The 120,729-nt window shown below is 46.9% G+C and overlaps 6 protein-coding genes across 7 annotated transcripts in view; 1 reads left to right on the top strand and 5 right to left on the bottom strand.

The window, feature by feature from the left end:
- Positions 1-9,442: 9,442 nt before the first annotated feature.
- Positions 9,443-19,760, top strand: si:dkey-283b15.2 (neuronal pentraxin-2). Its single transcript, XM_056287050.1, has 5 exons — positions 9,443-10,150; positions 11,873-12,341; positions 12,457-12,710; positions 18,248-18,427; positions 19,551-19,760. Exons 1-5 carry the CDS (start codon positions 9,443-9,445, stop codon positions 19,758-19,760), a joined length of 1,821 nt encoding a protein of 606 aa, XP_056143025.1.
- A 3,039-nt stretch (positions 19,761-22,799) lies between these two features.
- cyth2 (cytohesin 2) lies at positions 22,800-36,856 on the bottom strand. Its single transcript, XM_056286846.1, has 12 exons — positions 36,699-36,856; positions 34,283-34,433; positions 33,670-33,736; positions 33,453-33,571; positions 33,241-33,321; positions 30,475-30,587; positions 30,228-30,376; positions 28,929-29,040; positions 28,007-28,083; positions 27,442-27,513; positions 25,785-25,939; positions 22,800-25,285 (listed from the first exon to the last, which is right to left on the bottom strand). The coding sequence occupies exons 1-12, from the start codon at positions 36,763-36,765 to the stop codon at positions 25,198-25,200; spliced, it is 1,251 nt and encodes a 416-aa protein (XP_056142821.1). The 5' UTR covers positions 36,766-36,856; the 3' UTR covers positions 22,800-25,197.
- Positions 36,857-41,353: 4,497 nt separating this feature from the next.
- sphk2 (sphingosine kinase 2) lies at positions 41,354-58,463 on the bottom strand. 2 transcript variants are annotated; one of them, XM_056286843.1, is made up of 8 exons: positions 58,415-58,463; positions 53,964-55,573; positions 47,214-47,363; positions 47,000-47,094; positions 46,713-46,828; positions 45,338-45,541; positions 43,086-44,685; positions 41,354-42,397 (listed from the first exon to the last, which is right to left on the bottom strand). In XM_056286843.1, exons 2-8 carry the CDS (start codon positions 54,418-54,420, stop codon positions 42,335-42,337), a joined length of 2,685 nt encoding a protein of 894 aa, XP_056142818.1. In that variant the 5' UTR covers positions 54,421-55,573; positions 58,415-58,463; the 3' UTR covers positions 41,354-42,334. The 2 variants fall into 2 exon arrangements, with proteins under 2 accessions (XP_056142818.1, XP_056142819.1); XM_056286844.1 differs by lacking the exon at positions 58,415-58,463 and adding an exon at positions 58,246-58,330.
- A 510-nt stretch (positions 58,464-58,973) lies between these two features.
- Positions 58,974-67,091, bottom strand: rpl18 (ribosomal protein L18). The gene is made up of 7 exons (XM_056285815.1): positions 67,033-67,091; positions 66,352-66,438; positions 66,066-66,173; positions 64,579-64,677; positions 64,285-64,408; positions 60,920-60,989; positions 58,974-59,109 (listed from the first exon to the last, which is right to left on the bottom strand). Exons 1-7 carry the CDS (start codon positions 67,033-67,035, stop codon positions 59,034-59,036), a joined length of 567 nt encoding a protein of 188 aa, XP_056141790.1. The 5' UTR covers positions 67,036-67,091; the 3' UTR covers positions 58,974-59,033.
- A 231-nt stretch (positions 67,092-67,322) lies between these two features.
- On the bottom strand, positions 67,323-69,166 carry si:ch211-120k19.1 (uncharacterized protein LOC563199 homolog). The gene is made up of 5 exons (XM_056287098.1): positions 69,156-69,166; positions 68,515-68,871; positions 68,294-68,364; positions 67,605-67,634; positions 67,323-67,468 (listed from the first exon to the last, which is right to left on the bottom strand). Exons 2-5 carry the CDS (start codon positions 68,861-68,863, stop codon positions 67,334-67,336), a joined length of 585 nt encoding a protein of 194 aa, XP_056143073.1. The 5' UTR covers positions 68,864-68,871; positions 69,156-69,166; the 3' UTR covers positions 67,323-67,333.
- An 11,777-nt stretch (positions 69,167-80,943) lies between these two features.
- Positions 80,944-120,729, bottom strand: part of myh14 (myosin, heavy chain 14, non-muscle) — a 46,826-nt gene continuing 7,040 nt past the window's right edge. The window contains exons 3-43 of the mRNA XM_056286001.1: positions 120,095-120,301; positions 116,314-116,470; positions 113,169-113,196; positions 111,419-111,548; positions 106,970-107,062; positions 106,763-106,826; positions 106,549-106,647; positions 106,287-106,430; positions 105,891-106,105; positions 104,759-104,911; positions 104,179-104,352; positions 102,733-102,906; positions 102,509-102,623; positions 101,011-101,216; positions 100,630-100,751; positions 100,280-100,349; positions 99,490-99,650; positions 99,205-99,313; positions 98,475-98,606; positions 96,701-96,907; positions 95,438-95,575; positions 95,211-95,334; positions 94,530-94,701; positions 93,580-93,792; positions 92,350-92,494; positions 91,317-91,523; positions 90,903-91,007; positions 90,642-90,794; positions 90,031-90,279; positions 88,484-88,597; positions 88,194-88,292; positions 87,858-88,070; positions 86,028-86,189; positions 85,745-85,873; positions 85,472-85,560; positions 85,231-85,354; positions 84,837-85,045; positions 84,235-84,343; positions 82,198-82,370; positions 81,924-81,947; positions 80,944-81,276 (exon numbers count right to left, since the gene is read on the bottom strand). Coding sequence (XP_056141976.1) covers positions 81,087-81,276; positions 81,924-81,947; positions 82,198-82,370; positions 84,235-84,343; positions 84,837-85,045; positions 85,231-85,354; positions 85,472-85,560; positions 85,745-85,873; positions 86,028-86,189; positions 87,858-88,070; positions 88,194-88,292; positions 88,484-88,597; positions 90,031-90,279; positions 90,642-90,794; positions 90,903-91,007; positions 91,317-91,523; positions 92,350-92,494; positions 93,580-93,792; positions 94,530-94,701; positions 95,211-95,334; positions 95,438-95,575; positions 96,701-96,907; positions 98,475-98,606; positions 99,205-99,313; positions 99,490-99,650; positions 100,280-100,349; positions 100,630-100,751; positions 101,011-101,216; positions 102,509-102,623; positions 102,733-102,906; positions 104,179-104,352; positions 104,759-104,911; positions 105,891-106,105; positions 106,287-106,430; positions 106,549-106,647; positions 106,763-106,826; positions 106,970-107,062; positions 111,419-111,548; positions 113,169-113,196; positions 116,314-116,470; positions 120,095-120,301 — 5,901 coding nt within the window. The 3' untranslated portion in view covers positions 80,944-81,086. The remainder of the gene's footprint in view (positions 81,277-81,923; positions 81,948-82,197; positions 82,371-84,234; positions 84,344-84,836; positions 85,046-85,230; positions 85,355-85,471; positions 85,561-85,744; positions 85,874-86,027; positions 86,190-87,857; positions 88,071-88,193; positions 88,293-88,483; positions 88,598-90,030; positions 90,280-90,641; positions 90,795-90,902; positions 91,008-91,316; positions 91,524-92,349; positions 92,495-93,579; positions 93,793-94,529; positions 94,702-95,210; positions 95,335-95,437; positions 95,576-96,700; positions 96,908-98,474; positions 98,607-99,204; positions 99,314-99,489; positions 99,651-100,279; positions 100,350-100,629; positions 100,752-101,010; positions 101,217-102,508; positions 102,624-102,732; positions 102,907-104,178; positions 104,353-104,758; positions 104,912-105,890; positions 106,106-106,286; positions 106,431-106,548; positions 106,648-106,762; positions 106,827-106,969; positions 107,063-111,418; positions 111,549-113,168; positions 113,197-116,313; positions 116,471-120,094; positions 120,302-120,729) is intronic.

Raw genomic sequence — 120,729 nt, 5'->3', positions numbered from 1 at the left:
CTCTCCCACTCGGGCAGAATAACAATGAGCTGGCGGGACCCCTGTCTGAATAGCGGTGGTGGGGTGGGGTGGGGGGGGGGCAGAATAACGACCCGAACTTTTCTTTTTTTAATTTAAACACGGGGACGTCCGACCGCCTGCGCGCGTGTATGCGACTGCCCGCACGCACCGTTTCTCGCCGCTCGCGCAATCCGCGCTGCACAAACGGGGAGGCGACCACGTGATCTGCATGCGTCTTAAAAGTCCCGAGTTGTGCGTCCGGACGCGTGGGTAGGTGAGACGCCGTACATACAAAACAGACGCTCGGAAGTGGGACGCTTCACGTCCGATCACACGCACTCACGCACACGCCCCCCCTGCGTCCGCTAACCAACACAGTCGTCCTTGTGTGTCTGAAATGTCAATGTCACGTGTGTACTTTTTAATGTGGGATCTGCTGTGATGTGCCTCTGTTCGTCCATAGGCATTGCTGCGGTGCAGAGTGCTGCGTGGCTTACCGGGTCATTTGTAGTGTGCTGTTGTTTATACTGGGTTATTTTGGGGCAATAAAACTGTTATTCCATCATCCAAACCTATTATCCTGCTCTCAGGGTCGCGGAGATGCTGGAGCCTATCCCAGAAGTAATTGGGCGGCAGGCGGGGAGACACCCTGCACAGGCCGAGACACACGCACACACACGCACACACACGCACACACACACACACACACACACACACACACACACACACACACACACCACCTAGGGATAATTCAGCATGGCCGATTCACCTGACCTACATGACTTTGGACTGTAGGGGAGGGGGGCGGCCCACGCAGACGCGGGGAGAACTTGTAAACTCCACACAGAGGACGACCCGGGACGACCTCCAAGGTTAGACTACCCCGGGGCTCGAACCCAGGACCTAACCGCTGCGCCACCGTGCCGCCCTAAAACTGTTATTTACACTGTAAAATGTTGCGAATACCTGTTTTGTATCAGCTCTACTTGGCATGGTTAGGAGGGGTATAAATATGGCAGCCTTTTAGTCCCATGTCGTTACCTCTCGGACGGGCCCATCTAGCCACATGGCAACATGTGCTTTGTTATCCTGAGCCTGGTAGCGCTCACACCTGGCGCCCGGTCCACTGGCGTGAACCGCTCGTGTTGCAGATGCAAGATGTGTCCAGTAGATGGCGGTAATGTGACACAATACTCCAGCGCCGACAACGCTCCGAAACTTGCCCGCATGAGGCTGCATTGGCGGCGTCGCAGGACAAGTGGCCATCGTGAGTCTAGAGAGCATGTAGTGGAGCAGTACAAAACTCATCTGGCAATTTACACTCGCACGTTTACGCATGCGCACACAGACCTCTGCCAGCCAGTCTTCGTTTTGGACGAGGCCAGCAGGTGAAATATCTTGCAAAACTGAAATCTCATATATTTCCTCCTCATATTATCTTTTAGCTCCCTTATCAACGCAATACTGCCATGCACTGCCACAGCTAATGACAATTACTGCTCTGCACTGAAGATGTCCATGGTCAACTAAAGCACCTACTGAACCACCAAACATCTACCTGGACCATAGATCTCTGGCCCAAATGATCAAAGCCCCACAGTATGTACTACGACTTCATAAAACCTTTGCAAACCCATATTCAGTCCTGGGCTTAGGCAATTAACCTCACTCAGTTTCCTAACACAAGATATGTCGCTTCTGGGTGTCTTGGTTTGGTCCAATAGGAAATATTAGAAGGTCCAATAGGAAATATTATAAGGTATGAAGGTTATCCCGTCCTTGGACCTGAGCCGTAAAACGGTTTGACCGCTCATTTCCCAAGGGTCTCTCTGACGCAGACCACACAGGATCAGGGGATTAACAGACCCTAGAAATTCTCATCTCACTCCGTCTCACTTTGTCCCACTTGGTCTGTCTGTCTGTCTATCTATCTATCTGTCTGTCTGTCTGTCTGTCTATATAATATATATATATACATATCTATCTATCTACATAATTTATATAGATATACATATCTCTCTATGTCTATCTATCTATAGATATAGACAGATAGATAGATATACGTATGTATGTATGTATGTATGTATGTATGTATGTATGTATGTATGTATGTATGTATGTATGTATGTATGTATCTGTCTGTCTGTCTGTCTATCTAGCTATCTATCTATCTGTCTGTCTTTGGTTTCACACTCCTCACTTCATTGGACTCTCTAGAAAAGCAGATGTCTTTGTCAGAACAGGAAGAAGACTCAGATCTAAATATGGGTCAGTGGGTCAAGCCATCCTACGTCAAAGTCCGTCCAAGTGACTCCTTGGACGGTGTCCAGAGACGTCCTGGACAAACACACAGCGTCTCAGAAGAAGGTCCCGCCCAGGAAATGATGCCTCACGGCATTCTCTCGCACATTCATCCCTGCAACAACAAGCTGAGCTGTGCATGTTTAGTCATTATAGCATTATAAAGTCATGAATGAACAAGTACGGCATTGAGCTCACATCAGTTATCCTACAAACTGACTTACTGGTTTGATTTTCATCTTGACAACTGTTGAACTTGTATTTCAATTTAATCTTTAATTGAAATAAGAGCACGTGTTGTGCTGTAGGCAAACAAGAGTGTAGACGTTTATGTGTATGTGTGTATGCATATAGTACATATACAGACGGGTGACAAATGAAAGGAAAAATCTGAATGCTAGACCCGAACAGTGAGGGGGTCCGGGGTCTCTGTTATACTGTGGGGGACATTTTCCTGGCATGGTTCGGGTCCACTTGTCCCCTTAGAGGGAAAGGTCACTGCAGATCAATACAAAGTTATTCTGAGTGGCCACCTTTATCCTAGGATGAGACATCTCTATCCTGATGGGAAGGGGTCTCTTCCAGGATGACAATGCCCCCATCCACAGGGCACGAGGGGTCACTGAATGGTTTGATGAGGACGAAAATGAGGTGAATCACATGCTGCGGCCTTCACAGTCACCACATCTCAACCCAGTTGAACACCTATGGGAGATTTTGGACCGACGTGCTAGACAGGGCTCTCCACCTCCATCATCAAAACACCAAATGAGGGACTATCTTTTGGAAGAATGGTGCTCCACCGGCTGCTCATTTTCCCCTGCTTCAGGCACTGGGGCTGGACAGACACCGTGGACAAAGAGGTAAAACAACATAACAGGCAAGTGAGACAATTCTTTAGCTTTCAACATGCTGGCCTATGTAATGAGAAACATGAATATAGATTTAAACTAATGCACAGGACCTTACTTGTGGCAGACAATTTTCTCCCATTCACAAATGTGAAAAATCACTGCAAAATGAATAATAAGGGCTGTGTGTGGCGACGGTACAGCTCACTATCCTTCCCTTCGTAAAGGCTGGAATAGCAGTGCTCTATTTCTAGCTTGTTCTGCATATCTTATAACAAGAATAAAGTGGACTGTGCAGGTCTAGAAGTGCGTATTTAGAAGTCATATTTGTTGTTGTATGTGCATACGGGTGTAACACCGGTACGGCACTGCGGTGTGTGGCCGTCTGTACCGGGCGAGCAGAGTAGGCCATGCGTAGATAAGCTGACCAGGTTGTTTCCACTCTGCTAATCTGATGAGGTGTGATATGATTATAACCTGATACCGGCTGCGGTGGCATAGTTTGTGCACCGCTGAGCCTCAGCAAGAAGAACCGGAAACGGTCAAATGGTAAAACAGCAGCCGTCTGCCTCCACCTAGTACGGCACGACGTCCCGAGTTCCTCCGCTCAGCGGTACAGATTGGCTTTATATCAGCACAATGTCATCTGCATAGAAGTGAGTTTTGTGGTCAGAGGATTCACAGGCCGATATTCTATCAAATAAATAACAGGGGACCCCCCCCACACACACACACGGGGTGTGTTTTTTGGGGGACCCCCCCCCCCTTTTCTCCCCAATTGTACCCGGCCAATTACCCCACTCTGCCGAGCCGGCCCGGCCGCTGCTCCATCTCCTCTGCCGATCCGGGGAGGGCTGCAGACTACCACATGCCTCCTCCCATACATGTGGAGTCGCCAGCCGCTTCTTTTCACCGGACAGTGAGGAGTTTCACCAGGGGGCGTAGCGCGTGGGAAGATCACGCTATCCCCCCCTCCCCCTTTCCCCGAACAGAGGAGGCGCTAGTGCAGCGACCAGCGCTAGTGCAGGACACATACCCACATCCGAGGGACGTCCGACCAAGCCTAAAGACCGGGGTTGATTTCAGCCTGTACAGTAAAGTTCGTGCGGTCACGTTCACCGAGACGTCATCTCTCCAGATGTCGTTTCAAACCAAATGCTCAGTGTTTATAACAAGCACAACCCCGTGACAGTTGCCTCCTCTGATTCGGGTTGTAATTAAATGGATGGGGACAGATGGACCGCCAATCTCAGAGCCGTGGCCGCGACTTTGACCCCGGTTCCCAGCGGGGAGTTCACCTCTTTTAATCTGACCCAGAGGCGGCGGTGGTGAATAAAGACTTAAGTGGTACAAATGATGTCAACCAACAAGTCGTTTCCCATTACTCCTTTAAGCTATCATAACTTATTGTAATTACGTGTTTCTTACTGGCAAAAGTAGGTGACCCCCCCCCCCCACCCCCAACTGTGCCATATAAATGACCTGGCCTTGTTCGGAGGCCTGCTGTAAACACTTGACCAGAAATAGCAGACATGGAGCATATGCTAATGTGTCTGCAAGCCGGGACTATAGTTAACAGGCATTAGCGCCGGCGTCGGCCCCTGTGATCAACAGCCTGTCTGGGTCGGCTCCGCTGTTTGGGTGTAATTATGTGATATTTTTTTTCCCCCTTTGACCTCCAATGAGCAGCAATCTGCCACACACCGCCACCTCCCGTCTGCCTGGCTGACAGATTGGGAGAGACGTGAAATTAATCAGGCTAATTATACCCCCTCCGTTCTCTGCGGAGATGTAGGTGAGCCCAGGGCCGGTGTATGTCATGGGCAGAAACTGAAACTAGCACCAGATGCTGAATTTGATTTTCAGTAATATGAATTTGTAGATGCTGCACCTGAATGATTCATCCATCCATTATCCAAGCCGCTTATCCCAATCGGGGTCGTGGGATGCTGGAGCCAATCCCAGCAGTCACTGGGCGGCAGGCGGGGAGACACCCTGGACAGGCCGACAGGCCACCCCCCCCCACACACACACACACACACATTCACACCTAGGGACAACTTAGTATGGCTGATTCACCTGACCTACATGTCTTTGGACTGTGGGAGGAAACCGGAGCACCCGGAAGACCACCATGCCCCACATGAATGATTGTGTTCCAAAAGAAAAAAAAAGGCAAACCAGAACTGTAACTATGCAATATTTTACAATTTAAGATTGAATTTAATGGTTTTTAAACTGAATGCTATCCTCGTCAAATTCAAGTCAATTTTATTTGTATAGCCCGATATCACAAATGACAAATGTGCCTCAAGGGGCTTTTGCAGCAACACAACATCCTGTCCTTAGACCCTCGCATCAGGTAAGGAACAACGCCCTAAAAACCCTGTAACAGGGAGAATATATAGGAAGAGAAACCTCAATTCAATATCTGAATACAATAATTCAGTTTTGGCATCACAAGCTGAAAATGTTGGAAATTAAACTCCATCTCTGGTGCCTCCAAGTTTGCCCCGTGTGTGTGTGTGTGTGTGGGTGGCAGTGTATGTGTGTGTGTGTGTGGGGGGGGGGGCAATGTTTAGGAAGACAGGTGTGACATTATCAGCCACCAGACAACTTGGTAAACTGCCAAAAAAATAAGACCCCAGACACCCTGCCTGGAAAAGAGGAGCGGTCATCCAAGGGAAAAGGTGGAGGGAGGAGCAGCAAGGAGGAGAGGGGGGGAGGAGGAGGAGGAGGAGGGATGTATGGGGTTGAGCTAAATCACTCCCCTGCAGTAAATCACTCTCAAGCTGACCAGTGCTGAGGCGGGAGGACTCACCGCTGGTTCACAGTGCGGCTGTAGGAGCGTCACTCGGCGAGACATCCAGGTACGAATCCAAACCACTTTGTTATTTATGTTCAGTCAACTTCAGCAGCTAAAGAACAACGTAGACATATTCAAGACAGCAAATGCATATTTTAGCACACTGTTGTTCATACGTGGGTGATACTTGGCTGTAACGTACCCATGTTGTCCTGTGACAGCATGTACGGGTGGATGAGGCACATGTCTGAATTCACACGGTTATTATCAGATCTATGTCTACCTACAAGGCTCCATACGGGATGGGCTGAGGCCTGGGTTAACAACAGCCGCCGTTGGTGCTGTGCCCTCACAGGGTACTGATGAAAACTGTACAATCCGCTGTGGTGACCCCTGAAAAACAGGGAACGAGCTGAAAGAAGAAGATTATCAGATCTATGTTGTCCCAGTTGGAGTCTATAGTCGTCGTGCCATAGTGTCGCAGACCAGAGCCGCGCTTCTGGTTGACTTCTATGGTCGAGAGGTTTTTCTTCAACAACAAATTGAACTGTTCCTCTATGCGTCAGATGCAAAGAGCAACAGTCAAGAGAATTGCTGAGAATTCTTCATTACTTTGGCAGCACAAAGGTTTTAGTCACATGGCACTTCTGGTTAGAGGTTAGAAATCAGAAACATTTTCAAGATAAGTTGAGATGAGAGGCACTTACACTGAACCTGAGGTGAGAAGCACAGATGTGACAACAAAATGCTACTGCCTACAACTTACATGGATGAATTATACGCACTTATGCTCAACTGCCATCTCAAAACGTTCTGAAAACAACCATAATTTCCAGAGATTCTGATGTTACGTGACGTAGAAAGATTAATTTAATCATAATATAATGAGTATTTATAGATTTTGTTCATTTTTGTTTATAGTTGATACTTTATTTGGCTGGGGCCTGTAGTTTTGTTTTTTAATTAAATCTCGCAGCTAACTTGTGATCAGCTTTTAATTTGGGGTTAACTACACTTCTTTAACACCCCCACTTTGACCATATGGTGCTGTCAGAGCAGAAACCCAGTATTTCTAAACACGGACTCATGGATTACCCACAGACACACACACACACACATACACACACAAGGTTAAGGATGCCCCATAGCACCAACAAAGTTTGAGTGGCGAGTGTTTGCACTTAGGTTAATTGCATGAACTTTGCAGGATAATAGACTAAACAGAGGAGATTGGGTGTGACATAGTCCTGCGCTTCGGGCCATCTGTCTCTCCTTTAAGCCCCATGAATCACACAGCTCATTAGGGACCAGAAAGAATATAGGTGAGTGCAGGGCATTGACAGAAAATACGAGGTTTGCACAGATTCTGATGATCTGACGATAGGAAAACATTAAAGAGTGGGTGGGATGTCTCCAACATGCTTTTCATTTTGCAAAAATGAATTTAGGCAAAAAAAAAAACAACATTCTGCAAGTCAATAATGACTTTTGAAGTCTGATGACAAACTGGACACAGAATTCTACCTGACCGGGGCGTCACTGATCTGTTTCATGCCAGTTTTCCAAGAACTGACCAATCACGGTGAATCAAGTATGGAATTTAAGTGGTTCAAACCAGATCTGCTTGGGCAAAAAGGTCATCTAAGCACATGTAAACCAATAAGTACAAATACACACACGCACACACACACACACAAGCACCGCTGCAGAGGGTGGACAGTGGAAACGACAGGTGGTGACTGGGCTTCAGCTGTCGCATCACGTGCCCACCATTTTAAATCACCACTTCTAACCGTGGAATCAAACACTACCGTAGGTAGTCAGAGTGTGACATGACTACTTAGTATACGTTTTCAAACATGGCACCACCGAAGCGGAGCTGCCCCTATAACAGGGCAATTCCACTGCATTTTAACATTTCACGGATCCCTATATCAAACAATACGACAAACTAAGAGGAAATAAAAGTACTCTTAAGAGAATGACTACGTATCTGCAGGGTACGTTCCATCTACTGTGTGTGTGATGCAGATGCACGTTGTCATCATCCTCCGGTGCAATCCCCCACATTAATCCCAGAAGCCAATTAATGCATCGTCCATAGGAATGCAATACACTAGTGACTACACTCTAGTAGTTTACACAGCTCCATTACACTGCCGTTAAACAGGAAGTAGACTGGGGATCAACTGGCAGAAAATGGGTTGTGCAATATCGGTGTCGTCTTTGTGATTTTGACGGAAAGTAGCAATAAAATGGTGGCCCACATGTAACTTACAACAGGAGTTTTACGTCACACGTGTGACTGGTGCGTGGTCAGAGGAGTTCCTTGTGGCCTTATTGCACGCCTGCCAGGTAAGGTTAGTGGTCAGACAGCCAACTGGGGCGACAGACATCATGCCAAATTGGTGTTAATCCACTATCAGATCCTACTAAAGACTCTTACGTTTGTAACTGGAGTGTGTCGGTGTGTCGCTTCAGTGTCCTCTTTTTGTAAAGACAATGAAAATTGCGGTTTAAATAAAATGGCAGCAGAAAAGCGCATGCACACGCACACACATCTATATCTTGTATCTATCTATCTATTTATCTATCTATATATATATATATGTGTATAGATAGATAGATAGATAGATAGATAGATAGATAGATAGATAGATAGATAGATAGATAGATAGATAGATAGATCGATTGATAGATAGGGTGGCATGGTGGCGCAGTGGTTAGCACGGTCGCGTCACAGCAAGAAGGTCCTGGGTTTGAACCCCGTGGTAGTCCAACCTTGGGGGTCGTCCCGGGTCGTCCTCTGTGTGGAGTTTGCATGTTCTCCTCGTGTCTGCCTGGGTTTCCTCCGGGTGCTCCGGTTTCCTCCCACAGTCCAAACACATGTAGGTCAGGTGAATCAGCCGTACTAAATTGTCCCTAGGTGTGAATGTGTGTGTGTGTGTGTGTGTGAGTGTGTATGGGCCCTGTGATGGACTGGCGGCCTGTCCAGGGCGTCTCCCCACCTGCCGCCTAACGACTGCTGGGATGGGCTCCAGCATCCCCGCGACCCTGAGCAGGATAAGCGGTTCGGATAATGGCTGGATTCCTTTGATTCATGACCACCCTCTGAAAAGCAGCAGCCAAAACACCCTGATCTAACTAACATCTGTTTTATTTTGCAGGATTTTTCTGCTCTTCAACAGCACAATGGTGCTAGAACCAAGGAGACGTCATGGATAACTTCCGCAATTTCTATCTCAACGCATAGAGGCCTCACTGAGCCGACTGGAATCTCGTCCAAGACAACAGCATGTATAAAACCGGGGGAAATTTTACTTCAGAGTTGTCTTTGTGACCTCTCTCTTCGGTGCCACTGTAAAAAAAAAAGAAAAAAAGAAAACATAAAACCCAACGTGACCTTTACTTCCCCTTTGGCGCCACGCGTTTTGAAGTGAAGCCAGACTGCTCGCTGTTACAGGCTTATCTGAAGATAGGAGACATGAGGAACTGTCAGTCTCTCTACCTGCCCGCCTCCGTCATCCCTGTTGTTTTCTCCATCCTTCCTCTCCTCTTCTGCCCCACAGCTGCTTCTGCAGGGAATGACTATGACTGGGGAGCCCACCCGCGCTTTGTGTGCACCCCTATCCCTATGGATGCAGACCCCGCCTGCTTTCCTCCTGGAGGACCGGGCATGGGCACGTCAGGGCCCAGCGGACAGGGGCATCACAGTACCCCCGGGGGGCCTCCCACCGGCTGGTGGGGGATGACGGAAGAGGCCAAAGCCACTATCCTCCACCTTAGGGAGAGCCTTGTCCAGCAGAAGGAGACCATCTTAGACCAGAGGGAGACGATCAGGGAGCTGACCGCCAAGCTCACCCTGTGCGAGGGCTTCGGGCGGGGCATGACGGCACACGACAACGATGACCACCACGGCACCGCTTCACACCCCCATCACGGCGGGGTGGGCGGCCATCACACTTATGGAGACAACGGGCCCTATGGCAACCAGCAGGGTCACCACAGCAACGGCAACCTCATACCAGACTCACCGCACTACCCCTCCGTGGGGGGGCATCGATCGGACGGGCGGCTCGGCAACAACAAACACGGCAAGGATAAACATGCCCCGCTGGGGGAGGTGACGTCATCGCCGGAACAGATGGAGAGGATGCTGCATGCGCTAAAGGAGAGACTGGAGAACCTGCAGGTGAGCACGGAGAGCGGGGCAAACTTTTTAAAACGTTTAAGTCACAAAAAGAGTGTTTGTGAAGTAGTGAACAATGATAAGATACTCGGATAGCTGTAAACTGAGAAAACGACGGCGATAGAGCAAGGCCTGGGACCTCCGGCGTGTCCATGTAGGGGTTTCTTTGTTGCTGTGGCATGGTCAAAGGACTGTTTAATCAACCCCCATCCCGAATCAGTACGTACAGTGTGCACGAAAAGTCAAACGAACAGCCATCTACTTAACCGCATAAAGCTACTACGTTGGCAGGGGAGTCATTTGGGCTTGGTGCCCCCTCTGCTTCTGATTGGTTGATGGGATTAGTCAGCTGCAGGATCCTCAAAGGTGAACGTCACGATCTGACCTAGCTGGATTGAGTTCAGTTGGGGTAAATGGATTTGGCACAAATTTTGCTGTTTTGCTTGTGGGTCTAGCTCGCTTCCTGCTCATTTATTTGTCACCGCTGCCCAACAGTCCAACAGAGGGTCTAAGGACAGGGTGTTGTGTATGTCTGTCCGTTCGTCAGTTCCAACCATTTCTGGTCTCGTGCGGTGGGGGGGGGGGGCAGTACAGGTCTAAGATCAGCGTCAATTATCATGATCTTAATTGACAGGCTGGTAATCGGGGCACGCACTGGGACAAAGCCTGGATTACCTGGAGAGAGACAGGCAGACAGACAAAGGGAGATGCGGGATGACGTGCAAACTCAATGTGAGCGGAGCAGGCAAAATGGGACAGATGTCCGAGTCCCAAAGTGCGCTTAACTGCCCACAGCATTCAACAGCACAACAGTCTTAATTACAGCTTGTGGTAGGTGAGGCTGTCACGGGGATCTGATCTTAAACTGGTGCACACTTTAATTGCCCCCCTAAGACCTAAAAGGGACAAACCTGCACATGCTCACTCGATGCTCAGAGGGCTGCTAAGGTGTCCATGGGCCAAAGCTGCTCCGACACCAGACACAGACCGCATCCCCTGTAGAATCCAGACAGCAGAGATCAGGGGTCAGGAAATGGAAATATTTCAAAATGTTGTAAAATAGATCAAAAACATCAAGTTTTTATTGTCTGACAAGTAACTTTGTACCTACGAGAAATTTCACTTGGCCGGGGCATCCGGGTAGTGTAGCGGTCTACTCTGTTGCCTACCAACACGGGGATCGCCAGTTCGAATCCCTGTGTTACTTCCAGCCTGGTCGGGCGTCCCTACAGACACAATCGGCCGTGTCTGCGGGTGGGAAGCCGGATGTGGGTATGTGTCCAGGTCGCTGCACTAGCGCTTCTCTGGTCGGCCTGTTCGGGGGGGGGGGATAGCGTGATCCTCCTACGTGCTATGTCCCCCTGGCGAAACTCCTCAATGTCAGGTGAAAACAAGCGGCTGGTGACTCCACATGTATCGGAGGAGGCATGTGGTAGTCTACAGCCCTCCTCGGATTGGCAGAGGGAGTGGAGCAGCGACCGGGACGGCTCGGAAGAGTGGGGTAATTGGCCGGATAAAATTGGGGTGAAAAAAAGGGGGGGGGGGACAACTAATATTTGAGATGTGAGAGGATCTACATATCTTCAAGAGTAAGAGTAACAGGAAATAAGCGTTTTTGTGCAGAATGCAAAATTGAATAAAAGGATACAAAACAAGAAAAGACGCATTCTGCTTCTCCCTCCGATTAAGTATGGCCTTTCTCGCTTTGTTCCCCGCCTCCTTTAGCAGAAGAGGAACACGTCCACCACCTACTCCAGCTCTCTGAAGGAACTTCTGCAGAGGAAGATCAGCTCTCTGGAGCAGCAGCTGCAGCATCACACCGCTGCCCTCAGCAGCCCAGATCACCACGACGACGACGACAGCAGCCACCGGGACGACGGCGACCACGACCGCCACCACGACAGACACCCCAACGACCACGATGACCACCCCGTTGATGAGCATGACGACGCCAGCCACCACGATGACAGGAACCACGGCGACCATCATGACGACGGCCACGACGACAACGACCAGCCCCATGATGCAGATGGTGACCGTGACAACCACGACGACAGCCACCACGATGATGGCGATGACGACAGCAACGAAGCAGATGGTCACAGTCTCACTCCACGCACGGGATACCCGGGGCCCCGATCAGGGCTCCATTCCAGCAAACTGGAATCGATGCTGAGCCAGTTGCATCTCACAGGTACGCAGTCCACAGTGAACCCCTACAGTCATAGACACAGATGATGATGAACGATGATGAGCTATGTAAATGACCTCCTCAAAACAGGAATAACGGCACTTTCCCCATTCAACAGGCTCAAGCAGGAAGACATTCGAGAGCCCCGATGCCTTCCAGATTGGCTTCCCCATGAGAACCAACTACATGTACGGGCGGCTGAAGAGGACCCTGCATCACGAGATCTTCGCCCTGACCCTGTGTCTCCGGATCAAGGCAGGCGTGGGACCCGGCCTGGGGACGCCGTTCTCCTACTCTGTGCCTGGACAGGCCAATGAACTGGTGCTCATCGAATGGGGAAACAACCCCATGGAGCTCCTGGTAGATGACAAGGTGAGAGAGAAAATCTCAACCCACAGAGATGCCGAGACCCCGGCCCACGTCAACAACCCTGAAGGTTTACACGTAAAACAGAACGTCAATGTTAAGACCACCGCAAAAAAGACAAACGCACCAAGTTATTTGATGTTGTTTTGAGTCGCATAATGCTTCAAGACATTGCTGTTAAAATGTTCTTATTCCACTGGCATATATTTGTTTGACGTAAGTTTCATAACGGGCGGCACGGTGGCGCAGTGGTGAGCACGGTCGCCTCACAGCAAGAAGGTCCTGGGTTCAAACCACGGGGTTGTCCAAACTTAGGGGTCATCCCAGGTCGTCTTCTGTGCGGAGTTTGCATGTTCTCCCCGTTTTCTGCGTGGGCTTCCTCCGGGTGCTCCGGGTTCCTCCCACAGTCCAAAGACATGTAGGTCAGGTGACTCGGCCGTACTAAATTGTCCCTAGGTGGGAATGTGTGTCGGCCCTGTGATGGCCTGGCGGCCTGTCCAGGGTGTCTCCCCACCTGCTGCCCAATGACTGCCGGGATAGGCTCCAGCATCCTGCGACCCCAATTGGGACAAGCAGCTTGGATAATGGATGGATGGAAGTCTTGTAATCATGCACTTTCTTGAAATGAACAATATTATCTGCCAGTGTTAGATGTTGACAATGTTACAAGTGATATTTTGAAATAAGCATTATGAGACTTCAGACAAGTTAAAATACCTCCATAAGGTGGGTTTTTTTTTTTTGCAGCCCAAGATTATTCAAATAGCGAACACTTCTGAAGTTGCCCATTTTAATGGCTACTGTTGAATAGGACTTTTCAGGAAGTAAGGATATGGTGCATACTGCATCTTCAACATAGCGGCAAGGGGCGGCATGGCTCAGGAGGTAGAATGGGTCGTCTAGTAATCGGAAGGTCGCTAGTTCGATCCCTGTCGTCCTCTGTGTGGAGTTTGCATGTTCTCCCCGTGTCTACGTGGGTTTCCTCCGGGTGCTCCGGGTTCCTCCCACAGTCCAAAGACATGTAGGTCAGGTGAATCGGCCGTACTAAATTGTCCCTAGGTATAAATGTGTTTGTATGTCGGTCCTGTGTGATGGTCTGGCGGCCTGTCCAGGGTGTCTCCCCGCCTGTCGCCCAATGACTGCTAGGATAGGCTCCAGCATCCCCGCGACCCTGAGAGCAGGATAAGCAGTTCGGCTAACGGATGGATGGATGGAGATACTTTAGTGCGGTGTTTCCCAACCCAGTCCTCAAGGAACACCTATCCTGCAGATTTTCTTTGCAACCCTGAATAGGTACCTGTTTGTAGTTATTTAACCAATCAGCGATGAATTATGTCAGACGTTGCACACCTTGCATAATTAAGTGCTGTGAGAATATTGGTCGAGTAAGTACAAGCAGGGCTACCTATGCAGGGTTACCATGAAAATCTGCAGGATAGGGGGTCCTTGAGGACTGGGTTGGGAAACGCTGCTTTAGTGATCCCCGTGGGGAAACTCCTCTCTGTATTTAACCCATCCTAGCTGTGTAGCTAGGAGCAGTGGCCAGCCGCCGTGCAGCACCCGGGGACCAACTCCAGTTCTTTTTCCATTGCCTTGCTCAGGGGCACAGACAGGAGTATTAACCCTAACATGCATGTCTTTTTGATGGTGGGGGAAACCGGAGCACCCGGAGAAACCCACCGCAGACACGGGGAGAACATGCAAACGCCACACAGAAGGCGACCCGGGATGACCCCCAAGGTTGGACAACCCCGGGGTTTGAATCCAGGACCTTCTTACTGTTAGGCGACCATGCTAACCACTGGGCCACCGTGCCGCCAACAACAAGCAAATATGGCAAGCCAAGCCCGTACATGACCTTTTTCAGCACCAACAGCTAAAAGCTCGGTTCAACAGTTTCTGTTTTGTTTGATTTTTTTTATTTGCTGGTTGGGGAAGATGCTGACTGACAGAGCTGCATGTTGGGAAGATGCTGACTGACACAGCAGCATGTTGGGAAGAGGCTGACTGACACAGCAGCATGTTGGGAAGAGGCTAACTGACACAGCAGCATGTTGGGAAGAGGCTGACACAACAGCAGCATGTTGGGAAGAGGCTGACTGACAGAGCAGTATGTTGGGAAGAGGCTGACTGACAGAGCAGTATGTTGGGAAGAGGCTAACTGACACAGCAGCATGTTGGGAAGATGCTGACTGACACAGCAGCATGTTTGGAAGATGCTGACTGACACAGCAGCATGTTGGGAAGAGGCTGACTGACAGAGCAGTATGTTGGGAAGATGCTGACTGACACAACAGCATGTTGGGAAGATGCTGACTGACACAGCAGCATGTTGGGAAGATGCTGACTGACAGAGCAGCATGTTAGGAAGATGCTGACTGACACAGCAGCATGTTGGGAAGATGCTGACTGACAGAGCAGTATGTTGGGAAGAGGCTAACTGACACAGCTGCATGTTGGGAAGATGCTGACTGACACAGCAGCATGTTGGGAAGATGCTGACTGACACAGCTGCATGTTGGGAAGAGGCTAACTGACACAGCAGCATGTTGGGAAGATGCTGACTGACACAGCTGCATGCTGGGAAGAGGCTGACTGACACAACAGCATGTTGGGAAGAGGCTGACTGACACAGCAGCATGTTGGGAAGAGGCTGACACAACAGCAGCATGTTGGGAAGAGGCTGACTGACACAGCTGCATGCTGGGAAGATGCTGACACAACAGCAGCATGTTGGGAAGAGGCTGACACAACAGCAGCATGTTGGGAAGATGCTGACACAACAGCAGCATGTTGGGAAGATGCTGACACAACAGCAGCATGTTGGGAAGAGGCTGACTGACACAGCAGCATGTTGGGAAGAGGCTGACTGACACAGCTGCATGTTGGGAAGATGCTGACTGACAGAGCTGCATGTTGGGAAGATGCTGACTGACAGAGCTGCATGTTGGGAAGAGGCTGACTGACACAGCAGCATGGTCGGAAGATGCTGACTGACAGAGCTGCATGTTGGGAAGATGCTGACTGACAGAGCTGCATGTTGGGAAGAGGCTGACTGACACAGCAGCATGTTGGGAAGAGGCTGACTGACACCGCTGCATGTTGGGAAGATGCTGACACAACAGCAGCATGTTGGGAAGATGCTGACTGACACAGCTGCATGCTGGGAAGATGCTGACTGACACAGCTGCATGCTGGGAAGATGCTGACACAACAGCACTGGCGACTCCACTCGATTTCAAACGGATTTCCGGGATTCGGAGCAGTCAAACCCCAGAGATGGGCAAAGATACTTCATAATCTAACATGATGCAAAACACAAATACATCTTTGCTCAATTTACCAAAATAAACTAAAAAATACTGGTGTCACAACATGTATTTGATTAAAACACATGTATTTTGTATTTTACACACACAAAAAAAAAACCCAAAAACAAAGCACCACTTCTGCAGAGGAAGAGAACTTAAAATCAGTTTGTGTTGTGAACGAAGATGAAGATGATAACCGATTGTGTGAAAGGGTTTCCAAATAACGTAGGCCTACATTATGTAAGGGCTGTTATCTCCCGTTCGGTGGGCGTGGCAGGGTCTGACATGAGGCAGTAGATGACAGATTAAAACAGGATGAAGAACACATGTACACTGGGTTTTTCCAGTTAGTCCCTCAACATTATGCCCCCACCGCTGTAGGGAATGCACCGCAAATCAGCATCCACCTCACATCATCATGTGTGATTTGGCGGCTAACTACCTCTGTATCATCCTCATCATCACCGCCGTGACTTTGATGGATAGGCTATAGCTTGAAAAAAGATCGCCCCTCTTTGGTCTCGTGTCTGACCTCTGCTGAAAAGTATTTTCAAATACAAAATGCTGATCCCAGAAGTAACCTATTACGAATTACACCCCATTGTTTTCCAGACTGGTCGAATACGAGGGCGGCACGGCGGCGCAGTGGTTAGCACGGTTGCCTCACAGCAAGAAGGTCCTGGGTTCGAGCCCCGGGGTAGTCCAACCTTGGGGGTCGACCCGGGTCGTCCTCTGTGTGGAGTTTGCATGTTCTCCCCGTGTCTGTGTGGGTTTCCTCCGGGGGCTCCGGTTTCCTCCCACAGTCCAAAGACATGGAGGTCAGGTGACTCGGCCGTACTGAATTGTCCCTAGGTGTGAATGTGTGTCGGCCCTGTGATGGCCTGGCGGCCTGTCCAGGGTGTCTCCCCACCTGCTGCCCAATGACTGCTGGGATAGGCTCCAGCATCCCCGCGACCCTACTTAGGATAAGCAGCTTGGATAACGGATGAATGGATGGTCAAATACGAATTACAAAACACTCCAAATAATCAAAATACGAGTTTGAAATACTTTTTGATGAAAATACTGCCCATTTCTGTCAAACACCAATACAGTTACCACATATCACCATAGGCATTCAGCACGTTCAACAAGAAACGACAACCTTCAGCATCGTGGCTTTAAGTTGTGACTAACAGTATGCCGTGTGAGTGACGCCCCATCCCTCCACTGAGCTCTCTAATACCCTCCCTCCACCTGCTGCCTAAGCTGCTTCCACTCCTAAGGCACCACATCATTAAGCTGTTTGATAAGACAGGAGAGGGCGGAGGCACCGTAGGAACCTGCTGTCGGAGGGCCCCTGAGCCTCTTTGTATCCCGGTGCAAAGCCATCGCCCTGGCAAGGGAGCCACGACAGATCCCTGCCGAGGTGTCCTTGAGGAGGACACTGGGACTGAGGGTCCCGAGTAGGGCTGCAACCGACGACTATTTTCATTTTCATGATTGATTGATCTATCGTTTATCTTATTATCATCCAACAGACATCTAACAGACCCTTCACCCCCCCTTTTCTCCCCAATTGTACTCGGCCAATTACCCCACTCTTCCGAGCCACCCCGGTCGCTGCTGCACCCCCTCTGCCAATGCGGGGAGGGCTGCAGACTACCACATGCCTCCTCTGATACATGTGGAGTCACTAGCCGCTTCTTTTCACCTGACAGTGAGGAGTTTCACCAGTGGGATGCAGAGCATGGGAGGACCACGCTATTCCCCCCAGTTCCCCCGAACAGGCGCCCTGACCGACCACAGGAGGCGCTAGTGCAGCGACCAAGACACATAGTGACATCCAGCTTCCCACTCGCAGACACGGCCAATTGTGTCTGTAGGGACGCCCGACCAAGCCGGAGGCAACACGGGGATTCGAACCAGAGATCCCCGTGTTGGTAGGGGACGGAATAGACCACTACACTACCCGGATGCCCCTAACAGACCCATTATCAACGTTATTAGCTGCAAGCTGGAGGGTTGTGTGTGTGTAAATGGACTGCATTTATAAGCAGTATCCAAAGTGCTTAACAATTAATGCCTAACATTCACCCACATGTATGTATGTGTGTGTGTGTGTGTGGGGGGGGGGTACCGATGGCTAACAAATTGTATGCTAATGCGTGCCGCACTGATGAGATGTGATGCAGTCTCGCAGAACATGTGTACTGTAAAGTGCCTCATTCTCTCTGCCGTCTTCTTCCGCAGGCCGTGACACTGCCGCTGTCTCTGGGCGACGGGAAGTGGCACCACGTGTGCGTGACATGGTCGACGAGGGACGGCCAGTGGGAGGCCTTCCAAGACGGAGTGCACAGGGGATCAGGGGAGAACCTCTCGGCCTGGCACCCCATCAAACCTGGAGGGGTTTTCATCCTAGGACAGGAGCAGGTAAGAACAGACAGCGTGACTCACATAGTAACACACACACACACACACACACACACACACACACACACACACACACACACACACACACACACACAGAAATCTTTATGCTGCACGTTGAAAGTAAAAAAATGTGTTAAAGCTGCTCCGAGGAGTTAATTTTTTTTAACTTTTGTGCACACCTGTGGACAAAAGCTGCAGTGTTTCACCAGACGAACGTCTTCATGTCACATAAGCGTTGCCTCTTGTCACAAAGATCTACCTCCACCTTCTGGTAGCTGGTGCATTTGTTATGGAGAGCAGAGTGAGAGTGTTGTTTTGCAAAAACAGGTGTTAGTGAGGCGGCATGGTGGCGCAGGGGTTAGCGCGGTCACAGCGAGAAGGTCCTGGGTTCGAGCCCCGGTGTAGTCCAACCTTGGGGGTCGTCCCGGGTCGTCCTCTGTGTGGAGTTTGCATGTTCTCCCCATGTCTACGTGGGTTTCCTCCGGGTGCTCCGGTTTCCTCCCACAGTCCCAAGACATGTAGGTCAGGTGAATCGGCCATGCTAAATTGCCCCTAGGTATGAACTGTGTGTGTGTGTGTGTGTGTGTGTATCGGCCCTGTGTGATGGCCTGGCGGCCTGTTCAGGGTGTCTCCCGGCCGGCCGCCCAATGACTGCTGGGATAGGCTCCAGCATCCCTGTAACCCTGAGAGCAAGTGCTTCAGATAATGGATGGATGGATGGAGGTGTTGGTGAGATATACAGCAACGAGGTAACATCTCTAAATGTGGCTATGTGTCCCGTCTGTGTGCCATAAGTCCTTTCGTCAGATTTTGTAGGGGATCCAACACGGACACAAGATCGGCAATATCTAATTTAATCGCTGACGGTCTCATTTGCTTATGTCGGGTCATATAAAGGCATCAAAATGAAACCGAGGCTGAGCAATAAGTGGTGAAAACTCCTCTTAGCAGCTTTAAGTACTGTAACATCCTTGTGACCAAAACCACAGAGGTCAAACCTTGCTTCTTATCCCCCCCGCCCCTTGACCTCTAGCTTTTCTAATGCCTCCCCTTACAAGTTGCCAGTACATGAACAATGTAAAATGCGGACTCGTTTTGCTGATTTTACCCGTCTCTTGCACAGGACACCCTGGGTGGTCGCTTTGACGCCACTCAGTCTTTCGTCGGGGAGATCTCGGACCTTCAAATGTGGTCGCACGTCCTCGCCGCCAGCGACATCTACAGCCTGGCCTCCTGTGGCAGCCATCTTAGTGGCGATGTCGTCACCTGGTCTGAGACGGAAGTGGAGCTCCACGGCGGTGTCACAAAATACCCATTCGACCCTTGTCACTAAAAGACTGCCCCACACACGGACACCCACGTAGGAGCTTAGGAGACTTCCTGCAACAAACTGAGAAATGATTCAGCATCAGACAGCGGCTGAAGATCCTGAAGGGGATGCGAGGACAAAGCAAACGCCCCCCCTCAGGTGCCCTGACTTTGCACTGTTTCTGCCCTGCACCGGACGCAGCGCATGTAGCACCGCTCCGGGATGAAACTCAAGCCTTCCTCCTCACTCAACCTGACACTTTTCACTGAAGGAAAAAAGAAGAAGCGATTTTGTCATAACAGATATTGTGTATGTACTTAGTTTTCTTGGACCTTAGCTGTTGGCCAATTTCTGATATGAAGGTACCTTAGTCCTGGGTTGGAGCCCCGGGGTAGTCCAACCTTGGGGGTCGTCCTCTGTGTGGAGTTTGCATGTTCTCCCCGTGTCTGTGTGGGTTTCCTCCGGGTGCTCCGGTTTCCTCCTACAGTCCAAAGACATGTAGGTCAGGTGAATCGACAGTACTACATTGTCCCTAGGTACGAATGGGTGTGTGTGTGTGTGTGTGTGTGTGTGTGTGTGGGCCCTGTGTGATCGCCCGGCAGTCTGTCCAGGGTGTCTCCCCGCCTGCCGCCCAATGACTGCTGGGATAGGCTCCAGCATCCCCGCGACCCTGAGAGCAGGATAAGCGGTTCGGATAATGGATGGATGGATGGATGGATGGATGGATGGCGGTACCTTAGTGTCTTGGGGGAGCAGCTTTTTTTAGATGTGTGAATGATGTATGTGACATATTGTCATACTGTGAATAAGGCTACACTCTGTACCGTAGCGTCTGTCGTAATGAAGGTGGCAGGTTTCAAATGGGTGTCGTCAGCGTAGTGTAAAAACAAACGTCACTAGGTTTGAATGAGGACGGGTGCTGATAGGTGTGTGTTGGGAAACCAATTTGTGCTCTGGATTCTCTTTGAAAAGGGTTTCTGTGAAGATACAGCTAACTGACCAAAGAAACTAGCGGTTTTTTTTTTTTTTACATTTTTTTAATTGACCCGTGTATCGTAGATGGGTCATCGGGGTTTTGTTTCTACTTTTTAAGACTTGATGGTGATCCTGACTGTGGCGGTGGTCTACTGGCAGACATCGAGTTTAAACTGTTTTACAGACTGCTTTCCTCGTCGCCACACGGACTTCTGGCGGATGTTATATCCTCGCGTGGACTTCCGGCGGATGTTGTATCCTCGCGTTGACTTCCGGCGGATGTTGTATACTCAGTCCTTCTTGTCTGTGACATTGAAGGAAAACTCAGTAAACTAATGAGGAAAAAACAAATACACTTAACAGTTTACTCAAAATCAAGTTTACACATTTCACTGTCAATGTTTCACGGCGAGTCCTGTATCTTTTTTTTTCTAATTTTCACAACTGTTTTACATATTTGTAAATGTAGGAACAAATTTAGAGCACTTCTCTCCGTCGGTGCGTTAGTTGTGTATTCTAAATGTGGCACAATGTATTTATTGTGCATTTGACGCAACACGCCTTGACTGTATAATGACCATGCACAGGAAACTGCGGTCATTTCTCGAAGGTGTTCCCTGAAGCGCATGATGACATTTAATAAAGACGGCGTGTAACTTACAAACCATACCGCAGTTCCTCTTAAATAGGCTTCCAGAATATTCCACACACAGGTGACCGACACCATCGCTCTTATGATTAAAATGACCTTTGACAGCACAAACTGGTTCCACCGGCTTCATCTCTCCTTAAAAATGCATCTGAAGGGGGGTCCGGGTAGGGTAGCGTAGCGGTCTAGTCCCGCTGCCCATCAACACGGGGATCGCCGGTTCGAATCCCCGTGTTACCTCCGGCTATGGAGAGTGTACCACCGGCCGCTGGCGGGAACAGCCTGGTTTGGTTTCAGGCTTACGGTCGAAGCGCGCCCCTTTAAGCCCCTCATTAAGTTTCATCTGGTCGTAGTACGACCGCGACCAGCACGTGTTGTCCTCGAGCTCCGTGACATTTTATATGTAGTGTAAACTACTGATAAGACACGTTAGCCCCTAGCTAGGCTAACGGGTCTGACCCTTTAGCCGAGCGGTTAGCGATGTCGCCTTGTGGTGCAGTACACCCCGTATCGAATCCCGCATCGGGCAAGGAAATAACCGCTTACAGTAGGTTAGAAACTTATCGTCTTCTTTTTCAAACACGAACGGCAACAGCTAACGCTTCCTCAGCCGGTCTGGGATACTGCTTCCGCCGAACACCGGAAGTATTACCCATAATCGTTTCCCCAGTGACCCCCGGTCGCTGCACTACACTAGCGCGTCCTCCGGTTGATTGGGGCGCCTGTTCGGGGGGGGGGGGGGGGGGACTTGGTATAGCGTGATCTTCCCACCTGGTGAAACTCCTCACCGTCAAGTGAAAAGAAGCGGCTGGCGACTCCACATGTATCAGAGGAGGCATGCGGTAGTCTGCAGCCCTCCCCGGATTGGCAGAAGGGGTGGAGCAGTGGCCAGGGCGGCTCGGAAGAGAGAGGGGTGATTGGCCGGGGAGAGAAAAAAGAAGAAGGGGGGGGGTTAAAAAAAGAGCATATGAACCAAGAGATTTCTGCACTTTTCTCACCATTCTGAAAGTAGACAAAAAGTTTACCCAGTGAATAAATACACAAGCCGACCCATTCGTTGGACAAATAAAACTGCCACACACACACACACACACAACGATGGTTCATTTCAATCCATCTTTATTATTACACAGTAGTTTATTGGCACCAGCGTGCCGTGGTTTTTGTTTTGCTACATAAACAGATGTTCTATTCGTCTTCACCTTGCAGTAAATAAAAATAAATACAAAATAAACATTTTTTTTGGAAGAGTCGGTGGTGGGGTCGTGGGATCTGAAATTTAGGCCCAGCACCCCGTATGCCAGTACCAGACTTGTGTCAGATCATTTTATGTGGTCAGTGTTCGCTGATGGGAAGAAAAACAAAAACAAAAAAAAACTTGACATCCCAAAATGTTTTGGCAACTACGCACTTCAAGAATACCCAGAGGGTGTAGGCCCATGGAGTCCACGCTACTACAGCAAAATGTTACAGAAGGATCTAATCGCTTTAGTTTTTTTTTAGTCCAGTGGAAGAGTTAACTGGCAAAGCCTTCGTCTGACACGACGACCGACCATTTGCCACGTTGTAAAAACACACTTGTGTGACAGAGAAGCTTGCCTTTACAGTCTGAAAACACATCAGAGGAAAGACCCCGTTCACCTCATGCAAAACGATGCGGCTCAGAGATGCAACATGACGTCAACCAAATACAAAAAGTTGGGACAAATATCTCGCCACTGTCGGTACAGCCAGAAGTGACCCGGTGGCGGCGCTACATTTCCCTCGCGTTCATAGCGCACACTTCCGGGTGCAGTATCGTCACATCACCAAACAGAGGACGCTTAAGAGTTCATATTGTCAGTCAAAAGAACAGCATTGGAAAAGCCTCCAAAATGCTAATATTCATAAAGTGCAGTAGACAATTATCCTAGCGCTGCCATTTTTCCTAACTACATCTACAAATGTCAGTTCAGTGACAAACTAATGCAAATGATCGGTTAACTATCTATGGGTTAAGTCAGGCAAATGTACCATCAGACACATAGCTATTGTAACATTGTTTCATTACATTTGAATAACTTACCTATTACATCGTGACATTTTTTTTTAGTGTTCCTCGTTTTACCACTTTTTCAGTTTACATCACCGAGTGATTTGTCTGGCCTTTTAGTAGTACTGTTTTGACACCACGGCGCCAATTCACCCGTCGAGGGAACGAGCGCCGCATGCTAGCTACCTTAACAGACTGCAGAACACATCACCCCTTGTGCTCTCCTGCATTAGATTCACTCAAGACCCACTATAAACACCAGGGTAAAAAATAGACATCTGCTTCAACCGCTGACAAAATATCTCATTTACCAGATTAAAACTAAATTGAGCAGAATAAGATTTAAAGTTAAGAGTAATTTCAATCTTTGCTCGCAAATTCAGAGGAGTTAAGGAGACCGCCTTATATTATTGCATCAACAGGGAACACTAACAGTTCTCAAATCACCCAAAACCAGTACGATTCTGGTACCTACAAATGATGCCTCAACTGACCAACATGCAGTCCCACAGTAGCTTGTACAAAAACCCAAGTTGAGCAAAAAACAAAACAGAAAATAAATTAAATAATTTCTATGCGTATCGAAAACCAAATATGCTAACACCTATTTACAAACAAAGTATAAATTATAACAAGCTGCCATTATAACTTCTTTTTTTAGATCCACTATTGTGTAAAGACCTGGGATAAAGAGTGACATATCTGAAAAGATGAAGTTATTGTAAATATGATGAGAAAGATGTCAGTGTTCACATACTGGAGTAGTGTTCATCTTGAGCAAGAAGTAATTAATGCCATCTTATTTAGGCTGAGATGAGGGTAATTCATTGCTTAACAGTGTTAGAAAAGCATTAAACAAGCCATCAACATTGGTACCATGCTACGATACTTGATGACTATAGTCCTTATATGTTAAGAAAAATGTCAATAAGCCAGAACCAACTTGCTCCAAAGAAAGTCGCAAGTCTTTGTGTCAACCACATTCAAATGGCAGAAAAAAAAACTTGCCTTGCCATCAGCCAAAACGTAAAAATCAGGCCTAACTTGGCAATTCAATATGTTTGTAACAAAAACAAGAATGAACAGTGACATTTTCCTCACAGAACAATTATAGTATTTAAGTGTGACTATTATACATGCTAGTATAGACATACTGAGCTGTAGTTAAGCCATTAACAGTACAATAGAGAACAACGGGTACATCTCAATAGTCAAAAGTGAGTCCCTACTTGGTTTGCGTCCCTTACTTTAGCCAGCTCCGTAAGTCTTTCCGAACAACACAATCTCAAAAGTTTGTCAACTTGGAAGCATCTAAAGCCCTCAAGACAGCAAAGGGAAAATGTGACCTCTCTAGACTATTGAGCTTTCTATAAATGCAACAGAAGATTATTAACAGAGTACTGAAGCCACCTGCTACCCTGAATTAAGACAAATGTCACATTTCCTTTCGATGTCGAACAAGAGACGAATGCAGTGAGTAGAGGGACAAGACAGTGTGCTCTGGTTTTAGTGTGTCAAATTTGATATCCTAGCAGTAGTAGCACTACCAAGAAAGTAGAGGCAGCCACAGTGCATGAGTTCATTACTCTGAATGTGCCTTTCAAAAGTCTTATAAACAGGATAGCAAGGAGTCCTCACATCGGAGAGAGGATGGATTGGGAATATGGGGCAAAGTCGGGTATCAGTTGATGAATAGATATAACTGGACAGGACTAGAGAGATAAAAAAAAACCCATGTGCCCAATGTTGGAATGAGAGTTGGGAAGGAAAAAAAGGGAAAGGGCAGGACAAATGGAGAGAATTCTCTAGGGTTGTTCCTCCTTCTTCTTCAGGGATATACGTTTCTTCCTGGCGGCAAGCATTTCATAGAAAGGATCCACACTGACAGCAGAGCTAGAGGGATGGATAGAGGAAGAAACAGGGGCAGAAGAGAAGCAAAAAAGAAAGAAGAAAAGTTCAAGTGAACCAATCGAAAAAAAAATGAAAATCTGTTCAAATGACATTAAAGAACATGGTGCATTACCCTAAAATTATGAGTTTTCTGCCCACAGCCCACAAAGACACTCATCTTGCAAATGTATCAACAAAAACAAAACAGGCATCATGCATACCTGGTGCATACTGCTTGTAAAGGCAATTCATAAATACTTGATAAATTAGGAAAACCCATAATCAGATGAAACTATCTTCATGAGGGGCACTTAAATGATATAACGGTATTAAAACACTGCTTTGGTGACAATACAGGCTGGCTAGACAGTAGCCAAACCAAAAGTGGACAGTAGAAATTTAGTAAAGTACAAAGTTTCCCTCTGACATAAAATGTGCATTTAACTCCCCCTTCTACCCCTTTACACAACCCTCCCTCATCCCCCCTCGGTCTACCACATACTTAATGCTGTGGATCCACTCATCCTTCTCCTCGGGGGTTGGGGCAGAGATACGGTACACCATGTGGTTTCCTTCTACCACTCTGCCGTCCGCCTCCGTCTTGCATGCCTTAATGAGCTGACCACGGTTATTGGGGATGTACAACTCAAAGCAGTTCTATGGAAAGAAAGGCAAGGAACCCCCATAGAAGGATCATGACACAGGGTGTGTTCAGGTTTTCTACCATTACTACTTCTGGCTGCTACCGTTAGGGGGTCGCCACAGATCATCCGTTTCCACCTCTTCCTGTCTGCATCTTCCTCTGTCATGCCAGCCACCTGCATGTCCTCCTTCACCACATTCATAAACCTCCTCTTTGACCTTCCTCTCCTCCTCTTCCCTGGCAGCTCCATATTCAGCATCCTTCTCCCAATATACCCAGCATCTCTCCTCCACACATGTCCAAACCATCTCAATCTTGACTCTCTTGCTTTGTCTCCAAACCGCCCAACCTGAGCTGTCCCTCTAATATACTCGTTCCGAATCCTGTCCTTCTTCATCGCTCCCAACAAAAAACTCTGCCACCTCCAGCTCCACCTAGTCTTTTCGTCAATGCCACCATCTCCAAACCATACAACATAGCTGGTCTCACTACCATCTTGTAAACCTTCCCTTTGATGATTGCTGGTACCCTTCTGTCAGAAATCACTCCTGACATTCTTCTCCACCCACTCCACCCTGCCTGCACTCTCTTCTTCATCTCTCTTACACACTCCCCGTTACTTCGAACAGTTGATCTCAAGTATTTAAACTCATCCACCTTCGCCACCTCTACTCCTCACATCCTCACCACTCTGCTGTTCTGCCTCTCATTAATGCCTAAGTATCCCTTCTTGCTCCTACTGACTTTTATTCCTTTTCTCTACGGTGCATACCTCCACCTCTTCAGGCTCTCCTCAACCTGCTCCCTACTCTCATTACAGGTCATCCGCAAACATCATAGTTCACGGGAACTCCTGCCTGATCTCGTAAGTCAACCTGTCTTATCACCACTGCAAACAAGAAAGGGCTCATCAGAGCCGATCCTTGATGTAATCCCACCTCCACCCTGAACCCATCCGTTATTCCTACCGCACACCTCACCAGTCTCACTGCCCTCATGTATATCCTGCACCACTCTTCTCTGCCACTCCCGACTTCCTCATACAAGACCACACCTCCTCTGTTGGAACCCTGTCATATGCTTTCTCTAAATCCACGAAGACACAATGCAACTTCTGACCTTCTCTATACTTCTCCATCAACATTCTCAAAGCAAACATCACACCTGTCGTGCTCTTTCGTGGCATGAAACCATACTGCTGCTCACCGATCAAGTTTTATTTTGATGAATTTGAAGACCAATTTGTAAACAGCCTCAGTCTTGCCATCATGCATGTCTTTGACTTCTACTTTGAAAAACAGCCAATAGAGACCCTAACCTTCCTGAGACCTCTAAAACAAGAAAGACTTGAAATGTTCGGTCTAACTCTTCTTAACACCTTTTAAAGCTTATAATGGTATTTTAACCACTGCACACAATGGGCTTACAGATTATAATATAATAATGATAATCATCTGCAGAGAACTGCAAAATGTGTAAAATGCTCATGCTTGCTCAAGAGGGAATGTGAACTTACCGGTTTTCTTGGGTCTTCAACCTCCCGGATACTGAGGTTCTCCAAAGGAATGATACCTCGTGGTTCTTTATCCTGTGGAGAGACACGCAAAAAGACAAAATATTATACATCATGCCATGAGACTTTCCTGTTATACTTGTTAAAGACTCTGTCATGCATGTAGCATTATCTATAACTCAGCGTTTTTGCTAAAGCACCTGGGCCAAAACACCCACAGTCACAATGAGGTAAGTAAGATCCAGATCAGACACTCAGGTCTGAGTTTTTTGTGGCAATTAGTTTGTATGGACTGCTACAATACGTTGATGTAAAGTGATGTGTGAAAAGTCAAGATGCTGATTTTAGCTAGCAAGCAGGCTACAATATACTTTATAGACGAGAATAAGCCACTTCAACTATGAGGTCAGAAACGTGATTTCAAATTTTAACTTAATAAATACTAAGGAATAAAGGTCTAAACATTGCAATAAATATGCGGAGATAATGTATAGTCTTTTTGAACATCATATCCATGCATCTGGAGGATCTCAAAGCACCCATATAATATCCCCAAAACATGACTTACTGTAGTGTATTCAAAGTAATAGAGGCAGTTGTCTGTGAGAATGAACCATCGTCGTTTCCAGGTTTTCACGCGTCCACCTAAACCCGAAGAACACAGCCATGCCAATGAGAGAGAGAGAGAGAACAGGGAACTTAGCATGTCCAAGTTTAAGGGGTGGTACTCTACAATCTCTACATGCCTTATTACAGGCAAATTAGGCTCAATGCAGCTAACTTTTCTACAAGTTCTTTTCTACGGTAACTCTGCCAGTACATACCTCCTGAGAAACAAACAGCAGCAGCAGAGTGTGGAAATCGCAGGGGAGAAGCAGAGACAACAGGGACCAGAGGATTTGGAGGAGAGAATGGATAGAGGAAGAAAGTGACAGAGGGGTAGAAAAAGAGAAAAAGGAGAAGGGGAGGGAAGGAGAGGAGAGGAAGGAGGGAGATGATATTAGTGACAAACAGATTACAGGCCCCGCCATGCAAGAGAGAATGATCAGTTCTTCAGGCTGCCGTGATGCAACGAAGTGATTGTTGACTTCAACTCTTGTGCAGAAAAAAAACCCCCAAAACGCTATAATCATGTTCCAATGCCATGAGATGCTGAAAATGCACTTAGGGTGGCAGAAGATGTCCTCAGTGGTACGAAACTGCCAGTGTCTTATGATCATTATTGTAAACTCAGACAAGAGGGTAAGCACATCATAGCACAAAGCCTTAGGAGAGAACAGAGTAGTATCGCACAGTATGTATGTATGATATCTAAACAGGCCACTATTTCTACACAAAAATCTTCTAAAACAACAGACACTAACATATGCGTTGGCAATACACTGGTTATACAGAATTATTTTTAAACCCATTAGTGGTGATAATTTCAGAGGAGTAGGAGGACCCTCCCTCCCTCCTCAAACCAAAAGGACATGCCCATGTCATCTTACCCAATTTGAGAAGCCAGCCCTCTCTGTCAGGGTTGAAAAAGGTGTGTGTCAGGTCATTGCCATCATCCTCGGGGATCTTGAAGGGCTCATTTTTGATGCTTTCATAGAGATTCTGGAATACAGAATAGCATGAGGAAAATTAACAATTTCACATTCCCACTGAGGGGCTGGATCCTGGAATGATCCTTTAAAGATCATCTAAATTCAAGTTGTATTGGTGACCGAATAGGTTTGTCCATACAAGGAACTTGATTTGGTGTGACGCTCATCACACAGAACACCTAAAAACAGCATTTCACAAATTGTTGAATTTAGAAATACTTACGCTACGTTCAGACTACAAGCAAAAGTAGCCCAAATCTGATTTTTTTTTTTTTGCCTACATGTGACACAGATCAGATTTTTTTCTAAGCAGTGTGTGAACACATAAATCTGATCTTTTCAAATCCTAAATCTGACACAGGTCTGATTTTTGCATTGCAACATCAGTCTGAACAGTCATATCGGAACATGCGGTAACCCAGCCCTATTGCTAGCAAATACAACCCAACTACTACGCGCTTTCTCAATGAGATGGGTTGCCTCAACTGAGTGTCTTGCCGTGAGAGTCTTGTGGAGAGGTGCTGACAGACGTAGTTAAAAGTGGGCCTTGACATCCTGAAATATGTTTCTGTGAAGCCACTCATGTCACAATCCCCCCACTCCTGGGTCCGCCCCCGCCTCCACACACACCTCCGTACAGAAGTAGCAGTCATTGCTCCACAAAAAGCCATAATTATGGCTGTCTTTCTCCTCATCCTCGATATCATCTACAAATTTGCTGGCTTCCACTGCACATCAACTTATAAATGAAACTGTAAATGCTGACTTCTGTGGCCTCCATTTTACTTCTGTACGACAGCGTGCTGGGTGTGACGTCTATTATTGTTCTTTTGCACATTTGGGTCAGTTCAGGAGTGAGACCAGTTCACACTGGAATCTGATATTGGCCACATTTATAAAATAATGTAAACAACCAAAAAAAAAATAAGAAAAAGGATCTGAGCAATAAATCCGAATTGAGCACTGAGGCTTGCAGTCTGAACGTAGCCTAAATGTACAAGAATCTCCAGAAAAGAGTAACTAAGAGTCTTAGATTATCTGCATATCTGGAAATACAAGGTGGGAAAGGGAAAGGAATTCAGTTAATAATACACAAAGGATACAGTCAAAACGTTAACTGCTATGCTGCCCTGTCATTACTATCAATCTAGCTGTAAAAAAGGTTTTCAAAAGAGAACAACATAAATGTCCACATACTCTAAGTAGCTCCTCTGGCAGGTCCCCTCCCTCGTTGATGCCTCTGTTCATGGAGATGAAGCGGTCCACCCCAGGCTTGTCCCTCACATTGGGGTTGTGGAGGCTGGTGTTCAACATGATGATGGCAAAGGACAGCACGTAACATGTGTCTGGTAACAGAGGGCAAAAAAAGAAACAGAATATATCAATACTGATTTATGGTCTTTACACAGAGAGACAATTAAAATTCTGTGTGGTGTGTCTCTACCAGTGCTCTGGAAGACCCCGGGGTTGCAGTGACAGTATCTCTGAGCGAAGGCCTCCATCATCCTGTCTATCTTCTGGGCTTCACCAGGCAGACGGAAACTCCACAGGAACTGTCTGAAGGGATTAAGGTGTAGAGCACATGTTAGAAGTTGCACTATAGGGCTGCCATGATTCCTCAAGTTACATTACTAAATAAATAAATAATATTTAAGAAAAAATAATGAATTTTCATCCTTGAGTGCTCCACTTTGGCAGAGCAAGCAGGAAACGATTGTTGGTCCAGCAGCAAGTGTCAGAAAATGTCTTGAGTTTCATATTTTGAAGTAGGACTAAAAGATCCTGGCTGCAAGTTCGCAAGAGCAAGCGATACTTTGAAAACATGCTGTTAAATAATGTGCCCCCTCACTTCTGCATGACAGACACTTGAGCACACAAACTAACTGACCGCAAGTAAGGACCAATGAACAAGATGGCTTACAATTAACTCTCCTAAGAAGCGGCTACAGAATTTTTGTTGTCTTCATTTACAACACCTAGGGCGGCCACCGAGACTGGACATTTCTCTCAGCGTGTCTACTTACCTGATAGTTGTCGGGAGGTGGAAAGAGTTTGACCAAATATCATAAAAAGTATAAGTTAAAATCACTGATAGCCACTTTAAATGCAATTTAGCCAGCCATGTTTTATGCAACATGGCAATCTGAAAGTAGGCTACAGAGTGATTCCAACACATTTTCCACCTCCAGTTAAATCAAGTATCACACCAGGATCAGACTACACAATTTCAGCCCGATTTTGTCGTTGCCGACAAATTTCCAGCGTTGGGCCCAATTATGAAAATCGGGAACAACAGATGGGCATCTTCACCCTGTGTAGTGTGACATAATTGAAGAACAGCGATGTGGCGTCTGGGACGCCCCACGGCACCCTGACGAAAAGTCTATCATGTCAGAATCTTCTGTATTTTACTGCCTAGTCTGACATCTCCTACGACAACTTCCTTGACGTGGACCAATAGGATGACAGAGTGCTCTCTGGTGCACATATGTAAACATGGCGAAGAGAAAGCCATGCTGCTGTTGCTGCTGTCAGGTGGAACAATGAAATCGAGGAAATGTTTGTTGAGCAGTGACAACAATACCCCTGCCTTTTTGACGCTTCCTCGAGGGAGGACCATGACAGAGTCAAAAAAAATTGTCTAAATGTTGGCGAGAAATAGCGGCGGCACTTCAGCAACCCGGTGAGAAGCTGGTTAAGCCATGCTAGGTTATCATTCCCCTGTAGTACTTGCCGCAACAGCATCCACAATCCTTTTTTCCGCTTTTCTTTTCAGAACACAAGACCGCCAGCATCACACACAGCGTTTCTGTAGCCATGACTGACAATTTCTTGACCCTCCTCCCCGACAACCTATGAACTCACACAAGACTGCAGAAGGCAGCATATGATGATTGGTCGAGTTCATACTCGCACTGTTGCCAGTCTCCCGGCCAAGACAAGAATTTATGGCACTACGATTGCCTAATCTGACATAGTGACCATCGTCAAAAGACAAAAATATCGCGTAGCTTGATCCCGGCATTAGTCACTATCAAGTATTGACATGCTTTAAGTTGCTTATTAGCGAGACCTCAGTCTCAACTAGCAGGCTTCTTAAGAGACCATCTGCCGGTTTGTGGCTTTAAGTGTGTTTGCAGTGTTGTTTAAGGCTCATCTACCCAGCCTGATCGACGACACGCTGTCTGTTTCGTTTCTATCAGGAGACATAACAGCTAGGTAAGTTTTATGCATGAGTGCGATTAGTAGAACAAAAAGAGATTTAGCAGAAAACAATGTCTGCATCTTGTATCAAATAAAAATATGATTAATTAAGTTCACCAAGGATTACAAATGTGAAAGGTAATGTCCTAATGAAATAAATAATGTAACTTCATTTCGTAAAAGCTACCATCCTCCAATCTGGACCTGTCCTATCTTGCTCACACACAGTCATTCTCCAGGTCCACCGCTTTAGAGAACGGTTAAGAGTAGTGTTAGGAAGATGAAATATTCTAATTTGGACTGGAGCAAATTCCAGTTCCATTTACCCAGTTCAATAAATAATGTACAAGTCTAGACTATATTGTTCTTAAGTAAAGCAAATCTCAATCCGAATACTCAACAAATCGTCAAAGTTTTCAGCATAATACTTGCTCACCAGTATAGTCAATAGTTGCGGTGCTAGTTATGCCATAGGGCACAAGTTCTAAAACTGATGGTACCTTGTAGTGATGCGCTGGCAAGGGTTTTCTAATACCCGCACCCACCCAATCTGTTATGAGAGCCAATCCTACCCGCCCAACCCACTAAAATATGCATTAATTAACCTCCCCAAACCCAACGCGCAAACCTCAAAATTTAGCCTAGGCTACAACAAAGTCAGCAGTGTTGTACTATTTCGTTTTTGGGCTGTTTGCCCAATATAATATACAGATTGCAGGGCATAGCCCGCCTGTCCGAACCTGTGATATTTTCTAGTAAGCTTACCTGAACCTGCCACACCTGCAGGCTGTGGGTCGACCCGCATATCACTATTAATTTGGGATACAAAGCAAACAGTACAATGGTGTGGTATTTACTAGTATATTATCCTTCCTCTCTTCATCATCCTGGGCCTGATATAAATTGGATTTTGACATTTTCTATACTGCTCTGAAGTCCTGCTTAAAAGGGGAACAGGGTGCCATAGAACAGGGCAGAAGGATGCAACAGAGTGGACACAGTATACCTGAGGGCCTGGACTAGGTTGAGGTCAGTGAACTCATGGAGGTCAACGAAGGCCTGCAGGACTTTGATGTTGAAGTCGTCCCTGTAAAGCCACAGAGCAGCGCATAGTGAGTAACTTGATGAGTAGTGAGTAATGTACTGAGTAGTGAGTAATGACTGTGGAAGGGCCTCAGACTCTAAGAAGGGGGAGGGAGAGGGTGAAACACATTGCACCTTTCTCCAAGGTAATCCCCTATAGCCGTCTTGTTGAGGCCCTCGCCTTTGTAAAGGAACTGAGCAATATCCTCTGGGGTGTGTCTGAGCAACTCATTCTCAACTAGAAACACTATGCCCTACAAAAAAAAGCAAAAGAAAAGAAAAGAAAAGGAGTCAGTCACCTCACAATTGAAAATAGTAATACACATTTACACACCTGTCAAAAAGTTGTTACCTTTTTGGGGTCCATGTTGAATTTCTTCCTTCCCATTGCCACATGCCTGCTTTTCTGGAGTGTTTTACTGTGGGAAGCAGAAAAGCAAAGATCAACTTTCTATTAATAATGCCAACCATGTTGGAGGGCTGGAGGGGAGTGATGTAGAAATTTTAGTGACCAGATTTTTTCACAGAATGTTTATGTATTGTATGTAAGCTATGAGAATGCTGATGTGCCGATGTTCAGATCCAACAATACGTGACTACTATATGCTGCAATTACAAACTCATGAAATTAAATTTTCGTAACTTCAGTTTAAATCAACTGCAAAAATTAACTGTGCTTATAAGATAACTCATGAATCAACTACTGGATAAAATCTCAAGAAATCTGTCAATGACCATTTTGCCATTATCAAGGACATAATTTGATAGACTATCAATCTAAAATCAAATCAATAAAAAGCCTTGAAATTAAATAGATTGATTCAATTTTATAGGGGCAAAGCATGACAACACTGTAATTTACAATGCTTTATTTATAAATGCAGACAAATGATGATAGTACAAACAGCTGTTTAATTAATTTAAAAAAAGTGGGCTCAATTTAAATGAGAATTTATTTTAATCACCTGCCCTCTGTGCTGGTCTCCAGACCTTCCACCTCTAAAATGGCTTCTCGTAATTCCTCTCTAAGCCTCTGGATCTCCTGCAGTAGGGCGCCTTTCCTCCTACGGATGTCCTCCAGCTCAGAGCGCTCCTCTGGGCTCAGGTCTACTGGGACTGCACAGGAAGTGTAGAAGAATAACACCATTACTGCTGCTATTCAGACAAAAGCAAAAGGTTTTGTGTGACATCACCCAAAAGAATTAAGGGACAAGTTATTTCTATTAAGATCTCTAGGGAAAATACATTAAATGTGGTTATTCTGAGAACTGTATTGTTGTTAGAAATAGTTACGACAGCCATTTAACCAATATTCAATGATGGTGAGGACGACAAGGGGAATGGTATTCAAAGGAACAAGAATGAATACAACAACAAAAAAAGCAGTATAAAGAGGTGCGGTTGAAGATCTGTGCTTTATTTTATACTGGAAATTTTTTTTTCCTTCAACAACAATGACACTAATAAAAATAAAAGTGGTGCAATATTTTTGATTCTGCATATATCTCTCTTCCTGGTGCTTATTCCAATACTCCATATCCAGTCTGTGATGCACCAGTTACTGTGTAGTCACATGGAAACATGGTGAAACAGAATGATGATGTGTGTCATACTGCATCACTGATGTGCTGGAGTCTTCACCCTGCCTATTGACTGAGTTGTGATACAAACCATACATAAAGGGGTCAAACACTTGATTTAAACAGAGCAGAACAGAGACCAACCACAGGGAGGAATGCAATTAAGGCAACACCAAGACACGGTACAGCTGAAGAGAAACGAACTAGAGCCAATCAGCAAAAAACTGTGGCTTGATTGTTCACAGAAAACATGCTATTCAAACCTCTGACTTCTACCGTTTTACGATGAAATATTACTTTAATCACTCACCTTCTAAAATCCCAAAACAAAGGAGTGGTGGATGAAGGTGGGTGCAAAGTTGATTTTTGCAAAGCTGTGGAATAGTAACTAAAAAAATAGTCCACGTTTATTGAATTCGGTGATTGCCTTATAAAAGACAATGTTGAGGTGTCTGGGTGAGTTCATTAACACTCACAATGTGCTTTGTCTGAATGTAATCACACACATTATCCGACTGGCCTTCTGGTTTATAGGTCAGGCATCCCACTCCGAGTTGGAAATCTAAGGGCTAGTAACTGACAATTTTGCCAGCCCTACTTTTTCAGAATATCAGCTATTCGTGGTCAACAAAGGAATAAAGAAAACAGCCTCTGAGGAACACATTGAAAATGACTAACAATTGACTGGACAAACTTTAAGACCTGCCAAGCACAGAAACGTGGCAACATCTTAAATAAATGGTGTTAAACTACACAAAGTTTTACAAATTTTTATATATTCGACTACAACCTGATAAGATGCTCTACATCTTCAGCAAACAGACTTGCGTTTGAGTCGCAAATCTACAAGGAGTCAGCAAAAAATATAACACAAGCTATTATAAGCTATATTATATTACACACCTAGAGGGTGTAGTGCAAGTGAAATGTTTGTGGCTGCAGGAGTCAACACCTTTCAGGCTCTTCTAAGAAATGCCATGTATACACTTATTTGCCGGCTCAATGACTCTGATAATGTAATCACCGTGAGTTTAACTAATATAAGATTCAGTCCCGGCAGTGGGACCACTGGTACAGCTGCCTTCTTACAAGACGCTGATTTGTTCCATTTATGTTATTGTATTGTGTTTACTCTGTGTATTGTTGCCTTTGTCTGTTGTGGACCCCGAGTCTGCAATATAGTTTTGAATAGAATAGAATAACAGAGTAGAACTTTACTCCTTTATGCCAAGCAGTATGACCTGCCAGCACTCACTGGGCTGTACTAATGAAACTGACTTGGCTGCATAAGCAGTGCAGCAGACCAGTGTTCAGTATGCAAAATAACAGCTGCACCGACAACATCAACCACGCCCACAGGCTGATGAATGAACACCTTCAGCCCTGCGCCCGATAGTGAACGACTCAACTCCAGCCTTTCCCCTCGACGTACGAGGCAGGCACCCTCTTAACAGACGGCGCACATGTAATTAACCAGTTTCAGAAATGGAGATCCCACGTTGCTGGCCAGGCAGCGAGAAAACGGCGTCTCGCGGTGCTAGCCGTTGGCTCGGCGCTTCCCTGGAAACAATCGCTGTTTAGCTAAGCGGCGTTAGCTCTTCGTTAGCTAGCCACAAACAAGGAGTCGACGGTGAACGGGAGAACAAGCTTGAACACGACCGTTTTAAGTCAGAAAACACAACGCTTTTCATAAACCCGCGTCTGTTAGCGTGGGGGATATAGCGGCTACGCGGCTAGCGTTAGCCCGACGGTAGCTAGCGACCACCTCAGAAAACCCAGTTAGCCCGTTAGCACTACTTACTGTAGTCCAAGTCATCCATTTTTGGCGCTTTGCTTTTAGGCATAAATATTTCAGAGTCGACGGTCATCCAATAGCAGAAAAATAGGGATATATATGTGAATATATCCTCCAAAAAGTTACGGGGAAAACCAAACGGGCGACACCCCCCCGCGTAGCGAAACGGCTGGGCCAGACAAAGAGGGCGGCGGCGCAGGAAGTGATGTCCGGCTCCGGGTCTGCCGCGAGCACTTCCGGCAGCCGCGCGCGACGCCAAGTCACGTGGTAGCCACCCGACGCGTCAGCGAGAGAAAAGCGCGTCTGTCCTCAACAGCTGTCGCCGTGTCGAGGGGGCGGTGGAGCCACGACGGTATTCCGGAATAACGTTGGAAGGACGAAATTGGCGTTGATGTATTTTGAGGGAAAAAGTTCGAAAACTGTTTTGTAAGTGTTGGCAGCGGGGGGTGGGGGGGTGCATCAAAAACCCGGAATGTGTCAAAGGCGGTCTCCAAACTTGGAGGCAACTTTACCTTATGACGTTTCTTAATTCAAGACCATTTCCGGTTTCCTCCCGCAGTCCAGACACATGGAGGTCAGGGGAATCGGCCGGACCACGTTGTCCCTAGGGGGGGGGTGTGGGCCCTGTGATGGCCTGGCGACCTGTCCAGGGTGTCTCCCCCGCCTGCCGCCCAATGACTGCTGGGATAGGCTCCAGCATCCCCGCCACCCGAATTCGGACAAGTGGATTGGGTAACACTTTAGTATGGGGAACGTAGTCACCATTAATTAGGTGCTTATTAGCATGCAAATTAGCAGAGGTGGAAAAACCCGGTCCAGAAAGTAAAAACCCTAACCGTGTCTTTACTCCACCCATGTACTAAACCATCAGATTGCACTGACTAGTTTCCCAAATTAGCTGGTTTAATACATGGATGGAGTAAAGACATGGTTAGGGTTTTTACTTTCTGGACCGGGTTTTTCCACCCCTACTAATTAGCAACATATTGGCTCTTAATTGGTCATTATTACGTACTCATTAATGCCTTATTCTGCATGGCCTTATTATACAACCAGTAAGCCATTAACTATGAGTTTTCCCTCTATAACCTCAGAAGTATTGCTTATTAGTAGTACCATCTCAATATGCTTTGCTTAGTATGGCCTTTATAAGGTGGTAGTACCACAAGAAGAGTTATTCTCCCTTACTAACACTTAATGAATATGGGCTGTTCTTACATAACAACACACAAAACTACAAGTGTTCATAGTGTTAAATTACTCTACATTAAGTTTTTGTTACTTAGAATATGTTCCCCATACTAAAGTGGCATCTTGATCATTACTAATTCACTAGTAATTAAGTTTTTGTTACTTAGAATATGTTCCCCATACTAAGGTGACATCTTGATCATTACTAATTCACTAGTAATTAAGTTTTTTTATGTTCCCCATACTAACGTGTTACCCGTAAATGCCATCAAAGATTCGTCAATTCACCCTGTTGAACACGATGTTCTTTTTAGGGGCAATTTGGAAAAAGCCTTGGGAATACATCTAGAATATATTAGGCCCACTTTTCAGGAAGAAAGCAGCCCAGTTAGCAAAATTGCTGTGGCCCGGACCCGTCCCACACCTGACTTTCACCTTTCTTTCATCCGGTCCACATACCGTGTGGAATGATGGCCCTTGGGCGGTCCACTCCTGTTGGCCAGAACCAAGCCATAGCAATGCCGCATGTGCCACATATTTGCCGAAGGTGGCCCATATTAGTTTTGTGATATTTGGGCCATATTCACCATTTACCACACGGGCCACTTCAGGGTCACATCCAGGTCACATGTTGCCCAGAGCACCGCATCTTTGCCAGAAAAGGCCCACATGTGATTTGGCATATTTGGGCCATATTTGCTGTTATACATGTGGGCCAGTTCAGGCTCACACTCTGGGCCAGAAGAAGGCCGTAAGTGCCGCAGCATTGCCTGAAGTGGCCCACATCCGGGTGCTATCTGGGAGGGCAGTGTGTGTCCCTGTTCATTGACTCCTCAGTTTACATGAGTGTGAGTCCGTTACACAGTTTGCATCATGGATGACACAGCTGACCGATGCACACATGCTCCAGAGAGGAGACAGCTCGTTATGAACCTGCAAGCATCCTCAAGTGAATTTGTCTCTGGGCCTATCGTTCTCCATGCACAGATTAACAGGTTTGGTGTAGGCAGCTGTCATTTTTTTGGGGATATTTTGACAGTCTTGGCACCTCCCTTTGGCTTCACAAAGGTGTAGTCACTGGGAGAGCAAATAAGTCTCTCTTTACTCGTTACTGGTGATGATCTCCATGCTTTAGTTTTCTTCTTCTATGTTATCGCCCCAAAAAATGACATTTCCTTTGATAACACTACTTCCCCCATCCCTACACTACACGGTACCAGTTAACCCTTCTCTTGCACCGTTCGGGACCATTTTTACAAGCTGGGACACGGGCCTCCCGAGACCAAGATCAGCTATAGCAAGAGCCTGTACCAGGAGTTGTGCTGCATGCTCAGATAGGTGGGGTCTAGTTTCCCTGGTGGTGTACGGGGCAAATCGGCACGACCGAGCAATCGAGGCCACGTGAACCATAAAGGTTAGTTGGTCGTCCGTCTTGACAGCCAGGTTTCGGGCAGACTTTGTGGGCATGAGTTGGACTACTCTGAGTTAGGAAGCGCTTTGAGTGGCTGTTGCAGCTAGACAAGCGCTATATAAAATGCAATTGATTGATCATTATTGGGACTCTTCCCATTATGAATATGGCAGCTGACTGATGTACAGGTAGTTGTTTGTGAGCGGAGGTAGAGCCCAAAACTCCGAGCCGTGTCACCTTCTCTCGGTTGACCCCCCCCCCTGCACGCTGCCAGCCCCATCTCGAGTGGTGATGTAATTGATCCGATGTCAATGGGCAGAGACTAGATCAAGATTATTAACTGTTAAAGGTGTATCTTCATGTCTCCGGTTTTAGAGGAGTTTTTTTTTAAAGTGTACCGGGCAGAGAAAAGCTAAAATGCCGTGTGGTCAGGATGCTGCGACTCTTGTTGTTGCAGATTTGACTCAAACAGGAAAGCGATGTGATAGTCTACGTATGTGAGGTAAGAGCAAAACAATGTTGTGTATCATGGAACTCGATAAGCACATTTCCCTCAGTTGTGAGTCATGTCGTTCACAGAAGTGTGTTCAGATTAGCGTGTTGAAAAAAAGTCAAAGGTGAAAACAATTTCCTTGAGACCAACTTTTCCAGTTAAATTTATTCAAAACCATATATAACTATATGAACTGTACATTATATATGTATATATGTATATTATATATTCTGTCATTTTAGTTAATTACAATTTCATTACAGGCAGTCAGCTTTAAACAAGACATCTTACTGGCATCATCAGTCGAAGGCTTATCCCCCCCCCCCCCAACATTGTCATATCAAATTGGTCTAAAACATTGTGACCCAAAAACTGTGGTTGCAAGACAACAAAATGTTAAGATGGCTCTCGAATATCACGGCTACTCTTCTCAAAGCAGCTTGGCAATTATACTAGTTGAGATTTATCAAGATTCTTCTATTCTGTAATGACAGCGGGAACTTGTTCTTGTTTTTGTTTTTTACGTTGTTCAGTGGCCAGAAACGGGACGTTCATGATGCAGAGCCAGCGTGTGCAGATGCAGGATATGAGGTCGCCGGTTTGTTCACACATAAACACGAGAATGTTTTGGTGTTGGCCCAGAAAGTCCAGAGATGGTCTTACCCTAAACAAGTACAGCAAGCAAATGATCCAGATTTATTCAGGGCTGCATACAGGCAGACATGGTACTACTGTATCTTTTTGAAAGACTCATCCAGTACATTGTACAGGGACATGGTTTCTACTAGGGCAGCAACATCTGTTGTCTGATTTACCCAGAGAACAGCGTTACCTGGAACCGCACCAGAAGTTTTGGAGCAGATATTTTCAGGATAAAGACCCAAACCAGAAATAAAAACCAGTGTCATCTGAGAAATTAAAATTGTGGCACTATGTTTATTTTTTCCTCGCTGGTTGGAAACTCTTCCACTCCCATGCTGATGATCTCGGTATGACAAATAACTTATCAGCCATAAACTATGAATCCGTTTGCATTTTGTGTTACATCGAGACCTTAATTTGCTCATAAACTATTGCAGACCAGCAAGTCTTTTCCTTCAAAACCCATGTCGCTGATTTAGACAAGACAACACGGGCCAGGCCTTCAATGGGTTCTTGTTAATATAGTGTATAGAGAACTACTACTCCCATCCATTTTCTCACTACATGGTATCTGGTACTGATCCGATAATGCTCTCGGGGTGCATCTTTGGAAAAACAAAACTACAACAAGCCACGCTGGTGTTTTGATTTACTGTTGCTCGACATACTCGATGCTCACTAGAACTGGCATCAGGCACAACCACAGAAGTAAAGATGTCCCTGTGCACCTTCCAGTGTAAATATATTACAGGGAAGTGAACAAGTAGTGGCGGTGGTGGTGGGCAATATGACTTTGAATTTTTTTTTTTCAATTAACAATGTAAAACCACTGACAAAGATGCTTGCTTTCTTCAGGCAATGTTTTGTTTGAAGATGTTGGAGACCAGTCTGAAAGACAGCATCATGTACCTATTTGCTAAAAAAAAAAAAAAAACAGGCAGATTATGCAATTTAAGCATCAGTAATGGTCATCATTCATCAGTTTTTAGTGATCTTTCTACTGTAATAAGACCTGAAAATCTCAATATTTGTTATTCTACATTGGCTGGCACTCTTGTGAGGAAGTGGTCTTTGGGGCTTACTTGCGTCCATTTTTTGTGACTCATAACAGCGTCGAGAATAGAACAGCGTCTTGAAAAAGAACGACACGGTGGTTCTACCTTTACTTCCCTGCACACGTACAGCTTTTCTCCAGGGGACGGACGCACTGATATGCAGCTGGAGATCTGCTGAGTACGAAGATTTAGATTCATTATGTAAGTAAGAAAGGGCAAAGTCACAACAAAACGTGCCATCCGATGGCGGATAAGGCATCTATTCCAGGGACGGAAGGTTTAAGAAAGGATAGATCGGGGCATGGGAAAGGGGACAATTTATTTTGGGGTCTCACCCCACTGATCCTGAACCTGTTCTAGAGGCTTCCTCATTCAAAAACAGTTTTCTCTGATTTGATTCTGACTCTTTTTTTTTCTTTTTTCTATCTCATAAGGCAAAAATCAGGTAGTGCTTCTCTGCATGCATGCATACTAGAATGTATACATCCAACACATGCACAATCTGCAATAATAATCCCATAAACATTCGCTTGTTCTTCCCTCTTATCTTAGACTGTGCCATTTTCCGGCTTTTCAGGGTAAACATCGCTTAATCCAAAAGCTGTGCAATGAAGTGCATTTTTCATCCATTTTCAAATTTGCCGTTAATCCCTCCGGTCACGCTCCCTCGGATGCTTGGCTCGGTGGGCGATCCCTTTCACTAAACCCCAGTGAAGCAGTTGCTGCAATCCCGGCTATACTAAGTCTCTTAGTGTTTTTTTTTTCCTGTCTCTCCCAGTGTAGATAGCAACAGAGATTACATAGTTCAAGAGGTTGTTGTATCGGTTGACTGGCCCAACCAATCCCTGGGTCAGAACCTGGTAATTTTCACTCCAGAGTCGCCGACGATGAGACGGGCCATGGACGGATGAACCTGTGGGATGTTTGGGAGACCATGAACAAATGACATTATTACCATGGATTTCTCACAGCTACCAATTTGTGCAACACAACACACTATCAACAGACGGCACAGAAAAAAATAACCTTCTGCAAACACAAACGTAACCCTTATCTTATCAATAAAAATATATTTACACAAAATGTTAAGCCAAGAGACAGCTTCTACCTGCCCTGAGGGAGCCTGAAGAAACAGTGCGTTATAACTTTCCATTTCTTGTCTTTATGGTTACATAACCACTACATTCAACAGCAAACCCGATGGTTCTTCAGCAAGCTAATGTGTCTGAATATTTCTGACCACATAATCGTCTCATCCGTCTCTCCTGATGGTCCTCACACTGAGACAGCTGTGGTCTGACCAACCAAGGATGCTGCACTGACTGAATTCCAGTTTGTGTTAACATAATATTTTAGTGGTGGGTTATCATTGTTGATTTATGACATTACTTGACAAGCACATTTAATCAAAGCACCACTTGATCATGTGCTCTGAGTATGGGTGACTCAAGAGGAAATCAAATCCCTTACCTCAGCAAAATAAATACATCATGTTCTAACCACTGAGCTACACTAGACGACAAAGATCACACCACTGCGTGACAAGTGGAGTCAGCAAAAAAAAAAAGAAAAAAAAAAGCACCATCTGTCCCATTACTGACCTGTGCTTGAAGTGGGCCATAGGGCACCAGTTCTCCATCCACAGTTAGTGTTCCCCTCGTGGACAGAGGCTGTAGTCTGAAGGCCCTGCATGAAACATGGCTCACATATGGTGAGCTGAGGGAATGGTGGGTTCCTCTCTCCATGGCAAAGAACAGCCTGAGCAGTGTGGCTCTGGAGATCCCTGCCCGCACAAAGGTCAAATGGATCAGCCCATCATCGAACCTGGCCTGGGGAGCAGCATGGAGGTCGGCCCCCAAGTGTGTTTGGTAGAGGGCCAGAACCAGGACAAAGTCCCCCTCAATGGTAACCCAGTCCCTGGTTGGAAGGGGCTGGTCCAGGGGGGGTAGCAGGTCATCCCTGGGGGGATTAAAAGGCAATGAGACGAAGGGACGGTTCTTCAGGGGTCCCGCTGGCTCAGCAATGTCAAAGTTGAAGGATGCGGATGGTGTGCGGAAAGAGGGTGAGGGCGAGTTGGAATTAGGGGTGTTGGGACGAGGGGTGAGGTAGGATGAGGAGCGGGGGGAAGCACAAGAAGGTGAAGATGGGGGTGTGGGGGAGAGGGAGAGGGAGAGGGAGGGGAGCTTAGGAGGGAGGGAGTTTGAGTGGGAGTGTTGAAGGAGGGAGAGGGGTCTCGGCCGGGACGCATTCTGGTTCTGGTCCAGGGACTTGGGCTTGTAAGAGAAGGGAGAGTGTCGAAAGGGAGAGGAGATTGTGAGTGCTCGCTCACGGGCAATGTCCATTGGGTAGGGTTCTCTCTGAAAGTAGGTGTCATTCAGATCCACATCGTCAACACCATATGCAGTCCCAGACATGGAGTCAGCCTCCTGACTGAGGGGCTGGTTGAAGAGAGTGTTGGCGATCTGGCTTGAAGGGGCCGAGTTCTTTCTCCGAGTTTGTCTGGCTTCCTGAAGGCCATCAGGGTACGTGAAACAGCCCTCTGGCTCCTCATCTGCCTCCCTTCCCATATCTACACCATAGCTCTCCCCCAGCTCTCGAGCTGGCACCACACCCTCCCCTTCCACAGAGCCCCCACTGCCCTCCCCATCTCCGCCCTGCACCTCCTCTTCCATCTCACTCCAGTCTTGCTCCACTCTTCCCTCATCTTCCCTTTCCTCCTCAGTCGGGGCTACCCTTTCATCCCTTCTCATACTGCATTTGTTTCTTTCGTTCGATTCTGAACTCGTCCCTGACTGGTCCTCTTCCATCTCCACCTCACCCTCCCTTTCCCTCTCTCTGTCTTCCGCAAGGCTACTTGCCCTCACAACTCCAGTTCCTCCTCCCCTGGCCCTTTCCCTTCTCCTCTCCCTTTCTCGCTGCCTTTCCAGCTCTCTCTCCCTCTCTCCCTCGCCCCTGCGTAGACTGCGCTGTTCACTAATGCCCATGTCGGAGCAGGTGCGGTGGATAGGGGTTCGGCAGTAGCCCTCCAGGCCTTCCGTGATGCTGCGGGAGAGAGGCCTTCTCGGAGGGGGTGACGTTGCATCCGGAGACGGAGGGACAATGGAGGGTGGGAGGTAGGACAGGCGACCCTTGTAGGAACGAAGCGAGGCAATACGCACAAGGGTGCCCAGGGTGAAGCGAGCAGAGCCTAAACCACGATACCTGCAAGAGGGGAAGAGTTTTGAAACATGACTTAAAATGTTCTCTCATAAATAGGCTATGTGACAGAATCAGCTGTGTTTATAGTAGCCTGGCTGAAACAAGTTAGTAACGCCCGTGTCCGTATGTTAGCAGACACAAGGACACACAGGTGTCATAGATGCAAAGCACTACCGTTACAGAGTCCAAGCAAGGACTTGGTTAATTTGTGTTCATTAGACTTTGGTTGTGTGTCCACTGGAGACCTGTAAAAAAGCGCTTCCTGTATGTTTGTATCGTTTCCTATGGAAAAGGTAAGCCACTGAGCACCAGCACCTGACCTGCCTAGAGCTCTGAATATCCTACCTCTTTATAAAGCTGAAACAACTCCAACTTTTGCTGAGGAGCAGAGCTCATGAACGTTACCTGTAGTTACACCAAGCAGCTGCAAGCAGCTCATAGAAGACAAATGGTATGCTCAAGAAAAATAGTGTGACATATATTAGATGGATTTGAAAGGGGTTGAACACTTTGTACTTCTTATGTTGAGTGTAAAACTAATTTGTTTTTGCCATTTCTTTGTGTTCATTTTCAAGCCTTGTTAAAGACTCTTTAACTTTGAAGCTCTGCTATTTGTTTTTGGACACATGACAGAGTCACTCTGCATCATACACACCTCTCACTCTCGATGTCCACGTCGGACACGAAGCCCCAGGCAACAGACAGGAAAGAGAACAGTCTTCGGGGACCGGACGTACGGCCGTTGTGAGAGGGGGCAGAGCTTGTTGTCACTGAGACCAGGTCCATGGGTCGGACCCCGCCGCGGCAGAGCAGAAAGCAGCAGTTTAAGAGGAGGGGCTCCCGAAGGCACATGTCATATCTGAGGAACAGACGAAAGAGGAAAGAAAACATGCAAGTGAACACCATCTCTTGATAGCGCAGATAAAGAGTGACCTGTACAGACAACAGGGCAAAAACAGTCCTGTATCTATCAAGACGTATCTAGACCGAGATAAGCAGGCGTAGATTAGGGTTGTCAAAGCAATTTTCAAAGTCTTGATTCAATTTAGTAGAAATGATAAAGAACTCAACTGCACAGTATCCACTGAGTGCGTAAAAAAACAAAAAGCTTTTTTTGTGGATTTTTGATGCACATATCATCGGGTTACCTTGCGTTAACCTGCTGCAATGCCGTCTTGCCCTCAATGGATACCACCTCTACCCTACTAATGTTTTAGCACACACAAGCTTGGCAGCAACGTGGCACACAACACCGCCTCGTGGAGGAACCTGCTGCTCCTCAGTTTAAGAAGCAGTTTTTATAAGGTATCTGGATTGTCCTCATTAAACTGCATGTTCAAGCAGAAGGAAGTCGAGATCTACACTTTGCAAAAAGCAACTGAAGTTTCACTCCTCTATGAGTACTGAGGACACCCGTTCCAAGTTACGAACTCAATGCAGTGTATTATATTCTATGTATTATATTCTACAGACGATCCACTGTGGCGACCCCTAATGGGAGCAGCCAAAAGTAGAAGTAGTAGTAGTAGTAGTATATTCTATGGGACAATTGAGAGGCCTAGGGTATATATAGAGAAAACACCATAATGGTTTTGTGTTTGAAGAAAAAGGCTGGTTGGTCTTAGAACATTTTTTCACACTAAGGCAGGACACCTCAGCTATCTCCCTATTGATGCAAAACAACCCATAACCAACCAAGCTGATAACCAGACAGAAAGAAAAAGTGACAGAGAGAGAAAATGTGGAAAGAGAGGGAGGGATGAAAATGACCAGTTGCTCAACCAATTACAATGATTTCAGCAAAACAGCTGATGCAGAGATATGATAGGGATATGACTTGGGGGGGGGGGGGGACACAAGTCCTAAGGTTATCCTTGATTAGCACTTCCTACTCTCACAGCGCTGGATGAGAGATTATCTAGATCGGCATTGAGAAATTTATTGACCAGCTGAGAAATTTCTAGTAGGCCGCCAGAAATGACTAAGCTGGGACAGATGATGTGACCTTTACAGAGGTGAGAGGAACTTACCCCGCATGGTGGTTGATGGAACCAGCCAGAGCATTTCCTGAGCCACAGGGCAGAATTCCCACAGGTGTCTTTATTGCTTGTTCCCAGTCTGGGCGCTCCATCAGGCCGTTAACCACCTGTGAGGCACACAGTATATTCAGATAGACATCGATAAACACACATTAGGTACCGAAGCTATACACAGGTCCAACAACGCAGGTGGACCTCCCAGAGTAAAGCGCTTGCCCAGATTCTTCCCAAACCTAAAATCTATACCATGTGGTCAGTGTATAAAAAGACATGCACACCTCATGCAACAGGCCATCTCCAGATACGATGACGATGCCGTCCCATTCTGGGAGCGAAATCTCCCTGATAAGCTCCCTGGCATGGTTCTGTCGTTCTGAGACAGCAGGGGAGATTAGTCTCAGTATAACAAAGCGTCACATTGAATTTATGTACCTTATTATCAGACTCCATGAGAGCTTTTCCGGCCTGTGTGTGTATGTTTGTGCTAGCTACCTGTTTGTATCAAGTTGTAGCTGATATTTGCCTCCCTGATCATCGGCAGAATGTGGGTCTGACACCATTGCATTGCCTGACCTCTCCCACTGAAGGGGTTGACCAAGAGCAGGAGCCGTTGTGGACGAGGTAGCAGACTCCTCGAAAATTCTAAAGAAACAAGGTAAAATAAAAATGTCCATTAGAAAACACATTTCCTGCACAACATGGAAATTAGATGACATTTCAGTAGCAATTCAGCTGGCAAAACAAGCTGCATAGGACGCAAGCTAAGCAGTTGCCATTTGGAATTCCCCATCCGCGGTCCTTCAGTTCAATTCTGGGCCTTCGGTGTGGCGTATATTTTTCCTGTTCTTATGCCAGCTGCCTCCCACACTGCAACGACAGACACGTCATGTGACAGGGAGTCGGTAAAACTGCCCATAGGTGTGATTTGGCATGCGTGAGTGTATGGCCGTGTGTTGGTGAGCTGTACAGGGTGTCTGTCTGCCCTCTGCTCAGGGTGTGCAGGCTTCAGCACTGTGACTCAAAAGGAGTAAAAGGGGATAGAAAATGGACAGCTCGGACTGCACCCAGCCATATAATGTTTCTAGGGCCGTAACCGGCAGTTATTTTCATTATTTTTTTTTTGCCCCCCCCCCTTCTCCCCAATTGGATCCAGCCAATTGCCCCACTCTTCCGAGCTGTCCCGGTTGCTGCTCCACCCCCTCTGCCGATCTGGGGAGGGTTGCAGACTACCACATGCCTCCTCCCATACATGTGGAGTTGCCAGCCGCTTTTCACCTGACAGTGGGGAGTTTCACCAGGGGGAAGTAGCGCATGGGAGGATCACGCTATTCCCCCCAGTTCCCCCGAACAGGCGCCCCGACCGACCTGAGGAGACGCTAGTGCAGCGACAAGGACACATACCCACATCCGGCTTCCAACCTGCAGACACAGCCAACCACGTTCGTAGGGACGCCCGACCAAGCCGGAGGCAACACGGGGATTCGAACTGGCGATCCCTGTGTTGGTAGGCAACGGAATGGACCGCCACGGTACCTGGACGCCCGATTATTTTCATTATTGATTAATCTATCGTTTTGATTAATCCTTTAGTCTATAAAATGCCAAAAATAATGACGGACGTCCACTACAAATTCCCGGTGTTATACAAGTGTACAGTGAGTCTGAGTAGAAGTGGGAAAAAAAACCTACAGTATTCATTTTATCACATGAATTAGAGAAAGACAAGCCAATCTGAGCATCAGTGAAGCTTGAACAAGCAACCGTTTGGCATTTTTATTTTATAAGTGTCTAAAATGATTGATCGACTGACTAAACGTTTCAGCAGTAGTTGTTGCTATCGCAAAAAAAATAAATCACTTAAAGGTAGAACAAGTAGGATTTTCCTAAAAATTGATGTATAGACTTATACAAAAATACTCCCTCCATATCATAATTCATGACCCACTAGACGTGAGTGGCGGTGTCCGTAGCTGCAGAGACTTGGCCTGTATTTTCTCATTTTGCTGTTTACTGGATGTTTCTGGGCGTTAACCTTCAGACAGAGGGACTCAAACGTAGCGACCAGGTGCCAGATCCAGATCGTAAGCAGGCATCCAAGAGGAAGCTACGACGATGGCGGTAACAGCACTGAAAAGATGCAACTATAGCGAGGCAAAATGCCAAGTGGACAATGATCGTTCCAGAACCAGTGAATTTGGGCTTGGTGAGCACTGAGGGAGAGGATGGGAATGAAGAGTGACGCAGGCGCACGCTTCTGGTATCGCCGAGCTGGAGAGGAGCCAACTTTGAACGCCACAACCAACAAATCCTACTCGTTCTACCTTTAAATGCAGACGCAAATCTGGTCCAAAGACAAATATAACTCCCAATCCCTGGAAGTGGGAAACCCGGCAGGCCATCACAGGGAATTTCACGGAGGGGAGAACAGAAGTCGGTGATCCAGGATCAGTTGCAGTGTTGGTACAGTAAAACAACGGTCAGTTGATGAACCGGCATTTTTACTGACGTTACGTATGCAGATTAAGAGAAGGTGATGAAATGACCACATTGTCAGACAAACAAACATTACACAGCGATCTACATCTCACCGACTCACTCGAGAAAGAAGGCCACTACAAAGCCCCTCTAACCAGCAGCCCAATGCCGATCATTACACAATCGTATGGCAAGGAAGCAGCAACAAGATTAGAGATCTGAAAATGAGCGAGATCCGGAAGACAGCGGGCGATCTGAACAAAGTGGAGCAGTAGGAGAGGCGGGGTCCAAAATTAACACTCGCTAGTCGCCAAATGTGGGTAAATGTAGTGTTTGGCGAGTAAATTATGACGACTGGTCAGTTTAAAAAAAAAAGTTTCCCGCTCTACACTTGCTGGAGAAAGCTGCTGGTCTGCGGTCACGTCAACCTGCTAGATCCGCCGTGCTGTGTGTATAGTACGTAACTGCATCAGTCACTAAACAGCGCAATTTTTTTGTTAGAGTATTTGAGGTACTTGTTTTCCTCCGGGCAGTTGAAACAATCCCAGCTTCGTGGAGATTTATTTGCGGGAGCGGAGCCCCCAGGGAAGAAAAAGAAAACAGGTGAGCTTCTGGCCAAAGAGACCACTGCTGCCACAGCCAATGCAAGCGCTCCCTCCTCGCCTCCTCCACCAACACTGTCCTCAGGCGGAGACAAAGAGGAGGAAAATCGCTTTGAGAGCAAACTGTCAGAAGACTGAACACGCTACTACAGAATAAAAAACAACATGAACTATGACGCTGAACTTGGTACTGTTACTTCTTTTTACTTCCATCCATCCATTATCCGAACTGCTTATCCTGCTCTCAGGGTCGCAGGGATGCTGGAGCCTATCCCAGCAGTCATTGGGCAGCAGCCGGAGAGACACCCTGGGCAGGCTGCCACACAGGGCCCACACACACACACACACACACACATTCATACCTAGGGGGAATGTAGTACGGCCGATTCACTTGACCTACATGTCTTTGGACTGTGGGAGGAAACCGGAGCCCCCAGAGGAAACCCACGCAGACACGGGGAGAACATGCAAACCTCACACAGAGGACGACCCGGGACAACCCCCAAGGTTGGACTACCCCGGGGCTCGAACCCAGGACCTTCTTGCTGTGAGGCGACCGCGCTAACCACTGCGCCACCATGCTGCCCATTATAAGCTAGCAGAGGGTGGTTTCAATCCTTTGAGCTCTGGGTTATGGGCCCAGCACACTTCCGCTGCGCCACTCTGCTGATCCTTCTCGCACTTAAAGGCAAATACCACAATCTGTTAATTCAAACATGTCACACTTTAGTGTTGAAGCAGTTGGATATTTCTGCACACTACAGTAATTACTGATTGAGAATCGCATATCAGAGAAAGATGACATGCTAAATAGTAATAACAGCAAATTGCAATTATACAAAGCCATTTTTTCTGGCCAGTAAATTTTTTCATCTACCAGCCACCGTTGTAGGCAAGCCAAAAAAGTTAATTTTGGACCCTGAGGAGAGGAGCAAACAATCTAGAGGGGGAACATGAAAAAAAAGGCTGCACTGCTGCAGAGTACAAATGAGGTAAGACAGCTAAAGGGAGGGGACATGGGGGGGGGGGGGGTGACAATGAGACAGCTGAGACATAAAAAAGAAGGAATCTGACCGACAACCTTGACAGCTCTATCAGTTTAGGGGAGAGGGCTACATGGATGTGATTGGTAAAGATGGGTAAAAGCAAAAGACAGAAGGGATCTGACATAAAACGGGTTTAAAGGTAGGAAGAAGGCAGGAGGAACCTGCAGATGCAGACAGACAGCGTGCGGTGCAGGGATGGAACAAGCAGCGGTGAGAAAGAAAGACGCACACAGGCAAACACAGACAGAGGGTAAACGGCGAGCATGGCTTTGCTGTCTATTTGTTTTCAGAGGTCTGGGGGATACACTGCCGTGGGGGGGGGGGGTTGGACCCACCCTTACTGCCTCAGCATTCAACATTTAATGATACAGACCAGACCAAGTGTGTGCAGGACAGACAAGACAAGAAAAAGAAAGGAAAAAGTGAGAAAAGTGAACTCGGAAAAATCACACAACTTATACAAACACACAAAGATGAAAACCTTGGAATAAATCTTATAGTTATTCAAGCTTATTATTATTAATCGATAGTGTTTTGTTCTGGAAAACCCCCACAATGCTTAACAGCTCTACTGTAAAAGCATTTTAGTAAGTATTAGCGATGGTGTAACATGAGCTTAATGATTTATCCTCAGTAACAATGGTAATTTGTGCTGCATGCATGAAAAACTGTCTACAACAAAGGGCCATGCAAAGTCTCCAAACAGTGGCTTGACACCTAAATCAAAGCAGCACATATTTATATTACAATTACAATTTACAATATCATTTAGCAGACACTTTTATCCACAGCAATGTACATCTGAGAGCTGATACAACACAAACAAGGATCTAGGCGGGAGAGAACAACACGAGTAAGTTTCATAAAGCTAAGTTTGAGTCCAATAGTCCTGTGGCAACGCATAGAGTGCACAGAAGCAGATTTTTTTCTTCAGTTCATCAAGAGCAGAGGTGTTCACGAAAGAGCTGGGTCTTTAGTTTTTTCTTAAAAGATTGAGAGGGACTCTGCCGATCGAACAGAGTTTGATAACCTCGTTTAACCTTGTGGAACTTCAGAAGAGAAGAGTCTAGCTAGCAACTTAGGGCCCTGTTGTGTTGGCAGTACCAGGTGCCTTTCATTGGCAGAGCGTAGTGAGTGGGAGGGAGTGTAGACCTGAATGAGGGAGTTCAGATAGGTGGGAGCTGTTTTAGTTGCTGTTTTGTAAATGAGTGTCAGGGTTTTGAATTTGATGAGGGCAGTGACTGGGAGCCAGTGGAGGGATATGAACAGCAGGGTGACATGTGCTCTTTTGGGCTGGTTGAAGACCAGACATGCCACTGCATTCTGGATCATCTGCAGAGATTTGAACAGACATACAAGGAGGCCTGCCAGTAAGGAGTTGCACTAACCAATGCATGATATTACAAGAGCCTGTACCAGGAGTTGTGCTGCATGCTCAGACAGGTAGGGTCTGATCTTCCTCATGCTGTATAGGGCAAATCAACACGACCAAGCAATTGAGGCCACATGAAACTTAACGGTTAGTTGGTCATCAATCATGAGACTCAAGTTTCGAGCAGACTTCGTGGGCATGAGCTGGGTTGATTCGAGCTGGATACGGATCTCTTGTCGTAAAGAGCGACTGGTTCACAAGGAGCTCGGTCTTAGAGAGGTTAAGTTGAAGGTGGCGTTCTGTCCTCCATGCTGATATATTGGCAAGACAGGACGAGATCTGAGCTGAGACTTGCGTAGTCTTCCACAGGGAATGAGAGAAAGAGCTGGGTATCGTCAGCATAGCAATGGTATGAGAAACCATGGCAGCGGATGATTGCACCAAGTGAGATGGTGTATACTGAGAAAAGGGGACCGAGCACCGACCCTTGAGGAACCCCTGTGGATAAGCTGTGCTGTTTGGACACTTCTCCCCTCCAAGATAATCTAAAATATCTCCCAGAGAGGTAGGACATGAACCAGAAGGGCAGTTCCTGAGATATCAAGTTCAGTGAGTGTGGAGAGGATTTGGTGGTTAACTGTGTCAAAGGCAGCTGACAGATCTAGCAGCAACAGAGCTGAGGACTGACCAACAGCTCTGGCTGAACACAGTGATTCCATTACCGACATGAGTGCAGTTTTGGTAGAGTGCCCGAGCCAGACTGATTCGGGTCATGCAGGTTATTCTCAGAAAGGAATTCAGAGACTTGGTTAAAGACTGTGCGCTCAAGTATTTTTTGATAGGAAGGGCAGGAGTGAAACCAGTGTGTAATTTTCAACCTGGGCTGGGTTGAGTGTAGGTTTTTGAACAGCGGGTTGACCCGAGCTTGCTTAAATACGCTGGAGAACACACCCGTTACAAGTGAGGAGTTGATGATGTGTGTGGCTGCGGGGTTAAGTGTGGGGGAAATGGTCTGTAGAAGGTTGGATGGTATTGGGTCCAGTGGTCAGGTAGTGGGTCGAGAGTCCAGCATAAGTTTGGAGACTTCCTCCTTGGTCAGAGGAAAGAATGCAGAGAGTGTGGCCCTGTTTGCTGGCAGCTGCAGACTGAGATGGTCAGGCTCAGAGAACTGATTACTGATGGCAGAGACCTGATCAGTAAAAAGCGAGGGGAACATATCTGCAGTGAGCAGAGTGGAGAGCGGAGGAGAACATGGATTGAAGAGTGAGTTAAAAGCAGAGAACATTTTCCGAGCATCTGTGACACCAGATCTTGTTCTGATAGTAAGTTTTCTTCACAATTCTTAAACTGGAGGACAATGATGCTAGGAGACTGATAGTCACTGAGGTCAGGGGGCTCTCTGGATTTATGCCATTTTCTCTCTGCCACTCTGAGTTCTGCCTTTTGCTCTCTGATGACTTCAGCAAGCCTTGGACTAGGGGGGTATATAACTTCATATTAAGAATAACAACCACCACCACTAAAAAGACTGTGAAAGTAAAGCTTTCAAATGCCATTAGCCTTTGCGCAAAAGCCAACTATTCAATTCTTATTACATCATCTAATAAAGCTTAACACCATATCCAACATATGATCATCTAAAAGAATATCAACAAAGAACAGAAAGTGACCACCTCAACAATGTCACACTATTATAAATGTTCAATCATGACACAAACAAGCATCCAGTGGAAAGACACACACTCACCTGTGTCAGCAGTGACGGACACCCCTCTGAGCAGACATTGCACGGCAGCGGACCACCTCTCGGCTTCAAGTCTGCTTTCTGCCAAGTAGGCCCTGACCTGCCTGCGCCGAGATACCCCTTTCCTCCGCTTGCCTGGGGGGTACCAATACAACACCAGGAGTGGGGGTGCAGGGGCACGGGGGCAGCTGCATCCTACGAGTTCTGGTAATGGCAGCAGAAGACGAGCTTCTTTTCCTGGTCGCGGTGACAGGCGCTGGACATGTATGTGGGTGTGGGTGAGGGTAAGGGCATAGTTGGAGGCCGGAGCCGGGGTAGCAGCGGGGGAAAGCCCCCCTGGGCCACCAGGGCTGTTGGGGCAGCTGTTACTGTTGCTGTTACTGCCGGATCCCCAGCCTGCAAACTGGCCATGAAGAAGGGCTTCTGCTGGGGATGGTGTGGGAGGTTCTGGGGATCGCATCCTTATGACTTTGGGGGGTTTGGCGGGTCAAGAAAAAAAAAAGACATTCAATGTAGTGTAGATTTCCTCTGTGGACGGCTCGTATTTCATACAACTGTATGGGCTTGAAGAATGGAATTCAGCAGCTCTTCAAGCTTTGCAAGGAAACTGAAAAAGTCTTTAAGCCTTGATCTTAAAACTTTGTCCGTGAATCCCCCTCAAAATTACTCTGTCTTCAGTGCTTGTATTTTAAGAGACAAGGTTACAACAAGTTGTTTGTATACTGGTTTGTGTATCCATTTGTCTATTAGAAGCACATCTTGAACTGAGCAAGCAAAAATAAAAAGCCTCCAGTTTGAAGATGCTTCTGTTTAATCTTTCAATCCAGTATGGACGACACTTAGAGGAGACCAGGCCTTCTGTCATTTCGACAAACCTCCTGTCTTTTCAAAGAATTTACTCTGACGTGCTCTCAACCTCTACAATTTCTTAGCACTGTCAACTCAGAAATGGACAGACAGGACTTGAAAATACCCAATCCCACATAAAAGGTTTAAATACAAACTTTTCCAGTTCGAGACCGATCATTAGACAAGAGTGTTTTACACAAAATATATGCATGTATGAGTACAAAGATATTGTCTACATTATAATTCAAAACCGCCTACTGGAATAAAGAGATATTAGAGAATAGTTTAGCCTAAGAACAGCTACAACATTATTTTTTTTTAAATAAAAAAACAAAAAAAGACAACTGTGAAAATTGCTTTCAAAAATGGATTAATGAAGTATGAACAAGACAAACAAAACACCTTACATAGACAAGACTGTAGCAAGTTTAACGCTCTAGCAAAATTCCTGTGGAATTTTACATGGTAAGTGCAGGTCAAAATGTGATTTATGCACAAAGTGCAGGCTTTTTCAAAGTCTCAGATACCTCAGTTGGTGTGGGTCTTCGATGTGAGTAGGAAAAAGGGTGACTTCCAGTCTACTGAACAGTGGTGCAGTGGTAAAAGTTTGATCCAAACAAAAACAAGTGTTGACACTGAACACAACAAAAACAAAACAACAACAAACAAGGAGCCAGCTCTAGGTTTATCCTTGGGTTATGTCATGGTAATGTCTTCCTTGTGTCATGTTCAAGTGTCATGTTCCCTCCCACAGATGTATGTTCCTGTGAAGAGAAGGTGGTGAACATAAAGGAAAACAGTTAGTTATCCAGCTTGTGAAAAAATATTCAGAACCCCGAAAATGACACAAAGTAGATAAGGAAAAGAAAATCCTATTAAACAAAAAAACCCACTTACTAATTTACTTGAATTTTACTTTTGTGAACTAAACAGAAGTGGAAGAAGGGCAGAGCATGAGTCATGGTAATCATTGCAGTTGGGAGCCTCAGACAAGAAAGATCCATTTTGCCGCATAAGCAGGGTCTTGTCTTGGCTGAAACCCGTGACTCAGACCCACACATTCTCAATGTCACATCCCAGACACCATTACACGAGAATAAGCACCAAAGATATTCTTCATTTCTTGCTCAGCTTCCTTTGAGGCTACACAATCTTTCACAATTTGTGACTTGGATGAAGAGAATACAGAACGCTGGCTGCAACTGCGCTGGCTTCATAAAAAGTTTCGCAAGACATTTGAAGACCTTATAAAGTTGAGAAACAACGAGCTTATCATAGGGGCTTGACAAAAACAAAATAGCTGCAAAACATTTGTCATAATTTTCATTGTGCAAACACACTTGTGATCAACATAACACCAAGCAGCTACTTCTGCTTACAAATCATCTGAATTCGGGACCTGTCACGTAACTATGAATTCGGGCTATTCGCGTGTTAGAGCACAGCAAACGACTTGGACTACTGGACTACACCTGTTCTCGAAATGATTCTATCTAGGTAGCGTGCAAATCTAATTTATGACGTTTTCTAAACCACTCTATGACTTGTAATAGTTTATGTATTAAGTGAGAAGTGCGTGTTCTGAACAAACATATTGATGCATAACCAGCAGTATATGGCTTCTAGATATTGGCTTTCTACTCGTGAAGCCCCTCGGTGAGTAAAGCTGGACTGCAGGACACAACTTAATTAACTTGGGTTACTTAACCCAGTGTTTCTCAACCGGGGGTCCGCAGTGTAATTGCAAGGGGTCCGTGAAAATAAAATATCTTTAAAAAAAAGATCCTATGACATTTATAGAAATAGGATTATTTTACTCAAATGTGACTGAGACCTTTATCTGCCTAAACTATAAAGGGTAACAGGACTTTTTTCTCTAATTACATCTGTTTCACAAGTGTAATTTATTGTATTTTGATAAGAGATCTCGCTCCCGTTTGCATTGTTAAAAGTTATTGCATAAAAATTCTGTTGTTACATATATCTGAAAGTTACTGAATACATATTCTGTTTTGTTACACATATCTGAAAGTTACTGAATACATATTCTGTTTTGTTACACATATCTGAAAGTTACTGAATACATATTCTGTTTTGTTACGCATATCTGAAAGTTACTGAATACATATTCTGTTTTGTTACACATATCTGAAAGTTACTGAAAACATATTCTGTTTTGTTACACATATCTGAAAGTTACTGAATACATATTCTGTTTTGTTACATATATCTGAAAGTTACTGAATACAAATTCTGTCTTGTTACATATATCTGAAAGTTACTGAATACATATTCTGTTTTGTTACACACATCTGAAAGTTACTGAATACATATTCTGTTTTGTTACATATATCTGAAAGTTACTGAATACATATTCTGTTTTGTTACACACATCTGAAAGTTACTGCATAAGAATTCTGTTTTGTTAACTATATCTAAGTTACAACTGAAAGCTCTTATTTTTGCCCCAAAGAGTGAATAAATGCTATAATGCAATTTAAAATGCAGTTTCTACTCTTTCTACAAATTGCAACCCCCCTCCCCCAAGATCAGGTGGAGGGGTCCTCAGGGTAGATCAAAAACACGCAGGGGGTCCAGGACCCCCAAAAAGGTCGAGAACCACTGTCTTAACCTGTCACATCGTCGCAATACATTTGACCAGTATCTCAGGGTTTATATTAGCTAGGAAACTTTATCCAAAAAAAAAAAACCGATACTTGAACGACGTCCAGATCTGATAAATGGGGGGGGGGGGGGGGGTACTGATGCCCATTGTTGCACCTTACGTCCTTGAAAGGCAGGGCGGGGACGCGCAGCAGCAGCAGCAGCGGGTCTAATTCAGTCTCACACACAATGAGCGTGTTGAGTGACTCGGGATTTGTCTCTCACACACACAGAAGTGCCGTGTTTAACTCGGGACTCGGAGACTCTCGTTAAAAGCTCCACAGACACAAACACCGCTTGTCTCGGGGTCGGTTCGGCTCAGCTTCAAAACCGTGAGCCGTCGTCCACGTTAGCTTGCGGATAAACAATCCGCTAGCTCGCCGGGCGGCTCGTCGATCCGAACCGAGACAATGATCTGGACCCAAGCCGAGGGGAGGGGAAGGGGAGGAGGGGGGTCCATTTACACGTTACCGAGCACACGCGCTTTAACGCTCGGGTCCGGACGGCACCGCGTTCGCTAACGTTACAGTTCCACGTTAAGGGACCGCCGCGCCCGGCTAACCCTATCTGCGCCAGTTAGCGCTAGCTAAGCCAACGCTAGCGGCTCTGCTAGCTAGCCGAAGCTAGCGCACCACCAACCTTTGCTTTCTACCAAGACAACGAGCGAAAGGGGCGACGTGGCGTTGATATTTCACGCCTCCAGTTGTGTTTGTTTGTTTTTAAAATTGTAGTTTTATTTTAACTGCCTCGACACCGGCGGCACATCACCTACCTAGCCAGCTGCCCTCACGTTTCCGACGGCGCGGCCATCGGTTGCCGCTTCCCCCCCTATTCATTCAACTGAGCGGATATAAAACTCACTCGCCACGCAGCCGGGCAGCCCGTTTAAGTGGGTACGGGCCGGCTCTGAGACGGCGACTCAATGCCCCCCCGAGTCTTACCTCATTTTGGTTTCCTCCGCGACGACGAGGAGTCGCGCACATACTCGCCGCGACTGACTCCCGACCGATTCAGGAAGTGTGAGCCGAGGGGGGCGGGGCGTCGGGTTTGAGCGGCGGGGAGGAGGTCCAATGGTGATAAGGGAGACGTCGAAACGCCCACCGACGCACTCCAATCGCCGGTAAGGCCATCCTTTGCGGACCCACGTTAAGACGTGTTGTGGAGCAGGGATTAAATGTGCACCACTCGCCGGGTTCGCCATGTGTTCGCAGCTGTGGTCAAACGACGTTAGCCGCCAGTGGCGGAAATGGTTTTGTGTTGATCAGGTCAAGTCAGTTTTATTTGTACAGCCCAACATCACACGTTAGCCTCGAGGGGCTTTACACAGCAACACAGCATCCTGTCCTTAGACCCTGGCATGAGATAAGGAGCAACCTCCTGAAAAAAAAAACCCTTTATCAGTGTCTCTCCTAGTGCTCCTACCAAGTTAATCAACCTTTGAAACGTTAACAATCTCTTTGTACAACTGCACAAGAGCTGCTGATTAAACAGACGAGTCAATTCATTTTGTATCGCCAATCTTTATTTGTCTCAGATTGCATGGAAAACAAAATCAACACATTAGTTCTTGTAGCCACGGCTGGCTCTGCGACCACGAGCTCTTTCGAACTTCCTGCCCTTGGAGCGGACATAGGGCCTGGAGAGAAAAAAAGGATAAAAGATTAGTATAACATAGTATACATAAATTATATATTACACACAAAACATCCCTACATTACAATATTTGAAAATTGTATTTGGCATATTCATTAAACTGTTCTTTGATCTATTTTAAATAAAACCATATTTGGTCATTTTGAGGGGGACTTGTGAGGAAATACCCCAAATTCGTGTAATAACTTAAGGACCAATATTATGATACCAGCCAATCTGAACCCATGACTCAGTAGTCTAAGCTATAAAGCAATTTTTACAGTATATTTGGGTGTCAGCAGAGGAACTGACAACTAAGGTTTCCCCAGAACGACCCTTTTGTGCAAATATAGATTTTTCAGAAGCACAGAGCTAATTTTGTGCTTTATGAATACAATTGTGACGACATTTAGATAACACTCCAATGCTGTGTGAATTAAAGTGCTTTTTATCTCCACCAGGCGGATAGCCTGGAGGGGATTATGCGTTTGTGTGTATTTGTGTGTATCTCACATACTACAGGACCTATCAGCCTAAATGTTTTGTGCACAGTTATGACTGTATGATCAAGAACCTCTTGTGGTTGCGGTCATTCAAAACCTTTGAAAAACGTTTGTTCTCGCTACCACTAGTCCCTCTCCAGTTCGCTCGACCAACGCTGCCGTCGGTCGCTGCCCGATCTAAGGCAACCGTGCGCATGCGTGACTGATGTCTATGGTTGACTCGGATCGGGCAGCGGCTTGATCAAAAAGACATTAAAAGAATTTTGATAATCAAAAAAAAAAATGCAGACGTTATAAGGGAACAATTTCCTCTAGGTTGCAGTCAAAACAGGAAGTGTTGCGTATTCTTGTCGCTGCCCGACCTGAGTCAACCATAGATTTGAGTTGCGCATGGGTGAGCATAACCAGTTTACCCAGCTTTATTATATTATGAAAATAAAGACAGGGTTAGGGTTAGACCGAAATGGTCTTACACAATCCTTTTCTTTTTGGAATGTTTGGGTTTTTTTTTTAAGGTAGATTTTTGCTGCTTGAGCCCTGCATATTTTCCTCCATATTTCCCGTTCAATCAACTTGGGTGCTGCGCAGAAGTCTTATCACGGAAGGAAAAACACCGGTTTTTCTGTCCGTGTGTGTGTGTGTATCTGTCCGCTGCTAATCTCCCATACTACTGGGCATGTCAGTCTAATCATTTTTGTGCACAGTTATGACAGTATGATCAAGGACTTTTCGTGGTTGCAGTGATTAAAAACCTTTAAAAAACCTGTTTTATACCACAACTGAGTGCTAACTCCTCAGCTGGTTTTTGACCCAAGTCCAAGCATCAGAAAAGGGAGGATAAGCAGGCAGTGCCTCCATATTTCCCTTCTGGTAGGTGAAAAAAAGGTTGGTTTGTCACAAAGTACGAGCACTAGACAAGGGGGACATACGCCTGGCAGGGATCTACGCTCTGCTGAGTGAACTCTTCTGGTTAAAAATGCTTCATTTGAGCTGTGTAGTTAGATATTACAGAAAAAAATGGGTTGAAAAGATTTAAATTCTAAAGACAAGACTCGAACAACTTTGTAAAGTTAATGGTGTGTAATCAGTTTAGTAGCACTAAATAGGAAATGGGGTGGTACAGCTTTCTGAAAATTCAAACACCGCCAAGTACACTAGCCTAACACCGTGAATCAAAAGCTTAGTGGAGCAATAAGTTACCACTAATTAACAGCTTCAGCATCGTGCGTTCCAACGCTGCTGTACATATGACCTTCTGGAGAACATCAAGACATCGTTGATTTATGAGCGTTTTAAAGATCTGACACTTACTTGGTGTGGCTGTGTGGAGTTCCAGGGGCTTTTCCAAAGTGCCTGTACACCTCTCTGGCCTTGCGGGGTCCTGGGGAACGAGAAAGTAGAATTTCTTGAATGCATATGACTGCTAGAGAACATCTCAATGAACATCCCTTGTGAATGGCAACACCATAATGTCCTCGTGCGTGAGGCAAATTCAATTCTGGCCTTTAGGCCACCAGGGATTTTGCAGCGATAGATAAATCCTCGTAGGAATGAATTGGCTCAGCAGACTTTGTGTTCATTATGAATGTAAGCCTCATTCAGTTCAGACAGCTGCCATATCTTAAAAAAGCCCTATTTCAGTGCTTAAAGCAAACAGAGTTCATCCAAGTTATTTGGGAATCAGACAAGTTCTCTTGATAAACTGGAAGTCTGTTTGGATTTATCTATTACTTAATCTCACTCCATCTTACAGACCTCAGCAGAATGGCTGCAGATGAGCGTAGGAGGGTTAGTTTCTGGGAATAGGTCACCAGACTGTTTTAACCCAAGATGATTATAAGGAGAGCCACTTTTCCGAAAGATTTAATCCTTCATTGGGATCTTGTTAGTAAGTGTCATTTTATATCTGCGCCATCATTAATGTAAGCGATCAGCACAATGAGAATTTCCCCCTCAACCATCGGGCCTTGAGGAAAAAACATGCATAAGCACAGATGTATGACTGTCTGAAGCAAACCATGGATTCAGCCCCAATCCATGAACTGTCTGAAGAGCTTGACATTTTGGTTTGGTGCCAAGTAGGGGTGGGTATCATTAACATTTTAACGGTACTACTACTCTTACCGGTACTGTTTATCGACCCAGTACTTTAATGGTACTCTTATTGGTTCTTTGTATTATATTTTTAAGAGAAAAAAGAAACAAATTAAGAACAGAGTTAACGTTGCTTTATTTTCTCATGTCTGGACAGAGCGTTACTTTTAATCATTAACCCATGTTTGTATAATTTAGTTAATTCTGTGTGGGCCCTGGGCTGCTAGCATACATAACATATACCTGAGGTGGACAGGGCAACAAGAGAGGAACTACGAGCTAGGGAGTGAAAAGCTACATTTGATGCACTCTATTTGATGCACTTTTGCTAGACGTTTGGAAAGATTGCTTGTGTTGCCGCTCTAACATCCAAAAGACTTGTGGCAATGAGCAATGTCAGCATCGACTCTACCACTTTTGACCATTTAGTTCTCTCCGCCAGTCACTAAGAGCAGGCTTTGTGGGTCTGTGTGTAAGAGGCAGAGAGAAATGGCCTCGCCCCTCTGCTCGCACATATGACAGGCTCAGAGAGAGAGACAGACAGACAGAGAGAGAGAGAATCTTATTGCATATAAGAAACGGAGTTGGTGAGATAAGAACATTTCTAGTCTTTACTAATTTACCACCGGTGCCCATTTAATACCGGGTTTCAGTGCCCATCCCTAGTCTCAATCGCCAAAACCTGCTTGCTTGATGGCTGAACAAATGCAGCACATAAATAGAAAAGCCTTACATTACATTGACCTGACACCAGAAAGCTATAGCTCCCCATATGAAGCACATTTTTAATGTCAGTTGCAGCTTTTAAAGTGCAATATTACCTAAATTCATGTGTTACGCTTTGCAAACAAAAGCATACAAGGTGCATACAAGAGGGTTTGATTCTTATATAAAAGTATCTATAGCAATATTAGTTTCTTTCCATAATGAGTCATTATTGTAGGCTAATCTAGTGTAATGTTGACAATCAGCCACTGGTGCACACAAACCATTTATGAATCGAACCCCGAGGGCTTATGTATTCTCCATAGATCAAAAACCCCTACGGATGCATTGTAACACTGAGACAAAGGAGTGGTAGTGTGAGTCTGAGAGAGAGCGAAAGAGGGAGGGGAGGAGAGCTGTTACCATATGTTCTACTGAAAGTAATGTAATGTGCCGCTACAGAATTATTTTTATTTTTTCAAAAATAAAGCTGTTTTATTTTGATGGATGACAAAATGTGTGGCACTACAAAAGTTTTTACTATTTTTGAGCACTATGTATATATTATTTATTTGAAAAGGGGCAGTTGTTTATGTTAAGTGATTTATTTGTTACAAAAAATGTATAAATAAAAGGGTTTTAATTCACCTGATTGTTTGTATTTACAGGGAAAAATAAACCATGTATAGAAATCCAAAATTGAGATCTATCGAGAATCGTTTAATAATTGAATTGTGAGGTGACGGATGATTCCCACCCCTAGTTTGTAAGCTGACAACAACCGGGGTAGAACTGAAAGGAACATAAACCCTCGTCTGTTGCCCATGTTTCACCGATAGTATTATGACTGTATACAGCCACTCCAGGGTTAATTACAAAGCAACATTAGACTATCGCCCTAAAGCAGACCAGGGAAACAGTTATCAGATGCCAAGTTTGATTTAGATCAAAATCCATTCCATTATCCAAGCCGCTTATCCTGCTCTCAGGGTCGCGGGGATACTGGAGCCTATCCCAGCAGTCATTAGGCGGCAGGCAGGGAGACACCCTGGATAGGCCGCCAGGCCATCACAGGGCTTGATCAAAATCAAATCAGTGAATTAACATATACAGGTGTAAAAACATCATCAAAAATAATATGAACTATGGTGCATTCCTGAAACAACTACTCATTAAGGGGAAAGTACTGACTGGTGACATCAACTATTCAAGTGGATACTTTTATCCAAAGTAACTTGAAGTACCATATGTGCTCACTGTTTAAGCATGGATGGGTCCCAATGGGGGTCAACACACTAGCCTCACTGAACCACAGGACCAGAGAAACTTGCAATTTCTAACCAAAGCCCCAACCCAAAGCTTACAACTTGAGTTAGAACAGGAGCAAAACCTGATCGGTTTTCCATAGTCCTGAAGTCTTAGAGATGTGGTATGGGCATGTATAATCTAACTCGTGCATTTTCAATGCCAATCACTGGATCCTACTGCTAAGCTGGGTGCCCACAAACCACTTAGCATGACAACAGGCAACAGTAACCAAATGCATAGCTACTTGCTAAAGCACTAATATAGTAGACATATGTTAAGACTATCAGAGTGGTAAAGGTGTCATCCTGATAAAACCAGCAATTTAGTTTTACTACAGCTGGGTGATATGGCCAAAAAATATCTTGATATTCTTGTAACTTTTGTCGCCATACAATGTATAGCTCGATATTTATGCATTCTCTCTGAAATGGCTCAACAGTGATTTTAAAGAATGATTTTTCTGCAATCAGGAGAGGTGTATCGGCACCCGATGCCAATATTGGATTGGTCCCAACGCTAATTGCTAGATTATCAAATCCTACTGTATACTTTAACAGGGAGATAGTCACCTGACAGCAGCACAGTTCCCTGTCCTTTGGGGGAAGCCAAAGCCAGCTGGTCAAAGGTCATCACCTGACCTCCTGCCTTCAGGATCCTTCGGCGGGCACCATCAGTCACCTTCAGGGCACAAATCTGAGGTACAAGAGACAAACCAAGAGCAGCAACGTCTCAGTAACAGAAGTAATTTAGCAGTTTTGAGCTGAAATTCAGCCCACAGCAACTACATTCACACAATTTCTGTCCATTGTAACACTGCAGTAGCCAAGACTTAATTTACTGGAAAAAAAGTCAAAATTACTTACCTTGAGCTTGGGGATGTTCTGAATCCTGACGTCATCAGTAATGGTTCCCACAACAACAGCAGTTCGATTCTCACGACCAGGTAAATTCATCTTGCGGATCTGATCACACAGGAAGAAAACATCCAGGAAGTATTGACTGAGGGCCAGTGTCTGACTGATGGGGGTGGGAATCTCTACGACACCTCACAATTCAATGTCAATTCAGGGTGCCACAATTCAACTATAAATCAATTCTAAATGCATATCTTTTTTTTCGGTGTAAAGAAGCAAATACAATACGCCAAGCCTGTTATACATTTTGAGAAGAAAAATAACATATTGACATTTGAAGACCCATTACCCCACAACGCCAAAGTGTATACATAAGCGGTACCAATATCAGGTGATGCCCGCAGCACACAGAACAGAAGAGCAATGAAAATAAATTAATAAACTCAGGTGAGATACATCTGTCAACCAATGAAAATCACAGCAAGGTAAATTCTCTTAAGTAACCTAATTTACCAATTTTGATACTTGACTGTTTCAGTATTTTCAGTTTTTATTTTCAATATGTAATCACGATTACTGGAATATTCAACTCATCTAATTAATGACTGAGGTTGTAGGGCAATATTTTGTTGGTAATGCTGCTTGCATGGAGTTGTGCTGGGGCTTTTTAAAATCCAAAATGTGCCCATGCAGTCAATTTTCAAGGCAAAAGATGCTGGTTTGAGTTCATCCATCTCAACTTCACCTGAGGGCTGAATTCAACTGTGCACATGGTGCACTTGTTATTGTCGGCATCGTCTTATTTGTATTTGCAGTTGCTTTAATATCACGCCTCAAAACTAAACCGTCTTATGTAGACTAACAATATTTATCTAAGATATTTAGAAAATGTATGTTTGGCCCACATTAAGGACTGTTTTAGAAAGTCTTTAGAAGTGACCAAGATGTCGAAAATAGAATTAAAGAAGTCTTGTTATGGAGTTTTGTGCAGAATCGTTCAAGACGGAATAGCAATGCATCTCAGAATTAATTTGTTTCCCCACCCACACTGAATTTTGAGTGTCAACCAAAAAGTTCCGACTGCTTCAATCTTGAAATTCCATACAATATCTGGAGTTCAATTATGTGTTCAGTGTTCTGACTAATATATGCTGTTAGTGACTGGGCAATAGGGCAAACTGTTCCAGAATGCAAAAATTAAGCTTTTTAGGTACAACAGACATTAAGTGTAACATTTCATGAGTGGTTAAGTAATGCTCAACAGCGTTTTCCTTATATTTCCAATCTATTTAAGAACCCTGTAACCAATGTTTTGAGGAGCATACTGCACTTAAAATGAGCAAGTTGCAATTTAGCGCATGGGTGGCAAACTAAATGGGGTTAAAAGTAGAACAGGTTTAGAACAAAGTTAAAAAAAAATCAACACCCAGAGCACAAAATCCTAAATTTGGTGGCGAGCAGGTGACATGGTAAGACAGAGAGGAAATGAGACTGACCAGACGGGAGACTGACATGGGAGGCCTGTTAGTCCTGCTCATGAAGAGCCTCCTGAGAACCACCTTGTTGAAGGGAGCATTGGAGCGGCGGGCCAGGAACCTGTACAACTGTAAGCGTATAGCAGTAAAATTCAGACTAACGTCCAACATCTTTGTGCCAACCTCATATCATTTTGTGGTACCACTGACCACAATTCCTAACGTGAATTCAAGCGTGAAAAATAAAGTGCATGCTAGCTAGTATTTGAACAATTAAATTGAAGAGCAGCATTTTGACTGAACTCACCTTAACCAGGAGCCTCAGATAGATATCCTGGCTTTTTGGCTCCTTCCTGTGCACCTTGCGGTCCTTGTTGTGTCTGATGTCGACTCCCTGGATACAGGCGAAGAGATTAAACACTATATTCAGTATTTCAGACACCTAACGCCCTTTTGCGTGTACTCAAATGTGCAGTAATCGGGTGGGTAATAAAGCCATGGGTTGTCATTCAAGATCGGGGTATAGGCGAAAATACTGAGTCGCTAGCTGCTTAGAGCTAGTTGCTTAGAGCGGCTAACGCCGGCCACTACACACGTTGACGTTCAGCCTAGCCTAGCCACACAGCTAGCTAGAATTAGAGATCAAGGAGGGACGGAGAGCGACATAGCAGGGCTAAGTAAGAGACTGGTTGGCATTTTTTTTCTAATTTAGGACTCCGATAATCCCAGATACATATGATTATTCCAAGTCTTGTTAAATGGTAACTTCATGGAAACACATATCGGAGCACTAACGCCGACGCCAACGGGGTAAGCCGATAGGCATAATAAGGCCGATCTGATTTGAAATCATGACTAAAGTTCAAGGCAGATCGTATTGCTTATCAGAATACGATGGCATTTTGACCATGCGAAAACGACAACGTAGAGGATGGACGTGGATCGTCAGGCCATCCTAGTTTTCAAGATTCTCCTAGCGTCGACCTACCATCTTAGACTCGGAGCGAAAAGGGAAAAGGAAGAGACGAGATCTCGCGATAAACAACTCTCGGCACTCACCATGTTTCTGATTGGTTACTAAGCATACACTTCCGGTAGAGTGGGTTCAGCTCCCGGACGTCAGGCGTTTCGGATAGGGGCCTCTAGTGGTTCAAAGCGTCAACAACAGTCGAGTGGCAAAATACAATTAGGATCGCTTATAAAATCACAGCACTGAAACAAATAACAATTTAATTTGTTTTTTTTTTATTAAAATCACATTGATTTCCGGTCCAATAACATAACTCGGGTCATTGGGATGAGTCTCTTGAGTGACTTTGATCCGGCTGCTGTCTGCAATGACACAGAAAGACGGTCCACAGTAGGGTGATGCCTCCAGCAAACACCGTCCGGGCCACAGGCGGCACCAGGGCAAAGTTCACCGCCTGAGAAAGAAAACGGAGACAGCATTCCTCGCCTGTCTGCGGATTTGCACTTGTTGGTCTGTTTATGTGGCTCTGTGGGCGGATACACAGTTTTCTGACAAAGAAAATCTAGAAGAATTATGTAAGAATAACTCACTTGCATTGTAGACCAATAAACCACTCCAGTCTGATGAGAGAGAGAGAGAGAGAGAGAGAGAGAGAGAGAGAGAGAGAGAGAGAGAGAGAGAGAGAGAGAGAGAGAGAGAGAGAGAGAGAGAGAGATGATGATGAACCGACAGGTAGATAGATAGATAGATAGATAGATAGATAGATAGATAGATAGATAGATAGATAGATAGATAGATAGATAGATAGATAGATAGATAGATAGATAGATAGATAGATAGATAGATAGATAGATAGATAGATAGATAGATAGATAGATAGATGAACAGACAAGAAGAAAGATAGAGAGAGAGGGGGAGAGAGAGAGAGAGAGAGAGAGAGAGAGATGATGAACAGACAGGTTGATAGATAGATAGATAGATAGATAGATATATAGATAGATAGATAGATAGATAGATAGATAGATAGATAGATAGATAGATAGATAGATAGATAGATAGATAGATAGATAGATAGATAGATAGATAGATAGATAGATAGATAGATAGATAGATGAACAGACAAGAAGAAAGATAGAGTGAGGGGGGGAGAAGAGAGAGAGAGAGAGAGAGACAGATCACTTATTTGATGAAATGACTTATTACATGGACTCTTAAAAATGTAATGACGTAAAGGCAGCTATAATCCAGCCATTAAGCCACCTGAGACAGTTGCATGTACCTTGTATGAAGTCCAGAATTTCTTCCTCCAATCTTCAAATGGGTCCTTTTTGTTTTCTAGAAGGCTTAGACCTAAGTGAAAAAGAGGGTCCTTGAACATCTAGCGAAAGAAAAGCACATCTGCACGCCAAGCAGAAGCCGTACATCTCTCCGGTAGCGACGGCGAAGCCACACTCGGCGGTTTGTAAAAACAGTACAACGTGGGCCCGCTAACACACTGACCTATGAAAAAGGCGCTGATGGTGGCAGGAGCCGCAACCAACTGATCCAGTACGACTTTCCCTGTTATTCTTCTGACCCCACCACCCGGGAGCATCCGCTCAAGCCCCCGCAGCCAGTGATAGTTGAAGTTGGCGTGGAAACAGAGCCCGACAAGGGCCACTCTCGCCGTCTGAGGCCAGTCGACGCCAGATGTGGCACAGAGCGGCTCAGACTCCCCCGATTTGGGGTCTTCACTTTTCACGCCCAGCACACTCTGTTGGATGAGGTCCGCGGAGGCGAACAGCGTTGTGTATCCCGCCACGTTGCTGACGTATGGGTGGGCCTTAAACAAGGCCCAGGCTCGGTTCATGGTGAAGACTGTTGATCCACAAGGGGAACAAGGGATGTCACATATATATTACTCATCACAAAACCGCCACTGGGTGTCACAAAAAGGTTTAGAAATAAAGATGGCCCCTGAAAAGAACTGATGTTTCCATGATGCAGGATGAAACATGAATCATAGTAAAATTACACAAGATTTTTAACGATGATAAGGTGACGCATAGCACCCAAAGCACGGGTTCTGTGAAACCCCCTGTCAGGTCGCGGGGTTAGGGTTCTCAAACTCACGGCTTCCGGCGGAGAGTTGTTGAACTTACCTGCCGGCCGGGGTTCTTCTCATCCACTGCTTCAGTTATGAAGGCCACAAAGCTGCCAGCTCCCGCTGGATTGGCTCTTCAGCAGGATGAGGAGGGGCAAAAGAACTTCCAGCCAGTTGGGAGGTAAATCCAGGACGGAGGTCCGGCCTTCGCAGCTGGTCAAAGTTCTGCCTCTGTCGCAGACAAGCGGCGATAAGACGTTATCGGCCCCTCCGGAGAGGAATCTGAGAAAATCCCACATGTGAGAAGTCACTCAAGTGAGCCACAAGGTCATCATGAGCCCTTATCCGTGAGTTGTTGAGAGAAGACACACACATACACACAAACCCCCCCCCCAAAAAAAAACAAACCCAGAGGACAAGAAGCTGCCGTGACTTCTGTTATCCTGGATTTGTACGGAGGCCGACAGAACTGCATGAGGCTCTTCTTGCGCACCGTTTTAGACACTTACCACAGGTAATACAGGGCCCGGTGAGTGGCGTTAAAAGCAAGCGTGCACCAGAAGGTTAGCCGTGTAGCCTTCTCGCCTCAAACACATCTGCTGCCGCTATAAATAGTTGCCACTCCTGCAGCCGTGCTTCTCTCTTTCCTTTAGTTTTCTCCTCCTATATCAGCCTCGCCGTTCTACGACGAGGAAAAGCTCACGCGAGGCAGTGCAGAGGCGGGTTCGTTTTGTGGCCTTCAGAACCACCCGGCACCAGGGAGCTGGCTGAGACAGAGTGTGACCGGTACAATTTATTCACACTTTCGAGGCTTGTGCCGAGTGAAAACATATGAAAGCATGTTGGAGCGTCTCATCGTGTACGGCTAAAGTCAAGTTCCCATCCATCCAGCCATCCATCCATCCATCCATCCAGCCATCCATCCATCCATCCATCCATCCATCCAGCCATCCAGCCATCCAGCCATTATCCATACTGCTTATCCTGCTCTCAGGGTCGTGGGATGCTGGAGCCTATCCCAGCAGTCATTGGGCAGCAGGCAGAGAGACACCCTGGACAGGCTGCCAGGCCATCACACAGGGCCAACACACACACACACACACACACACACACACACACACACACACTCATACCTTGGGACAATTTAGTGTGGCTGAGTCAGGTTACCATCCATCCATCCATCCATCCATCCATCCATCCAGCCATTATCCATCCATCCACATGTCTACATGTCTTTGGACTGTGGGAGGAAACCCACACAGACACGGGGAGAACATGCAAACTCCACACAGAGGACATAACAAGAATTTTCTTATGCAAACATCCGAGCAAAAAATACCGAATTGGTGACCGAAAGAAGTCGATCTGCATAGGGGGGGGGAAAAAAACAACGTACTGTGGCTTAACAGGGTGACTCCGGTGCCAAATTTAGTCTCTGAATTTATATATGAATATATATGTAAAGGGCGGCGTGGTGGCGCAGTGGTTAGCGCGGTCGCTTCACAGCAAGAAGGTCCTGGGTTCGAGCCCCGGGGTCGTCCAACCTTGGGGGTCGTCCCGGGTCGTCCTCTGTGTGGAGTTTGCATGTTCTCCCCGTGTCTGCGTGGGTTTCCTCCCACAGTCCAAAGACATGCAGGTCAGGTGACCCAGCCACACTAAATTGTCCCTGTGTGTGTGTGTGTGATGGCCTAGCGGCCTTTCCAGGGTGTCTCGCCGCCCAGTGACTGCTGGGACAGGCTCCAGCATCCCGCGACCCTGAGAGCAGGATAAGCGGTTGGCATGATGGATGGATGGATGGATGGATGGATATATATGTAAAAAAAGCTGTCGATCACAGCTTGTGATCAGCGCACTCACAGTATCAGTGGGCTTTCTGCATTCATCTTTTACACATAACCCCGCTATCCTAAATGGATTCAGCCCGAACGCCTGACAATAAAACAAAAGTTCAAAAAAGATGAAGAAAAAAAAAACCTGATCCATTGAATCTGCCCACACTTTCTCGTACAAATATCTAGTGTTTCTTCTTTAGCTGTGAAGACGACGGTCTATTGGCCCCGCTGCTGCCATAGATATGTAAAACTCTGCACTTGGAAGGTGCGCCACAGAACTGGACGGAGCAATTAAAGCCACTAGCAACCGCCTTAGCTCTTCGCTCTGAGAATGTGGTAATTAGGGCCAGAGTTTAAACTGATCAATTACGGGTTCGTTAGAAGCCTCAACCGCTGCGTTTGTCTTCTAGTACTTAACAAGCTGCCTTTAGTGTGTCGCACAATGGATGCATGCGCCCACACTTGCACAAGCGGTTGACTTCTTGGGATAATTGCCTCCCTTTTCTTTTCAGCGTCCCTCGCAGTCTTTCACTTGCCCTCCCTCTTGTGATTTTGCCCCGGCGAATCCCATTCACCCTGCCAGAAGAGGGGAATCCGAGGATTTGCATTGAACGCTCGCGTCACTCGGCTTCATTTGTGCACGCCGTCACCCCAACGCCGGCTTGCAAACACACACATACAAATACAGTTAGAAACCACACCTCTCTCTGCACGCATCCGCCTACCTTAAGCTGAATCCTGGGTTCGGTGTTTAGTGAGACACAAGGATCCGGAGCCGCCGTGGCGTCGCGCCGTGAAGGTAAGCGCCCTTTCCTGTGTTTTATTCTGGCGCTGAGCAAGGTGGAATAACATCTGAATAAGACTAACAGGGTCCCGGCTCACACTGCCACAATATCAAGCCCGGTGCAGAGAGACCGAGTCACACCGCCTGTCTGGTGGTTTGTCATATAGACCCATCTTCTGCAGCTCCACACGAGCTAAGGTGTTCAGTTTGGGCGATGTGCAGAACTGCAGCAACTACAGAGGTATAAAGTTGATCAGCCACAGCATGAAGATATGGGAAAGAGTGATAGAAGCTAGGTTAAGAGGAGAGGTGATGATCAGCGATTAGCCACGAAAGAGCCCCACAGATGTGATGTTTGCTTTGAGAGTGTTGATGGAGAAGTATAGAGGAGGCCAGAAGGAGGTACATTGTGTCTTTGTAGATTTAGAGAAAGCTTATGACAGGGTGCCGAGAGAGGAGGTGTGGTATTGTATGAGGAAGTCGGGAGTGGCAGAGAAGTATGTAGGAGTGGTGCAGGATATGTATGAGGGCAGTGTGACAGTGGTGAGGTGTGTGGTTGGAATGACAGATGGGGTCAAGGTGGAGGTGGGGTTACATCAAGGATCGGCTCTGAGCCCTTTCTTGTTTGCAGTGGTGATGGACAGGTTGACGGACGAGATCAGGCAGGAGTCTCCGTGGACTATGATGTTCGCGGATGACATTGTGATCTGTAGTGAGAGTAGGGTGCAGGTGGAGGAGAGCCTGGAGAGGTGGAGGTATGCACTGGAGAGAAGAGGAATGAAAGTCAGTAGGAGCAAGACGGAATACCTATGTGTGAATGAGAGGGAGGACAGTGGAATGGTGAGGATGCAAGGAGTAGAGGTGGCGAAAGTGGATGAGTTTAAATACTTGGGGTCGACTGTCCAAAGTAACGGGGAGTGCAGTAGAGAGGTGAAGAAGAGAGTGCAGGCAGGGTGGAGTGGGTGGAGAAGAGTGTCAGGAGTGGTTTGTGACAGAAGGGTACCAGCAAGAGTTAAAGGGAAGGTTTACAAGATGGTAGTGAGACCAGCTATGTTATATGGTGTGGAGACAGTGGCACTGATGAAAAGACAGGAGGTGGAGGAGGCAGAGATGAAGATGATAAGATTTTCATTGGGAGTGATGAAGAAGGACAGGATTAGGAACGAGTATATTAGAGGGACAGCTCAGGTTGGACGGTTTGGAGACAAAGCAAGAGAGGCAAGATTGAGATGGTTTGGACATGTGTGGAGGAGAGATGCTGGGTATACTGGGAGAAGGATGCTGAATATGGAGCTGCCAGGGAAGAGGAGAAGAGGAAGGCCAAAGAGGAGGTTTATGGAGGTGGTGAGGGAGGACATGCAGGGGGCTGGTGTGACAGAGGAAGATGCAGAGGACAGGAAGAGATGGAAACGGATGACCCGCTGTGGCGCCCCCTAATGGTAGCAGCTGGAAGTAGTAGCAGTAGACTAATTTACTGTGATGAAATACTGCTTTCCAAAATGGCAGTCGTATGTGTTAACCTGAACTCCTTCACTGTGTCTCCCTATTTTATGCTCAAAATCTCTCATCCCCCTCCACCTGTCTCCCTTTCATACCGGTCCCATCTCCCATGTCCTTCAGGTCTCATCTCTCAACTTACCTTTCCCCAAGCTCCGACCCGCTTTTCTTTTCCTTTTTTTTTTTGCCAAACCATGAGACCTTTCGGCTCTGTGACCCTCGAGCCTAGGCTGAAGCGAGGGGTCCCCTGGGGTTGTGACCTTTTCACCTTTGTGACGTCAGCGGCAGGCCACATGATGAGGACCCTGCAGAAGCCCCAGAAAAGCCGACCGTCCAAACGGCAGGTCAACCACCGTCGCTTCCTGCACAACATGATCCAGAGGTGTGTGGGCGTGTCAAGAGGGGCCATGGGGTCTGATAGCTACCATGTACCGATGTTTCGGAGGATTCGTGTGGGGTAGAAAATGCAAACCTCAGTTTCATACGAAACATCTCTCTCGTCTCTCTCAACAGGAAGTTTGCCGACACAGCGGCAGCGAACCACCGACTCGCATCTGCTCTGTTCTCCGCAGAGGATGGTGATGAAGTTACCTTTACCCACGTGGAGAAGCCAGCGACTCCTGACCAGCCGAACAGCCCCTCTGGAGATGTCGGCCTACACGAGCCGGCCCAAGGCAAGGTCGGCAATGCCAGGATAGAAGTGGACGGGAAGTCCGGACCCGACCTCGGCCTAGGCTTATCTGAAACTGGCCTCTGTGAGAAGAAGCAGTCAGATTCGGGGCTTTTTGGGAAACGGAGCCCAGAGTCACAGTCCAGCGCCGGCACCATTACAGGAGACCAGCACGGACGAAGGCCAGACAGACAGGCGCACAGAAAAGGGAGCGGAATTCACAAATGGGTGGACTTCATATCGCTGAGCTCCCCAAAACACACGGACGTTCACCGCAGCGCTGAGCCCTTTCCGCCATGGTGCAACAGTGTTGAAACCCCACCGGGGGCAGACGACAACTTGTCGGAAAACAATCTATACAGTTGGGGTGAAAGCACTCGGCAAAAACGTGACGCACAATTCCGGCATGACCCAAACTCTCACGTGCGTCAAACGATTCAAAATGTGGACACCTCCGCCCCTTCGGCTCTGTACTCAGAGGTCTCCCCGTTGCCTCTTGACTCCCGCGACTTTTCAACTTGCACCCAAGCAAACAAGAACATAAATGAAACGACGGAGCACCAGTGGATGGACATGATGGAGCTCCTGGAGCCGGAGGCCAGCGAGAGGGGCTTCGGAGGAGGCTGCGTGGATGTGGAGACCTATTTAGAAAATGTCTGCGCGTGGCAAAGTGACGCCGGGGCGATGGCGGATAGGGCGTGTGCTCACGACGTCACATTCGCCGGCCGGTCCGAGATGATGACCCACAGCGATTGCGACTTCAGACCCGAGACGGAGCATCTGGACTTTGACGGAGGGGGGTATGGATACGGACACGGATACGGGACCCATGGCGATCAGGAGTCAGTGGTGCTCTACTCTGCAGACGTCGGTGAAAATGAAGAAACGGAGGTGGATTTGGCTAGTGAGTCGTTTCAAGGCGCAGGTATAAGTGCAGACCGACTTCCCGACCCGGTCGGGTATCGTCATGAAATCCCAGACCTCAACTCGCACCAGCGTCCACGACAAGAAAGCTCCTGTATGCTGCTGAATGGCGAGACTGATAGAAACTGTGCACTATTTGGGAGGGTGGCTCAGTCATTCCCTGCCCCCAGTGAAAATCCTCAGTACCCTCCCATACCGACCCCTCCCCTCGAGAATGACTGGCTGTTCACCGATATCCTGCAGGACCAGTAGTCAGCTCTGTATTTTGATGTGTTTGATGTTTACTGGGTTCAAGTGGAGCGCTATGAGAGCCCCGGGGGGTTTCTCAGGCCGTGAACTGGTGGTGGAAACTTGGCGCCGTCACTTCGGCTGCTGTAGCTGTATGTGTGTATGTGTGTGCATGTAGGTCGGCTTACGGGATTTGAAAAAATATATGAGAAAAATGAGAAGAGAAAGAACAACATTTCTGTGAAGTAGATGTGAAGTGGTCTTACCGCCCTGAGCGTGTTACTGTCAAATATTCATCATGTAATTAAACATTGACTGTGAATTCAGTGAGTGCTGAATTATGTATATTGTGTGTCCGAGTGTGTGTTTGTGTCCCCAGCCCGTCCCCTTAAAGACACAAAAACAGCCACACACACAGGGATGAAAACCAACGACATATATTAAAGTTAACCCCAGTCAGATGTTTTGTAATTACAGCATCATAAACAAAAAAGAGGCTAAACAATTATAAACACATTTTCGAAATAGTCCACGGTAGCCATAAACAAACACAGAGAGAAAAAAAATAATAATAACAATAATAACACCCTTAAAGAAGCACCTGTCTTATTTCCTGCTATGGGCGAACAGACAAATAAAACCATCTGTCCTCATTCCAGCAGCTGAACTCCCTACGCCTTCAGACCGCCAACGGCCGAGACATCTATGATGTCACCACATAGAAATAGTGATATGAGACAGAGAGTGAACCAACCAAGTGGGTGTGTCGTGTAGGGTCGCAGTATCTACCCGACACACCCACTTTACTGCATGACACACCCACTTTACTGCATGACACACCCACTTGGTTAGCTTTAGCCCTGCGGAGTGAAATGGTTAGGCTCTGTACCGTGAAGTGGGCGTGTCGTGTAGTAAGGTGGGTGTGTCATGTAGTGTTGCAGTATTTACAAGACACACCCACTTTACTGCATGACACACCCACTACTACATGACACACCCACTTGGTTAGCTTTAGCCCTGCGGAGTGAGATGGCTTGGCTCTGTACCGTGAAGTGGGCGTGTTGTAGTGAAGTGGGCGTGTCGTGTAGTAAAGTGGGTGTGTCATGTAGTGTTGCAGTATTTACAAGACACACCCACTTCACTGCATGACACACCCACTTTACTACACGACACACCAACTTGGTTAGGTTTAGCCCTGTGGGGCGAGATGGTTAGGTGTTGTGTCATGAAGTGGGCGTGTCATGTAGTAGAGTGGGCGTGTCGTGTAGTAGAATGGGCGTGTCATGTAGTAGAGTGAATGTGTCGTGTAGTAGAGTGGGCGTGTCGTGTAGTAGAGTGGGCATGTCATGTAGTAGAGTGGGCGTGTCATGTAGTAGAGTGAGTGTGCCGTGTAGTAGAGTGGGCGTGTCATGTAGTAGAGTGAGTGTGCCATGTAGTAGAGTGGGCGTGTCATGTAGTAGAGTGGGCGTGTCGTGTAGTAGAGTGAGTGTGCCGTGTAGTAGAGTGGGCGTGTCATGTAGTAGAGTGAGTGTGCCATGTAGTAGAGTGGGCGTGTCATGTAGTAGAGTGGGCGTGTCGTGTAGTAGAGTGGGCGTGCCGTGTAGTAGAGTGGGCGTGTCATGTAGTAGAGTGAGTGTGCCATGTAGTAGAGTGGGCGTGTCATGTAGTAGAGTGGGCGTGTCGTGTAGTAGAGTGAGTGTGCCGTGTAGTAGAGTGGGCGTGTCGTGTAGTAGACTGGGCGTGTCGTGTAGTAGAGTGGGTGTGTCGTGTAGTAGAGTGGGTGTGTCATGTAGTAGAGTGGGCGTGTCATGTAATAGAGTGGGCGTGTCGTGTAGTAGAGTGGGCGTGTCATGTAGTAGAGTGGGTGTGCCGTGTAGTAGAGTGGGCGTGTCATGTAATAGAGTGGGCGTGTCATGTAGTAGAGTGGGTGTGCCGTGTAGTAGAGTGGGCGTGTCATGTAGTAGAGTGGGTGTGTCATGTACGGGACCCTTCTTGAACAAATAAAACAGTTTGGAGTGACAGATTGTTTCTCGGCAACACGTGGCGTGGGCTCGGGCTCGGTCGACACGATGCCACGTCCGCCCCACTGAGATCAACAACCTGACGGAGCGGACGCGGCCCCCTGACGCCTGGCTGGGTTCGCCCACCTTTAAAGGTGTGTAAAGTGCAGCGTTTACACCGAATCTCACAAAAACAAACCTTTGAACTGAAGTTCTTTGCATATCGCTAAAAAGAAAAGAACAATACTTAAGAGAGGGAGGGAAAGTAACTCTCATAGGGCAATAAATATATGTCGCTGTTCAGCAGTCCAGGTAAACTTGTTCTTGACCAAGGTATTCCTCGATTTGATCTCTCTTCATACACGCCTCTATGCTACATAACATTGAATGGTGATGAACAAATATAGCAAGACCTCTCGACGTGTCGGAAAATATGAATGCTCACTGGACATTGAACCTGGGAGCAATTTTACAGATTCAGACACGCTGTCTTTCTGACACATCACTGCAAATATTACCTTTGCACGGAGGAAAAATGTTCAAGTCAGAGATCTTTCTTTCGGCATTTTCTGCCTTTGCGTTTGATAGAGACAGCAGAGAGACAGGGGGATGACGTGAAGCGAAGAGCCCGGGCCGGATTCCAACCCAGGGCACCGCGGTACGGACTCAGCCACGTGCTCTACCAGGTGAGCCACCGGGGCACAACCCCCAAATCAGAGATCTTCCTAACCGAGCTAGAGCAGATTACCCTGACTACCGAACACCACAGCTAACCGCGAGTAAAAACCACAAAACCCCAAGAATAAAACCAAAGAGCATCACCGATCCTCCGTCGCCTACACCCCAGAAGGGAGGTAACAGACCTCCACAGCAAATCCGGGGAGGAACACTGGGGGCCTCGGCCACACGCTTTTTTTCTTTTTCATTCCCCACTGAAAACAGAGGCGCAAGCTACGCCTTCCTTAATGGATCTAATGAACCGAGCAGCATCACGTCCAGGCTTATCAAGACGCTGTCCCATACGTCCAAAACCGGACGTCACACGACGTCTGTTGTTCAGGGGCGAGGGAGGGCTGCTACAAAATACGACATACTGTGTTAGCATGACAAGTAATAAATAAACTAGGAGTGAAACATGCTACGGGGAACGGACGTGCTCCTCCAGAAGAGGGAGGAAAAGTCTTCGAGGCCAGGTTTAAAACAAGGATGGCGTCCACTCGAGGAGGGGTCAGGGTTCGAATCGGCGAATTAAGAGCAGCATTGAATTAAACATTCTGTGATGTTACACTTCCTTAATGTCCGTCCATCCATCCATTACCCAAGCCGCTTACCCCCACCGGGGTTGCGGGGGTGCTGGAGCCGATCCCAGCAGCCACTGGGCGGCAGTCTAAGCGTTTGTTTCCTTATCGTGTGGAACTGGCACATGGGAAGGACCACGTGTGGGCCCTGTGACGGCCCGGCGGCCTGTCCAGGGTGTCTCCCCGCCTGCCGCCCGGTGGCTGCTGGGATCGGCCCCAGCGTCCCCGCGGCCCAGAGAGCAGGATAAGCGGTCTGGATGACGGATGGATGGATGGAAATGCGGTACGCGGAAACGACGCCGAGGAAACCAGCTGCTGGACGCCAGTGGAAAATCTAGGCAGCCGGTGTCACCTAAGTCTACTTTCCTACGACCCTAAATTCTACTACAGATTTAAGTCCCTTTTCTCATCCCTACGCCCACCTTTTGGTTAAACACAAAAGCTTTGTGCGAGTATTTTACACGGTCGATCAGTAAAAATCAATATTACAATATACAAGATGCACGTGTTAACACCCGACATGATGCACTTCCTGAAAAATGACCACATCGGTCTGAAACGGACAGAAACGTACAAACCCCAAATAAAATATGTATTCACAATTTCTTCGGCGTTGCGTGGACAGGTATATAGAAGGACACAGGTCGTGTCCATCTGGAACAGGTATATATATACGCCCCCCTCTGCACAGAATCCCTCCCGTCTGAAAACGGCACGCCACGACGATAACAGCACGCGCCCTCGCTCCACATCAGCGTTGACCCGAAACAAAATGAACACATCTGGAAGCTAACGCCAAGAAAAATAAAGAGAAGGCTGCACCGTGGTTATCCTCAGCGCTGTCGTAACAGGAACTGAAGAACAGGCTGAGAAAAGTCCATAACCGACCAGGTCAGTCCCGGTACCAGTGCCGGTAATACCGGTAGCAATCCAAACAGGGTTTTTATTTTACCCTCCCCCCCCCTTTTCTCCCCAATTGTATCCGGCTAATTACCCCACCCTTTCGAGCCGTCCCGTTCGCTGCTCCACCCTCTCCGCCGATCCGGGGGGGGCTGCAGACTACCACATGCCTCCTCCCATACATGTGGAGTCGCCAGCCGCTTCTTTTCCCCTGACAGTGAGGAGTTTCACCAGGAGGACGTAGCGCGTGGGAGGATCACGCTATTCCCCCCAGTTCACCTCCCCAGGACAGGCGCCCCCAACCGACCAGAGGAGGCGCTAGCGCAGCGACCGGGACACGTACCCACATCCGGCTTCCCACCCGCAGACACAGGCCAATTGTGTCCGCAGGGACGCCTGACCGAGCTGGAGGTAACAAGGGGATTCGAACCGGCGACCCCCGTGTTGTTAGGCAACGGAACAGAGTGCCGCACTACCCGGATGCCAATCGAAACAGGTTTGCCCAGAAGACGGAATCATAAAGGAAACAGCCGGCCAACAATAACTCAACTTCATATTTAGATCGATAGAAATGATACGATATCAAACGCCTGGAGGCAACAAGAAGCAACATGTTAAGACTTGAGTTGAAGAAACTATCTAGGACTACCTGCCTACCTACCTACCTACCGCGATATCTAGCTAGCTACTGCTTCTAATCTATTGAAAAGGGATATATCATTTTACAAAACCTCGATGCAGCGGTGCCCCCGGCTCGACCGCTCGTATGTTGTTGTTCTTCATCCTGCAGTGATCAGTTACGGAAGTGACGTCATCAGTGACCGCGTGACAAACGGCAGGGGAAAGGTCGGCGCTGGCTCCTTCTCGGTCGTGCGGACCCTATCGATGAGTCTCTCTGACTAATTTCGCCTGTTTCCACGACATACCTTTCTTTGCCGTTACAATTGTGGTGAGGATTTTGCCGCACGTTGTGCCGTTTTACATTTCGCTCAGTCTTTTATAAATGCTCTCCCAAAATATACAGATGCTGAACTGTTAATCAAACCATTTTTAATCAGCGGACATGGCCTTGAGACACACGAGGAGGGTAAATCCTCTTCATCAAGCATATATGACTTTGACTTGTCTTGCTGACTATGTAGTCCGCGGCGTGCAGACCGTTTTGATCGTCTGCATACGAGTTGCTAGCTTGTTTTAATTCCAGCAGCCCTTTGTGGAATCAGGTAGATTGTACGATTTCTAGCGCTCCTCCTTAAAGAGTTAAACATGGCTTCTGGTAACGAAATGGCTCCTATGAGGTGCGGCGGCCATACGGTTTCGTGTCCTGACTGTACAGCATCGTGACATTTGCAGATGACACAGCTCTTACGCAGTCAGCGCTGCCCTCTGAGTTCTAGCTTGGTTTCCCAGAGACGGCGTGACGAAGGTGCGAGGCAGAGATTTACAGTCGAGGCTTTCGCTCTACATCACTTAGTCCGTTAAAATCGAGTGTCGGTTCCGGTTGCCTCCTCTTCGCAGAACCTGTTTTGTATGTGTGTAGTCTTTCTTTTGCTTGGAACAAAAAGAAGGAGGCAATACTGTCAAGAGCAGTGCTTTACCAGTGTGTACATCTAATATGTTTGTGTCATTTTCTGACGGCTGCACCATGTACTGTGTCTACGTGAGTTTGACTTTTTCATCTTTACGTACTCTAATGTTGATGATGTGCACTGTGTCTGCGCCCGTCCTTCACCTCTTGAGCGCTTTAGGCTCCGAGGGCAGCTTGTGCATGTGTGTTTCTATGTGTGTGTCCTTACTGTGTGTGTGTGTATGTGTGCGAGTCTGTGCATGTGTGTGTGTGTGTATATGTGTGTGTGTCACTCGGTGTTGTTGACGCTGTAAGGCGGTGGAGGGTCGAGGCTGTGGTCCGAGGATGGAGTTGGAGTTCCCGGAGGCCCGGAGGACGGAGTCGGTGAGGCGGGGGGCTCCTCCGAATCCGAGTTCTCCAACGACAGGTCGTCCACCAGGGCTCTACGTCCACGCATTGCCAAAGGCAAAGGAGCGCGCCTGGAAAGGGAGAGACACCCGTTATGTCCTGCAGCTCATGTGGGCTGTGCAGCACATGTCAGAGAACCTACAGCAGGGGGAGTGATTTCTCAGGGAGACTAACCGAATCCATCCATCCATTATCCAAACCGTTTACCCTGCTCTCAGGGTCGCAGGGATGCTGGAGCCTATCCCAGCAGTCACTGGGCAGTAGGCGGGGAGACACCCTGGACAGACTGCCAGGCCATCAAAGGACCCACACACACACACACACACGCACATTCATACCTAGGGACAATTTAGTATGGCCGATTCACCTGACCTACATGTCTTTGGACTGTGGGAGGAAACCCACGCAGACACAGGGAGAACATGCAAACTCCAAACAGAGGATGACCCGGGACGACCCCCAAGGTTGGGCTACCCCGGGGCTCGAACCCAGGAACTTCTTGCTGTGAGGCGACTGTGCTAACCACTGCGCCATCGTGCCACCCCCTGCCAAATCATCTATTGAGATAATTCAGTAACATAGCGGAGAAATTAATGACAGAAAAAAATATACATGTATGTATGTATGTATGTATGTATAATGTATGTATACACACATGTGTAAACTACGCACACAGGCATGCACACACAAACACACACATAAAAACAGAGTGACCTACTTATCTGGTCTCCATTCAGGGATGCTGAGAGGTGATGTGATGCAGACAGATGGACAGTGTGTCAGTGTTAGACGGACACAAATGGACGCAACAAAACGACAAAAAAACACATCAAAAGGAAGCAAAACAAACCATATAGTGTTAATGGGGTTAAATTAAAGAACACAAAATGATAGCCATTCATTCCTCTGAGGACATCGCCATGTATTCAGCCATGTAAGCATGAACACACACACACACACACACACACACAAAGACACACACACATTCGTACCTGAGCTGGCTGCGAAGGGCGCTGATCTCCCGCGTCATGCTCTGGCTGCTGTCTGTGAGCTCCTCCAGCTCCCTCTGCAACTTCCTCTTCTGGGCGTTGGAGCGAGAATTCTCCTCCTCCACCTCCTCCAGCTGCCGCTTTAGCTGCCTCAGTCGGCCCATAGATTTATCCAGCTGGAAGGGTGGACGTAGCAGGCAGAGAGGGGAGGAGGGAGAGAGCGGGAAAGAAATGGGGGATGGGGGGGTGATGGTACAGAGAAGAGTAAAGACAGAGAGTGAATTTAAGAGTAAGCAGTGGGAGGGTGGGTGCGGGTGAGCGAGCGAGCGATGGGGAAGAGAGCGAATTTGGGGAGGAGGTGGAAGAAACCGGTGAGGAGAGAGGGGGAAGGAGTGAAGGGGGGAAACAGAGATGGAAAAAGAGAGAGATTAGTCTGAGGAGCAGGAGGGCCGATAACGGATCAGGAGTGAGATTAAATCTAGTAGATTATCGCCGATGATGTTTTGGGAGGGGAGCCCGTGTCTCTCCAGCGGTCATGGGATTATTTCGAGAGGGGTGGATCCCCCACCTTTCCCACGCGCACACACAGATGCCAGGCGTGGATTAGGATTAGAGTGGATTGAGCCAGATAAACCACTCGTTTTGGGGATGATTTTTTTTACACTCTCTTTGCACCATGAGGCACAATTAGAACAGAGAGCATGGAATCATGTGACTGCATGACCACACCATTATTTACAGAGCTCCTCTGCTTGTTGCCCCCCCCCTCTCTCACTATCCTCATCCTCTCTTCAATGTGGTCATCGAATTCAAATGCCTCATCCACATTGTCGAAATCAGCTATTGTTGAAATCATCATTCAGCCATGATGGGCGTCTGCGTGGCGTAGCAGTCTATTCCGTTGCCTACCAACACGGGGATCGCCAGTTCAAATCCCCGTGTTACCTCTGGCTTGGCCGGGCGTCCCTACAGACACGATTGGCCGTGTCTGCAGGTGGAAAGCCAGATGTGGGTATAAGTCATGGTCGCTGCACTAGCGCCTCCTCAGATATGCAGAGGGGGTGGAGCAGCGACCGGGACGGCTCGGAAGAGTGGGGTAATTGGCCAAGTACAATTGGGGAGAAAATCATGATAATAATAACAATCTGAGTATTTTTCGTAATTTTCAAGTAAGTCGTTCAAATGAGATACTAAGTCGTTGAAACGAGATACTGAATTCATCAAAATGAGATATGAAGTTGTTCAAACAAGATACTAAGTTGTTCAAATGACATAACCCCTCAAAAATACTCCTCAAAATTTCTCCCCATGTCCTTCAGAGCCTCTGTAGTTATTAATAAATAGAATTACTTTATTATAATTATGAAATTGTGATTAACTGTGTGTTTTACTGCACTTTAGTTCTTTTGAAGCTATTGTTTTTTTATGAGGTATTGTAGATGTGATTCTTTTTACCACAAATCAAGTCTGCAAACCATCCATCCATCCATTATCCAGACCGCTTATCCTGCTCTCAGGGTTGCGGGATATTGGGCAGCAGGCGAGGAGACAGGCCGCCAGGCCATCACCAGCCCCCCCCCCACACACACACACACACACACACATTCCTACCTAGGGGCAATTTAGTACGGCCGATTCACCTGACCTACATGTCTTTGGACTATGGGAGGAAACCGGAGCACCCGGAGGAAACCCACGCAGACACGGGGAGAACATGCAAACTCCACACAAAGTACGACCTGGGACAACCTCCAAGGTTGGACTACCCTGGGGCTCGAACCCAGGACCTTCTCGCTGAGGCGACCGTGCTAACCACTGCACCACTGTGCCAGAGCACCTGGAGGAAACCCACGCAGACATGGGGAGAACATGTAACCTCCACACAGAGGACGACCCCCAAGGTTGGACAACCCCGCGGCTCAAACCCAGGTCTCGAACCCTTTAGTCTGCAAACCAAATTCCCCTTAATGAGCATGAAACATTTCAATGACTGCAGTTTTTCTTCTGGCGTGGTCAGCGTGGCTGTAGTCAGTTTCATACCTGCTCTCTGTACTGGTCTGCATGTCTCCTCTCGTCTTCTGCCTGCATCAACACCTCCTTCAGTTTCTTCTCTGTCTTCCGCACCAGTTTATTAGCTATCGCTCGCTCCCTGAGAGGAAAGGAGTTTGACATCAATTACACGTTACACCACGAGATATATAACAAGATGGAAATACTGTGTGTGTGTGTGTGGTTGAATGAGAGAGAGAGTGTGTGTGTGTGTGTGAGAAAGAGAGAGAGAGAGGGAGAGGGAGAGAGAGTGTATAGGCCCATGTGCGCATGTGTAGGTAATTTTATTTATTTATATATATATTTATATATATATATATATATATATATATATATATCTTATATGTGTGTGTGTATGGTGTATATATATGGTGTGTGTGTATGTGTATATATATGGTATATACTATATGGTGTGTGTGTGTATGTATGTATATGTATGTATATGTATGTGTATGTATATGTATATATATATATGAGAGTTTTTATCCATCCATCCATCCATCCATCCATCCATCCATCCATCCATCCATCCATCCATCCATCCATCCTTGTGTTTGTGTTTTGTATGATGTGTGTGTAGTTGTGTCCCTTACTGTCTCTCCTGCTCCAGCTGTTCCTCCATGGACTCGATCTTGGCCTCCAGGGCGGCCACGCTGAGCCTGTGTTTGCCCCTGACGGCTCCCTCCATCTCTCCCAGCCTGGTCTTCAGTTCCTTGTTCTGCCTCTCCAGCTGCTCCCGAGCCGCCTCTGCTTTCTGGGTCAGGGTCCTCTCGCCCTGCAGCTGCACCGTCAAAGTCTCCACCTGGACCCACGTGGATTTTATCAGTATCATGTTGTTTTAATATGTTGAATCTCTGCTTATGTGTTTTTAACTGCAGTTGCTAGTTGCCACAACTTTCATAAGAAAACCCAACAACCCCACAGGCTTACAGTACATAGGCTGTGTGTGTGGTTTGTGTGTATGTGGATGTGTGTGAGTGCATCTACCTGCAGAGCAGTCTTCCTTTGCCTCTCCGCTATGAGTTCAGAGTTACTCTGCTCTTCCTCCAGCTCCTCTTCCAGCTGAGAAACCCGCACCTCTAACCTCCTCTTCTCTTCACACAGTGCTGACCTGGACACACACACACACACACAAACATTTTCCATTAGTATGTATCAATAAATATACACAAAACCTGGTACACTAACCAACCGCCAGGTGGTATGCCAGTAGGAAAGCACTACTAACTTTCCAGAGGTGCTGTTGACCATCTCGTCGGCCATCTCATCTCTCTCCTGCTGGGCCTGTCTCCTCTGCCTCTCAGACACAGACAGCTCCTACACGATGGATGGAAATTCATTTTAAACAACACCTACTAATAGCACTAAGTAGTGCCTGTATGAGAGGCTTTCTTTAACCTTACTTTTTGAGGATTTCAGGTTGTCAAAGAAAGAAAGACAGACAGACAGACAGACAGACAGACAGACAGACAGACAGACACAGACACAGACACACACACACCTCAGTGAGCTGCAGGACTTCTGCTTCCAGAGTTTGCAGGCGCTTCTCGCTGTCTTTCGACTGGGTGACCACCTCATCTCGAGCCAGCTTGGTCTCGTCCAGCTCACGGAGAATTTCTTTCATCTGACCCTAAGACGCACACAAAAACAAATCTTTCAGACCCGAGTATCATCACCAGAGAACCACAGGACCATAAGCCTGAAAACTTATGTCATCACCAACATCCCAGACCAGAACCTACGCCCGGCAGAAAACAAATTTTGTGGGAAGAAGGGGTTCCTACCTGCAGCCTCCTTAGCTGCTTCAAGCCTTCCTCCCTGCCGCGACTGGCCGTCTCCACCTGAGCCTCAGCCTCCTGTAGCTCCGCCTCCAGCTGCTTCTTGACGGACAGGGCCTGAGACCGCTGACTCCTCTCCTCCTCCAGCTGGCTCTCCAACTCCCTCACCTGGGTTAGAAGGTGTTGAAGAGGTCAGCCATCATTAATGGGTATGTCTATGTGCTCATATTAACTATGGCGTCATAATTTCTGACTTGCATATTAGCTATTTATATATTTTGATCATTTTAAGTTTTTAACTACTTTTTATATAGTAGTAATGTTACATTTTCCTATTTTCTTCTACTTAGAAAGCTTCAGTTCATGTCCTTGTTTCTCAGTGTTCAAAATCCCACCATTCCAGTTCCCAGCATCTGCAAGCTGACTTGGCTGTCAGTAGATCTGAACGTGAGGTTGAATCAGAGCATGGAGGGGATGAGCGCTGAGAGCTGTTCTCTTTCCCAGGTTGTCCTATATCCAAGCTCTGGCAAAACCCCATAGTGTCAGCGTGTGTACAGACAAGGTACCCTTCCACATCTGTAGGGGGCAGCGCCAAGTAGTAAGATTTTTTTTTTTCCCCTGTAAGAGGGCTTCGGGCAATATGTGAATATTTATAGGATACACGTCCTGATTGATGGAGTTTGCTGAGTTATTGAGGAAGCTTACATGGTGGAATAGTTCAAGGAATACTTGTAATAAACTTAAGCGAAGACAGCCAAACTGTTACATGCTGGCCTTACTTTCGGAGCTGCGCCCGAGGAGGAAACACCGAGGGCAGTCTGACAGGAAATGGAAGCGGAGCAGGCTATGCTAAGTGTTAGCCCATGCAGACCGGCAGTTCCAATAACAACGAGGGTGGTCTGACAGGACGCGGGAGCAGGGCAAGCTAAGCTAACTGCTAGCCCATGCAGACTGGCAGTTCTGATAACACCGGGGGTGGTCTGACAGGACGCGGAAGCGGGGAAAGCTAAGCTAACTGCTAGCCCATGCACACCGGCAGTTCCGATAATGCCGAGGGCGGTCTGGCGGCAGTCTTGCCTAGTATTGACTGTATCTTGATGCATGCTCAATAATCCAGTGCGGGGAAGTGTGTCGAACGTGTCTGGCTGGGAGAGCTGGCGTTGGATCGGCTGGGGAGCCTGGTCAACTGCGTCCAGTGGGCCCAGGGACCACGGTCCTGCCTGGAGCTGTGCCCGAGCAGGAAACACTGAGGGTGGTCTGACAGGACACGGAAGTGGGGCAGGCTAAGCTAACTGCTAACCCATGCAGACCGGCGGTTCTGACAGTCATCCTGGTGTTCACTCTCTTGGACAGTGAAATTTTATTTTGTATATGTTGGATATATGTGTTTTTGTAGTGTTTTTGTAGTTTTGATATGTGTTCTTGTAGTTTGGATATATGTTTTTGTCTTTGTGTTGCACTGCTGTGGGCTGGGGGAAACAATATTCGTTTCATTTCATGCACTTGCGTACATGAAATGAAACGACAAATAGATGTTCCGAATCTTAAGTCTAAACATAACTCCTAACCTCACAGCAGCAACACTGTCGCCACCAGGTAAAAAACCTGTAGGTGTCTAAAACTGCTGCAGGAGGTCTGACACTGGAGTGTACTGAAGTCCCGTGGCTGCCCTATACAGACGTGAACAGGTGAGTGCCTTGTACACAATACCATAGGATTTTATGCCAAAGCTTCAATATAGGACAACCTGAGGAATGAGTGTGTTGTGTCTGAAACCAAACAGCAAACCTTTACACTTTTTCTGCCCCCCCCCCTCCACATACACACACACGTTACCTGTTTACTGAGGGCCCTCCTCTTCTCCTCTCCCTTCTCTTCATTGGTGCTGATCTCCCTCTCAAACTGGGCCTTGAGGGCCTGCAGGGTCACCTCCAGCCTCAGCCTGGAGTTCTCCGCCTCCGACAGCTCCTCCTCCAGCTCCTGGGTCTGAACCCGCAAGTTCTGGGCCTCCGCCTCCAGAGCCCGCCGGGAGCGCTCCAGCTCATGGACCTGTACACGGGAAAAGAGATATGAGAGGGTAACAACTGAACACTGAGACAGAGAAATAAAATATATATAAGAGGGGAATATGGAGAAAAGTGGGCAGAAAAGAGATAATAGGGAGATTCGTACATTCTTGCCAACGTCGTCTTGCTGGTTGACCAGCTGCTCCATTTCCAGACGGAGCTGCTTGTTGACCCGCTCCAGCTCCTCCCGCTGATCTTGGGCCTCCTACAAAAAGACGCACCAAGAAAAGATTAAACACATCGATGGCATCATTATCATCATAAATGTCAAGATTTACTACTGTAGGAACACAAACGCAATAGCATACTGAATACCGAGACAACATAACGGGGTTACCTAACAAAAGGCTTGTAACGAAAGATGGTTGAAAACTGTCGGCTTTTATGGGTTTTTACCTGCAGAGCTCGAGCCAGTGCCAGAGAACGGGTCTCTTTCTCCCTGCTGTCGGCCTCCGCTCTGTCCCTCTCCTCGGCCAGCCGAGCACTCACAGCCTTCTCCTCGGCCAGACACTGAGGGGGTAAAGCGGATTGGAATAAAGTTAGGGGTCAAAGGTCACAGGTCACCGATGGAAATTCTACAGGTCCTGTCACTTTCCTCAGTCGAAAGACTCGGTCTCTCTCTCCTCTCCTCTACAGTCAAGAGAGCAGTTAAAAGTAACAGGTTTCCCGCTTTTTTTTTTTTAGGGAAACCATTTTCCAGGACTTTCCAAGGACATTTTCCACTGCTTTTGCTTGGCTATACATGACAGCCGCTGCTCATGGAAGGGTCATATTATTCAGCATTAACTATCAGTAGCCTCAACAGCCTCTAAATGGAGGGTGCTCCTTTAAGTACTGCTAAAATTATGACTAAATACATGCCATCACAGCAGTAAAAACACAATTTCACAACTTTACAAATTTCCAAGATTTCAACGATATTCCCAGGAGATTTGATCATTATTATAATTTTCCAGGTGATTTCCACAGCTGGAAAGCCAGTCTATGAGTTTCCAGGTTTTCCCAGACCCACGTTAACTCTGAGTAAGTGGTGCACATTAAAACTTTTCTTTTTTGTGTTAAGGTGAATATTAAATGTGGCACTATCTTTACTATGCTGATGTTACTCAGCAGGACATTCACTATTCACCTCATATTTACCCCCGTGACACAAAGCATTCGAAGTACTTGTGTTTTCTAGAATGTGATTTGTGAATTTATCCCATATAGTATTTGATGAGGAGTATATTTAACATCACATTATATAAAGTCAAGGAAGTAAACTAGAGACATAGAAAAGCCTGTTTTACTCATATATTACTCAGTAATTGCCACTTGTTAAAGTATATCCATCCATCCATCTATCCGTCCATTATCCAAACTGCTTATCCTGCTCTCAGGGTCATGGGGATGCTAGAGCCTATGCCAGCAGTCATTGGGCGGCAGGTGGCGAGACCCCCCCCCCCCACACACACACACACATATTCATACCTAGGGACAATTTAGTACGGCCGATTCACCTGACCTACATGTCTTTGGACTGTGGGAGGAAACCGGAGCATCCGGAGGAAACCCACACAGACACGGGGAGAACATGCAAACTCCACACAGAGGACAACCCGGGACGACCTCCCAAGGTTGGACTACCCCAAGGCTCGAACCCAGGACCTTGTTGCTGTGAGGCGACAGCGTTAACCGCTGTACCACCGTGCCGTCTGTTACAGTATAATCACATCTCTTTCACTTGTTTGTTACTTTTATTTCTGTGTAATGAACAGCCTGTAATTTACGGCGTTACCAAGTTTGGCTCAGGCACATCAGTGCAGTAACAAATGAAGGAGGGAGCCATTTTTTTTTGTCGGCGTTATCAAGGACGTGCAGCACAGCAGATGTGTCTCCTGGCAGCCGACCCTGCCATTCGCCTCCATGGCGCCGCAGCCGCCAACACTCCTCCGGCCTCTAACCTGATCAAACTTCTTCTGCCTCTTCTCCAATGCCGTGCAGTTCTGCCTCTCCCTCTGCAGGGCCAATGTCATGTCCTCGATCTCCTCCCTCAGCCTCTCCCTCTGTCTCTCCACCCGCTCCTTCTCCTCCTCCTTCTGCCGTTCCCTCTGAACAGCGCTGTCTAGCTCCCTCTGGAGTTTCCTGCGTGTCTCCTCCCCAGCCTCCACCGCCGTGTTCACCTCCTCTGACTGCTTACGCAGCTCGACCAGCTGCAGAGGCGGGGGGGGGGGGGGCAAAGGGTCAGAAAACAACATGGAGGCGTTCTTTGAATACACAAACAATGTAATTACCATATAACCACTTATTCTGTACTGGTTCTCTCTGGTTTATACTGTGCGGATGTGCTGGGAGGAATTAATTTAACCTTAAAGACAGACTTAAACCAGCATTTATTGGGTCCAACGTGGCCTGCATCCATTTTATGAACAGAAGGAGAAGTAGAAGGCGTTTACGTTTTGTTGATTCTTTAGTATTTTCACACAGGAAGTGAAAACGAGAGAGTGGAGATCTATCTACATGGTGTGAGGTGACAGTCAGACATTCACACATAGCTCGCAGGCTGTCAGTGTACCTGCTGTGTGTGAGTCTGGATCTGCCGGTTCAGCTCCTTGACTCTCTCCTCCTCCTCCTCCACTCTCTCCATCAGCCCATTCCTCTCCTCCTCCAACGCTCGCACACGCGACCCCAGAGCCAGTTTCTGACGAGTCTCCTCCTGCAGCATTTCCTGAGAGGGGAGGAACAGGGTACATCGTGGAGTAGCTGAAGTGTATGGTTTTTTGTGTGTGTGTGTGTGTGTGTGTGTGTGTTTGTGTGTGTGTGTGTGTGTTTTTACCTGTGCATCATGAAGCTGGCTCTCCAGGCTGCTGACCTCCTTTGTAAGACGGAGGGACTTTGAGTCAGAGGAAGAGAGGTTGCTGGATAGAGACTCAATCTCACACTGTGAGGCAACAGGAGGGAAATTGAAAGAAAGAAGAAAAAAAAATCAGCCACAAAAGACGAGAATACTGAACATAAAAACATATGAAATGCTGTGATTATTCTTATGTTTTAGTTTATAGTTTATTTTCCTCTGAGAAAAAGAAACTTTTAACATGATCAGTGCACGTCACCTCATAACAGAGCAGATATATCGTAGTGGTCATTGCTGGATTATTTTCATACATTATTATGGCTCACAGAGAGTGATAATCAGTTTGGCATATTGAATAAAAGCCTCGATGTCGATGCCCTCCCCATTCAGCAGCACCTGTAGCTTGTGCACTCGTTCCTCCCTCTCCTCCCTCTCTCTGTCAGCCTGAGCCAGGCGAGCAGCGAGTTCCTGCAGCTGGCTCTCGGCCCTCTTGCGGCCCCTCTCGCTGTCCATGCGGCCACCCTGGAGGGTCTTCAGCTCTGAGGTCAAATTCAGCCTCTCCTCTTCCAGCATGGCCTTGGCCTTCTCCAGGGACTGACGCGACTGGGAGAGGGCACATAGACAATGCATCAGCACTGGAAATATCACAGACACAGACTTGTGCTAGGGTGTACCTGGTGGTGTGTATGTGTGAGTGTGACCATCTTTGTTTATGATATGTGTGTGTGTGTGTGTGTGTGGTGTTTATGTGTCAAAAAAGGCCAAGGCTGGGGCATGCGGGTAACGTAGCGGTCTATTCCGTTGCCTACAAACACGGGGATCACTGGTTCGAATCCCCTTGTTACCTCCGCCTTGGTCAGGCATCCCTACAGATAAAATTGGCCGTGTCCGTGGGTGGGAAGCCAGATGTAGGTATGTGTCCTGGTCACTGCACTAGTGCCCCCTCTGGTCAGTTAGGGGGCCTGTTCCGGGTGGAGGGGGAATTGGGGGGAATAGCATGATCCTCCCATGCGCTACATCCCCCTGGCGAGGTGAAAAGAAGCGGCTGGTGACTCCACATGTATCAGTGGAGGCATGTGGTAGTCTGCAGCACTCCCTGGATCGGCTGAGGGGGTGGAGCAGCGACCGGGACAGCTTGGAAGAGTGGGGTAATTGGCTGGATACAATTGGGGAGAAATAGGGGGGGAATCCCCCCCAAAAAACAAAACAAACCAAACAAAAGGCCAAGGCCAAACAGAACCTACTCAGTATCTGCAGTGATACAGCTGCTTGGCTGCAGAGTGGACATGCTTTTTTATCATTAAGTGTCCTTGAATCACTTTGAATCCTCTTTAATACTTCAGTCTTGTGTGTTGCTCTCTGTATATATGGTGGAAGTATGTGTATGTGTGTGTGTGTGTGTGTGTGTGTGTGTGTGTGTCTTTCTCACTCTCTTGCTGTTGTCCAGTTGTTCCTGTAGATTGTCTATGGCGGCACTGTGTTTGACCCTGAGCTCCGAGAGCTGGGCTTCATGGCGTCGCGTCTCCTCCTCCACACAACGCTGGAGATCGCTTAATTCCGCCTCCCGCCGAGACCTGCGGAGACGGCGGAAAGGAAGAGGTGGGGAAAATGGGGATAAAGTCAGTGATGTGCTTTTACAGCATTTCCTGAGCCAGGTTTGGCTCATTCCAACATCCAACAGGGAAACATGAAGACAGAATATGATTAGTGTGAATGAAATTGAGTACTGATTCATCAAATATCTATGTTATATCTAGATAACTGTGACTATATCTGAGCCCAGAATAAATGTTTTTTCATTTAATTAATTAAAGTTTTTCATATCTGCACAAAAATAAGAGATAACTGCACTGAAATAATTGTTTATCAACAAGTGTATTAACATGTACACCGAATAAAAATAGTAGTTTTTCCCCCCAATTGTACCCGGCCAATTACCCCACTCTTCCAAGCCACCCCGGTTGCTGTCCCCCCCGCCGATCCCCGCCGATCCGGGGAGGGCTGCAGACTACCACACGCCTCCTTCAATACATGTGGAGTCGCCAGCCGCTTCTTTTCACCTGACAGGGAGGAGTTTTGCCAGGGGGACGTAGCATGTGAGAGGATCACGCTATTACCCCCAGTCCCCCCCCCCCCCCGAACAGGCCCCCAACCGACCAGAGGAGGCGCTAGTGCGGCGACTAGGACACATACCCACATACGGCTTCCCACCTGCAGACACGGCCAATTTTGTCTGCAGGGACGCCCAACCAAGCCGGAGCCAACACGGGGATTCAAACCGGTGATCCCCGTGTTGGTAGGCAACGGAATAGACTGCCACGCCACCGGGATGCCCTATTCATAACAGTTGTGAAGATGGCCGTAACACCTGCACTCGTCTTCTCTCATATCGTCTTTTCTTCTCTGAATTCTTCAACTTAATGTTCTTTGATGTGAATGTTAACAAGTTAGTGATGATGAGACACTTCACAAAATGTAACATCTGAGCAAATGTATCATAAATGTATCATAAATGTATCATAGATGTAAAATATCATAAGGCATTATTGAAGCAAATGTGAGATTCAAAAATGCTCACAAGGTTAAAGTAAAATTTGCCGACAAAAGTAACATCAGTGTTAAGTTTCACAACACACATTTGTTCTTATCCGTCTCCCACCTGAGCTCCTGCTGGGCAGCGGTGGTGTCCAGCGTGTCCTCCAGCTCCGTCCGCAGGGCCTCCAGCTCCTCTCCCAGGTCTCTCCTCTGCTTCTCTGCCCTCTCCCTCATACCCCGTTCGTTCTCCACCTCCTCCTTCAGCTCAGACACCTGAGACATGGCCTCCCGCAGAGCTCTCTGGGCCTCCACACGCCGTGCTCCTTCCTCCTCCAGCCTGGGGGTGAGGGAGGGAGAGTGGGCGACAGGAGGAGAAAGAGAAAATTAACATTCGAAACAAATCCCCACTTTATTTAATTTCCCCTCCTTTTTTCTCCCCAATTGTTTTTGGCCAATTACCCCACTCTTCCAAGCCACCCCAGTCGCTGCTACGCCCCCTCTGCCGATTCCGGGGAGGGCTGCAGACTACCACATGCCTCCTCCCATACATGTGGAGTCGCCAGCCGCTACTTTTAACCTAAAAGTGAGGAGTTTCACCAGGGGGACGTAGCACGTGGGAGGATCACACTATTCCCCCCAGTTCCTCCTCCCCCCCGAACAGACACCCCCGACCGACCAGAGGAGGTGCTAGTGCAGTGACCTGGACACACACCCACATCCGGCTTCCCATCCGCAGACACGGCCAATTGTGTCTGTAGGGACACCCAACCAAGCCGGAGGTAACACAGGGATTCGAACCGGCGATCTCCGTGATGGTGGGCTAATGGAATAGACCGCTACGCCACCCAGACGCCTTGAGACACATTCCCTTCTAAAATATGATATTCATCCAATTCCGTTGCATGGGTTCTTAACAACTATGTAGCCCTGATTGGGCCGGCCACTTTTTGGCTGGTCCCACTTTTCTGAAATCACTCTGAATAAAAGGGGGGCTGAACCTGATCTCACAAAAGCCCAACAAGCCCGACTCGCTGCTAAACCGCCATGTCTATCTGACATGTTCCTGCATCTCACCGGCCCTGTAGGGAGGTGATCTCCTTCTCCTTCTGAGCCAGACTGCCCCTAAGCTCCGCGGCCAGCATCCCCAGGTCCGACAGCTGCTCCTGGGCTTCCACGGACTCATTCTCCATCCTCCTCCTCCATTTCTCCTGCTCCAGGCGGCCCTGCTCCTCACGCTTCAGGCGTTCTGCACAGAGACAGTGTGGACATAGTGTCAGATCCCTGTTACTGCAGCACTCGAGAAGAATTCAAAACATAATCGTAAATCAACTCCTATCAAATTTCTTATTCCCAGAGGAAGTCACAACCATCTGCAAAGGTCAACACAGCACACACAGCAAACTACTGGAGGCGTACGGACAGATGAATAGACATGTACTGTGGACAAGACTATAAAGTGTGGATGAAGATCCTCGGCAGATTGAAATGATGATGTATCAGTAACACCCTATGAAGGCTTTAATTGCAGTGTGTGGGCTCTATTTCTCTGTGTACAAATTAACACCACCTACCAGTCACATACAGCTCCTCAAACTATGACAATGGATGCTGACTTATCGGTTCTGGCCTCTATCCGCAATAATTCATGAGGTCCTTTTCTGTTCCAAAAACCTATCAAGCTGGTTGAATATTGAGAGTGCCCAGTGAAACTGAAAACAATCACAAATGTTGCCAGTAAATGACAAGGCCAGTTACCCTCAAGGTCAGCGATGACTGCCTCCTGCTTATTCTTGAGTTTGTTGAGACTCTTTGTCTTCTCCTCTTCCTCGGTTAGCTGGTCGGTCACTTCACTCAGGCGCTCCTCCAACTGTTTTTTTTCCTGGTTGGAGAGAAAGAGGGAGATGGAGAAGGAGGTTAACTGAAAAATAAGGGCATTGTACTACTAAAGGAACACACACACACAGAAAATACAAATTGTCCACCTTGCTGAGTCGGTCTCTCTGCTCCACTGCGCCCAGCAAGTCGGTCTCCAGACTCTTCACCTTGGTCTCTAGAGTAACTTTCTCCAGCAGGAGGCGCTGTCTAGCCCCCTCCTCTTCTTCCAACTGCTCCTCCAGGTCCTGACCAAGAGGGGAGGGAGGGTGGAGCAAATGACAGAGGGGTGACATATGGTAACGGAGCCATTGATGCAAGAATGGGGTAACGATATTAACATTTGGTACAACACAAAGTGTTTTACTTTCAGGAATTTTGTGTGTTTTTATGAGTAATCATGGCAGGAAAAAGATTTGGTTACACTTTATAATAACTGATGAATTATAATACCGCATTTAACAGCTCTTATAACACCCTTGTTGATATTAACAGATGGCTTATAATTTTTTATTTTATATTTTTTGACCCCCCCCCCCCCTTTTCTCCCCCGTTGTACCTGTCAAGTTACCCCACTCTTCCGAGCTGTCCCGGTCTCTGCTCCACCCCCTCTGCCGATCCGGAGAGGGCTGCAGACTACCACATGCCTCCTCTGATACATATGGAGTCACCGGCTGCTTCTTTTCACCTGACAGTGAGGAGTTTCGCCAGCGGGACGTAGCGCGTGGCAGGATCACGCTATTCCCCCCAGTTCCACCTCCCCCCCGAACAGGTGCCCCGACTCACCAAAGGAGGTGCTAGTGCAGGGACCAGGACATACACCCACATCCATCTCGCCACCCGAGGACATGGCCAATTGTGTCTGTAGGGATGCCCGACCAAGCCGTAGGTAACATGGGGATTCGAACCGGCGATCCCCATGTTGCTAGGTAACGGAATAGACCGCCATGCCACCCAGACGCCTTGATGTCCTTATAATTTTTAACTACTTGTTAATAATAGGATAACAATAAAAGACAAGAAAATTTAATCATAAAATCAAATTAGAATTGAAACCTGAAATTTCTGAACCACAAATTGCTGTTAAGTGCTATTAATTATTAATTTTAGACTGAAAAATACAAGACTAGATGCAACATTCCAAGCTATGTTAGTAAGATGGTCATTATATTTTTAATCCATCCTCCACTGTTAGCAAGTACATTATAAGACCTTGTGAGTGCCCTATTACTCATTTGTTAATCTATTTAGAACTAATTAAAAAGCATGATCAAACATTTATCCGTCCATGGTTTCCTGTGGCCCTATCTTTACATAGATATGGACAGAGGAAACTAATTCAAGACGCACATGAGATCCTCTGTTTCTCTAACCTGCATGTGCTGCTGCATCCTCTTCTTCTCATTGGTTAGCTGCACGCCTCTCTCCTCCTCTTCCTCCAGTCGGCTCTCCAGCTCACCTAGCACCTCCTCCAGCTCCTGTTTTCTACTGGCCAGCCTGGCCCTCATCTCCTCCGCCTCAGCGAAGAGCTCCGCCTCCGCCTGCAGCTGGTCAGCCAGCACTGCCTTCTCCTCCAGCAGCTACAACGAGAGAGACAGGGAGGAATAGGAGCAGGGGAGGACTGAGGGATAACTGATAACTCATATTACTAGAGTGAGATGATTTATTAATTATATCCAAAGTGGCGATCTTGAAGATTTCCACTGCCCATTAAATTAGACTTCTGGAGGTGTCGTGGGCTTAATTCAATGAAACATCTGGGATGGCAGGTGCCCACTCACCCCAGTGAAATACTCATGTTGGGACTCTCATTGGTCATTGCAGTTTGGTAGCCAAAGGTTGCTAGCAGGCATTTTGGTTTTTGACCTGTTGAGCGGGCTGATTCAAGCCAGCAGTGTCAGCCAACCCATTAGCTTACATGCACTCCGATCCCTTACACCATCCCAGCTCTCCAATGAGGTCTTGGCTTCCATGCCTCCTCCTAATGAATTCTCTTCACGCCCTGTCAACGAGGCTACAGACACCCTCTGCTCCTTACTAGCCTCCTCTCTTAACAATCTCTGCCCTCTAGCATCCAAACCTGCTCGTAATGCCCCCCCCCCAAGTCCATGGCTCACTGAGGTCATCAGAGAGCAAAGGGCGGGGCTCAGAGTGGCAGAGAGAAAATGGCGTAAAACCAGAGAGTCCACTGACCTCAGTGACTATCAGTGTCTCCTAGTGTCATTCTCCTCTAGCTAAAAAACTGCTTAGACCACTTACTATCTGAACAAGATCTGTGGCGCCGCTGATGCTCGAAAACCACCAGAAAACCACCAGAGAGGAAGTTCCACCTATCCTCTCTGGTGAGCCAGCCACTGCTGACTGGAGTAAAAAGCTTCATGACCTGTGTGCAGTTTGGGATTTTTTCTGTGAATGTCACTACAGACAGCCCACTTTGTATTTTTGGTGCAAATCCAAAGACATTATGGACATTATGGGGCGAGAGGCTGAATCATCATTATGTTTCCACTGTTGACCAGAGACAACATCTTAATGGACATTTTTTAAGTATAAATCTTTGACTTGGAGATTGCTACTCTAATAAATGATAAATCCAAAGGTGTGCAACATAAACTAAACGGCAGTCCTCTGTGAAGACCATATCAGACAGACTCCTTATAGATTAGTATTAAAATGCCCCATTAAATGTAAAACGCACATTCTTTCTTGTTACTTCTTCTTCCTGCACTTAGTTTACATCTATCCAACACTATGTTCTGAAAATTCACAAAAAAAAGTTTTGTTTGTGTTTTTGCGTTTAAGTTTTTATTAACATCACTCTGCACTTGCAGCTGTACCCAAAAATAAAAAAAAGGCCAATGAAACGCGAGCGAGACCACCGAACTGTAACGAGCCAATACCATATCGATATCCACATTCTTCTCAAAATGCCCAGCCATGATTGGCTGTCAGTCAAATCAGACTCCCTCCCCTCACTGTATCCATTCTGTTTCATATGGCACATCAAATCGCGGAGGTTTGCAGCGCTCTAAATGCCGTTTCATGGGACCTTTAAATGCTGCTTTTGGTGTGAAAGTAAAGACTGTTAAGGAAAGGCTGTAGACAGGTGGCCTGACAGAAGAATCTGGTTTGCTTGTGGGTTTATACCTGTGTGTGTTTCTGATCCAGTTCTGTGTATTCCAGCTCCGCCCGGCCTAGTTTGTCCTTGGCCCTCTGGAGCTCTGCCTCCCTGATCTGGATCTCCTCTTCCTGGCGGGTCACCTGGAGCAGGGGCTTCACCTGGACAGACGAGAGCAGAGGTCAGAGGTCAGTGTGAAAGGTTATATACCCTGCTATTTATTACCACACTCACTCTGCCCCGTGATGTCATCTCCTGTCTTGAGACTACGCATTTTTTTTTTTTTTGGTGCTCCCCCCTTTTTCTCCCCAATTGTATCCTGCCAATTACCCCACTCTTCCAAGCTGTCCCGGTCACTGCTCCACCCCTTCTGCCAATCCGGGGAGGGCTGCAGACTACCGCATGCCTCCTCCCATACATGTGGGGTCACCAGCCGCTTCTTTTCACCTGACGGTGAGGAGTTTCGCCAAGGGGATGTAGCGCGCGGGAGGATCACGCTATTCCCCCAGTTCCCCCTCCCCCCTGAACAGGCGCCCGGACCGACCAGAGGAGGCGCTAGTGCAGCGACCAGGACACATACCCACATCTGGTTTCCCACCCGCAAACACGGCCAATTCTGTCTGGAGGGACACCCGACCAAGCTGGCGGTAACACGAGGATTCAAACCAGCGTTCCCCATGTTGTTAGGCAACGGAATAGACCGCTATGCTACCCAGACACCCTGGATGTCCACATTTTAACGTGACAGTGTGTAGTCACCTTTGTGAAGAGCCTCCACCATTGCCAGTTCCTGAGTTTGAGGTAGGCAGCACAGTTCCTCTGCATCACTCTCAGCGCGCTCAGCTGCTGCTGCTTCTTTAGGAAGGCCCTGGACCATCATCACAATGTGGCAACACAACACCACAGACAAGGATTAACCTTAGTTAACCATCAGTCAAGTGAAATGTCAGAACAGAAAGAGGCACACAGCCAGTAAGAAAAACTGATATTTAGTCTAAAAACAAATCAACTCTCGGCTAAACGCATCCTATGAGGTGGTCCTACTTGCGTGCGAGGTATCCCCGGGCAGCACTCTGGAAGCGAATGATGGTGTCGGTGATCTTGAGGTCTCTTTCCTCCTCCAGGTGAGCGAGGACCCCGGCTCTGAAAAACACTTTACTCTGGCCCACTCGGAACAGGTTCCGGTCCAGTTCCAACGCGCTGATCTGAACACAGAGGACAAGACACAATCAGATGACTGGTAATCCAACAACTATTATCTGTAAAAAAGAAAATCTGTTTTAGAAATGTTGCTTCTAATCACAAGGGTGGTAAATGTACACCTGCCACAGGCCTAATGTAATTTTTGTACCCGTCCAATTACCCCACTCTTCCGAGCCGTCCCAGTCGCTGCTCCACCCTCTCTGCCGATCCAGGGAGGGCTGCAGACTACCACATGCCTCCTCCGATACTTGTGGAGTCGCTAGCTGCTTCTTTTCGCCTGACAGTGAGGAGTTTCCCCAGGGGACGTAGCACGTGGGAGGGTCACACTATCCCCCCCGAACAGGCGCCCCGACCAACCAGAGGAGGCGCTAGTACAGCAACCAGTAACATACCCACATCTGGCTTCCCACCCGCAGACACGGCCAATTGTGTCTGTAGGGATGCCCAACCAAGCCGCAGGTAACATGGGATTCGAACCGGCGCTCCCCATGTTGGTAGGCAACGGAATAGACTGCTACGCCACCTGGACGCCGTCTTTTTTTAAATGAGCAACCAACCAAGTTAAATTCCTTGTATGTATTTACTTACTTGGCAAACAATATAATTGGACTTGATCAGACGTGAGGCTCACCATGAGTTCAGATGCCTGTTTCCCGTCCATGAAGGTGCGAGGAATAGCATTAGGAGTCAGGATCTCGTATCTGCAAAAAAAGAGAAATGTGTTAAATTGAGAAACTGAGCTGAGGAGGATGTGTGCGAGGGGGGTTGTCTATCCATGAGTGGTGTGTGTATGTATGTGTGTGTGAAAGAGAAACAGATGGTCATGATAGATGGTTCAAACAAAGGTTGTGTGTGTCATCTAGCGGTTGACTTCTATGACGACGCCAGTGTCAGTCACACACTCACCCTCACAAACATATCAACAAAAATATAACACACACACAAATACATATACACTCACCCACACAAACAGAGGCCTACCTCTGTCGGAACTCTTGGAATGGGATGCGGTTAGGAAAGCCCTGTCTGCAGATACGGATTCCCTCTAAAACACCATTACATCTCAGCTGGTCCAGCACCAGATGGGGTGACAGCTTACCAGCCTGAGAGAGAGAGAGAGAAAAGGATATTTGAAGGAGAGGTGGGGGAGACAGAGAGAGGAGGGTGAAAAAAGGGAGGGAAGAGAAAGATCAAGGGATGAAAAGAGAAGTTGAAGGCATTTTATGAAACACTTTTTTAAAATGTCTTCTCTATTTCTTTTTAATTCAACATGACCCATATTTTCTGTCTCTCCCTCCCATCCCTGTCCTCACATCACTGTTGTCACATCATCATCATTATCATCATCATAATCGGTCTCACCCTCTTCTCGTGGTTGGGGATGATACAGCGGAGGAAGTTGGGGTTGGTGTTCCTCAGCGTGGCCATCAGCTTGGTGAGGGACTCTTTGTAGAGCTGGCCCACCGTCCTGAACATCCCTTTCTTGGTCTTCAGCCCCGCCGCCCCGAATGTGACCGGCCCACTGTTCTCTCCGGAGGAAACCTGGTCCAGACCCACTATCCTCTCCACTGGACGAAGAAGGGGACACAAACGTCTCACTTACAGCATTATTGATTGGTCCGCTCGTGGTGGAGTAAAAAGAGCCATCGATATGCAGTGTTTGCCGAATTTCATTTGGGATGCCGAGTTTGATTTGACGTCACGATGATGTGACGTCCTTTTGTGGAGCCTTTGGAGCCAACATGGGTGCCAATCTGCCAAACTTATCTGCTATTTAGGCTCTGGATAGCAATGTCAGATGTCTGAAATGCAACTAGAAGCTCATTCAGGATCACGTTTCCGCCTGAGGTTTGTCTGTGTGAACCTTTTGGCAACAGCAGCTGCTGTTTAACAAAATATTTTGCAGCACGTCATTTCACAAACTCATTTGTGATCCTGAACAAAGCTCACGGGACTACAGGAGAGCTTGCAGCCTCGATAATAATGTGTTTTGCATACAACTTCTACAGAGCGAAGACGATTTACTTATTTATGTTGAATAGTGAGATCTACACCACACAAGCACAGCACTGTCACTAAAAGCCAAAACAATGTGAGAAAGCAAAGAGAGAACGCCAGAGATGACAGTGAACAATATGAACACAACTACAACACAACTGATAACTAATATACAAACCGACAAGCTTGAGAATGACAGAAAAAATGCAACACAACAGTGAAAAAAAGCCAGACGAAGAGATAATGGAGCAATGTTGGAAACAAGAGCGGGAGCGAAGAACATGAGGGCAACACGCAGAGGAGGAGGAGGAGGAGGAGAAACCTACTGTCGGAGCCATTAGCCTGGAGAGTGGCATAGGAGTCAAAGAAGTAAACACGAGGAAGAGTCTGAATATCTGAGGCAGGAAAAGAAAGGAGCGCGTGTGGAGACGGAGGAAAGGAAAGCGAGAGAGTGACGAGGAGACCGAGCAATTGCCAGATTGGGAGAAAAGAACATGAAGAAAAGAAAAGCGAGAAAGAAGAAAGTAGACAAGAGCAGGAGAACAGAGGAGCGAACAAGAATGAAAGAAAAACAGATGAGCGAGTAGACAGTGGACGGAGGATGGAAAGGCAGATAAAGTTAAGTGACAGAGAGAAAGAGGAGAGAGAGAAATTCAGACTTAATACACTTGAGCCAGGAAATGTTACGAATGCATATAATCCAGGTTTGACACAATACCATGGAAACTAAACACTTGCAATATTTCCCTTGAAAATACATATGTCTAAATACTCACATACTGCATAAGGACTAGAGGTTATGATTGTATATACTCGGTATATTGAAAGTACACATGTGTGAGTAAGTCAGCAGTGTACTTACCCTCTCTCCAGAGCTCAGAGATGAAATGATCCGAGGACTGGTGAAGGAGAGAGGCCACGTTGTCATTCAAGGGATCCATGTTCTTCACCAACCAATCGTCTGCCTTGTAATCAACCTGAGAGGCGGGAAAACGTGGGGGGAGGATGAGTTGGGGAGACCAAAGGTGAGAAACCGGTGAAACAGACAGGCAGTAACCATGCGGGTAGGCAGCTAAAGATGGATACCTTCCCAGCGTAGTGGATGATGGCGAAGTCAGCTTCCTGGCGCAGCTGCCGCGGTTTGTAGAATTTAGGATGGCTGCCTTGTTCGCCAGACAACTTGTCCACAAAGGAGCGGTCCGTCGCCCGAGGAAACCAGCACTCCTCATCGAGGAGGGCTAGGACACCAGGGGGGTGAGCCTGAGGAATAAGAGGCAACCAATCAAGCTTAATTCAGGGTAGCTTTATTAAATCTCATTACTCGTTTGGGTCCAGGTTATAGTAATAAAATACTCCATTATCAGCCATAATACTAGTCTCTATGTATGTCTCTATCTAGCCTATTTCAATGTAGGCCACCTGAGTAGTGACAAACCAGGAAGTAAGGGTTGTAGTTTTCACATTCATGGATTGTCGGCCATTGATGTCACTGGTGGACACTATTTTGGCAGCATTTTAGAGACACATAGACGTCTGCTCAGTATAATGTCTGCTAATCGAGTTTTATTACTAGAACACCTGTTTTATTAAGCGTTATATCTCTACAACATATATATGGAGATTATGTTGAACATGTTGATTTTTTCCCCCTTGAATATGAAAAACTTTGCTTGTATGCACTGCCTGCATCAAACGTGCACTAAATGTGCTAAACTGCTCCTGGCTGCCCCTGGAGGAAGGACAACAGGATGGGAAAAATGCAGAAGGAACATTTCTTCAGTCACCACTCCCTGCATATGTGTGTGTGTGTGTGTCTCCAGTGTTTGTCAGCTGTAAGACAAATACATTCTTTCTTCTCTTCTCTTGTCTAAACACACACAGCACAAGTCTCCCATACTGTATGCTGAAGCACATCCCAACAGGTGGCATGGGAGCCGCAGGTGAGTAAGCAGCAGCAGCCAAACAAGTAAATCTGCATATCAGTCAGATTCCTGGCTGAACGAGCTCTGCCTAGTATTTCACACTAGTGTGTGCATGTGTGTATTTCTGTGTATGGACTATTAACTCATTTTAGCTTCTTTGTCATCCACTAATTGATATAGGACCCTCGACTCACATGACAGACTAAAACTCAATAGTTTTTGGGGGTTTTTTGGGGAGGGGGGTTTCCCCCCTTTTCGACTACCACATGTCCCCCCAGCCGCTTCTTTTCACCTGACAGTAAGGAGTTTCGCCGGGGGGATGTAGTGCATGGGAGGATCACTCTATTCCCCCCAGTTCCCCCTCCCCCCTGAACAGGCACCCCGACTGACCAGAGGAGGCACTATGCAGCAACCAGGACACATACCCACATCAGGCTTCCCACCCGCAGACATGGCCAATTGACTGTAGGGATGCCTGACCAAGCTGGAGATAACACGGGGATTCGAACTGGCGATCCCCGTGTTGGTAGGCAACGGAATAGACCGCTATGCCACCCAGACGCCCCTTAAACGCAGTAGTTTTGTATTCTCTATTTCCGTGTGTTTGTACCGGTCTCTCGATGAGATCGATGCAGGGCTGCAGGTCGAGGCCAAAGTCGATGAAGTTCCACTCAATGCCCTCCCTCTGGTACTCCTCCTGCTCCAGGATGAACATGGTGTGGTTGAAGAGCTGCTGGAGCTTCTCATTGGTGTAGTTGATACACAGCTGCTCAAATGAGTTCAGCTGGAGAAAAGAGAGATACACAGAGGAAGTAGAGGAGAGACAAGAGACAAGAGAGTGAGAGACAGAGAGAGAGAGAGAGGGCTTTACGGAAAAATTAAAGGCTCAGTCATTCATCGGCTCCAGTAATTAAATTCAAACAAACGCATGTGCACGCACAGGCACACAACACTCACTGACACCCATACACACACAAAAATCCCAACCCAAGGGGATGAAAGGAGGCGGAAACCCTTCTGTTAGCACATATGCATAAGTCATTAAATCAAATCAATTATTAAATGCCCCCCCAGGTATCAATGAATTTTCAGGGGAATCCTATGGTGCAAGCAAGAGTTGGCCTGCCCTCCATCCTCTTGTTGAATATAATGGAAGAGATTACTCACTGCATACACACAAACAAAGCTACCTGGAAGATCTCAAAGCCAGCAATGTCCAGGATGCCGATGAAGGAGGCTCCCTGTCTCTGTCTGCGGTCCAGAGCTCTGTTGATCCTGTGGACCAGCCATCTGAACAGACGCTCGTATGTCGCCTTGGCCAAAGCCTCCACTGCAAAGTCAGCCTGGATAGATAGACACATATATAGTAGATATATAGATAGATGAATATATAGATAGATGGATAGATTACCATGAACCAGGCAACCATAAAAGTTAGGATTTTATAGTTTAGATTTTGAAAATCCAACTGGCAGGGTATAGAAAACTGGGGGTACCTTGAAAGGGATAAAAACAGAACTTGGATCAAAATTTAAATTCCTTTGCACCCAATTATCACATTTCTTAACACTGCTATGGGGAGTTTTTCACTGATTATTCATCAGTCTCCATTCAATTATGATACATCGGTATGACCAACATTAGCAAATGAGACCATCAGTGAGAAGATCCAAATGCTCGTCTCCGTGTCAGATTCCCCATGAAATCCGACTAAATGATGTACAGCACATGGACAGGATACATATCCACAATTAGAGCTACATTACCTCATCACTGTAGGTCTTATCTTGTTTATATCACTGTATAACTGCTGTTTTTCCCCAAACATGACCGCATCTCATTATCTTCAAAACAAATACGTGAGCTACCAGAGGGTGAATGCAGATTTTTACGACACTTAATTATGTTTCCTGTATTAAGCCCCTTGGGGAAATTCAGTTACTGCAAATGAACCCCTCCTCGCTGAGATCTGTGTAGCTAGGAGCAGCGGGCTGCCGCCTTCATGCTGCGCCCGGGGACCAACTCCACTTCTTTTCCCGTTGCCTTGCTCAGGGGCACAGTCAGGGGTATAAACCCTAACATGCATGTTTCTTTTGATGGTGAATGAAGTCGTTCCTTAGTGAAACGCGACCGCTTTTGTCCACAGGGTTGAGCAATGTCAACCAAAATCCAAAACTCCTCGTAGCAGCTGTAATTTCCCATGAAAAATAGCAGGAAAAAAACAAAAAAACAACATAAACACTTCATTTTGCTTCCCTAGCCCAAAGGGTTGAGATAGACATATTCATCTGGCTGCGACGGCACATATCTGAAAAAGCTCACCTGCTCTTTGGTCTGGGCCTTCTGGACGTACTCTCGCCCTACTTTGATCCTTGGTGTGAGGATGGCCCGGGTGAACTCCACTACACTGATGCCCAGCAGATGGCACAGTTTTTGGGCTGCCGTGTCATCTGGCATGGAGGCCTGGTCCTGGTTCTTCTCCTTTGTGAAGGAGATGTTCCCAAACTGCAGCACCGCGGAGATCACCTTCAACATGGCTATGGTGGAAGTATGGTGAAATGAGCGGGAATGTGAGCAGGAGGCAGGGATTGAAGAGAGAAGACAATAACACATTATAATCTTTTCCACCTGTCTTCCCCTTTTCTTTTCCATCTCCCCCATTTCCTTCCATTTCCCTACTCTACTCCCTCCATCTCCAACCATCATCCACTCACTTACATATTGACTCCTCTGGGCTAAAACCCATGATGACCATGGAGTCCATGGTCTGGGTGAAGTTATCTGACTCGTTCTGGCTGGGAAGAGGGATGGAGCCTCCACTCAGGAACCGGTACTGATCAGCACTACCCAGCAGCAGGTCCGCTAAGGACGAGAGGAAAAGAGGTTGGACGGATAAAAAAAAGAAAGAAGAGAAAGACGCATTTGAGTGAAATAAGTTGCTCCTGTTTGACTGTACTGCTTTTTGTTTCCCTGTGCTCACCCCTTGTGGCCTCTGACGCTCCCGACAGCAACTGGTAAAAGATGTGAAATGTCCTCTCATCTTTGGCCTGACGGATTGCCCTTGACTTTTCCAACAGGTCTAGGGTCATAGGTCAAGGACAGGTGCAAAGGTAGGGGCAACAGAAGATCGATACACTCTCTAGTTATCAAAATATGCCTCAAAACTATAGTCTGAAGACATTACAAAAGGATACAGGTCTCAATGTTGGCACCAACGATGTACCCTGCCACATCAAAGTTAATGCGGATGAATTTACCCTGAGGGAGGAGAGATTTTTTTTCAGTGTTTTAGTTTAGTTTAAATCGACCAGGCATATCAAAATACATAATAACAGAGGGCATGATGGCTGTCACTAGCTAAACCCATATCAGTTTGCACGGGAAATGTGGATCCTTCTTACAAATCTGGAGGAGTTGTCATTCTTGACAGTCTTGGCGTTACCGAAGGCCTCCAAGATGGGGTTTGCCTGCAGAAGCTGCCTTTCCAGCTCACCCTGGATCATACAGGAGACACTGAGTCAGCATTACAACAACAGGCAGAAAAAAAAACCCCTCAACACCAACCACACGGAAGCCTCAAAGAACTTCCATGGGGCCCCGATTGCTAAAATGCACCATTCACCCCTCCTCCTGTTGGAGTACTCACTAATTTCCATCCATCCATCCATCCATTATCCAACCGCTTATCCTGCTCTCAGGGTCGCGGGGATGCTGGAGCCTATCCCAGCAGTCACTGGGCGGCAGGCGGGGAGACACCCTGGACAGACCGCCAGGCGATCACACAAGGCCAACATACAGACAGACACACACACACACACACACACACACACACACACACACACACACACACACACACACACACACACACACATTCATAGCTAGGGACAATTTAGTACGGCCGATTCAGCTGACCTACATGTCTTTGGACTGTGGGAGGCAACTGGAGCACCCAGAGAAAACCCACGCAGACACGAGGAGAGCATGCAAACTCCACACAGAGGACGACCCGGCATGACCCCCCAAGGTTGGACTACCCCGGGGCTCGAACCCAGGACCTTATTGCTGTGAGGCGACCGCGCTAAGCACTGCGCCACCGTGCCGTCCACTCACTGATTTGATCTGTCGAATTTTTAAAGATACAAAAGACTCAAAGAGCAGAGACTCAAATGGTTGCATTTTAGGATGCAGGGGCCCCATGTACCATCAATATACCATCAATAACACGCAGCAACACACACACAAGGGGCTGAACGGTTCTCAACATCATTATCCCAAAAAATGATGGGCGCTCATTATTTATGCTATTGCCATTAAGGGTATCCTCCACCAACCCCCAATATATTCATTAATTCTGCCACATGATGCCGCTACCTCATTAAAAGGCAATGCTAGGAGCCAATCTGTTAGCAAAATCCCAATAAGTTGAGAACCACTGTTTTTAGAACAAGGAGGATAGAGGGAAGATGCTAACTATGTACAGTGGATTAGAAATTAGCTGATGCTAGCCTGCTGCATTGCATTCCTGCAGCTGTCGCATTCCCAGTGCAGTAGCTGTTGTTGCAGCAGCAGGAAAAAGCAGCAGCCAATACAGGGTTTCAAAGGAGCTAGGTGCTGCAGGTGATTTTCGAAAACAGGCAAAAAGGAGTGCTAGCCAAGCAGGATTAAAGGCCACACACACACACACACACACAGCAGGTGGCCAGGGCTGTTACTGGTGACAGACAGCGTACAATGCTCAAAGCAAACAATGCAGACGTGAGTCAATACAGCCACATACAGAGGGGTGTGTGATGCTCACTCAGTCACGCACACTCATCTCTCTACACATTATGCCTGTGCAGGCAGTACATCTACTGCATCTGCTCCCAAAACTACACCAGCACCAGTGGCGGCTGGTGCTAAACCATTTTTTTTGGGGGGGGGGGGGGTATTTACCTTGGCGCAGCACACCTGACAGCTGCTTTAATGTCCACACAGTCACACAGAGTTATTAAGTAGGACAATGTAGCCTATAGATTTTATCAGGGTTCGTGGACGGTGGATGATTGACAGTCGAGACGAGGCCTAGTGGAGGGTGTGAACATGACTGATGATTGACAGCCATGAGAATTGTCCAATCACGTTATTTATTTATTTTTGGCCCCCCCCCTCTTTTTCTCCCCAATTGTACTTGGCCAATAACCCTATTTTCCAAGTCGTCCCGGTCGTTGCTCCACCCCCTCTGCTGATCCACATGCCTCCTCCCATACATGTAGAGTCGCCAGCCGCTTCTTTTCACCTGACAGTAAGGAGTTTCACCAGGGGAAGTAGCACGTGGGCGGATCATGCTACTCCCTCCCAGTTCCCCCTCCCCTCCGAACGGACACCCTGAGGAGGCGCTAGTGCAGCGACCAGGACACATACCCACATCCGGTTTCCCGCCTGCAGACACGGCCAATTGTGTCTGAAAAAACCAATCAGACAGCAGCCTCAGGTCACCTGCTCGCCACAAGTATGAAGGCTTACATAAGGTATGGTCTGGCCGGCGCCCCTCACCCAGGACGTATATGTATTCAGACAGAAACCACCCAAATACCATCTGAACCAATGTTTAATGCTGCTGACAGGCGCTCACAGACTGAACACACTTTTATTTCCTATTTACATTATACAACTAAATTATATTTAACATGTTTAAGTAGATTTTCATCTCTTGGTATTTGAAGGGGGCGACACCCCAGCACCCTGTACTGGCCAGCCGCCACTGACCAGCAATTCTTCCCTCACGCACACACACACACACACACATCAGGACTGAGAGCAGCAGTGATTTACTGTGGTGCAGATAAATGCCCGCAGCATTTACAAGTCGAAAGCAAAAGAGGGAGGGTGGCCGGGGGTGAGGGGTCCACTTATTCTGAAAGCGGCCCCTTCAGCCCCCCTAGGGTTTGGAAGAAAAGTGTTAACTAAAGCAAACGTGGAGACCCAAAAAAAAAGCCAGACATGTTTTATAGGCCGTGTACGGCAAATAGAAGATGGAAATGAAGCTTCCAGAAAAGACCCGACCCCCGTCTTGTATCACGAGGAGTCGCAGCAGCTCACATTCAAGCCCCACCCACCACCGACCCCCTCAGTTCCTCACTAACACCAAGACTGTAGCAGAAGTCTGGATACTGTCATACTCACATATTGCACACTCTGGGAATGTGAGGGAAAATCAGGTTTTAGAGGGAGAAGAAAAGGTAAAAGAAAAAAAAAAAATGAGAAAAACAAACAAAAGCAGACAAATAAGACAGTAACAACAATTATAATAAATGATAATGATAACAATAACAAACCAAGGAATACAAAGAAGCAAAACAAAATACACAGTACAGCGTCTTGGTGGCATAGTAGTCTATTTCGTTGCCTACCAACATGGAGCTCGCTAGTTTGAATCCCCGTGTTACCTCTGGCTTAGTCGGGCATCTCTACAGAAACAGCTGGTGACTCCACATGTATCGGAGGAGGCATGTGGTAGTCTGCAGCCCTCCCCGGATCCGCAGAGGGGGTGGAGCAGTGACCTGGATGGTCGGAAGAGTGGGGTAATTGGCCAGATGCAATTGGGGAGAAAAAGGGTGGGGGTGGGGGGGATCCAAAAATAAATAAATTAATAAACACAGTACAAGGCTTGCCAGCTATGAGGAGCCATACCGGCTGTGACAGTCGGGCTGCTCCATCGTTCAACATGAGCAGTTATCATCTTTCAAAGGCATGGTACTTGAATGATGCCATATTTGGATAGTGTTGTATCATGATGCACATTTCTATTTCTTTTGTTTGGATTTACGGTAGGTGGCGACATACTTCCGTCAACAAATCGATTCTCCCCCGGTTCTTGTGTACTGGGACAACGACAGTAGTCCAGTTACATGGCCTAATCGAGCTGTAACCGTAGCTCGACTTCACTGTGCATGCAAACGCAGTGAGTGAGCAGGTTCGCTAGTGCGTGGGAGGATCACGCTATTCCCCCCAGTTCCTCCTCCCCTTGGAAAGGCGCCCTGACCGACCAGAGGAGGTGCTAGTGCAGCGACCAGGACACATACCCACATCCGGCTTCCCACCCACAGACACGGCCAGTTGTGTCTGTGGGGACGCCAAACCAAGCCAGAGGCAACATGCGGATTCAAACCGGTGATCCCCGTGCTAGCAGGTAACGGAATAGACCGCTACACCACCTGGATGCCCTGTTCCCTATGATTATTGTCATAGTAATATTTTCCAGTACTACATGACAGTGTATAAGGTACAAGGTTACTCATGTTAGTCAGTGGCATCACAGGGGGCAATGGGGCAGAATAGAGAAGGAGAGGACAGCACGTCAGGATTAAGCCGACTCACCCTGTTCACCATCGTACTCCCTCTTGGTAAGGACCTACTGCCGTCCATCTGAGCATGCAGCAAATAGAAAATAACGGCAGAGACAGAAGAGAATGAGAGGAAAGAGTGCAGGAAGGTAAGGGATAATGTCAAGAATATAAGGGGGGGGGGCAGATCTACAAGAATATAAGGGGGGGGGGGTCTAAAGAAGCTTTCTATGAGAGGAATTCAGTGAAATCAGAGGACAGGCTTCATGCATTCAGGGGGGGCCCATGAACCAAATTCCTTAATCCAGTGATATTAGTATGGAAAACAGAGGAATGTGGAAAGTGCCGTGTTTTGTTACCGGAAGTACAGCTGTGCATCCTTAGTTGGATGTAAAATTTCCAAGTAATCCCACCCTGCCGCTCTTCCTGTTTTGCCTACCATTATTTGTCTGTTTCCTGGCAAACCAACCCCCCCCCCCCCCCCGGCGTCTCCTCATCCCCTATATAACCTCTTCTTCCCGTCACAGTATCTTTACATACCTGCAAAGACTCCTTGTTTCTCCCCAGAGTTGAGGTCTTGTGGGAGGAAGCAACATGGGCCAGATACTGGATGACTTTCTTTGTGTTCTCCGTTTTCCCTGCACCGGACTCTCCTCTGGAGCACGCATGCGCGCGCACACACACACACACACACACACACACACACACACACACACACACACACACACACACACACACACGCACAGTGAATACCTCTCCCCTCAGAAAGGGTTGTCCATAAAGACGACAGACACATAAACACACATGGTCCTCATCTTTAAAAGTAGACACGACCACGTTTAAGTGTGAGAACACACAGGAACAAAGGCCTCGACACACACTCGTCATGCCAGTGAATTCCGAGGCCATGCTGTGCAGTGAAAGCTGCGGGTGTAAACACAGAGCAGGTGTGCAGGATGCAGGTTGTCTGCATATTGTTGTTGTTGGAAGAGAATAAAGGGGAGTGGGAGTTACAACACACCGTGCAGTAAAGACCCAGAAACACAGCCCTCATCCCAAACCACAGTCACACACCAGACCGGGGTGGACCTATACTGGGAACCTTACACCAGACCGGGATGGACCTATACTGGGAACCTTACACCAGACCGGGGTGGACCTATATTGGGACCCCTTACAATGCCAGGAAGAGACTGGTGGGAAAAAATGATGACAGAAGGACAGACGGGGGTGACAGTAGAGGCAGGTAGCAAGACAAGCTGCAGACAACTGTCAAGTCAGTTTTATCTGTATAGCCCAGTATCACTAATTACACATTTGCCTCAGTGCTGGCACACACCACACACAAACACACACACACATACACACCACACACACATTCCAAAAACCATAGAAGCAGACAATCCCAATGGGTACCCACTGATATTTATTCATTTATTCACCCCCCCCCCTTTTCTCCCCAATTGTATCCGGCCAGTTACCCCACTCTTCCAAGCTGTCCCGATCGCTGGTCCCCCCTTCTGCTGATCCGGGGAGGGCTGCAGACTACCACATGCCTCCTCCCATACATGTGGAGTCGCCAGCCGCTTCTTTTCACCTGACAGTGAGGAGTTTCACCAGGGGGACGTAGCACGTGGGAGGATCACGCTCCCCCCAGAACAGGCGCCCCGACCGACCAGAGGAGGCGCTACTGCAACGACCAGGACACACACCCACATCCGGCTTCCCACCCGCAGACACGGCCAATTGTGTCTGTAGGGACGCCCGACCAAGCCGGAGGTAACACGGGGATTCGAACCGGCGATCCCTGTGTTGGCAGGCAACGGAATAGACCGCCACACCACCTGGACGCCCCCCCTACTGAGATTTATTTATCTTATAACAATTTACAAGGCAGGCACACGCAGTCATACAGACAACATACAGACAACATACAGACACCATACAGATAAGATACAGACAATATACAGACACAATACAGACAACATACAGACAACATACAGACACCATACAGATAAGATACAGACAATATACAGACACAATACAGACAACATACAGACAACATACAGACACCATACAGATAAGATACAGACAATATACAGACACAATACAGACAACATACAGACGACATACAGACACCATACAGATAAGATACAGACAATATACAGACACAATACAGATAAGATACAGACAATATACAGACACAATACAGACAACAGACAAATAACATACAAACAACATAAAGACAACATACAGACAACATGGGGCTACTCACGTGCAGAGGATGGACTGATCTTCTCTATCTGTGAAAAGGAACAGATGATGAGGGACATGTCTCATGTACATGCTCCATCATGCTCCACCTTACCCCAAATGCTGCATCAACCACCAACCAATTAATGAATAAATAATCAATCAATTAATGAATAAACAATCAATTAATGAATAAATAAACAAGCCACTCTTTGAACTAGAACATGTACATAATCCGTCTGGAGGCAAAAATAAACAAACAAGCTTGACAGACGTGTGCCTCTGTATTAAAACCATGCTGATGCTGAGGGGCAGTTTCCCACCGCTAATTAAGCAGCTGAGAAATGAATGAATTACATTACATTAAAAAGGGAGGACACATCAGCTAACTAAGTCGGTCACCAAATCTCATGCAAACACTTGGTGAAGTCTGCAGAGCTGTAGTTATTTTTTCTAGACGGTCGACATCTTGGCTGAAGGGTTGCACTACAGTGGCACTCGGTGACTCCGACGCAGATCGGACAACATGGTCGGAGGAGCTGCTGTCAGGATCCGGCGTTAGTTCTCCGCTGTTGTCTTGGAATACGAGACATGTGAGGTCACCATAAGATAAAACTGCTATCTCCCACGTCCCTGTGACCGGGGGTATTTTTAGGCCTGTGCGGCAGGGGCAGCAGCAGACTGGAGGAAACAAGTCATTAAACTATACTACAGGTCTGCACGGAGGAAGTTTTCCATGTTCGGGGCATTTTTGTCCTCCGTCGTACATGGCACAATAGTCGCTTTATGCTACAGCGAGCCGCAGTTCCGCCCTCTGGATCAGACATGTCTTTGTGTTTTAACAACCTCCGTGAGGCTGTGCTTCAAGTGTTGCTGGTTATGACATATTACATGAGCATACTGCAGTTCATAAGCATGTCCCCAGTGCTCACGCTGGAGATGATAAACTCATCCTGCACACTGGGACTGGAGCTACACCTCTTTTAGAAGAAAGGAAGACACTTTATTTTGTCATTGTACAGTTGTTTGATTACAACGAATGTGTTCTCTGCATGTCACCCATCCTATTGTATGCAGCAGTGGGCAGCTGCAGCACCCGGGGACCAACTCCAGTTCTTCTTTCCATTGCCTTGCTCAGGGGCACAGGCAGCAGTGTTAACCCTAACATGCATGTCTTTTTCATGGTGGCAGGAAACCGGAGCACCTGGAGGAAACCCAAGCAGACATGGGGAGAACATGCAAACTTCACACAGAAAGGACTTGGGACGGCCTGGGGTTTGAACCCAGGACAGTCTTGCTGTGAGGCATCAGTGCTAACCACTGGGCCACTGTGCCGCTCTTAATGTTAATTGCAATTTAATTGCATGTTTTCTTGCCTGACAACAATCCCGGCCGAAATGTCCCTTAATAATACCAGTGTACGAGGGCGTCTGGGTAGCATAGCAGTCTACTCTGTTGCCTACCAACATGGGGATCGTTGGTAGAATCCCTGTGTTACCTCCGGCTTGGTCAGGCGTCCCTACAGACACAATTGGCCGCGTCTGTGGGTTGGAAGCCGGATGTCAGTATGTGTCCTGGTCGCTGCACCAGCGCCTGCTCTGGTTGGTCGGGGCACCTGTTCAGGGGGGAGGATGAACTGGGGGGGAATAGTGTGATCCTCCCACACGCTACGTCCCCCTGGTGAAACTCCTCATTGTCAGGTGAAAAGAAGCGGCTGGCGAATCCACATGTATCGGAGGAGACATGTGGTAGTCTGCAGCCCTCCCCAGATCGGCAGAGGGGGTGGAGCAGCGACCGGGACGGCTCGGAAGAGTGGGGTAATTGGCCAAGTACAATTGGGGCGTAAAAGGGGGAAAAATCCAAAATAATAATAATAATAATGATACCAGTGTACGGATAACCTTAATAAAAACTTTATATAGTACGTATTGTGTCCTATTCAGATTTGGATGTGCGCACGGCTATTTCTGTGTTCCCAGTGCTTTGTGCTGACGGACTCTAACGGTGGCGTTGAGCATTTACATGTCAGTGAGCTCCTCTACAGGAAGCTGTGTGTCAGGGAAGCGGCGCAGCTCATCAACTCAACTGGTCGCATTAGGCTGACAATCCACATGGCAGCAGCTGGAACAACGGACCGACTTTGTTTGTGGCCTTTACTTGTAGTTAGCACCAGAGATTCTCAGAGATTCTCAGGCATGAGCTCAGAAAGAATTCACACTGGTCGTGCAGGTTCAGATGTAACACAGTAACACACCTAATGTACACAATCTACACTGAGCAACGGGGGGCGATAGACAGAGGGACAAAGAGAAAGAGACAGGGAATGACAGACAGACAAAGAGAGAGAGAGAGAGAGGGAGAAAGAACGAGAGAGATAAACAAACAGACACAAAGACTCATCCATCCTGTCCTGTCGTCTATTGACCCCCGGGGGCAGACCGATTGTTCAGTGATTCCTTGACAGCTTTTAAATAGTTGTTTGAAACTGTCAGCCTCTCAAGTCCACATGACATCCGAGGCATGACAAATGTCTCACCGCCAACATTGTGAACTGCTGTCACTGCCATGATGCGTCGTTGTTATCATCGCCATAGCAAATACACACCATCATATTTTCTCAAGTAACTGTGAACGCCACACCTACAAACTTGCAATTAACACTGATCATTTCACTCTATAAGGGGCTGTTGCTAACTAACATCCATCCATTATCCAAGCTGCTTATCCTGCTCTCAGGGTTGCGGGGATGCTGGAGCCTATCCCAGCAGTCATTGGGCGGCAGGCGGGGAGACACCCTGGACAGGCCGCCAGTCCATCACAGAGCCGACATACACACACACAGTCACACCGAGGGACAATTTAGTATGGCCGAGTCACCTGACCTACATGTCTTTGAACTGTGGGACGAAACCGGAGCACCCGGAGGAAACTGGGCTCGAACCCAGGACCTTCTTGCTGTGAGGCGACTGTGGTAACCACTGCGCCACTGCGCTGCTAACATGTGACGATAAAAGAAAGATAACATGCTATGGACTAAGGGTCAAAGAAAACAAACGTGTCCCAGTACCACATGCTGCACCACGCTGGGGATGACTTTACACGTGACAGATGATTTGCAAGAGCTGTAAGGCAGTTAGGTGTCAGGGGTCACTAATAACGTTGAATACCTTGTAGCATGCTGCGGTAGGCAGCCTCTGAGATGGCGTAGATGTGTGGGGGCATCTCGTGACGTTTCTTGCCACGGTACATCTCCACAATTGACTCTGTGTAGATGGGCAGGTTCTTGTAGGGGTTGACCACTACGCAAAAAAGCCCCGAGTACGTCTGTAAATTAGACACACAAAGATATACGTACATCACACATATATTTACACGTGCACATCTGCAAAGTGAGTAAAATATATTAGAGATAGTAGTAGTAGTAGTAGTAGATTAGAGATATACATCTAGGGTATCAACAGTCATCCCTTTCAGAGAGCCAATTACAGCACTCGCCCTGTGTCGCAGCTGTGATGGGAGTTGTAAACCACATGCACACCTCTTGATCTCAGTCGTACTGTAATAAGCTTGTCTAAGTCATTCTCCCAATCCGGTGGAATCCCCTAATTTTTCTGTTCAATTATGGATCTTTCTTCCAGTTACACCCTCTCATCAGTTAAATTCTGATGGCTGACATGATACCACATGGTACACCTTCATTCCCATCTCTTCTATCCCTAACCTTATCTCTTCCTTGTACTCCTCCCCCCCCGCATTTTTTCAGCTGAAACTGGAGATGCATGCAGCACCACCACTAACATGCCCAACACTGTAAAATGACCCCTTTCCTTTCTCATCACGCCCCATCAGTTAGAAAGGTGACGCCAGAGCGCTCACTGCTCATACACCCGTGTACACACACACACACACACACACACACACACACATATATATATATATATATATATATATACACTACCGTTCAAAAGTTTGGGATCACCCAAACAATTTCGTGTTTTTCATGAAATGTCACACTTATTCACCACCATATGTTGTGAAATGAATAGAAAATAGAGTCAAGACATTGACAAGGTTAGAAATAATGATTTGTATTTGAAATAAGATTTTTTTACATCAAACTTTGCTTTCGTCAAAGAATCCTCCATTTGCAGCAATTACAGCATTGCAGACCTTTGGCATTCTAGCTGTTAATTTGTTGAGGTAATCTGGAGAAATTGCACCCCACGCTTCCAGAAGCAGCTCCCACAAGTTGGATTGGTTGGATGGGCACTTCTTTGAGCAGATTGAGTTTCTGGAGCATCACATTTGTGGGGTCAATTAAACGCTCAAAATGGCCAGAAAAAGAGAACTTTCATCTGAAACTCGACAGTCTATTCTTGTTCTTAGAAATGAAGGCTATTCCATGTGAGAAATTGCTAAGAAATTGAAGATTTCCTACACCGGTGTGTACTACTCCCTTCAGAGGACAGCACAAACAGGCTCTAACAGGTACTATTTAATGAAGATGCCAGTTGGGGACCTGTGAGGCGTCTGTTTCTCAAACTAGAGACTCTAATGTACTTATCTTCTTGCTCAGTTGTGCAACGCGGCCTCCCACTTCTTTTTCTACTCTGGTTAGAGCCTGTTTGTGCTGTCCTCTGAAGGGAGTAGTACACACCGGTGTAGGAAATCTTCAATTTCTTAGCAATTTCTCGCATGGAATAGCCTTCATTTCTAAGAACAAGAATAGACTGTCGAGTTTCAGATGAAAGTTCTCTTTTTCTGGCCATTTTGAGCGTTTAATTGACCCCACAAATGTGATGCTCCAGAAACTCAATCTGCTCAAAGAAGTGCCCATCCAACCAATCCAACTTGTGGGAGCTGCTTCTGGAAGCGTGGGGTGCAATTTCTCCAGATTACCTCAACAAATTAACAGCTAGAATGCCAAAGGTCTGCAATGCTGTAATTGCTGCAAATGGAGGATTCTTTGACGAAAGCAAAGTTTGATGTAAAAAAAATCTTATTTCAAATACAAATCATTATTTCTAACCTTGTCAATGTCTTGACTCTATTTTCTATTCATTTCACAACATATGGTGGTGAATAAGTGTGACTTTTCATGGAAAACACAAAATTGTTTGGGTGATCCCAAACTTTTGAACGGTAGTGTATATATATATATATATATACACACACACAGTGGTGCTTGAAAGTTTGTGAACCTTTTAGCATTTTCTATATTTCTGCATAAATATGACCTAAAACATCATCAGATTTTCCCACAAGTCCTAAAAGTAGATAAAGAGAACCCAGTTAAACAAATTAGACAAAAATATTATACTTGGTCATTTATTTATTGAGGAAAATGATCCAATATTACATATCTGTGAGTGGCATAAGTATGTGAACCTCTAGGATTAGCAGTTAATTTGCAGGTGAAATTAGAGTCAGGTGTTTTCAATCAATGGGATGATTATCAGGCGTGAGTGGGGCCCTGTTTTATTTAAAGAACAGGGATCAATCAAAGTCTGAACTTCGCAACACATATCATGACAAGAACAAAGGAGATTTCTGAGGAGCTCAGAAAAAGTGTTGTTGATGCTCATCAGGCTGGAAAAGGCTACAAAACCACCTCTAAAGAGTTTGGACTCCACCAATCCAGTCAGACAGATTGTGTACAAATAGAGGAAATTCAAGACCATTGTTACCCTCCCCAGGAGTGATCGACCATCAAAGATCACTCCAAGAGCAAGGCGTGTAATAGTCAGCCAGGTCACAAAGGAACCCAGGGTAACTTCTAAGCAACTAAAGGCCTCTCACATTGGCTAATGTTAATGTTCATGAGTCCACCATCAGGAGAACGGTGAACAACAATGGTGTGCATGGCAGGGTTGCAAGGAGAAAGCCACTGCTCTCCAAAAAGAACACTGCTGCCCGTCTGCAGTTTAATAAAGATCACGTGGACAAGTCAGAAGGCTATTGGAAAATTTTTTGTGGACGGATGAGACCAAAATAGAACTGTTTGGTTTAAATGAGAAGCGTAATGTTTGGAGAAAGGAAAACACTGCATTCCAGCATAAGAACCCATCTGTGAAACATGGTGGTGGTGGCATCATGTTTTGGGCCTGTTTTGCTGCATCTGGGCCAGGACGGCTTGTCATCATCGATGGAACAATGAATTCTGAATTATACCAGTGAATTATTAATGAAAATGTCAGGACAACTGTCCGTGAACTGAATCTCAAGAGAATGTGGGTCATGCAGCAAGACAACGACCCTAAGCACACAAGTCGTTCCACCAAAGAATGGTTAAAGAAGAATAAAGTTAATGTTTTGGAATGGCCAAGTCAAAGTCCTGACCTTGATCCAATCGAAATGTTGTGGAAGGACCTGAAGCGAGCAGTTCATGTGAGGAAACCCACTAAAATCCCAGAGTTGAAGCTGTTCTGTATGGAGGAATGGGCTAAAATTCCTCCAAGCCGATGTGCAAGACTGATCAACAGCTACCAGAAACGTTTAGTTGCAGTTATTGCTGCACGAGGGGGGGGGGGGGGGTCACACCAGATAGTGAAAGCAAAGGTTCACATACTTTTGCCACTCACAGATATGTAATACTGGATCATTTTCCTCAATAAATAAATGACCAAATATAATATTGTTGTTTAATTGGGTTCTCTATCTACTTTTAGGACTTGTGTGAAATTCTGATGATGTTTTAGGTCATATTTATGCAGAAATATAGAAAATTCTAAAGGGCTCACAAATTTTCAAGCACCACTGTATTACATATATATATATACACACATACAATTCTGCACAAAGTACATGTGTGTGTGTATGTATACATTAGTGTGTGAATGTTTGTGGTCTCTTCATTAGTTTTATCTTCTCAGAGTCACTGCTGTGTACGAGCGAGGAAGTGAGTGTGCATATTTTGTGCCTGTTTTTACTTTTTTCATGTGCACTCACATAGATCAAACCGGAGTAGTATCTCTCCCTCAGGTTGTGTAACACTGAAGCTTCGTTGAGGCATGTGAGGTCAGCCATGTCCTCCACCTTGCTGAAGCGGGGAGGGTTCATCCGCTGTACTTCCTCCCTGGACAGGGTCACCCGCCGCTGGCTGTCTGTCAGCTCCACCTCCACCTCATCCCCACGCTCCTCCCTAATACTGGCCGACTGGACAGAGGAGAGACAGAGAGAGAGAGAAAAAAAAAACAGAAAGGGGGAGAGAGGAAATAGAATAGAGTTGAAGTGGATCATCTGTGCTCTTATATAAAGCCACCACACCACCTAGAACACAGTTACGACGCACAACCAGAAGCAGGTCATTTTCCAGTTTGTGGCGAAAGTCTTCTTAGGATCACCCTGAGACTGAGAATGTTTGATACAACAGAGCCAGACGGGAGCTGGCAATCTCTAAAGAGGAGAGAGAGAAAGATAGAGAGAAAGAAAAGAGAGAGGGGGTGGGGGCTGCGCTCTTGTAAATGGTGAAGCTCTTGTGCCGGGAGGACAGGAAGTAGAGATATTGGACTAGAGGCAGGTCACAGGACACTGCCCTCCTCCACTTTATTCACTCTGCTACTTGACACACACAGCACAGAAAA

The sequence above is a fragment of the Lampris incognitus genome, chromosome 9, assembly GCF_029633865.1.
Source record: "Lampris incognitus isolate fLamInc1 chromosome 9, fLamInc1.hap2, whole genome shotgun sequence".
Classification (NCBI taxonomy): Eukaryota; Metazoa; Chordata; class Actinopteri; order Lampriformes; family Lampridae; genus Lampris; species Lampris incognitus.
This window is presented reverse-complemented; position numbering and strand designations above follow the sequence as displayed.

What these genes read in the sequence shown, in the direction of transcription:
- sphk2 (XM_056286843.1), bottom strand. Translation starts at nt 54,420, where the DNA reads ATGCGATCCCCAGAACCTCCCACACCATCCCCAGCAGAAGCCCTTCTT. An exon ending in CTACAACTTGATACAAACAG is followed by an intron (nt 47,095 to 47,213) that starts GTAGCTAGCACA and finishes CTGCTGTCTCAG; the next exon opens with AACGACAGAACCATGCCAGG. An exon ending in GTGGACATCGAGAGTGAGAG is followed by an intron (nt 44,686 to 45,337) that starts GTGTGTATGATG and finishes CCCCTCTTGCAG; the next exon opens with GTATCGTGGTTTAGGCTCTG.
- cyth2 (XM_056286846.1), bottom strand. Translation starts at nt 36,765, where the DNA reads ATGACCGTCGACTCTGAAATATTTATGCCTAAAAGCAAAGCGCCAAAA. An exon ending in TGCCAGAGGAGCTACTTAGA is followed by an intron (nt 29,041 to 30,227) that starts GTATGTGGACAT and finishes TCTGTATTCCAG; the next exon opens with AATCTCTATGAAAGCATCAA. An exon ending in GGGCTGGCTTCTCAAATTGG is followed by an intron (nt 28,084 to 28,928) that starts GTAAGATGACAT and finishes CTTCGGGTTTAG; the next exon opens with GTGGACGCGTGAAAACCTGG.
- si:ch211-120k19.1 (XM_056287098.1), bottom strand. Translation starts at nt 68,863, where the DNA reads ATGAACCGAGCCTGGGCCTTGTTTAAGGCCCACCCATACGTCAGCAAC. An exon ending in AATTCTGGACTTCATACAAG is followed by an intron (nt 67,635 to 68,293) that starts GTACATGCAACT and finishes CTCTCTCATCAG; the next exon opens with ACTGGAGTGGTTTATTGGTC. An exon ending in TTTATTGGTCTACAATGCAA is followed by an intron (nt 67,469 to 67,604) that starts GTGAGTTATTCT and finishes TTTCTTTCTCAG; the next exon opens with GCGGTGAACTTTGCCCTGGT.
- rpl18 (XM_056285815.1), bottom strand. An exon ending in AGAACATCCCCAAGCTCAAG is followed by an intron (nt 64,409 to 64,578) that starts GTAAGTAATTTT and finishes CTTGTACCTCAG; the next exon opens with ATTTGTGCCCTGAAGGTGAC. An exon ending in ACTCCACACAGCCACACCAA is followed by an intron (nt 59,110 to 60,919) that starts GTAAGTGTCAGA and finishes TTTTCTCTCCAG; the next exon opens with GCCCTATGTCCGCTCCAAGG.
- si:dkey-283b15.2 (XM_056287050.1), top strand. Translation starts at nt 9,443, where the DNA reads ATGAGGAACTGTCAGTCTCTCTACCTGCCCGCCTCCGTCATCCCTGTT. An exon ending in AGAGACTGGAGAACCTGCAG is followed by an intron (nt 10,151 to 11,872) that starts GTGAGCACGGAG and finishes CGCCTCCTTTAG; the next exon opens with CAGAAGAGGAACACGTCCAC. An exon ending in GAGCCAGTTGCATCTCACAG is followed by an intron (nt 12,342 to 12,456) that starts GTACGCAGTCCA and finishes CCCATTCAACAG; the next exon opens with GCTCAAGCAGGAAGACATTC.